General features: G+C 40.6%; 2 protein-coding genes across 5 annotated transcripts; one reads left to right on the top strand and one right to left on the bottom strand.

Annotated features, from left to right (window-relative positions):
- Positions 1 to 36,760: 36,760 nt before the first annotated feature.
- Positions 36,761 to 99,337, bottom strand: atp11a (ATPase phospholipid transporting 11A). 4 transcript variants are annotated; one of them, XM_084347528.1, is made up of 32 exons: positions 98,962 to 99,337; positions 67,156 to 67,278; positions 65,735 to 65,824; positions 64,924 to 65,004; positions 64,616 to 64,723; positions 63,873 to 64,001; positions 63,037 to 63,140; positions 62,896 to 62,943; positions 62,597 to 62,661; positions 62,189 to 62,270; positions 60,800 to 60,950; positions 60,510 to 60,707; positions 60,215 to 60,328; positions 59,880 to 59,939; positions 59,593 to 59,759; positions 59,323 to 59,394; positions 58,804 to 58,877; positions 58,590 to 58,693; positions 56,538 to 56,719; positions 55,503 to 55,754; positions 55,139 to 55,316; positions 54,930 to 55,032; positions 53,478 to 53,623; positions 53,198 to 53,257; positions 52,977 to 53,104; positions 52,342 to 52,477; positions 50,932 to 50,955; positions 47,562 to 47,627; positions 47,301 to 47,404; positions 47,027 to 47,192; positions 44,147 to 44,240; positions 42,118 to 42,204 (listed from the first exon to the last, which is right to left on the bottom strand). In XM_084347528.1, the coding sequence occupies exons 1-31, from the start codon at positions 99,004 to 99,006 to the stop codon at positions 44,163 to 44,165; spliced, it is 3,438 nt and encodes a 1,145-aa protein (XP_084203654.1). In that variant the 5' UTR covers positions 99,007 to 99,337; the 3' UTR covers positions 42,118 to 42,204; positions 44,147 to 44,162. The 4 variants fall into 4 exon arrangements, with proteins under 4 accessions (XP_084203652.1, XP_084203653.1, XP_084203654.1 ...); XM_084347526.1 differs by lacking the exon at positions 44,147 to 44,240 and having other exon boundaries at positions 36,761 to 42,204; XM_084347529.1 differs by lacking the exon at positions 50,932 to 50,955.
- Positions 99,338 to 101,296: 1,959 nt separating this feature from the next.
- tubgcp3 (tubulin gamma complex component 3) lies at positions 101,297 to 121,474 on the top strand. The gene is made up of 23 exons (XM_084347209.1): positions 101,297 to 101,481; positions 102,563 to 102,670; positions 103,642 to 103,709; positions 103,870 to 103,947; positions 104,533 to 104,741; positions 107,566 to 107,729; positions 107,917 to 108,029; positions 109,750 to 109,875; positions 109,983 to 110,051; positions 110,854 to 110,986; positions 111,119 to 111,285; positions 113,558 to 113,668; positions 113,864 to 113,972; positions 114,738 to 114,927; positions 115,009 to 115,144; positions 115,242 to 115,310; positions 115,450 to 115,585; positions 116,495 to 116,583; positions 117,063 to 117,194; positions 117,295 to 117,435; positions 118,021 to 118,137; positions 118,246 to 118,340; positions 119,255 to 121,474. Exons 1-23 carry the CDS (start codon positions 101,406 to 101,408, stop codon positions 119,319 to 119,321), a joined length of 2,703 nt encoding a protein of 900 aa, XP_084203335.1. The 5' UTR covers positions 101,297 to 101,405; the 3' UTR covers positions 119,322 to 121,474.
- The last annotated feature ends 22,705 nt before the right edge of the window (positions 121,475 to 144,179 follow it).

The raw sequence follows: 144,179 nt of genomic DNA, 5'->3' as shown, positions 1-144,179 counted from the left end.
TTTGTGTTCCTAAGGGACAATGATACGGTGAGCTCTTAATCTCAGCTCTCAGCTCCAGAACATTTATTTGCTGGTTTTTCCAGGGGCCCGTCCAACAGCTGTTGATTCTGCAGCCTTTATGGACAGCACCCAAGCCTTCTGGGGATGCATCTGTGAAGACAACTTTCCTGTGCCTGCTGCAATAACTTAGCTGCATTTGGTGCAAATATTGCTGAAGGGTCCGCTGGCAACTTCTTTGGACAGCCACCGTCTAGGTCTAGCCAGGGCTCCAACAGTGAAGGAACACCAGGTCAGTTGTCTCAGGCCCTGGGTCATAAGAGGGCCCACAAGGGCCTTAAATTAATATCTAACCTCTAAAATAATCTGCTGGCAGGGCCTTTGGATATAATTTTGTCCTTGGCATCCAAGCAAGACTATCGGTGGCCCTGTGTCTAACCAAGCAAAAGGATTCTAATGCTCTGCCGGCTCCTTCATGACAGGAGAAAGGCATGAGAAAGCTGTTTTAAGTTCACTCACAATCCTAGAATCCCCAGAAGCTTCCTGTGGTTGGCTCTGCACAAGCAAGCCATCCATAAACCTGCAATCCCTGCTAGGGCAGGTGGATTTGCCAAGAATGGAGTTGGAGGGAGAAACCAGGGGAGTCAGAGCCTGATCAACTAAAGGAGCAACCCCCCTGTCATTGCATGTTTTAGAGCCTCCTGCATGCTGCAGACCACTTGTGCATAACTGCCAGTGAACCAAATTGCTTGTACACCAAGTCCACAAAGTCGGGGAGGACGGGCACCTATGCAGGTGTGGGCCGCACAGACATGTGCTCCTTGAACTGAGAAATGGGCACTGAAGGGTCTTTCAGGGAGGCCATCATCCAGCGCCCTGGTTGCCCTGCCAATAATCTCTTCGAAATGGCATGCTAAGTTTCCTTTTGAGGTGCTGTCTGCCATCCTCAGAGAAACAGACAGTCTCTACATCTTCGCCATCCTCCGCTTCTTCTTCCTCCTCCCCATCCAACACTGGAGTGGGTGAAGGAAAGGAACTGAAATGAGGCTGGGTAACTGCAGGCCTAAGGATAGGGGAAGGGAGGGTGACCTGTCATGGTCCTGAACACTCCCCCTTTACTCGTGTGGCTTCAGCCTCACTCCTAATTTTCTCCCTCCGCATTTCAGAGACAAGGGAATCAGCCTGCTTTACTCTAAAGACGCTACCATGTGCCTCTCCGGTATGTTCAGCCATTATAAAGCAGTCCGTACATGACTACGGATTCTCCCTGGACAATACTGCATGCTGGTGTCCCAAACACGTGGCTTGCAATAGTGTTTTTTTTCCTCCTTTGCCACCACTTTTTGCTTCTGGGGGTGGAGACAGGCAGAAACCTGGAAGCACTCACTTTCTTGATTATTGGCATGTTGAATGGTCTATTGAGGGTGAGAGGAGATGTCTAGGAAGGGAAACCCCAGTCCAACTGGCTGGAGTAAATGTACTTACCTCAGCACCAATCCCACTGAGAGCATTAGCTCAGGACACCTTAATCTATACACAAGTAAGAGGAGTCACAGCCACCATAGCTGGGAGAAATGATGGAAAACAGAACAGAAGCACTGTCACTGGAACCAGCAACAGTTGACAAAGGAAGCAGAGCAGGGGAAAAAGCGATCCATCGAGGCTGCCCGTAGACAGACGCAGGTATCAAAGCTTCATATCAAAAACTACTCAGATGTAGGTGTTGCAGAAATTAACTCTGCTTCCCTTCTTCAGCTAATAGGTGCAATGTTATAAATGTAAACTACAGAGGTGAGATGTATCACTAGCAGCTAACCTGCACTCCAACATGTAACTGCTTCTTTATTTGGTTTAGTTCTGTGTTTCCCCATGTTTTGTTATCTGAAGATGTGTTTTTTTGCTTCTTGTATTTTTTTTAAAGAATGCTATCATGCATTGAAGTCCATGTGGACTGAGCCACAGAATTGCAGGGCAGACACAAGACAAAAAGGATTTAATTAGATATATCAAATGGGTAAGTGAACTTCAATAGACCTATGAAAGATGAAGGTGCATCAATACATTCAATTGTATTTACTGTATTTATACAGGCAAAATCCAATACAAAGCCACTTTCCAGCCACTGTCCATTGAGGCTGAATCAATCTGTGGTCATTATTTATCAGGCAAATGCATGTCCATCTCTATTAAAAGCTCATTTTAAAACCTTTCAAGGGGCTTGTGTGTGTGTATATATATATACATATAACAAAATATATTATTTGTCCTTTTTCTGATGTACATAGATAGCGTTAACACAGATGAAACTCACTTTTTATTAATAAATTAAATTAAAATAAATTGATTTGAATGAACAAAGACAGTACACTGCCCTACTCCTAGAGAGCCAGAAGAAATAGCCTATGCCCATACCTTCAGCAGCAGGGGGATACGGCTTATACCTGTTACATAGGTGTGGTCTGTTAGATCTCCTGTTACCTGGCCCTCCACTGCAACCTGAGCCTCCTCTGTTTGGACAAATTGACACAGTGAACCGAGCTAACAGGCAGCCAGATTTGTTACTTTCTGTTTATCTCCATTTCATTCTCTTTTCTCTGTCCACCTATCACTCACTTTCTCTCTGTCTTACTGTATTTTGAATGAAATATTATTATGAATAGAAAGTTAAATAAAACAGATATATGAATATTCACATGTACAAATGAGGACATAATCAATGGAAACATGTTCCTTGGCTCAACAGATTGATAGAAAAGTGATTGTTTCCCTTTTTTCCGTTTGATTCAGTGACATCAATATTTCCGAAACCTTCATTATTGTTCTGTCATTTCTCATCCCTCTCTCTGTGTCTCTGTCCCTCACTGTCACTCTGTCTTTCTTTCTCCCTCCATCCATCCGTTTAGGGTTTCCATGATCTCATTATGTGTCTATGAAAAGGGACAGGTAATGCAATCTGGCATGGCATGAGGTGTGTGTGTGTGTGTGTGTGTGTGTGTGTGTGTGTGTGTGTGTGTGTGTGTGTGTGTGTGTGTGTGTGTGTGTGTGTGTGTGTTGATTACCTGAACAACAGTCTCTATTTCACCCACTTATCTCGTCTAGAAATAATCATCTAATCAGGCGTGCACTAACACACGCACGCGCACGCACACACACACACACTCACATTCATATAAATTACATGCTTGTAAGCTTCTCTGCATACGATGTATGTGCGACAGACAGGACGCAAACACACATGCACACACTTGTTAAACCCCTATCTGTTTTGCAGTGGCTTACATTCATTTCCTGACTTAGCCTAACCGTGACCACAACCACTGAGAGGACGGGGATGGTAATATTCTATATTTTTCTAAGACCAAAACCAAAAATGAGTTGATCAAAGGATGTGTTCTGTGTAGCTAACGCTGATATTTCTTATCTAGCCTCTTAAAAGCTCCATGGTTGTCCACAATTAAAAATCAGCGAGCCGCACAATTAAACTGGTTGTCATGTTTCCTTCATTAGCCTGAACCAACACTGTAATTTATATTTAATCATTCCTAGTATCAAGAAGGGCTTGAGTGTTATGGGGCTTCAAGAGAAAAAACAGGTCCAAACACCTTAATGTATTTAGAAACCACAATAGTGCAGGGCAAGAGTGAAGGTTTTACTGCTTTCAAGTGGAACTGAAGTTCTGAAGTTCCAGTTTATAACATAATATAATATGATTATTATTATTAACAAATAATTATTTTGCGGGCTACATTCAAGTATGACTTATGAAATCATAGAGTATTTTTCTTACTTTTAGACTGATAATTGTATTGTAATTGGTTTTAGGGGTGAAGGCATTGCTTCTTAGATTCATAATAGTTCTCTCGTGAAAGATCATGATTCCATGCAGAAAAGTCGATAACTGGAAATTTAAAAATCCAGTTCTCAACATTATGAGTGCCTGTAACAATTTTGTAAGATCAGGCTGTAGGGTCCTTATGGCTGAACCGACTGGATGGTGAAATGTAACATACAGAAACATGTGCATCGTGTCTATGGCCGAAGCATACATTGGATATGACTGGAAAGCTAAAACTATTGTGCAATCAGTAACCCCAATTGTATTCATGTGTAATGATGTAAGTCCTCATAGTAGTCATTTCATTCATAGCACATAACCTGAGCATGCCGCCGGAGTAAGAGATGCATATTCCCTGAAGACGTAGCTTATGACACAAACTATTATTTAAAAAAAAGTTTTCTATAAAAGTTATTAAAAAAAAACACTGTTCCTTCAATTTTGCATCATATGTTGCATATAGAGCCACATTAATGGAATCACTCATTTAATTTCATAAATAAAATCAGTTTAAAATAAATTATAGTTTGGTAACAAAAAAGGACTGGTTTAGTAACAGTGGTTGAGAATCATGGGTAAATGTCGCCTTCCGCTATCCAAAATTCTAAAAAGCAAACTTTATATGTCAGAATCAAAGCAGAAATAATGAAAACTGACAGCCATGACATCACCATATCTTCTTGTTGAATTGGCAAAGGCACTTTGGTGATATTTTGTTGAGAAATGTTGGAATATGCTTAAAAGAAAACCTTAAACATGGTATCATCACTGGGAGAGTCCAGGAAGTCCGCCAGACCTTTAAGCTAATTTAAACTCTAAATTCTTTTTATTGAAAGAACCTTATCAAACAGGTACATAACATAGACTACGGCGTCCATAGCAACAACAGAAAATGTTGCATTTCTACAATGTTCGGTTCATGTTGCAGTTACCAATGTAGCTATAACACATTTTGTGAGACTGGGTTGCTCCAGAAGAGCATGTATGTTAATGTTCTACAGTGACAATGTTTTTTTTTGTTTTGTCGTCTTCCTCTTATCTTCTTGTATTCTACCTCAATGCATATCCAAAGTAATGGGATCACTCAAAATACTAAGTTATAATGTAAGAGGACTCCACAGGCCTGTCAAAAGACAAAAAGATCCTAACAAATGAGGATGACCCAGTTTTTATATGGAGTGCAGCTAAGACACACGTGCATATGTGCTTGCATGCGCACATGCAGCATTAAAAGGGAATTAGAAAATCTTGATCGTGACATGCTCCGTCCTATGGAAGCCCATTTCTGCCAATTAAAGACAAACAATTAGGAAAACTTAGCCCTGGTAAAAATACTCCTTGACTCTGTGCACAAAGTCAGGACGTTTCACGTTTTAAATGAACATAGGTAAATAGTTTGAAGAAATCCAGCCCCTCGGCCCCTGCACACATATTGAAAAGATCTTTTAAAAGAACATCAATGGAAAGATTTGCAAAAATCATTGAATCAATGTCAAATATACAGGCTTGTTGTCTTGAATCTATAAGCTAGGGCTGGGCGGTACGGCCTTAAAATAGTATCACACTATATTTAGGTTAAATACCTTGATATTTTGAAATCATCTCAAAAGCACTTGATAAATGTTAGGACTGGGCTATAAAAACCAAATATATCATTTGTGACCATAGACGCCCTACTTGCAACAACATTGAGGGTTAAGTGGGTATAAGAACAAGATCACTTTACTGTAATGCATCCTTTAAAACCAGTAAAAGACAACGCTTACGCCTTATCACAATGAAATTATATCCAAAATAAGATGATATATAGTCCCATATCACGATAGCAATATACAGAATATCACATATATTTCCCTACTTGAAGCTGAACTTTGTTACACAGTACTCCACTGAGTGACTGATATGGTTAAGGGTTGATATGCTCCCATTTTGATCGCTGGAGTCTCCATAAAATTATTGTTAATTCAGAGTTATGGCCTTACAATGTGATTAATACAGGGTGCACACACGCACAAATAAATGAAAATATATTTCAGTGGCCGTTGGCCTTGCATTGGAAGCCTATATAATTACATTTTTAGCAGCTTAAAGAGGTGCATGTTTGTGTCTCGCCAACATAATGCTGAATCGGCAGGTGCCTATGATATTAAAAGCCACATATTGAACTACAGTAAACATGCGACAGCAAGAGAACTGAAAAATAGATCAATCATGGGCGAGAGAGAGAAAAAGGAGTGAAAATAAAGAGAGAGAAAGAGGGAGGGAGGCCAATCGACTGTAACTTTGACCTCTCGGCGCACACAAAGCCCCCCTCCCTCAAAAAAAAAAAAAAAAAACATCCCAGCCCTCCACGGCCAAGGCATTTTACTATATTAATTGCCTACCCCACCCCGCCCCCACCCCCACGCCCTCTCAGCCACCCAACCCACATGGTTGGACAGCCGATGAGTTGGAGCCGAGGACTAAAAGCTCCCGCAGGGCTGGCGACAATAGGACTCCTACAGCCAAGGAAAGGAAAGTGCTCTCTCTCTCCCTCGCCCTCTCTTACTTTCTTGCTCAGTAACTCTGACTTGCTCTCTCCTTCACTGTAGGGAGACATTATGGAAGTCATTATTCTGGCCCTCCAAGTTGCCAGGGAAGCTGCGGCGCGGTGACCGGGCGTGTTGTGTGTGCGATTGTGTGCGTGCGTGCGTGTTCACGAGCCCTGCAGGATGTCTTCAAGCCCCACAGAGTGCGAGAGGAGGAGAATTAAGAGTCATTTTTTCCCTCACAGAGTCTTGACTTTTCTCCCCGCTGAGGACCGGTGTCACACATTTTACATTTTCTACCGGACACGCTTTGATATGCACATGAACACACCTGCACACGCCTGATATGAGGTCAGTTTTGTCAAAGTTGATGAAATTGAATATTGAATGAACCACACTTCATGTACAATGAAAATCAAATATTACAGTACGACCCACTGAGGATGTCTTGTTTTGAAATAATTACGTGTGAGTGGTCACTGCAGCTGGAAAACCTACTGCAGCTGTCTGTCAGCTCGGATTCAAAGCAGCGACAATGCCTTCCAAGAGACTGTATCCGAGAGCTGTGATTGAAACATACACACAATCTCGTATGCAGTGGATAAAAAGCATGTGAGGTTCATCCGGGGTCAGCTTATCTTTGTGTTGGCTCATGCAGACTGCAGAAAACATTTCTTCCTTTGCCAAAATTCCAGTTTCAGCACCAGTATAAACCCAGTCGGTGCGCATGAATGGGGTGCGTTACTATCAATCATTTCCTAATACACAGAATTTGACGTGGAAATCATGGTGCCATGATCCTGGGTGTGCAGTTATACAGGAGACTGATTAAGATGTCATGAAGAATGATGTAACAACTCTGTAAAGGACTTGATTTGCTGTCATAAATTTCGAGGCAGTACCAATTACAGCCACCTAATCTAAATGTTACAGCCAGGAGATGTTGGCATATCCCTAAAAACCAATCGGCATGGACTAACGGTGTATCTGTTTATGCCTGCTGGAGAGAGTTTGACATATCCATATGCAGATTTTTACATTTCACATTTCCCCACGAGTGACATGGCTTGTGGATGCATTTGGTTCACTGAAGGAAGAGTCGTGTTCCAGGTCTCATAGTTGTTTTTTTTTCCCCATTCTAAGTATAATACATAGACTGTATAAAATATACACCGAGCTTTCAGTTCTGAGAAGTGAAGCAAATTTGGAACTGCTTTAAACCTGCATTCTTTCTAATAGCCAGCAGGGGGCAACTCCACTGGTTTCAAAAGGCAGTTGAATATTATGAGAAAATGACCTATAATAATGCCACCGCATTGTATTTTACTATTACGTTTGGTTTTAAGTTACAACCTGTTTTACCACGTATTTAAAAAACAATGTATAGGCTTAGGCTATCCGCCATTTATATATTTGGTTGTTTTCTTCCCAAAAGTTACAAAGGAAGGCTCGCTGGGAAATTTGTTTGACCAGTGGCCTTGTTTGTCCCCTGTTGCGTTAACAATCTAGAGACGTGCATCAACAACAGCGAGATAGGATGAAAATGTCAAGAAGTAAAGGAGGAGCTGAAAAGCTTAGAGAGGAAGTAAGCAGGCGTTGGAGGCTCAGGCTTCCGAATACAAAAGAATCGACCAACTGTTTGTCCATCAGGATCCTCAAGTGTTGCAGCGTTGATTTGGAGGAGCGCACAGAAGCAGTAAGAGTGACGTTTAAAAAATTAGCTTAAGCTTACTAAACGACCCAACTGACAGACAAGTTGGTATTAGCCTACTATTTAATGCATATTGATGCATTTTACAAGTTTCCTCTTCAGTGCCTAATGAAACGTGTCCTGGAATACAGGTAGACTCTCCAAACTTTCCATTCCAAAACCCCGACTTGACGTTCAAATCACCTGTCATTATAATATTAGGAACCAGCAAGTACTACAGTGCTGAAGCTAATGGCCTATGCTATGTCCTTTAGAGTGTTTAAGCCTATGTATTTAAAAAGGCTATGTATGATCTTATTGAAAAATTCTGCAGGATTGTCTGAATGGCCCTAAATTCAAATTTCTCTTCTTTTCTCTTTTTTTCACATTCATTCATGTAAATATAAAAAAAATAAAAAATAAAAAAAAAATAATAATAATAATAATAATAATAAATTGTGGTTCTACATTAAATGTTGTACATTGTAGATCTGTATTGCATACCACTGTAGTCTGATCATCTCATGCTTGTTTAGTACATCGGACAGCCTCAGTGTATTTCTCTTAGGACATCTTTAGGATTAATAAGATCTTTAATATAAATAGTGTAGGAGAAAAATCTACGGCCCAGAACTTTCTGGCCCCACAGGATAAGATGTTGTACATACCCTGTATAAAGGGTAGGCCCAATAAGGTATGGATGAGGGCATAGTGACATCTGATCTATGAGTTTATATCTCTCATGGTCTTTGCAAACTTAGCAGTTCGAAGCTGCTGTAGATATGTTTACAAAGATAAATAACCTGTTTCTGTTTCTGAACCACTTAATTAACTAGTTCAAGTTTTTAACAGTCATCATAAACTCTTCCTCTCTTTTGGTCGATGACATCAAAATCAACATCAGTATAACTTGATGACTAAATCAGCGTCATCGTCTCACTGATTGTTGTATTATTGTTGTATTTGTCATGTTAAACATCATCATCAGAGGCTTTTTTTTCCTGCCACCACTGTGATCACCGGCACCTTCATTGTCCTCGTCATCATCATCACCGCTGTTGCCGTCCCCCTTCATCGTTCTGACCTCATCCTCACTTTCCTCTTTAGGGCCTCTGGCTGTTCTGGACCTCTTGTATCTTTTAGCCTGTGTCAAGAGAGGGCATTTAGCTTTTAGGCTGAGCATCTGATGGTTAAGAGAGAAAAGGGGAAGGGACAGGAAAAAAGAGGGAAATCAGGGTGGAGGCTGTAATAGGAGACACACAGCAGGAGGGCTGTTTACTGTCACTGAAGGAGGACAAGAGAGAGACGGGGGAGTGAGAAGCAGGCAGATGGACAAGAGTGAAAGAAGCTAGATTAGGGAAAGACGAACAGAGAAGGGCAACGTTTAGGGGAAAGGCAGACTGCACAGGTTCCATAAGGTGGAGAAAGGTTCCTTTATGCTCATACCATCACAGAAGGAGCACACTGGACAACGCCTAGCTGCAGGGGAGGGTCATAGAACCATACGTTTATGATTTGCAGTGCTCCCTCTGTAGATTGCAACAATAGGAAAGATATAATAGGGGCAGAAAGTTTTATTTTCCACAAAAAGCAAGCATGCTAAGAAACTGAACTACCTGACATTTTCTCTCCATCCGTCTATCGATGGATCTCCTCCGCTCCCTTTTCAGTATGACGGACAGAACCCCTCCGATATATACACACTCTAAATTAGCCATATACACATTTCACCATTTCACAGCACAAATGCCAGCTTGCTTTTGGGGCTTACAGTAATCCTATTTCCAAATTTGACACCAAAAAGCATTAGACGGCATGCCGGCATAGCTTTGTGAACAAAACTCACAGCATCAGGCGACACTGCAAAACCTGACCACTGTCTCTTTCTATCTCTTATGTCAGGCTGAAAAGACGTCCAAAATAACCAAGCTCTATTACACTTTATATACAAGCTTGATCTATACCTCTGCATGTGTAGATGCATGTCCAACGGCGCAGCCTGACATATAATATAACTGCACGTCGCAGCGACACAGACTGCAACGACTGTAATTGGTCTGGTGGTAGCATCCCCAGTAAACACACAACCCACCCCTACTGTCTGTCTGTCTGTCCAGTTCAACATAGCAACTTCCTCTGTTTTATTTTAAGCTTCTTGACTATTTTATTTCAGCATAAACTATTTGTGTCTCTCTCTGATTCCTTCCTTTCATATCAGTGGTTCAACTGCAATTTAAGTTAACAGCTGCCTGCCAAGGAGCTGTTCCATTGCTCTGAACTGTTAATGACGCGGTAAATAAACTGGCATCTGGTCTATTAAAAAGGGATATTCGCTTAAGAACCACTGCTCTGACATTTACTGTCAAATGTCCATTTCTTTGAGAAACAGATGAATCCCACATTTGAGCAGACGTTGCCAGATGCCATAATATTGGCATAGCGACAACGTGTTGTGCATAATAGGAATGGCAAAGGATAGTGCTTACTGTAATCACATTTTATGGTTTTCAGGTTTGCCCAAACGCAAAAAAATACCTGTCACCTGTACTTCAACTAACTAGCTGATTTTCTTTTTCACTGAAATAATCCGCTCATGGCAAAACACCACCAACAAAACACCACAACACCGTAGTCATGTACAATGTTCAGTCTGGACCGTGGTACTGTTAACAGGATTTGGTTCTCTGATCTGAGGAAGTCTTGGAGCAGAATGAGGGGTGAGTAGTTCCGAAATGTAAAGTGGAGTAAGACTATTTAGGGCTTTAAAAGTAATCAGTAAAATTTTGGATTGATCTCTGTAATGGATTGGTAACCAGCGTAATTCAACCAGGACTGGGGTGATGTGTTCTCTGCGTCGAGTGTTTGTGAGGTGTCTTGATGCTGTATATAACAGGTGAATAATGAGTTATAGTAATCTAGACGGGAGAAAATGAGCGTGTGGATGAGTTGTTCAACTATGCTTCTGGGTAGCATTGGTTTGACCTTGGCAATATTTCTCATTTGTAAATAACAAGTTCCAACTTGACTGTTAATGTGTTGAAAACAACGCCAAGGTTTCTAGCTGACTCTTTTGTGTTTGTTGTTAGTGGTCCAAGGTGAGGGGTGACAGTATTAGAAATATGATTTGGACCAATAACCAGTCCCAGATGACAGCAAACACATAATAATAATAATAATAATAATGATAATAATAATGATAATAATAATAACCATTATTATTATAATAATGATGCTTTGGCCTATCATAGCATAGGCTGTTGCATGAATATATAAAGAAATAAATATGAAAAAAGAATAATAATACAGTTTTGCCTGAAAAAAAAGCTATGGAAAAATAAATAAAAATAAATAAATAAATAACAATGAATGTGATAGTCCTTGTGCAAAAGATACACACATTGTGTTCGACTTACAGATTATTCAAAAGGAAAACAAGCATGCTAACACCTTTCTGACCGTGTGCTCATTGGCTGGTATGCACAAGTGCTTTCCACGCCCTTTCCACCAAGCTACTGGGTCTTTGTCCCCATCAATGACCTCTTCACTGAGATAACTGCCCATCTCTGTCTGGGCCCTCTGCTCCGGTGTGCAGCTAATCAGAGGCTTCGCTCTGCCTAAGAGGCCATCCGGTGATTTGGCCTTCTTCACTGGCTGTTGAGGCGCTTCTCCTCTCCTTCCTCATCCTCATCGTCCACCAGAAGGCGCACCCCTGGGCTACCAACTCTATCTTTTGACCAGAACCACCATCTCAACCTCAAGTTAAGTTTTAAGGAAGTCAAGCTCGGCGGGGGTTAGACTCCATGGTCTCCTTGTAAAGAGGGTGCATCAGTTGCATGGTTTGTCATTGTCATATTTTGTATCCAGCTGCGTCAAAACCTTCTCTTTGATTAACCTTGTCCCGTTGGCATCGTCTTTTTCCACTCTTAGATCACTGGCTGTCAGGTGATGGAGCTTCAGGGTAAGGAAAGATACAGTCAAGTAATTTTCCGCTGACAAAATGTCTGTTAAATCCGTGACTGGCCTTAAACCTGGATTCATCGCCTTGACCTTCGAGGACTTGCTGCTGGACTTACTGTTCCGCTTCCCAGTGAGTTGCACGATTCTTTAAACAAACACACATACAAACAATAATTAGATTAATGCTGTGATCTTTAATCCTAGCACTGTAACATTTGCAACATTTGTGATTCACTCTATCGAAACCAAACACTACGGATTTTTGCTCACATATCCTGATATCCTCTGCTACACAAGAAGTACAGTAGTAGGCCTCATGAATTTTATATGGATGAGTTAACTTGTAGAGCTCTGGTATGGGAGTTTTTGAAAGATATTTGGATCCAGGAATTGTATATCAATCTTGCATATCAAAAGTTTAAAGCAACTCCTTGAAAGACTCCTTTTCCACAGTGTGAAAGATATCATGTCCTTTCGACACAGCCAATGTGCATTGCGCCCATCTCTGACTGTCCTGCTATTTAGTATTTGGCGAGGATTTTGGGCTGTTTGGGCTTTTCCAGTAGAAGTTGCGGGGCTGCTTGTCTCAGTGTAAGCGTAGCATGCTCAGCAGGATGGTGCATTCACAGATGCTCATGCAAAATGGTAGTGTAGAGTCTTTTGCCAGTTCTATAAGTTTGCAAAGATGGCAAATTGCTTCATTCAGGTCCTTCACCTAGTCAGTTGCGATTAAATCCAAAATAATGCCAAACCAGTTCTTTCTCTTTCATGACTGAATTTGCTGAAAATAGTGAGTGGGAAGGAGACTCCCTGAACCACTGCTTGATGGGCTGACAGTGGTTGGTTGGGAAATGTTAACATATCAACCCAACCTCAGAACATTTTGGCTGTAAAAGCTGATATTTGGTGGCTTCTTACATGTTCTGATGCTCCTATTCCGTGCTCTAATCCCAGCTCTTCACCACCTGCCTCATCGTCTGCTCCCGCTCCAGTGGCTTCCCACAATCTCCCTCACGAACCATTACATCCCCATCCCTGCCATGTTCTCAGGAGAGTTAGTTAAATGTGGACAATTTATTCACCGATGTTCACCAGTTTTTGATCAGCAGCCACACCCATGCCTCTGATAAAGCTAAGATTGCTTCTGTTAAGAGTTTGTTAATTGATAAAGCTTCCCAGCGGCACCTGTGTGCCAATCTTATCCACTATTTGCTGCAGAACTGCTGAAGATCTTTGACCACCCAGTACAGGGTAAAGAAAATGGCTAAGCGGCTTCTCTCACTCTGAGAGGGGGTTAACGCGGTAGCTAATTACGCTATTGATTTTAGGATTTTGGCTGCTGAGAGTAGGTGGGATGATACAGTATGTCACTGCAGGGGGTGTTTATTCAGAGGCTAACTGATAGCATTAAGGATGAGCTAGCTGCTTGGGATGAAATAACTTCTCTGGAGAGTCTTATAGCATTAGCCATCCACCTCGACAACAGATTGCATGAGAGAAGTAGGGAGAGGGCTAGCAGAGGAGTCTCCAACATTTTCCACTCCAGCCCAAAAATCCTCCTCACTCCCCACCTGTTGATCCTCTCACCGGAGTGCCGTCTCTCCCCTCTCCTGAGGAATCCATGCAGCTGGGCCTGGGTATGAGATCATCTACTGTGGCGAGTCTGGTCACTTCCTCTCCCTGTGTCCACAACTGCCAAACGGGCAGGCTCATCATGGATCAGGGGGACGTTGATGAGCCAGACCACCACCTTCATCACCTTCCCCCCCTTCATGGATTCAACTTCAGAGCTCCCTCTTGTTGCGACAACACTCCTTACCCCTGCAGGTTCTCGCTGACTGGCGCTGACGACAACTTCATCGACTCATGTCATTGACATTCCCACTGAGACTCTCCCCTCTCCCAAAGACCTTTTCGCCCTTGATGGACGGCTCCTCGCACTGTTCCCCTCACACTTCTCCTGTCAGGTTATCACTGCAAAGCCATTCGCCTCTTTGTAATTCCCTCTCCACTAGCTCCTGTTGTTTCCCCTGAGCATGTGAAGGTTGAAGGTCATCAAGTGATTTCCACTCACTTTCCAACAGGAAAAGCAACTTGAGTGAGAACTCATCAGGTGGTGCAGGTGCACCTGTGAGCAAGGTCAACTCCAACTTTTTGGAGCTATGAAACCAGAAAACAGAGGTTAGACTTTGACTTTGCTTTGTGATCAATAAGTCATAACCAAAAAAAACTTCCAAGGCACACTGTTTTGCAAAAAAAAAAAAAAGCTAAGGCTTAGTGCCTACGTGTTTCAGTGCACCGTCTTCATCGGTGCATATAAAAGCAAGTCGCAGCTCACACGTATCAAGGCTGGTGGCAGCTGCCTGGAAATAAGAGTAAAGCTTATTATCACAGCTGCAGTCAATAAGTGGGAGTGTGCTAAAATACTGTAGGTGCATTAACTGGAGCTACTCCAACTTCTCTGCACCGCTTCTCAAGCTCAGCCATTAACGGGGAGTTGGATGAGTGAACCATTATCCTGAAATCTTGTACTTTATTGCAGATCAGTCACAAAGTACATCCCAGTGGTGCCATTTATGTAACACTGCTCTGCACTACAGCCTTATGAACAGCGCCCAGATTCACCGACGCACAATAGTGATACTAAATGCCAAGAGTAAGAGGAGTTGTTCCTGTTTGGGGGTAGTTTCTCAGTTAAAATAACTTGTGCACATTCACTGATGAATATCTCTGAAATTCAACATCCAACTATTTCTTGTCTGTAAAATGTGCTGAACTAAACTTTATTATCATCACGTCTTTCTATTTCATGTCACGTCTTTCATGCAGTGAGCAGTGACAGCCTACCCAGCCCTAGAATTCTGTGGTTTCATGTATAGCCCTTGCTGTGCACAAAAAGGGATTGGAAGGTGCATGTCACTTTAAGTAAAGCATTCAAAACTAAGCATAAAGTGGGATTTATTTTAAAAAAAGAAAAAAGTTTACTTATTTTTAAAGAAACTTCTTTAAACTGCCTTCTCTAGTTACCTCATCAAGTACATCTTCACCACCTGCACATACAGATTACTTAATATGACAACATCTGGAAATAAAGCGCTCTCACACAACTGTTAACCTCCATACCCTCGTTTATAAATTCACCATAACAAAACATAAATGAATTAATGAATGAATGAATAAATAAAGTTCATGTATCAAACTTCCATTTTCAAATAATATACCATGGTGGGCGATACCAATGATTGTCGGTGATCATTTTGGCAAGTGAAGCAGTCAGTCTGATTGCTGTAAAAGACTCGTGGGTTTTAGAGGAGGCCTGTGCCTGTCTATATCCACCATAGGTCAAAGGTGAGGAAGAGTAGGCAAAGGGAATAGGTCAGGACAAACTGAGAGAAAAGGGAATAAAATACAAGAATAGAGTAAAAGTTGACACGTAGAAATGTTTCACTCACCTCTAAACCCAAGCACAAAGGATTAACTGTCATCATAAGAGAAACCTGGTCAAAAATGGTGAATTGCTGATCACCACTTCAGATGGTAAGTATTATATCCACTCCCTTCGAAAAGCCTTGAGGGCTTATAGGTTTAACAAGAATAAAAAAGGGACATTTTTATAAAGGAATAGATGGCCTTGACAGCCTTTGATTCACTTTACCAATCATATAACATACAACTTATCTGGAAGTTAGCGAACTTGATGTCCAAATGACTGTGAGAACTACCTGACACTCAGGAAATGAAAAATTCTTCATGAATGATGTGTTTTCATTTATGCTGCTTATCTGTCAGTGTAGAGGCTTTTGTTTTGAGATGCCAGGCTGTATTATGTTATCACAGGACTTTCTGGAGCTGATTTACTGTACAGTGTTGTGACAGCACAGACCCACAGTGTTGCTTTACCGCTCAGTTTAAAAGCTGGATGACAGGCTGAATATAACGGCAAAAGTATCCACTGTAGATTCCAACTCTTTAAAAGATGTGTTTACTTCTCTGAGCATTGTTTCCCAAAAGCAACTTAAAGAGTAACTTCACACTAGGGTTGCCACTTACAATCATTTTTATTATCAATTAAAGCAGCTGATAAGTCCTAAACTGTAATCACCAGTACGTTTACATGATGTTAGAAAAAGTCAGACTATTGTGTTAGTCCAACTTAAACTGACTTTTAAAGTCCATGTAAACATGTTAGTCTGACTGAAATTGTACTAAATCGAATTTCTCAAAGTTGGACTAACACCCAGATAATGCGGTTGGAAGTTGATTTACTCTTTCATGGATACACCATAGTCGGACCTGAACCAGCCTCAGCCTTTGCACCACAGTCATGGTGCCAGGTATTGACCCGGAAGTCGTCCATGGCATAAATCCGTAGCAGGAAGCTGGGAAAAACAAAAGAAGAAGACAAAGGTGTTAATACAATATATATTATGTAATGTACAGCGCCGAAAAGTCATCCATGTTTTCACCGTTCGCTGTGCAGCCTGTTTGCTACTTCCTAACTTGATATGGTATGTGACGTAATAGGTCAACCGGATGAAGGTCCAGTAGCGACTAGCTGAAACGGTGCAGCGCCACCTACCGTGGTGGAGTCGGACATACTTCCATCAATAAATCATTCTCCCCTGGTGCTTGTATACTGGGACAATGGCAGTGGTCCAATGGGATGGCCTAATCGAGCTCTGACCGTAGCTTGACTTCAGTGTGCATGGACTTTCACTGCGAATAAACACAGTGTATTTCACAAAAAGTCAAACTATGCCTGCTTTTGGTAGACATAATTATTACCATAGATGAAACAGCACTTCCTTCTTGTTCACAAACACACTCTTAACCTCTCAGACCAATTTTTTTCAGATAGCACAACAATTCAGACTTGCACTGTGCCCAGGCCTCACTTGTCCACACAAATACACCCACCCAAGCTCTCACCTGTCGGGCCCTTCCAGCGTTCTTTACCTGCCACTGGGACCGGCTCCAGCAACTGTTCAATTTTCCGTAAGCCAATCCCACAAGCGATTGACAAGCCAGTAGAGCCAGGGATCGAGTTCAGACTCTTTTGGATCTGTGTATGTATGTGTCTGGTGCAGGAAAATGTGTGTGTATGTGTGTGTGTGTGTGTGGAATCAACCAGAAACACTACTAAGCTCTGACTTCAAGCAGCTCAGGTTGACTAGAAGTCGATGGGCTGATAAAACCGCCAAGTGTGTGTGTGTGTTTGGTATAGGCCTTGTTGTCTGCAGACAGAAACCATGGGAACACACGAACACCCCTAATCCTTTAACTACCATCGAGAGAATCAACCACATAAAACACACACACAAGAAGTCTGTTAGCCCACGTTAAGTGACTGTTTTTGTCCAGTTTTTATATACTGATATAATAATGATTCAATTAGTCACATCACTCAATGAAAGCTATTGGAGGAAGAAAACTGTACTTGTACTGGCAACGTTTTAAGCCACACAAAGTCTTAGTTTGAAGGGGAGGGAAGAATATCCTAAGTGTGTAACTTCTGCGTTATAAAACTGCAGTTCTCATCCTTTGTCCTACCAACATTAAAGTGTTTCTTGGAACTGATCTTGCTTTAACCTTGACCAAGTCATTTCAATTGACGAAATGTAATCACGGGAGTTGGTGGATCACAAAAAGCTCACGAGTCACTTTCAAAACAGTAAGATGGGGCATTTTGGAAGGTACTATACTGATGAGACAGGTGACAGTATGTTCGACCTCTCAGTGAATTTACACTCATAAAGTAACTGATTACTGTTGGCTCGCTGCAGCAGTCAGACTTCTTTAGCAGCATGTAAATGAGAAACGAGAAGTCAGAGTAGGGTTTTATAGGAACCCAGTGTTCCCGGCTGGATCTCTTAAGGAGAGAGGTGATTTGTTGGCCAACTGGCTTTCTTCCTGTTGTTTTAGATGTATCATGAATACAACTCATACCACTGGAATAATACCACAAACAACACAGTGTCAGCCCGAAGACAGGCTGAAGGATGGTCCTGAACCTGATCTCACAACCTGTGTGTGTTTGGGTGTGGGGCCTTTTAATGTCCTGAGTTTAATGCCGTAATTATTCACCTTTATTGTGCTGATAATAAGGGCCTATCAATCAGTGTGTTTGTGTGTGTGTGCCAGAGAACCTGACTGAAAGCTGAGTAGCAGAGGTGGAGGGCTAGAGATGAGGGTGGTTATTTTGTTAACTACTTTGTGCATTTAGTTCTGCTTAGTAGAGTATTGCGCTGTCCTGTGTGTGTGTGTGTGTGTGTGTGTGTGTGTGTGTGTGTGTGTGTGTGTGTGTGTGTGCGCGCGCGCACGCTTATATATATGATTGTTTCCAAACCAGGACAGTGAAAGAGACGGCTGAAAGGAAAGTTAACTTTTTGATTACATTAAAGAAGAACTTCATGTTAAATTTTAACAGTTAAGTTAAGTGTTAAGTTTTAACTGTACACACAGTCAAATAGGTGATGGAGGTTTTTCCACCATGTACTTATTGTGTGCAAGAAATTATTTTTCTTTTCAAAACTGCACTGTATGAATCTCCTTTGAAATGAAAAGTCGAATTCTGGAGCTCACAAAATACCATCCGACACCAGAACTATACTATTCCAGGAAGCACAACCTCTCTGGTTTTTGATTCTACGTTTTTCTTTTAACCTTGGGCATCACTCCATGCTCCTATTAATAATACTCTCCATAAAAAACTACTTTCACTACTTTACTTAATCTATAAAGAGATAACATGTAAGGGCTGTGGTCATCTCCTTACAGCTGAACAACCATTAGCCATACAATACTAGTTACTGCTCTTGTTCTGGTTGTCGGGGCAGCTCACTCAGGTCAGACACTGTGTCTAAGTGGACTCCACTGTAGTGAAGGGCTTTAAATCTGTTACGATAAACTTGGCGAGAGCCCTATGACATTCTGCTGCAAGCCAGCTAATATTACTTTCTAGCCAACAGCAACAAGTCCAGCTTGGCGTCAGACGTGCAGCCTTTTATTTGAGGAGGCTTTCGCCGACAACTAAAAGCCAGTCCAGTCTTTGGTTCCTCGCCTCTCTCTCGGTCACTGTCTCTTTTTCTTTTCCCAATTTCCTCCATCAGCGTCCTCTTCAGTCTCTTCACATCTGTCAGGATGTCTGTAGACGATGATGAGCCTGCTTACCCGGCTCCAGTTCTGGTTCCTATTCCAGCCCCAGACCTGAAAACCTTATCGTCCGGGCAGTTCAAAGCTGCTATAAGTGTTACCTCGACTTGACAAGGCCACAGTCACATTTTTAGAATAGGAGCTGAGAGGCTTTTACTGAATGTTTTAATTAATTAACAATGGATAAATAGCGATAGCGGCACCATGTGTCCAGGAGCTTATCAATATTGAGTGCTGACCAATCAGGAACCAGTTACAATGTAGTACGGGTCTTTCAATACTCATCCCTCGTCATCAATCAGCAATTACAGTAAAGAAGACGCAGTGTTGTAAAAGCTATGGTGGATGGAGTATGTTTTGAGGAGCGTATATTTCATCCTTCGAGGCCTTAGCACCAGAGGTGGACAGAGTACACAACTTCACTACTTGAGTAAAAGTACAGATACTCCTTGTCAAATATTACTCCAATACAAGTAAAAGTAGCTTAGTCAAAATATTACTTAAGTAAAAGTACTAAAGTATTTGCTTAAAAAAATACTTAAGTAAAAGTATTTAAAAAATATCTCAGGAAATACAGGAAAGGAAAGTAGCTTAATGTCATTATACAATACACTGATGCGATTCTGCTACAGACGTGTTTATAGCTCAAAAATAAACAAATAAAGGCAAGAAGCCTCAGAACACAGACTCAGCTGCATTCACCAACACATGAAATATATACTATACTCACTCTATGCTACTCTCTCTCTCTCTCTCTCACACTCACACACACTCTCTCTCTCTCACACCCACACACACTCTCTCTCTCTCACACCCACACACACACACACACACACACTCTCTCTCTCACACACACATACACACACACACACACACACACTCTCTCTCTCTCTCTCTCTCTCTCTCACACACACACACACACACACACACACACACCCACTCTATCTCTCTCTCTCTCACACACACACACCTAACTCCTACCTTGGACTCTTTGATATGAATTGTATAAAAAACATGAACAGAAAGTCAACTTAACCATTCAACTGCACTGCAACAGTTGCCATATTTTTAAACCGTTTAAAAATGGCAACTATGATACTACAAGCACATACAATTACGTTTAAAATGTTCATCTGCAATTTAACCAACATTAAGCTAGCTAACGTTAGTAACAACTTCACATACCGCGACGTGCTTTTTCAGGTTGGAAGACGAGTTTTTGTCGGCCGTGATATAATTTGTTCGCGATAAGCACAACAAACATTTAAACTGAAACGAATCAAACATGGGTTTGAGATAAGGCCACGGGTGCTCGGTGGGAGTTTCCCCCGTGTTTCTCCAGTTTCTTCCTCCATTTCTTCGTATGGCATGACGCAGTACAGGTACGGCAATACGACTAAGACAAACCATACGCAAATCAGCAGAAACAGTTTATTTTCTCTGAATTTTGCACACAAAAAAAAAATCATCAGCTGACGTAAGCTCAAAAGTAGCGAGTAACGAGAGCATCAATAGAAATGTAGTGGAGTAAAAAGTACAATATTTGTCCTTCAAATGTAGTGGAGTGAAAGTAAAAGTATCCCCAAAAAATAATACTTGAGTAAAGTACAGATACTCAAAAACTGTACTTAAGTACAGTACTCAAGTAAATTTACTTCGTTACTGTCCACCACTGCTTAGCACATACCCACACTTTAATTGCTGTAAGTTTAACCTTACATCGCATGCTTATATGTTCGGTTATAGTATGAATACTTTACCGCTGTGGTCAGGGAGAAAGCTTTTCAAGAAAGAAGTGGTTGACACCAACTGGCTCCAAGTATCGGCCCAATCTGTGTTGAGACCGTATTCAGCTCCACAATCCTTGAAAACTCCCCGAAGGTTAGAAAACTTCACCAAGTACCACAGCCTCCCAGACATGTCCTATTGTCAGCAGCTCCACCTTGAGAATAGCGGCTCTCAGAGGCATCCAAGGCTGGAGAAGAAAAAAAAAAAAAAATCTGGAGAGGCAGAGAGCGGAGAAAAAGAGATAGATGAGGAAGAAACACGAGAATGAATGCCAACAAAAGTGTATACAGTTTCCCAAGGCTGCTCAGATTGGATCAATTCAGCGGTGACTGAAGGCTGTGAAGAGAGGTAAACATGGTAGATGGTGTGTGTGTGTGTAGATGGAGCTGAGAGTGTAGGAGTTTGAATTCAGTCAGTGAGGCCTTTGTCTTCAAGTGAACCCAGTTAAATGGATGGACAAGGAGAAATATGAATCCTCAGTCCAAACCAATTGATTACATACAAGGTTAGCTGCTTTAACAGTGAAATAGTACCCATGATAGCCAGACAGGCGGACAAGACAACAACGATATCAAGATCCTCTATTCTCCGTTTGTGTGTCCTTGCTCCTCTACGTCTTCTCGGTCTCTTGCACAGTATTATTTTTTTATTTCTCAGTCTGGTATTCACTGGATCGTCGTCTCTTTTGAAGTCCCTTAAAAAGGAGTTCACGAAAATAATTCTATCGATCAATTAGGCGCCTTTGTGGTCCGGGCTAGCCCAGGAACTTGACCTTTAAGCCCTTGACTCGAGCCTTTCCTGGCTCTTCAAGAACTCCAAGTAAAGGCAGACACTAAACACATTAGAGACACAATTTTCCAAGTTTCAGTCCAATTGAATTCACTACATTCAGAGTATCACAACATGGCTGAAACAACCAGCTACTTCAAGCTCTTATCTTCCTCACTTACATGCTAAATCTGACAGGCAGAATCGACGCTTGGCTCAGAACAAAGGTTGGGATCGAGGGGGGGCGGTGAAGTGTTCCGGCTCCATGGCCGACCAGATGGAGGTTTTTCAGAGACACTTCAAACTGAGGGTTAGGACAACTCTGTCGGTTCAATGAATTATGGTCCTTTTCAGGGATAAAACAATCACCACTAGTTCGCTGATGTCTCAGTGGCGAACTAGCTCGCTAACGTTATATATCGTATTGCCTATTTGTGCATGACAGTCCCGCATTTTGGCGTATTTTAATGTTGCATTCACCTCCCCCTGATGGCATTTGACACCCAGAATTTAACTAAAGTCCAGCAGTGAAGTTGCTGCACCCTCTATTATCAGTGCAGACTGGCAGGGTAGGAGCACGGGTTGATACTGTATGCCTATAAAGCACCGCTAGTGGTCAGGTAATGAAGCTGTGTTCTTGATGACTTGATTGGAATTGCGAACATCCACGCTTTTCTATCTCCACCATATGGCAAATGGCATTGTGATATGAGGGGGATTGAAATCACCACAGCTGAAGAAGGCATATTGAATGTCTTTTAGTCGAGCTAACACAAGCCATCTCAAGACTTCACCTCAACAACTTAGATTTGTTTTTCGCAATCATCTGACATTTTATAGACTAAAAGATGAATCGATTAAAGAAACAACAATGGACAGGTTAATGAACACCAAAAATCTCAACACAAGTCCTTCTGTCTATTCAAGTGTTTCCTGTACAGTGAATGAATGAATAAAACTTTGATCATGTTGGAACTGTGTGTTCTTTCGATTGCTTTTATTCTTCATGAGTGGATGTAATAAATGGAGAGGACATTTATTGTTTGCTTCGGGCTCTTCTTCATTCCGATGTATGAATGTGACATTGGACAGAAAAAGAAAGAGACTCATCTCTTTCACTTATTGTGTGTGTGTGTGTGTGTGTGTGTGTGTGTGTGTGTGTGTGTGTGTGTGTGTGTGTGTGTGCCTGTGTGCGCACTCGCGATATACATTTAACATGTATGAATCAGACGTAGGTCCTTTTGAATTGCCTTCTTGCTTTCTTCTTTCTCAGGTTGACCTGGCCTAATTATCCTTGTAATGATATAACCCTGAGGGGAAAGGGGATCTACCGCCATTTCCTACACACACACACACACACACACACACACACACACACACACACACACAAATAAACTGGACCTTCCCATTCCCACAGAATAGCAGAAAGCCTCCTGTTGAAAGAAGCGATGGAGGGGAACGGATTTCACCTGCTAATTAGACTTGACCTCGCCTCGTATTCACAGCGTGGAAACAGCCTGGCCATGGGAACAGAGGATCACAGAATAGATGGCTGCAGTACAGTCTGTCCAAAAGGAGCTAATGTGTATTACTTATTTTATATGCAACAAAGTCTTTCCTGAATTGACGGTGGTACACAGTAAATAAAGAAAGGCCATTCAGAAAAGGACATTTCTACCAGTCATTTCTGTGCGAGTTAGCTGAACCTCATCTCATATTAATATAATTCAGAGACGTTTAAACTTAAAGGTAGAATCAGAAGGATTTGTCCAAGCTGAAAGATAGTTAATAGTAGAGTCTCATTCCCAGGATGGCAAATACCGACATTTTGCGTCCTGAGAATTAAAAAAAAATTAAGCAAATAAGAAAATCCAGGCAGATTGCTGCAGGGTCTGTACAGATAATAACACACCTTTTCTCCCCATTCCAGTCTCCCTCTCTGTCTGTTTCTGTCTTGTTACGTCTCTTCGTCTTGCTACATCTGCCGTACATGATGCGCACTGATAATTGCATATGACACAATATAAAAATAATTGATCATTGATCATCAAAACTAAAGTAACGAGCCTGTTTTGAAGAAGAAGAAAAAAAGACGTAGAAAGTACAGATATTTGTGTTCAAAGATAGGGGGTAAAAGTAAAAAGTTGATAGAAAAGTGAATACTCAAGTAAAGTACAGATACCTGAAAAATCTACTTAAGTGCAGTAACAAAGTATTTGTTACTTCCAGCCTCTAGAAAAGCCAGATGTACGGGCAGATACCTTCAAACCAGTGAGATATGATGCACAAACATCTCCCTCAGAAACTTTGTCTCCCTGAGTAGATGTATTTTTCAATTTGTTTCATGCATGGACAAAATGATTTTCACAGTGGAGGTGGTTTTGCCGTTGTTCAGAATTTTAGTCCTAAACAAGGAAGACGTGATAATACAAAAGCTTGGAGTCGCCCACCACAAAAGCTTCATCGGGCACAGTCAGACAGCTGAGAGGAGTACTCTAAAGTTTTGAACAGTCTTTCATACAGTCAGCTTTTAGAAAGTCCTCTTTACAAATAGAAAATATGAAAGGTTTGCGTAAAAGTAATGCACGGGGGCCAAAACACTGTGAAATGATTCGAGCAGACTTGCAACTGAAAGGGCAGACAGAGACAGATACAACTGAGCAACAGTTAATGGATTTGCGTGATCATATGATCACAATCGCAACTGATCGAAGGTCACTTGCACTTTTCTGGACTGGAGAATGATGTTTGAGGGGAAAAAAAAGATTCTTCCTCGTCATGTAACACTCTGAATTTTAGATGTAACTGATCTGTCTTTCCACAAAACTATTTCAAATGTGAATAATACATTTACTGTCTTTATCTATCCATCTTATAACAGCCTCTTCTGAAGAAAAGGAGAAAAACATCAACATAAGATGTGATTTCAAACTTTTGTGCAGTAGTGTAGTGTCTCAACGACTTGAAGATCAATCAGTATTACTTGGTGACCCCTTACCTTTCCTGTACTGCCACCTTTAGGCCACAATGGCAAGATAAGCAGATCTGAAGAGCACATGTTGTCATGACTATGTTGCTGACCACATCAATCTGTCTGTTGTGCCACTTCCTGAATAAGCCCGACTACAATTACAGCTCTACCAGGAAGAACATTTTTGCAGACTTTTTGGTTTTGTCAGCTAAAATGAGCACTTTAGTTTCAGGTCTTGACTTAAATTTACACTGGTCATACGACCCGCCAACACCTGCTAACATCTGGCTTTTGTCAGTGTTTCTGAGTAAAAACTCTTATATGTCTTTCCTCTGTGTGTGACTATTAATGCTTCAGTTTATTAATGTCGGTTGAGAGGAACGTGTCTGCTCAGATGATTTATAAACAAACTGATATGATTCTGATTTACATGAGAATTTATATAAAATGGAGGTTGACCCGTGAACAGAAATAACAGCATTTTAATAGGCTGCAGTGTCATAATTAACAACAACTGAAGGCTGCGTACAAACTGATATGTGTCTAATAACATTTTAATAATCTCGTCTCTCGTCAGCTTTCCAGCCGATGTGCAGTTCATCTCGAATGAGCCTCTTAAAAAACTGACCAACAGAACGGCTTCCATGCCTATCAGCTGCCTGATTGGTACTGCACGTGCAATTCTCAACAGAGATGGAAAAGAAGCGAGATGCCTCACTCCTTAGTAACTTCCGTGATTCAGAACTTAATTGGTTAAGACTTTAAAACAAGTCAAAGTCTTCAGGTTTACCTGCATTTAAAAAAAACATGCGTATGAGCGCCAGTTTTGGTGTAAAAGTGGTAATAGTGACAAAATACTGTGTACGGCCACATTCAGTCAGCTGACAGCTGTGTGAAAAAATGCAGCGCTTTCGTTGATATTATTGGAATTGCTGTCAATGGAATGCAAGGTCCACGAGACTAAGTGGTCACAAATCAAATACGTGCAAGCTGCTGGATTTACTTTGTCACACGAACACCGTACTGTCTACCACGCAACCACTCCATTAATGAAAACTGTTGTGACTCACTGTTGTTGGAAACTGGACTTCCTGGATCCCATTTCATTGTCTCACCGGTACCTGACACAAACAGCCATTAACTCAAATATTTCAGATTCCCATCCATCCATTTTCTAATGATTATCCAGGGTCGGGTCTCCGAGGTATCAGGCTCAGCAAGACGGTCCAGAGATCCCGTTCCTCAGCTCCTCTGTGGAGCCACCTGTGGATCTCCGAGCTTCCCACACGTCCTTCTTTCAGTTCTGTCATTTGTATTGTGGTCTATGTAAGAGCGTAAGTGTGTTGCCCTCCATTTGGATCTTGCACCGATTAATTAAAAGAAAGCAAAAAAATACCCATCAAACACACAGTCCATTGTATTACATTCCATTTGGCACAGCAGCTAGCTTGCAGCTTTTCTTTTTTTTTTTTTTACTACAGAACACACACATCCATCAGCAATCCTTTGACAGCTCAGACCTTTGAACAATGTGGCAGGTCAGAGCAATTATATGAGATCGATAGCAGCTACACTTAAACACACACACACACACACACACACACACACACACAGACTGAGACATCAAGGAGAGACTGACAGAGTGCTCCAGGATAAGACGACAGTGTGTCTTCGATTACTTGCTCTAGTGTCTCGCTCTATCTATCATTTTACACTAACTGTGTGGTGACGCTGTACTAAAATTAGCAAATGTGGTTTGTTAAGCAGTTGTGTTGAAGAGTAAAGGTGAATACAACTTTTGTGATCCCTGGCAATATACTGTATGTGTGACAGTACACAAAGTGCATTTTAGGCTGTAAGATCACAAAGAAGTACGTTCTGTGTTCAGTCTCTGCAGCTTGATGGGCTCCTCTCAGCACGCTTCTCTTTTTCTTTGTCAGTTGTTTTTTGAAATGCCGTTCTACCTTTTTCAGAAGCTACCACCAGGAAAGCTATCCACACACAGCGAACGGTGTTTTTTTTCCTGTTTGTGACCGTGTGGGGAAAATAGACACCGGCTGGAGAAACGGTTCTGGCACATTTTCAAATAGTAATACATCTGAACTCATTTAAATAACAGCGAAGCAGAAACCTGGCGGTGACTGGTTTACTAAAGCCTCAGGTGCACTTCACCAACTGGATTTATTTGGTCGACGTTATCTCGGCATGTGGCTCGTTTTTTATACTTTTTCACCGATAAGGTTCTGAGCAGTTTGAGTAACAGTTTTAACAGCCTCAGTTTAAATAAGCAGAAGTCACTGGCTTTTGATGATATCAGCCAAGAGACAAGACAAAGTACTGCATCAACAGTGAGTATGAACTAATAGGCTGGTTACATTTAACACGTAATGAACTGTATGTAGACCTGTACCACTGTAGACAGCAGGCATGAGAGCAGTGCACAAGTGGCACAAGTCTTACGACAGGCTAGTCTTCTATTTATATTTTCTACATGAGGCGTGAGCAGACCGTTTATACAGAAATGTGTCAATACACTGTCGATATTTTGTTAATTAAACACCCTGTATGAAGGAAATGACTCTACTTCCACTTCAATATTAAACTTACAGCTGGCAGTTGCTTAGTAACTTTACCTGGCTCACTGTAGTCAGTACATGTTAACGCTATCACACAAACTCCTTACAATTCCTCCAAATTATTAATTTCAGAATTGTTTCACGAATCCAAAACATTTTGCTATATGTGTGTGTCTGTGTGTGTGTGTGTGTGTGTGTGTGTGTGTGTGTGTGTGTGTGTGTGTGTGACCGTTACACCTCACCACTGTTCAGTTGTCTATGATCAGATAGCATGTGTTAAGATCACCAAAGAGATGTTGTCAAAAGGAAATCATTCGGGCTCAGAGTGGAGTTTTACCAGCACAAAGGCTGAATCCTGCCGCTCACTCTGTCAGAGTGTGAGCGTCCGTGCAGGGACGGAGGACAGGCAGCATTTATTGACAGCAGCTGCTCCGCTCGATAAGAAAAGGCATAAAATCAATCAACCTGATTGGTAGACACGACGGAGGGAGGAGGCGAGTACACGGCTGGGGAGGAAAGGATTGACCAAAAAGAGTTCTGAATATGAAAAATCAACAGTATAGAGGAAGTACTCAGATCATATACTTAAGTAAAAATACTAATACCGCAATGTAAAATTACTCCAGGACAAGTCCTGCATTTAAAAATGTACAGAAATATTATCATTTCAATTTCCTTAAAGTACTAAAAGTCAAAGTACTTGTTTTGCAGATGTTGTGGCCCTTTTGAATGTTACTGTTATTTATTCTTCCTTCTTTCACCAACTACTATTGCTACAATCAGGAATTCACAACTTTCCCCAATTCACAAGAAAAGTTGTGACACTCAATCGGAGCAGGTAAAGACTGTACTTAACTAATTAATTAATTAATAGCGACCCAATGAGCAAGTATTTGGCATCAGTGGCGAGAAAAACTTCAGACAGGCAGAAACATTGGAGCAGAGCTGGACTCATCAGTTAGTTAGAGATGACCCTAACTAACTGATTAGAGTCATCTCGCATTGATAAGTATAACTGTATATCATCTGCATAACGATGAAAATGAGTGTTTCCTAATGATATTCCCAAAAGGAAGTATGTATAAAGTGAATAGTATTGGTCAAACAAAACCTTTTGGAACCCCATGACTAACTTTGGTATGCATTGAGGATTCATTGTTAACCTGTACAAGCTGAGATCGATCTGATAAATAGGACTTAAACCAGCTCAGTGCAGTTCCTTTAATGCCAATTAAATGCTCCAGTCCCTGTAATAGAATGTGATGGTCAGTGACGTCAAATGCAGCCCTAAGATCTAACAAGACTGATACAGAGTCAGGACAAAACACACATCTTTGAATATACGTCACTGAGTAGTACTGCCAAACATTAATGTTTTTATCCGACATTTAGCTGTGTTAGCAGTTAGTTCAGACCTACTTTAAATGTTTTAATAATCAGTTGTTGAACAGTTGCACTCGCCACTACCACTGACTGGGAGGAAACTAGGGCCATGAGCACCCAACCCTCTAACCACAGGCTGACATTGCAACAGGCCTGTGCTGGTAAGTTTCTGCTTCTTGGAGGACCATCTGTGTGTGATTTTTAAAGTCCACATTCTGCCATGGGCTCCCCAAACTGGGTTTCTTGGCTCTGAGCTCTGGGCGATGTTCTAAAGCACCAGTTCTGATATACTTACCAGTATACCGGTACGTTTAACTTATAGAAATAATAACAGGTCACACTCCCACAAATGTAACAGCACTTACACTTCCAACGCATATAATCTGACCGTTTTTCAACAACTCACAGGGAACCAATTTCTCCCACTCCCCAGGCAGCACCCATTGCTGAAATTGCGCCCCGAAAATGACAGATCACTCTCCAACAAGTCTTTCATTTTAAATGACTTTATTTTAACCCATAATTTAGACTTCTTGACCCTTACTAAGACCTGTGGAAGCCAGCCCTTTTTCTGAATTGTGTCCTCTGAAATACAAAAGCCTTTAATCAGCACACCTTACCGGCCGGGTTGGGGCCATGGCTTTGTTTTTTAAGGATCTTTTTAACTAATGATTCACAAGTTTCGAATTAATGCTTTGTAAGACTAAATGGTCGACTCCTGTACTTCAACAAGACTTTTATTGATGCATTGTCCCACTTTTTTCATCCTCATCGGTCACTATGTCTGACAGTCTCTTAATTTTAGCTGATTTTATTATCTATTTTTTATTGTCCTTGTACTGTATTTCATTTTGTAATTTTGTGTAACACTGTTATTTTTTTATCTATTCCTGTGTTTTACGTAAATTCTTGTATTTTTATTTGTTGTATGTAATCTCCTTGTAAAGCACTTTGGTCAACGTCAGTTGTTTTTAAATCTGCTCTGGAAATAAACTTTATTTGACTTGATTTGATTCACTCTGAATCAGGTACTGTAGAATCTTTTTATGTGAACCAAGGATCATAATCTGCATCCGTGAATGTCTTTTCTCCCTTTTGAAAACTGCCATGTGTTTCACTTCATCCTTTGCTCCTTCAAGGTCACTGTGTCTCAGAATTACTGGTTTGTCTATATGTGAAACCGTTGATCCACAGACCTTTAATTCAGATGAGAAAATTCCCTCTGAAATATTAACACAATATAAGCTGATAATAGTTTAGAAAATGTACAAGCTGCTTCCAAAGATGCTGGCAAACATACAGGAAACATTAATATTACATATTACTGGATATTGGCAACACACATTATACTATTACTATGAATCACACAGCTGTGGACAGAATGGATCAATAAAGATTATATTACATACTTGTGTTTCGATGTTTATGTATGTTTTTGCCTTATTCTAAAATACATTCCTTATGTTTCCCTACAAATATTTTTTAATTTCTAATCAAAAGATTTTCCGTCTTTTTGAAATGCACAGAAATGTCTGCACAATTACAAAAATAAACTGTGAATTTGCATCTCCAATGTGAAATAACGTGAAAAAAATGTAGAACGGAAGGTAGAATGGAGGCAGAACCTTCAGCTATCCAGCTCCAGTCTTGTCCACCAGTCTCAGTTCAGGAGGCAGACGCACTCTCTTTGTTTAAGAGTGGTCCCAAAACTTACCATTTTGATAAAGTTTATAGTTTGGTCGCGTCCAGCATGATGCAATACTGACAAAAGACTTAACGTAACTTTGTTCAATTAAAATAAAGACTGCATGGCTTATTTCTGTCTTCAGAAACACATTTCAATATAAGTAATTATATAATATAAGAGAGAGTTTCCAAAGTTTTCCTGCCATATCGGTCTGGTTGCAAATCCTAGAGCAGCTGCCCAGGAGAGGCATGTGTCCAGTGAGGTTCTGGCCTGGTTGTCAGAGTGTATAGGTTGCGACCACACGTACTGTAGGTGAATGCAGGCCAATGAAAACTGCCTGCCAGTGCTGAATGTGAGTCTGCTGGTTTGTAGTAAGTTTGTGGGGTAAAGCACATATATATCTTTGCTATTGGTTAGCCAGTGATTGTTTGTGTGGTTGCCAGAGGTTGTATACCCCAGCATTGCGTGCCCTCGCCCCTGTGGACACGTACCATACAACAATGCTGAGGGTACTGGAGGCAAAAACAGCCCCCCTTTCCCATCATGCATTCTGCTGTGCAGTTTATTAAGTTTGCTGTTTCTGTTCTGAAATTCAAATGTTTGTTAATGTTTGTAACATGTATTATCAGAACATCATGGATTATAATGGTAACTGTCATTTTGTGCTGGTGTTTTATCATCAGTGAGGTTGGTGACACATTTCTGTCCTGTGTTCAGCATTGTTGAAACTTGCAATTGACAACTTTCCTTCTTTAATGTATCATTCTGTAGTAAATGCTAATTGTGAACATACTTGTGTTATGACTGTTAAAAAAAAAAAAGGAGAAAAAAAAGACACCTTTAGCAAATACACTGGTTCCCTAAAGCCTTGCTCTCACTATGGTATTTGTCCTGACCAAACATTTCACAACCAAAACAGGAAGGGGCATTGTTTCCCAGGTTGCTATCCGTGAAGTATTGATGATAAGCTGATATTGGCTGTTTACTTGGTCAAGCACAATGTTTTAATTACACCTGATTACAGGGCCAGCTCTTGGTACAGGCCACATATGCGGTGGCCTAGAGCTGTGCGAAATTCAGTGATCAATATGGATAAATAATTACCCATATTGTTGGGCATGTGCAACTATTTAATTGTAGTGCAACCTCCAAATACTAATCTCGCCTAGGGCACCAAAATGGCTCGAGGCGGCCCTGACCGATTACCAGATAAACGGCAGTATTTTGACATTATTATAAATGTTTTATGAGTGATATTCTATTACATTAAATATTCATAAAAAATACAATATTTTTCACATACAATTATATAATGAAAGGAAACTAATAACAGAACTTATTTTTATGAGGTTATTTGTAATATAACAGAATGTAAACATATTTACATTTACATCATATTTCAGGTGATTTCATCATTTTACAGGTAATTTCATTGTTTTATATGTGTAAATATCCTTAATTTAACATTTAAAGGTGAAGACATAAACAAGATCTCATGTGAAATTAAAGCTAAAAACTGTGCTTTTGTTATTGAACTTCACTGTGTATTTATGAGATTTCAAAAAAACATATATTTTCATATTGATATAAACCACACATAAATTAAAACCCAACTCACATGTGCTTGCACACACACACACACATCCAGGAGGAGAGGATCTTTTCCGGTCATTGATAATAACTTTTTTTGCTCATACCATGCCCACCATTAGAGCTGTTTGAACGTGTGTTGAGAGAATTACTGAAGAGTCTTGTGAGCATCTACAGAGAGCCAGGTCTCCGTCCCTGGAAAAAAAGAAAATAATTCTTGACCAGAATGGATAAATTAGTGGACAGTACCAACAATGTACCATCATTTGTACATTTATCTTAAAGCAGGGTAAAATGTATGCAACATGAGCCTGGAGTAATGGTAATAGAGCACTTTGAACTGAATTAAGCTGTGTCTGCTGTTTACTGAACAGCTGTGATTACGGGAAAGTGTGACGACCCCACACAGGTTTCCCTTATCCAAGCCTCCTTAATAGAATCGGTACATGCAGGATACTGAAGAGTATCATTCAGATAGTATAATTCACGAGAGAGTATGTTTCTCACAAGTGCTCTTAAAATACCGGATGATTTCCTTCACAAAAAGTTGCATAAAACTGAGTGACCAAAAGATTTTCATTTGTTGTCCAAATAAAAGTCCTTCATGTTCTTTAAAGATATTTGCAAAACATTGTGTACTTAAGTACAAAACTGAGAAATTATAATTATAGATTTGATTTGCAGGCCATTGATATGTGTACAATAATTTTACTTTATAATCATCCATCCTGTCATGTTACTCTGAATTAGACATTTTTGTTGTATTTTCAAATATTAACTGTCCAATGTCCGTAATTCTCCAGGTGTTTAGCCTGTGAAATAATTTTCATAATAATTCATTTGCCCTGAATGAACAGAGAACACTGTGTATGCGTACAGTATGTTGTTCATGTGCACTCCGGATGATCCGTACAGTCCCTTAAGCTTTCAGCTGAGTAGCAGTCTCTCAGGCTCAGGCCGTCTCGTATTGTATTTGATTCTATCGTGTGTCAAGACGTTGACGAGAGTGACAAAGAAATGACAGCAGCGGGCCGGAGGACAGATGGAATAAAGTTTCTGCACCATTTCCCTCGTTTGAAGACGATGCTGACTGGACGTGCACGAGAAAATAAGAAACGGAGTCAGAGAAGGTGTTCACTGTCTCATTTTATGAAACAGCAGAAAATACGGTACATCTAAAATGTAAAAAAAAAAAAAAAAATACTTAACGTGTGTGTTAATTTGCCTCCCTGCTGGTGAGTGTGTCCCTTTAAAAGTCATACCCTGATAATGAGAGAGCCCTTTGAATGGTGAAGAGAGGTAAACAAAAGGAAGAGGGGAAAAAAAACTACACAAACAAACAAACAAACAAACAAATAAAAAAAATGTGTAGCGAGTCACAAACAATTGGCAGCAAATAACAGCAATTTCAGAGCTAACTCGTAGATTTCACGTGTGGATGCCTCCATCACCTCCCTCCATTTAATTCTGTGAATAGAGACACATGCTGACATTACAACCGCGAGACAAGCTTCAGCACACACTCAAGTTTGTCAGCGTGTGTGTGTGTGTGTGTGTGTGTGTGTGTGTGTGTGTGTGTGTGGTGAGTGGAGGTCCTAGGTTTAATGATTTAAGCCTAGTTTGAGTGTCAGACCTGCTGGGAACAGAAATGTGCAGGAACAGACACACACACACGACACACACTATCTGTGTGTGTGACGACAGGTGTCGGAGTGACTGTAGATGAGAGCTGATTGCTAACTGGTTATCTGTACATAAATATAATACACAGCTCATATGCAATCATAGGATTTTCCACAAAAACTACATTTTCTTTTTCTATTTTAATTGCTGTCTTATTCAGCCTTTGTTTTGGTGTGCATAGGTTTTTCTTTCCGAACCCGTAAAAGGAACGTTAAAATGTCCTACAGGTCAATTTGGGATCAATTCTGCATTCACACTCTGCTTGTACAGAATGATTAGAGAGGCTGCTTTCAGTCTTTTTACGAGTTTACATGCGCTGAGTTATGTCACTGAAACAAGCATGGTGGCACAGTTCAGCTGCAAAACTATAGCTTCAGTTATAAACTTGGAAAGGACGGAGGGAACTCTCCAGAGGAAGCAGGATGAAACTTTGAGCTTCTATAATAAATATTTTTACACAGCTTTGATGGACAAATCAGAACTGCGTTTGACCTCTTGATGTACAGAAGAACACAGAACAGTAATTATCATGACAAAGGACGCAAGTCATTTCCTTAGTCAATAGTCAGCTGCCTTAAAAATCAATTATCAACTAATCATTAATAATATGTGAAAAATGTTGGATGTTCTTCCATTAGAAAATTGCTTTAACCGCTGACCTGATCTATTTTTATTTCAAGCAGAGTCGGCTACATTAGAAGTTAAAAGAACAGATAAAGTACACATACGTTTACTTAACATAATATAAATAACACAATGACATGTTACTGCCTATACTGAGGCTACTAAATGGCTAAAATGTAATAATTTTTATTGCATTTAACGCCTTTTTGTAGCTTTTAAATTGCAAACTACTTTTATTTGAATTAAATACATTTTCTCATACCAGTATTTTATATTTTATTTTGACATGTTTGAAAAGCAAGTATCTGTAATCTGTGATTGTAAGATTGTCGATTCTTAAATGTATTATCAGTTAAATTATTAATGATCTGTCCACCGTGTCGCTGACGTGTTCGGCCTCTTCTACCCGTGAGAACAACACGGCCTCGTTCTGTGGTCAACTGAATGATGACAAATGTCTGTTTACACTTTGAAAATAAATTATTTTTATTCGGGAAAACAAATATCAAATATCGGGACGATATTTGATATTATCGAATATCGCGATATTTGCTGTCATGTGCAATATTTTTTAACAGCTGCACGTGGAGCTGTCATGGTATAGTGAAGGCAATGCGTGTCGATATTGGAAGGTTACTACAGGTTGAAGGGACATGCAAGCAAAGCTTTAACATACAGACATTGAGGACTTGGTTTTTAAGAATGCTAGCTCGTCAATTTGTCAGTAATTTGGGTTCAAAATGGGAGAGAATGGCGAGCGAACAAGTGATGTCAGTATCGTCTATTTTCATATTTGGGCAGGACAATATCGTGATATGAAATTTTGGATAGCGCCCAACCCTAGTCGCTCTTTAGCTGCTTCTCATGGGGCACATACCTTGGCCACCTCAGTGAAGGTCCATCCGACCATCGCCAGCCTCCTTCCTTCCTCTACATTCGCCAATTGCTCTCGCCATCGTCGCCCCCTGCTGGAACGGCATCTTCACACACACACGTACTTTCCTCGCCTCTGCAATCCAAACCGTCATGCTCACACACTGCCCTCTTGTGGATCGGCGGGTCTATTACACACTTTGCTGTGAGGCTGAAGAAGCACAGAAACTACACTCACCAGACATGCTGAAGCTTTCTCTATCTTAAAGGGATAGTTCAACAAATATGCACATTCCCTCTACTCTGTGTTGGATGAGATGATCGACACCCATCACAGAGGGCAGAGTGGTATCAATCTTTTCATAAAACTCTTAATAAGAAAGCGGAGAACAATTTCCCTGAATATTAAACTGTTCTCTCAAACCTCACCTCACACTGGAAGATGGTTTTTGCACATGGCAAGATTACTGGTAAAATCTCATTCATCTGCTGCTTATTGAAGCTCTTCACTGGTAAGTCTGACTCTTAACATGATGAATGATGATGGATACTCAATGCGTCTGACTCTCAGTTCCATTTCTGTCTCCGCTTCATTATATGCAGTAGTTATGTTGAGCATTTTCATATGATTGGGGGTGTGAATTCATCTTCAGTCGTTCACATTCTTTGTTACACCTACCTCCAAAAGTGTGTTATCGTGTCTTATTATTGTGACTCCAATCTTAAGCAATTCATGATAAGGGAGGCCTAAATTGGTGGTGAAGGGGTTGTAAAGGACTCGGTTACACCTTAAATACAGCTCCCACCCCCCTCTCTCTATATAAGAATCTATACTAAGTAATACAGAATAAAAATGAAATGTAAGGCAGACACACTGGATATTAATAGAAGTATCTAATGGTGTTAGGAGTTGATGAAATAGGCGGTAAAACATGAAGACTTTCGTCGTTCTGCTCTCAGTTTTAAAGTGATTGAATGAGTTGTCGCAATTCAGCGAATGAAAAAAAAGCCAAGCTGGCGAAGGTAAAGGGGGGGGCAGTGCAACCACAATGAAAAACGCACAGCCACAGTTTTCACCATCTACTTTTCACATTTTTTTTCTCCCCCAGATTTCACCTCTGACAGTCTTGCCCTAGATATTTCTCCATCCTTGTCAGACACACTCGCAGGTCTCATCGGCTGCCAGCTGTGGAGGAGAGGAACGTGGAGATCAGCGCAGATGAGAAGTGAAAAGGATGAAGAGGATCCAATCGATCCGAAACCTTCATCCTAATCTTGTTGACGTCCTCGGATGGTGCAGACGGCAGCCCTGGAGCAACTTTGGGGAACACATTAAATCTAAAAATGATCCTTTTTTTTAACCATTTCCTAAACGTGTACTCAACATGTGTAGCTTGAGTGAAGGAAGAATATGTGAGCACAGGTTTGTCAGATGCAAACTCTCACAGCTCTACTCTTTATATATCATTCTGTATATCAGCAGCTTCAGCTATTGAGAAACTCTTAAGGTGTGTTTGATTTATCAACTCAGATCTTTAAAAGGGCGACAGAAAGCTCAGACACATCTGAAGTACTCTACTGCATCCCTGTGGCTGATACATGAAGTGCAGCTATGAATTCACTGATGAGACTGAAAAGAAAAATCACATTATTTTTTAATATTTTCCACTTCTGGCTTTTATTTTCAAGCAAATGTACAGTTGTTTGCCGTCGATAGCTACAGAAATGTTGGCAAAAAAACAAGTAAATCCTGATGACTCTGTTAAAAACTGTATATAAAAAGACCCCAAAACTGTACATCCATCAACATAACTACATTTATATATGGTATATACTGCATACGAGTGTACGGCCATGTATATAGATACTGTTGGTAATGAGAAACAGAGAACACTAAACAACTACACATTTTTAAAAGAGAAAGATAACATTCTGTTTAAAGGCTGTCTGTTTAGGTGGACTTGAAAAGATCAGGACAGTTAGGACGAGAGCGATTATTACAGTGTGACCTTGAATCCATCGTTCATGGCTTTGAAAGTTTTTCTACAGCAGAGTGTCAATCATCAGACGAGACAGTTCAGTACGGGGGTGTAACTGAGCGAAACACCAGAGAAATCTCTTTTTAAATCTTTAAAGCTATGCACACATACTCGTCCAGTGTTTTGTCACAACTCCGTCTGGTTGTTCGAATACTCGTCTACATAAATAAGACACATTAAATACCGTCTCCAGAGAGCAAAAAAAAAAAAAAAGGTCTCTAACATACATAGAAAAAGCACTTATTTAACCGTGGTTATTTGTAATTTATTCATTAAATTTATGTGGATTCCACAGTTTTCTATTAACTCTTCAAAAGACATGAAGGACCGGACTATCTCCTGGACAGATTACCTCACATGGAGAGAGGAGTTATGGCAATAATTAGGACATTCTGATAATTCTACAAAGAGATGCCTTCAAGTGCCAACATTTCTGTCAGGTTTGATGAGATACCTAAGACTGAGAGGATGAGAGGAATGAGGAATTTGTGCTCCTCCTTTTGAGAACGTCTTAATTTTGCCGATCCCACATCCAAAGTCCTTTCACTCAGTTCAGAAGGACATGGTCCAATAATGAGAGCTCATTCTGTTGTATCCCACAGTAAAGAGTTTGTTTGGAGGGATCATAGATGAGATGCAGTTGTAAGATTAGGACGACTGTATTACTAATTAACTACCACACAGCTAGCGCTCTGAGGCCACATTTGTTGCTATGGGTCATTTACATTCAAGGCAATACTTCAACCTTAGTTTGAACATATATTAATCACTATTATCAAATCAGCCCTGTGTTCATACTGTATGAATTCATGTATACTGGCTCAATACAGAGATGTGAAGCATTAGCCACCTCTTCTTATCTGGAAGCATTTTACTAAACAATTACTCAAACTTATTTTTTGACTTATTACACATCGATTCAGATGAGAAACCATGGTCAAGTTGCTGCGTACTGGCAAACAGATTTTCTCCCTTCGAGAATCTGTATCTGATTTGAAATTAGACATTAAGAAGGAGGAATTTCATTGTAAACAGAACTGATCTAGGTAATTGGGTGGATTGACCCTTTAATACGCGATCGGAAACTGTAGTTCAGAGATAAATTGGGTGGATTTAACCACAGAATCCAACAAAATAACAACCCTTTTTCTTTACTGTAACTTTTATGTAAAAAAACTGAATTTTGGGAACCGAATCTGACATGTTAAAATAAAACATACGCAAAATATTAAAATACATCCCGGTTTGTAACGTTGATGGACTGCAGTAGATCTATCGAAACAGAGCTGGAGGTCTTCAAGTTTTCCATCTCATTCAAATATCTATTAAATACAACGTCACATCGGACTGATATCTTTCCAGTGTGCTCTGACCACCGAGTGAGACCTTCACTCACTCTTAATGTAGTAAAGGGAATTCTTTTTATACATTACACATAGTAAAAAAAACAGTCACATAACATTTCACAGACATAAGCCCTCCTGGACACATATAAAACATTTGGAATCAAAACAATAAAAAAACAGATATTAAACATAAGTCATTGAATGTTTTTGGTGCAAGACGTAAAGAATTTGTTCATCGAGTACTTGTCAGTTGTAATATTTCGCGCTGTATCGTTTTCATTTCAACATCTGTAAGCATGAAACCGCTGGATATTTTTCATGAGTCGTCGGGACGATATCCAGCCGTGTTAGTGGTGACAGAACCAGGTGAGCCGAAACATGATCTTTTCCTAACCCTACCAAAGTGGTTTTTATGCCGAGACCTAAACCAGACTGTAAGCACAGCATTGTAACAACATACAATTGAAAAGTGGACCTACAGAAACGTTAGGCTGCGACATAAAGAAAGAAAGAAAGAAAGAAAGCAAACACAGCTCAGCAGAGACAGAGAATCTACCACAAGGCACCTAATGTAAAGCAGCTAAAAGTATCTCTAGCAGCAGCAGCAGCAAGGCTTTGGTTCATAGAAGTACTGTTAAAAGAAGACTTTTCTACTCTGTCTCCCAGTGATGGATGGATTGATGGATGGACAGCGGAGAAGATGCAGAAAGGGACAGAGGGCGGTCGTCAGACAGGTTGATGGAGGTGTCTGTCACAGAGGTAGGAAAACATCCACATCCGCATCACTTCACCAGAGGAAGAACGAGAGAAAGACAAATATAGAGAGATAGCTAGAAAGAAAGAGAGAGGAGAAGTGTCCAAACACATTCTGCTGATCGTTAAAGTCGACTCAGGGCAGTAGGGTTCACTGATAACATCTTCATTTCACTATGCAGACCAGGGATCAAATGAAAAGGACCTTGATACAAGTTTCTGGCAGAATCTCCTGCTTAAAGGGATAGTTCAGATCTTTTGATGTGGGGCTGTGTCGGTCATTTACTGCAGGTGATACACTCACACATCAAAAGACCTGAACTCTCACTTTAATTTACTGGTCGGGTAAATGATGTATCATATTCTAACTTGCGCAGCAAAATAAAAAGTCTCATTAGCCTCAATACAGCGCGATAATAATTTTGATAAATCAGTTCAAGAAATACTTTTTATTTTGGGAAATACTCTTATCAGCTTCCTTGCCAAGAGTGACATGAGAATATTGATTCCACTCACAGGTTTGTTCTGTTTAGTAAATATCAAGCTTCAACCAGTTATCTTGGCTGAGCACAATAACTGGAGGCAGTGGGAAACAGATAGCGTTGCTCTGTCCAAAGCTCCTCTACAGATCACTTATGAACATGCTATATTCCTGGAGTGTCCTGGAGCTAGCCGTTCCCATTCATTGGAACATTATATATATTCATTATATTATTATTTATTATTATATTCATTTTTGTGTTTTTACTTTGTGTCATGTTTCAGTGTGATGCATAATACCTTGTTTGTGTTAAATGCTAACTGTTTCATTCAATATTTGTTGTTGTTTAATGTTGGATTGAAATTATCTGTTTTTGTCGCTGTTGTTATTGTTTTCTTTGTGCATTTGTTACCAAAAGCCTCACTGTAAGATGTGTTACAGTTACACTGGTGATTTCCTGATAAACCTCGGATGGACATGTGTCTGTGCTCTCATTAATAAATGGCCATATGTCAGCTGATGATCTCTTATTAAAACTGTGTATTCATTTAAGGCATCGAGTAGCTTGGGGAGCTTGATAGAGTGCTTTTATGTGTTTGATCATCCTAATAAGGACACGTTTTATTTTTAAGGTGCTTTGAGGGAAATGAAATCATTTAAGCTAAAACAGTATGCGAGCTCATCTTTATTACCATTGTTTTCATTTTTTAATGTGAAACTACTTGGTGTTTACTTTATTGCATGTGGATTATGTCTCCGCAACTTTGGGAATGTTTTTCGTAAATCTCAATAAAGAGATTATTGTTTTATAGATAGGGAACATAACATCGCAAACGTCCACTAAATGCCATATTGTCTCATGGGTCTGTAAAAACACTAAATGAAAATGGCCACCAGAGTGTGTGCATTGACCTATAAATCACACACTTTCTATCTAGCACTGCAGTCTATCAGTAACTTTTGAAGGACGCCACATTGTCTCCTGTTTCTTTGGTGTACGGTCTGTGTGGAAGGTAATGTGGTATTCACAAGGTGACATTAAGGCATTAAGGCACAGCTAGGAACTGGTCACATAGCCGTTTCTACTGGATTCTATCACTAAAACAATAAGCCATAAAAAACTCTGCGTAAAGTCTCTGTATATAGCGTTATAGATTGATTTAAGACAAAGGTCTACGGTTAAAGTGCTTTAAGACAATAAGACAGAAGGACCAACTGCCAGCTATCAGCACAATAATACACACACATCTATCCCATCAAACTCTACACTACCTACATGTAAGTTTGAAAGCGTAAGTGTTGGATGTGGGGCTTAAGTCGGTCTATTTTTCTTATTTTACCTAATAGAGAACGACTACTTAAACAGGTAAAGACTAACTCAGATCCACTCCTCCAACACTTATGCTTCACTGCACTACTACATCCTCCTTACAGTGCTGCAGCATCTGATCCCCAGAGTCCTAGGGAGTGTTTCGAGATAATAGGTTTGCACATAGGCAACACCAGTTAGTCCTGAAAGAGGCAGAACAGACAGGCGGAGAAAAAAGATGGAAAGGGATGGTAGGAAAGAAGAAAAGAACATGTTTGGTCAGGAAGAGTTCCAGCTGGCTTAAGCACTGCTTTCATCATCGTCATCATCAGCAGCAGCAACAAAAGCAGCAACCTCCCGATCGCATCATGATTATCAACATAACCGTTTTCGTAAAAAGTCTTATAAATCCCCAATGATTGGGATAAAGTACACTTCAGCTGCCAGCTAGACAGGCAGACGTAAAGGGCCAGTGCACATATTTTCAGTGACACAATAAGAAATCGAAGCTCTTGAGTCTGTTTGTTAGTTTTTGTGACTTCAATACACTGAGCCCTTTGCATGTCGTGGCGGCGAGCAAGGCCCTGTAGATGGAGTCCTTTCCAGAGCCATCCCATAGTGCTTTGTGCCGTACTTGGCTGCTGACTCGGGGACAGTTGTGAAGGTCACTTTCATTGTAATCCCTTAAAGATGAATTACACATATCTGCTTATTAATTCCAGCTAGGTAACATAAATAGATGAGGTTCAGTTACCTTTGGGTAACTTTTCATTCCAACTCTGCTAGCAGTGACCTGGTCAACATCTGGACCAATAAATTGGAATTACAACTCCGTTGAGATCAGTGTATATGATATCAGGTCATAAGAAAAGAAAAATACCAATAAAATAAATTAGACTGAGGTCTCTGGCCCTGCCCCGCTGTAGGCGTGTCCCTGCTTTGAGTGGCGGGTGCCATCAGCAAATCGGAGCAGGGGAGTGAAGGTGCAGTAGTCTGGCGTTTTTTGCCAGCGTGTGAACATGATTTTCTTGGTAAAGGCTTCAGACCTTCGAGGGTTTGGGGCGTTCCTTTGGGCGCCCGAGCCTCGCCGGTGGTGGCCAGCCTTAGACGGGGCGTGGAGAGACGCCAGGGGGGTGAACTCAGACAGATGACCCTTGTAGAGTTTATCAGCATTCTGTGTGAGGGTAGAGAGTAAATACAGAAGGAAAGGTGTTACTTGCGGAGTACTGTAGAAAGCTCTCAGAGATCGGCTGGAGGTGAGACGTGGAGAAGACATTGTTATCCCAGCTGGCTACGATTACATCTGACGGAAGAAGATGCTATAGTGATACACCCAGTGCAGGTTGGAGGTCTCATTTATTGGTGATGTCAAAAGTTAGATAATTCTAATTGTATCCAGAAAAGATAAATTCAGGAGGAACGTGGGATCCTTAAACCTTTTTGGCTCTTAACAATACAATATGTGTTTGCTTTTGGCCTGTGGCCCACAATTGTGTTTCAATTTTGTCCCTCCAATGGAAAAATGTTGGGCACCCCTGATTTAAGGGAGTTAACTGAGGGGACAAAGGCCAAATGAGCTACTGCAGCAGACTTATATAAGTTACCGTCCTGTCAGTAACCTGAACCTGGAGACGATTCTGCCTCAGCAGACAAATCAATCGTTTCTATAATCTCATTAATAAAGTATTGCATTTCCTGTAATCTAATTGGCCAGCTGTGATGACGATGTCCTGTCCACTCTGTTCAGACACAAGCGATGCAGCATGAAGAACATACAGAATTCATAAAGGAATACAAACTGTAATGCCACAAACACCATAAACAGAACCAAACCAAACCAAACCAAACCAAACCAAACCATGCCAATGGAAACAAATGACCAATAAACATGCAAGAGTGTTCAGTCCCACTGTGAGCCGAGTCGTCTGGCCCTGGAGCAACGTCACATGTGTTACTAGCAGTGGTGGAAGTAACTAAGTACATTTACTCAAGTACTGGACTTCAAATGGCAACAGGCAAGTTTTCTGCTTCAACATATCATTATGAAGTAAATGTTGCATAATGTAATGGATATACAAAACAAATATGAGTATCGGTTCTGGTAATCAGGTTGATCCAGAGTACAGTATATACATACATGTAAATACAGTATATGAATAAGTTACTTTTACTTGTACTTTTGTTACCTAAGTTAATTTAATATCACATAATGTAAGACTTTTCCTCAGGTAATATTTATATGGGTGACTTCACTTTTACCAAAGTAACATTTTAAACACAAAATCTTTCATTTTACTCAAGTGTGACTTGTGGGCACTTTTTACAACATTGGTCACTAGAGGGCACCAGAGCTCAATGTAAAGAATCACCCAACAGGATGCAAGTGCTTCATACAACACCTGTAGAACATCTGGAACATCCAACTTTTAAGACCCTCAAACACACGCACACACCCATAAACACACTACGACCCACGTGTTAGTCAGGTTCAACTCTTAAATGTGAAATCTGTGAAAACACACCACGGCAAAGAAAAGCAGGATGTTAACATCTCCCACCGTTTTCAGTCCAACCAGTACACTCACTCTCTCTCCCTCTCCCTCTCCCTCTCTCACACACACACACACCACACCACACACACAAACACACACAGTGGCAGGCTGAGTGTTTTACCGTGCTGAAGCCCTCTAGGCTTCTGTGACAGCGACTCCATCTAGTAAGGAGTCAGAACTGCGGTAGGCCATGGCCCTCTCAAACTCTCTATTATCCCTCACACGCTGTGGACACACACACACACACACGAACACATACACACACACACATTCACAGACAAACACAATAAGGATCTACGACATACACATTGAAATACACATAGTCTAACGTCGGTGTCACAAAAGAATGAAGTCTGCATTTACATTCCAGGCAGAGGAACACAATGAGTTTTGTTGTTTTCGCTCTGCCTGTGTAAATACAGATATGTAGGCACTAGCATGCAATTAGACTGCTCGACAAAAGACTCACTTCATGCAAAACAGTGGGAAGGGAAAAGTAGCAAGATAAAAAAAAAAAAAAGGATTCTATACAAGTGAGAGACTGGAGGGAAGGCAGAGGGTCACCTCTAGGAGGGTTGGATTAGAAACTAAGTCTGCTGGAAGTCTGAGACAGCATAAAGATGGTGGAGGGCTCGGAGACAAGGCACCGACGCTTAGTCTGCCGCAGAGAAGAACCAGAGGGAGGGTAAACAGGGAAAGAGAAGAAGGAGGGGAGGAAACAGGAGGAGTAAACAGAGAGGGAAGACTTAAAAATTGAACATTGTCAAAATGCAACATGATCAAAAGACATGAGGAGTCCGTCTCAGAGGGTCAGACAGATCTGGAAAGGTTTCAGGAGGTTGGTTATTAGCTCTCCACAAGCTCAGTTATACGGAAGGTTAAGGGAACCGTCAGGGCAGGTAGGAAGTGATAAAGAAGGCTGTTCAGGTCGTTAGGAAGCAAAGTTCAAACATCACCACAAACAGTTTGAAAACAAGCACATTTAAACAGGCTACACAAATACTTTCATGACTGGTTTTCTCAATACGACACAGAGAGGCTGAGGTCCCTACAGCAACTCATCCAACCATTAAATACACTGTAAGAGAACAGGTTTGGTGGAAAGTCCCCAGCTACCCATGTACTGCGCCTACACCTAAAATAACAACAGTGCTTTTCTTCCGAGATACCAGAGCCTAGGGCAAGTGAGCTTTTTAGTTTTCATTTGATGTACAAATTTTAATAATTTATTTATAATTTGTGTTGTCTACTGAACGCTGAATCCGACAGTCTTTCTAACTCCCCTTTGACAGCTGTTTGACTTTTATATTTCACTCTTTAGACCTTTCAATCGTATCATTCTGGCTGAATCCAGATTAAATTAAGCAGGAACACCAGGTGACACCTCATGTCGTCCACCTGAACTGTTACAGCCTTTAACACAATGATTTTAACTTAACATTTTGCTTTTATAATCTCAAAAAAGTCAAATCCTTGCACCCTATAATGTAATAATTTCCTGAAAATGTAATAACGCCTGAAAATGTAATAAAATTTGCACTCAACTCGATTGAAAATGTAATAAAACCCAATAATGTAATAACTTCACCAATAATTTAATAAAATAATCTGACTGATATTGTAATAACATTTTTACCGATAACGTAATACCTTACTACTATGCGGACAAACGAGGATGCAACAGGTGGAGTTCACACGTTTTATTTTGGCTTAGAGGGAAAGCAGGGGCGAGGGTCCAGGGTGTCCGTGGAGGGGGCAGGCTGAGAAGGGAGCAGGCTGGTGTGGAGACAGGTGGAGCTGAGCGAGCAGGTTAGTACCGAAACAGAGAAGAACAGAGTTACAAAGTGTTTCTTTTCTCAGGTCTCAATAAAGGCTATTCGAGCTGTGTGCTGACTGAACAGTGACGATTTGGCAGCGTGGATGTGGCAGGGCTGAGTACAAGTAGGCTGAGTTGACTGCAGGTTGAGATAGTAAGGTATTACATTATTGGTAAAAATGTTATGACAATATCAGTCAGATTATTTTATTACATTATTGGTGAAGTTCTTACATTATTGGGTTTTATTACATTTTCAATTGAGTTAAGTGCAAATTTAATTACTTTTTTAGGTGTTATTACATTTTCAGGAAATTATGACATTATAGGGTGCTACAAGCACATTCATTTTCTTGAGCTCATGATTTTGTTAGCTTTTCTTACACAACGTGTATGCAACTAAACTGCTAACGATCAATTTTATGTCATTAATAAATAAACATATTTCTCAGAGCAGAAGAGCCACTCCCAGCCTCTGTTGAGGAGTGAAATAACAGCTAGGATGGCCGCATTTGTACTTCTCCATTAATAAAATATTTGGAGTGTTATTCGCTACAAATACATTCACCATCTCTATTATATTTTTCTTTATTCTTTTTTAGAAATGAAAAAGCACAGCACACAGACAGAGAGGGGCTTACTGACTTACATCCAGCAGAGCGGGGGCGTAACCAAAGCCAGCGTACATCTGCTGACCCACAGTCACCAGTTAGACATTAGACACACTGTATATTCACAGTAAAAGGGGCTCTGTGGAACTTGTGTTGCTAGGTTGTGCTGGAATACAGCTGTGTGTTTATGTTAGTGGACTCCATTTCTTAACTAATGTTAGCTACTGCTGCTCTCCATTAGTGGAGCAGAGAGAGGCACTGAGACTGGGCACACAGAACATGACTAAAGTCACATCCTTTAGACTGTCATGGAAGATCTAACCAGGGATCTTCACAAAAGAAGAATCATCCACAGGCTTGTTTAGGCAACAGAGAGACAGAGAAGGTCTCATTTTTCACGTCATGTTACAATCTGCTCAAAAATGGCCAATAAAAATTGATTAATACACGAAAATTGCTACAAATTGTTACATAGACCCCCTTTAATACACAGTATTATCTATGAAGCTTGAAACAAATATTTAGACCAATAAGTGTAGCTCGATTTGATCAAAAAATATTCAGAAGTCGGAAGAAGTTTTCTTTTTTAGGAGATTTGATGACAATAACTTCAAAAATAAGTAAAAAAATAAAAATAAAAAAGAATACTAATAATACCAGTGTCTCTTGCTTATAAATGAGTAAAAAAAATCTGCCAATAGAACAAGTGACAATGTTCTAAAATTAAGTCCCATTTATCTCCCTGAAATTTTACTTTCTAGGTTGTGTCTTATATAAAGCATAATTAGATATTTTTGAATAAAAAATTGTGAAATATACTCTGTGTCAATCCCCCCAACTATGGTTTTTATTACAGTAATTGTTCCAAATTAATTTTAAAAATCTGATATAATATAACCTAAAATATATTTTTAGGTAAAAAAAAAATCTACACAGCACACTTTTCTAAGTAATTCCAAGTTAGCTGGAGGCGAATATTTAACAGACACTTAACAGCATGTATGTGTATGCACTCACCTGTATGCGTTCAGTAGTGGTGGGCCACAGTGCCCTCCAGATGACCTTCTTCACCACATCTGGCAGCAGACTTGCTGCTATTAGCAGGATTATGCTGAGCCAGGCCGGACCGCTAGACAACATCTGCATGAACACATAGTACATCCTCTGGTAGTTGAGGAAGGGCCTGATGGAGAGGGGAGGATAGGAGAGGAGAGAACAGAAGAGAAATATTTAAATAGTGCCCACGGCAACTCAAGAGATCTACATCAAATGAAATGAAACATTTTTTTACCAGATGATTCCGCCCCACAGCAGAGAGAAGACCACAAAGAAAATCAGTGAGCCCCAGATGACAAAATGATTGATCCAAGTCCAGTAATGAGTATCTAGCGCCAACTACAAGAGAGAGGTGAGAGATGAGACAGGAAACCTTCCAACTGTCATATTTCACTGCTTGCTTTAATGATTCCACTGAGGCTTAATCCAGCCTCGCTTGGGTGCTGCTGTGAGCGCAGACCCTGTACAGTCTGTATGTGTGCTTCAGTATGGATACCTTGAATGTAACAGTGAAGACTAGAACAGTGAAGACCAGCGTCCCGAATGTCCAGTTTCCAAACATCTGCAGAGGCAAAGGAACAACAGATGCTGTTAGTGACAAGTATAATACTGTTCTTTTGTTTAGTTTAAGTGCCAATCATACTGTCACAACAGTGAGAACATACAGTTTTGCAGCTCATTCTGCAATATCAGGTCAGTGTCCAATCAGGTGGAAATGAAACAGATTCTCAGCATCTGCCTGATTTAATATATTTGTCTGTGTCAGAAAATAATGTCTACTAAATGCTTAAAGGAACACTTCACCATAAAAGATGAAAACTCATTCAAAGTCATTATCTAGAGCTTCACAGCAAAACTGCATTGTAACTAAAGTAGCTGAAGACTTTCAAAACAAGTAACACCAACCGGTAACATCAAAACCATGTTACCGGAAGCCCTAAGATCCCAAACTGGTTTCAAAAGACATTAGAAAAGACCTCGATGTGCGGTCGAGCTCGTGCAGGGTGCGCTTGAACTCTTTTTGCTTAGTGGCTACAGTGAAGATTTCTATTTAAAAAAGGGAGTGAATACCATCTTTTAAAATAGATTTGGGATCTCAGGGCTTTCAAAGACTTGGGTTACACCCGACGAGCTGTACGGAGCTTTGATTTGTTTTAAAACGAGTCACCATCAACCTCCGTTGTTTAGAAGATTGCTGCAATGCTGTCTTTGTTGCTCCAAATGTTTTGAGTACTACAGAGCTCTAGCTTTGGGTGCGAGTAGATAATGACAATTGACAATTTAGATTTTTGGGTGAACTCTTCCTTTAAATACAGTCTATCCACCTGGCATTAACATGCATCACAGGTGAAATGACTGTAATCAGGTACATTTCAAATGCACTTAGGTCATCTGAGATCACTTTACAGGCCTTGTGTACATGATACACAGAGATAAACTTGAGAGAATATATTCAAGGAACCAATCAATCAAACAGATGGCAGGGTGCTCAGACAGCAACATTCAGGTGAAGAATAGCTTGTCACATGGCTGATGGATGGCCAACAGGTGAGATGAGGTGTTTTTAAATAACCAGAACAATTGATGTGCATGTCAACCTGATAAGAAAACATTTTAAATGTGCTGCTATTTGTCGCTAATTTTAAGTAATTTAAATGCAAACATGAAGCAGGGCAGCCTCCCCACTGCAGTTTATATTGTGTCATTAGGCTGGATTAGCAAGGAACATTCTTTGTGTTGCTGTCCTCTTATTGCAACTTAACCTGTGCTATTAACTTTGTTATTATCTGAGATAGTGGAGTGTTAATATCTATTTTGCCTTCAGAGAAAATGATCTAAAAGGCTCTCTGCTCTTTGTGACTGGAGGCTAGAGGGTTTATGGGGTGAATGTGGTCTTATTTTAACATAATCTCTCAGTGGTACTGAGATACTGTAAGTGAGATCCTATTGCCAGCAGCCATCTCTACAGTAAATGTCCCTTAGTAAATCACTTTAACTTGCCTTATAGTGCTGTATAAACAAGCATTCCTTGCCTTGCCTATTTATACCAAGATGTCACATTAAAAGCTACATGAAGAAAATGTAATGTATTCAACATAATACACATATGAATAGGTGCTAGAGAAGACTACAGTATACATGTTATTCTATAATAATCCTGATATTAGGGGTGTCTCAGTATATTGGGATTAACCCTGATATCAATAAATGAAATTGTGATGTGTTATCTGTAGCTCCACCTGCCTACTCTGGTAATTCATTTCCCAAAATAGACCAAAAACACAGTAAACAAAGTAAAATATTAATTTGTGAGAAAGCACTTTTCTGTGACAATATCAATACTGTGAATCTGTTTGGCCAAAAGTATTGTGCAGTGAGAATCTGATCTTGTGACAGCTGTGCCTGATGTAATAACATTAAAATGATGCCAGCCATAGGAGCAAGGCCTAGCCCGGAAATATCTTTGAAAATAAATACTTAAATGTAGCTTTTCTTTTAAATGAATGAAAGCAATGACGAGTATTTCCCAAAATCATAACCATGTCATAATTCATTTAGACTTTCACCCTGGCTTTGCACTCTTTGGCTCCTACAATGCAAGAAACATTACAATATATAACATTTTCATTTTTGCTGTTTTTTCCATGAATGTGTTAGATGCAGAGGAAAGAATGAAAGCTGTGATTTATGAATAAATAAAGTACAGTAAAGCACCTGAATGTGGTGTTTTTAATGTTGAAGTGATCATGATAAATGATGTGATGACAGAAATGAGTTATAACAAGCCTGGACTGTGGTCTTGTGGTTAACATTGGTTAACACAGTGTTTTGTTAGCAAGAGTATCAAATCAGAGAAACCAGTAATCAAAGCTGATTTTGCTGAAAGTGCCGAAATGAGACAGGATCTTTACACAGAGTTGGATATTTAGATAAGTCTGATATTATTTTCTAGCTCGCTCCGCCACGGAGGTTATGCTTTCACCCAGGTATGTTTGTATGTTGGTTGGTCAGTACTGGCAGCAAGATGTATTTTAAGCCACCTAAAAGAAGGCGTTTTGTCTGACAGCAATGAAGAGCACCAAAAATTTTCAAAATATAGCATACACCTAAACGGATAAATATGCATAGAATTAGTGGGTACTAAAATACGTCTTGCTGCCGGTACCGTTCACAGCAGTACAATGCTCTGCTTCCCTGCCAGTGCTTCTCCACACAGGGAGAGATGATGGTCATCTACTGCAGGTAATGCACTGTTGTAATTTTTCTGGCGTTTTTCTATGAAGATGCTCTCGTATGCAAATGCACTTACAGTAATCCACCGTTTCCTTTCTGTAAACACATCAGAAGCTTCAGATTTGTTTCACGTTGGATGCAAATATCACGGACAACTACATGGCATCCCATTTGGACACTGTTATTTCTTTTCAAATAAACCTGTTAGTAGCCCTCTATTGTTTAGAGAGTGACCACAAATGTGACAATGTTCTTCTGCTCTAAAAGGAGCGCCATCAACTGAGGAGAATTAGATTAGAAAAATGGCTAAATGTCTCAAATGTCCTGTAATGGAAGGAGTGCAACTACTTTTTAATAATCCATTGCTTTTAGCTAATGTTGGAACACACACACGCGCGCACACACACACACACACAAAATGATCACAGAATGTATAGTTAAGGAGTTTGATGACTACATGAGGCAGGTCACAGCACAAAAGCCTACAGTTGATGTGTCTACAGCAAGCACTGAGGGCTAGACATGAGATGAACAGCAACGGGTGATGGGTGGTTTGGTATCAGGCTGTGTGACGGGACCAAACTGGAAACTGAAACTAAGGAGAGGTGACAGAGAGACAGGGACAGGCTTACCATCTGTGTGTTGGTTGTCATTAGCTGGGAGGAGGAAAGAGAAGCAAAAAGAAAAAGCAACACAAAGGTAAGAGAAGAGGAAGAAGAAGAGGAGAAGGCGAGAAGAAGAAAATTATAATAAAAAAAACAAAACAACAGTTTTGTGGCTGGAGAAGAATAAAAATTCAATGCATAAAGGAATAAAAGTAAAATCAAGCAACTCAAAGCAGTCCGAGAGGTTTTTCTGGGAGAATAACGCCGCTTGAAAATGAGAGGAAACAAATAGAGAATCACAGAGGAAGATGGTGGAAGACCCGCCATGCTGTCGTGGCTTGGATGTGTATGGGAGAACATCAGCTTTTACTGGTGTCAGTCCATGAGACCGTGATTTTGTACTCAAGCAGGGTTGAAACAAACAATTATTTTCACTATCCATTAATCTGTTGAATATATTCCAGATCAATTGTTTTGTTTTTTGGTCTATAAAATGTCTGACATCGGTGAAAAATGTCGTTGTCAAAGATGACATCCTTTAATGTCTTGTATTGTCCACAACCCAAACACATTCAGTTTACTGTCAGAGGAGTAACGAAACCAGATCACATTCGCATTAAAGAAGCTGGAATCAGAGAATTTTGTCTTTTCTTTCTTAAGAATTACTTAAACCGATTGATCAATTAGTAAAATAGTTGTCCATTAATTTAATAATTGACACCTAATCAAAGAATCTATTTATCATTGCTGCTCTAAGAACAGCAGCCTTGAAACCCTCTTAGCCTGGGACAGGACGGTAAGACCTACATGACAACACAAACTAAATGGGGGACATTGCTTCATGGCGCTAATTGTGGTCAAGAAAAATACACAGGGTACCTTTAATGGTACCTCGCACTATGTAAAAAAGGACTACCAGCATTATTAATTTGGACGGATAAGCTACTGAATCAAAAATCAAAAAAGTTGATACAGCTGGTTCTGCTGTACCAATTTTGATAATTTGCTTTTAAACTGTACATAATGAGTCCAACACTATTATAGAAGTTCAATGCTAGACCAGTGGACCGCTTTTCAAAACCTGGTGCCTACATTGCCCACAATGCAACTGAGGCACTGAGTGACATCACTGAAGGCAATTCATCTCATTATATATAGCTTCCTTTCTTCCTCGGAGCCACAAAAGGCTTTAAACTACTTTTTCTACATATGCAAAAGGACTCCCATATATATAGACATATATAAACACTTTAATGTGAAAAACTGGTGAAAGACCCAATGAAAAGCAGCAGATCGTGGATGCATTTTGTTGACAACTGAATCATGACAGGCATGAACCTGTCGAAAAAATGTACAAACTGACAAATTAACACAGGAAATCAGAAGTGTGCTATATGTGCTGAATAAAAGGGGCTATCACAGACACATGGATGTTACCTGTCCATTGCTGGTGAAGGTGGTGTTGTCAAACAGGAAGTATGCGCCGAAGAACATCACGATGGCGTCATACACACCCAGGAGAGTCCAATATATGAAGATGGGCCACCGCAGCAAAGAGTTCTTAGCAATGTCTCTATGAAGACAAACAACATCACAGACAGCATGTTTGACTCACGTTGAATATATCACAAATATAGGTGCCTTATAAAAACTAAAACACTAAATAACCTGAGAAGATTTGTGTCGATACATCCAGTGTGATTCTTGAGGGTCATACAATGGTAAAGGGAGAATTAGACTGAGGAGATAAATGCTTCATCTTGTTATGTGAAACCTTGAGTTTTCAATTTGGAAATATTTCAGCTCTGACCAAACTGAACCCAATCAAACCAAGTTAAAGTGGGGGGTTGCTGCATGGATGTAAAATCAATGAGAAATTGTTTATGCCTGCAGTTTATTAGTCAAATTGATTTAGTGTACTCTTTTGCCTTTGGTTATACTAAATCATCTGCTGTTAGTACGTAAACAATCCAATCGAGGGCATTATGACTGAGGATGTCTGAAATAATGAAGCAGTTTGCAGAAAGAAGACAAGAGCAGCAGGTTGAACATCATACATACACAGCACTAACCTATAGAGAGATGGGTCCTTCTTCAGGATGTCCATGTTAATGTGCTGCTCTATGAGACTGTAGAGCAGAATGGGCAGCGAGGTGAAGCTGATGTTGTACAGAGTCAAGTAGGCTGTATCGTACAGCGGCTGGAGAGAAGGGAGTGTTTGAGTCATTTCCTTCATTTATTTCTCATGAAGATGGTTTATTTTGTGTCCGTATTTGTGTGTTTGTGTACCTACCTGTTGTGAGAACCCACAGAAGAACTGGTAGAGGAACTGGGGGAAGATGAAACAGACATTCTGGGAAAAGAAAGAAAAGACATGAGAGAAGGCAGCAGGTTAGCGGTTGTATAAAATGATTTAAATGGGGTTAGAGTTATCTAAAAAAAACTAGAAACTAAGCAAATGTTGAGTGACAAACCTTTAACTAATTTACAGCCACATAAGAAAAACTGCTCCGAATAAAAAAAAGAAAAAAAAAAAAGTCAAATACCGTGCATGAAATAAATGGACAGATTACCTTGTAGAAGAAGTATTGCACAAGTTCAGAGATGCGTATGTAGTAATAGTGTCCGTGGACGAGCAGCATTTTCTTGAGGTGTTTGAACTTTGGGATGGCATAGTCACTGTTTCTCGCTGCCTGACGACCTTCCTTACCCATAATACCTGCACAGGCAGAAAAATTGGACATAAATAAATACATGAACAGTATTGTAAGGTGAAAGTGTTGACTTTCAGCTTTTAAAGGGGTCCTTTTGATGCTTTATCCTACAATGTGAGTGAGACAAAGATCCTAAACACAACCAAGTCGTTTTAATGAAAAAGTTCTCTCTTATGTTAGAATCCAGAGTCCACACGTAACAATATATTAAAAGTAGTTAGTTTGATACTAATGGTACCGCAAAAGCGTAAAGTTCATCTTAACTACTCTCGTGTAAATTCCAAACTAACCAAAATATTGTTGCATACAAGGACATCTTTCACTTCCTGTGGCCAATCAACAAAAAACACTATTTTATATGTCTGTTTTTTACCATGTCATCTTCTGTGCCTAATTGTATTTGAACACTTTCCAATAGCACAGAGGCTAATGGCTAGAAATAGCTAACGTTAAATACCAAACAACAACAAAAAGGTACTTAAACTAGGACAAAGCATTATGATTAGGTGATTATTACAGGTACAACACATTACGCTACAGCTAGTGCAAAATAACAGTGACATCGATTGGTGAAACTGTCAACTACAACATAGGGTTATATAATAGTACCATATTATTGGGCAGATGGAATCATAAGGTTATAACAAACACATGATGATTGTCTATGCTGGTAAACTATTATAAATGAGTAGTTAGCAATTAGAAGTTATTTATAACCACATACATGTATATGTAATTGCCAACACTGTAACATTTGCTACTAATGTCTAATTACCAGCTGGGTATTACCAGCTTTGTTTGGTACTTTACATTAGTTTGTATACTGTTACAGGTTTTGGTCAAAGACGTCTCATTAAAACCTGGCTACAGTGTTGGAGGAGGAGCCCCATTCATTCCTATGAAAGCTACTCAGTGGCACATGAAGCCAAAATTGCTTAATTCACAGCTATAAAATTACCCAGACCTTCTGCGCTGTGCACGTGCAAAGTAAAGACTTCACCTGACCGAGCCAGCTAACTTTTTTGAACTGGGCTAACTTGAATAGAGATAGAATACCGACTGCAGCAAGCCTACTTCACAGAGGACATTACACCTATTGAGGGATAGATCTAAGATTTTTGTTGTAACTCATGTCTATGTTCTAACTATTTCAGCTGATGCAACACTTTAAATGTTTGTAGCCCTGGTGCATCCCAGTGCTGATGTGAATTAAGGCTGAGCAAGTTGAGGAAATTGTTAACATGAGGTCGTTTTAGCATGTAGCATGTGAGTGTCATGGTGCAGGATGGACAAACTTGTCAGAATACCTACCGATGCCAACGTGGGCCTCTAGGATCATGCTGACATCATTAGCTCCATCTCCAATGGCTAGCGTGATCGGGTGCTCCTTGGAGGCTTTGATCAGTTTCACAATCTAGAAATACAAAAATCACTCACTCTGATTGTCGTTTATTTTCTTTCAGGCACTCCTGTCCTGTGAGTTAAAAGAGAATATAGATGCTGGCTGTTATCTGTTGTACCTGAGCCTTCTGGAGTGGCGCCATTCGACAACAGAGCACAGCACTGCAGTTGCGGCAAATTTCTAGGAAGATCTCTTTGTAGTTCCCTGAGTTTGAATCCTCCTGCACGGGCCTCAGCACAGCAGAGAGGGTAGCTCCATCAATGATTAGACCATAATCCGTGCAGTCACCTGATAAACTGGACAAACAAAATACCTTTCATATATCAGTCTGTACAGCAACTTCCTGATGGTACCATATGTACGTATGTTGCTCACTCCAATTCCTCGACATTTCACATGAAATCTTAAAAGTCTGTTTCAAGGTTTACAAGCTAGTAATCTAAGAGTATCTCTCACAAAAACACACACACACACACACACACCCAGAAAAGGTGTCCCTGGCCATGCCTCCGTGCTGCCTCAGGACAGTCCTACTCAGGTCAAACAGGACATCGTGAAGGCTCTGCTCCTCAGTGCGTTTGGTAGTCAGCTCCAGGATCTGGGTGTTGCGGTGAAACAGCTTGCTGGCATAGCAGGTTGCGGCCGCTGTCTCCATCTTGTCACCAGTCAGCACCCAAACCTTCATACCTGCCTTGTGGAGAGACTCAATGGTGTCTGCCGCCTTTTCCTGTAGCCTGTCATGTTTAAGTGTAGGAAAACACAGACAAAGAAAGAGGCACATTTTAGTGTTCTGTAAATATGTGTTGGGGGAAGTGCGGACATTTAGGGTGTTTTCACACTTTCAGCCCTTAAAGCGAACTCAGATTGAAGACTTAGCGACTTTTTTGCGCATATGTGAAGAGAACTCAGATCCCTCTGAAGTGAACAATACGCTCCAGGTTCAGTTTTGTCAAAGGCTGTGTCAAAGATTTTGTTATAATCAAGGATGATGGTAATAAATTAACAGCAAATATGTAGTCACAGTAGAGTAGTAGAGATTTTGCAATATGCTTGAATTTGAATACATCACTTAAAATACTTATAATTTAATATTTCATATAAAAACAATCCTCTTAGCAGATTTGTTTGTTGTCTTCGGAGTCAAAATAAGCAAGCATTACATAATCATGATTAAAACATACAATCGAAGTTAACATGAACAGCTAGTGTGTATAAGACAAGTACAGCAGCAGCCATCAAACTACATAACTCAAAGCAGTAAAGATCTCCAGGAGCACCAGAGGAACTACAGTATGAACAGAAAGAGGATTGAGGCCCCATCAGAGCTGAAATAAAAGTCTTCTCTCAAACAAACTGACAATGTGAACACAAAAATAGTCTCTTTCCTGTTGGTCCAGTTCATGAGTTCAGTTCACTTAAAAAAGGACTATTTGTGAAAACGTCCTTAGATCCAAAAAGTGTAAACACAACAATAGACCAAAAAGACCATATTTCTATATAATTAAGAGATCCTTCACCTGTCCTCCACAGCAGTGGCTCCCAGCAGTATCAAGTCTGTCTCGATGAGGTCATAGGCCTCAGCCAGTCGTTTGTCTCGGTCCTGTAATGCCAACTTGGCTCCACTCAGCAGTTGGCAAACCTCCTGGTACTGTTCTTGGCTCAGAGGCCGATAGGCAACACAGAGTGTCCTCAGACCCTCCTGGAGGAGACATGAGATTCGAACAGGTTCAATGTGTATATCATGAAGGAACCAGTAGAGAAGAGAGTTTTGTCTATCATCTGTATATCATTTGTTCTAAACAGAAAATGAAAAAATTATTTTATTGAAATCTAAAATTATTTGTTTATGAATGTGAGACGAAAACGCTTTGTTTCTGTACTTTTGATTTTATGCTCAGATCAAAAATAGGAAATTAAAAGAACGAAGCTACAGCTCATAAACTGCCATAAACAGAGCAGTGTTTGAGCCAGACCTGCTGTGTGAGTCAGTAACGCCATAATAAATAACTTCTGGGTTGGAGAAATTAAGTATCAAAATCAAATTCGGCCAGTGGGCTGTTTTTTTTAATGCTCTATTTTTGATCCGAGTACAAACTCAAAAGCATGAAAACCAAAGCATTATTTGTTTTTTCTATCACATTCATAAACATTAAAGAAATAACACATTACTTTTTCATTTTCTGATTTTGGATTCTCAATTGAATATTACAGGAACGAATGATACTTTCTATACAAACAGCAAAATATATAATAAGATATTTGCGAGACTCTGGTACTTGAATGTGAGTGGGTGGTGTGAGGGCAGCAACTGCTCTTTCTATTAGATTCTCACAGTACAACACCCACCACAGATCTCTGTGTACACTGAAAGCTACAATTTATCATCAGCTGCAACCACAACAGGGAAGATTTTACTGACCTGGTTTCCACTGCCTGTACAACTTCCTTCATTTAGTTTTTTTCTTTATGGGTAAACTGAAATAGAAGCTTCACCTTTAACGCTCTGTTACAACCGGCCCTATTCAGTTCTGCATTTTGGGAACTGTTTTGTTATGCCGTTACCATGTTTATTTCCTCTCAGCCTGCCTACTTCTACATCAGTTGGTTATTTCCTACATTTCCAACAAACTGAAATGCTACTGAAAAATCTGAAGGGGTTTTCACACCACCGCAGTAACCACCCTGACAACCATCTACCTGCAAAGCAAAGCAAAGCATTTTTAAAAGCGGCTGCTACTGCTACTGCTGCTGCAGCTGCGGTCCAAGGCTGCAATGGCAGGCAGGTGTTTGGTGAACATTATAGTATAAGTGCAACCCACCAAAAAGCCCACGTGTTATTTATCACGTGTACATTATCAGCTCCTCCACGTTTGCTTCTGACCCGTGATGTTGTCTATTTCCATGATGCCCATCCCCTTCTATTTGATTAGCCAATGCCAGGCAGCTACCGCCAAAAGTTCACCACGGTGAACTTGGGTGAGTGAACGGCAGAGCAAAATCTGTGGGCGTTCACGTGGGAGACAAACGCTTCTTAGTCCAGTCGCCATGGTCAAAACTGCTTACCCTCTTAAACCACTTAAGTGTTTTACGGTGGATCCTTTCTTTGGTGTGGATTGTTCTTTCACAAAAGTTGTTTTGATGAGAAGTCCAACAGACTGCAGGACTGGAGTAATGAGAATAATGACTGCATGCTTATCAACTACAGTGTCTCTCAGATAACAGGGAAAACCGGCAGGGCAATTTGGTTTATTAGAAGCCACATTGGACCCTTTATGGAAAAAAACAGAACAACAGTTTGATGGAAGAGGGCCATGTGGTAACCATGGACACCGCTCTGGCAATGTGGTGTAACTGTGGAAACCAATGAAATCACACAATCTGAAACTGTGAATCATGGGAAAAATGTTCCGCGAGAGACATACTTTCTATATTTTTGATTCTATGAGAATCGTTTGTGTTTGTGTGTGTGTGTGTGTGTGTGTGTGTGTGTGTGTGTGTGTGTGTGTGTGTGTGTGTGTGTGTGTGTGTGTGTGTGTGTGTTTGTGTGTGGTGTGTGTGTGTATGCTTACCACTGCATTGTGCTCCACCCGTGCTCTGACTTGATCCACCTTGCCTGATATAACCCTGGGGAAGATGGCAGAGTCTGCACCTTTACAGAACAGGTAGAGCCTTCCTGCTCACACAGACACACAGCAAAAAAAGAAGATGGGGAAAGTGTATAAGAGAGATACCATACACATAAACATAACCGTATGAATGCATTTTAACCATGATGTGTATTACCACTGCTGGACCTGACAATGACGCTCATCCTCCGTCTGACTGAGTCGAATGTCAAAACCTCCAGCAGCTCAAACCTGATATATAAACAAAACACATACAAAACACAGCAGAGTTCAGTAAATAAAGGGTCAGACTCTCTAATTAAAACAGAGATGGTCATTGATGATCACAAAAACAATCATCTCTGTTCATCACTGTTCTGTATTTAAACTTATAGCTGCTGGTTTCAGCAGTTACTAGGCTACACCCACTTGCTGCAGCAGTGACCTAATATAATAGTAATACACATACACATGCAGTGTAGACCAACCCTAATCACTGCTCTAAATTCATACACTGGCCACAAAGATACATAATGTCCTTAGAATTCTGTGTTAAATAAAAATTTAAAAATCATAAAAATAACACGCAGTGCTCGATCTGCTATGAATGACTTCTAAAATGAATGAAAAGTTGATAGGAAAACTGCTGCAGGGGGTTAGAAAGAAAAGCAATATTGTTTGAAAGGGACACACTCACCTCTCAATCTCATCCTCTCTATTTAAGATCTCCATGTGACTGTCCTTGAGCCTCAGATAGGTAAAACCGAGCCTAAGGCACAGAACAAAGTACCGTTACTGGAAATGAAGTGAATGACCTGACTGACTGTGTCTGTTGTGTGAGTGAAAAAAGAGATGAAACCTAAATCTTTTTAAATGCTGTGTGAGTGCAGGTAGCTTTTTTCACAAATTCAACAGTCTGATTGTCACTGGAATTTTGTGTGTATGTTTGTGTGTGTGTATGCTCCACCTCTTCATGCCCTCCACCAGCGCCACCTCGTCTGGAGATGAGGAGATGTAAAAGGAAGTGGACTTTCCCTGGTGGATGCCATGCTTGATGCCGTCAACCGTCTCCTCCTCCTTCACCTGCACCGTGTGGCACAAACACAGCGCCCGGAAGAAAAGCTCCTCGTGCTCCTGTGGTGGACAGCAACATAGCGTTACTAGAATGCGTACACACACACACACACACACACACACACACACACAGACACACACACACACACACACACACACACACACACAGGCTATACTTACCCTGGCTTCAGGACCTGGTGATGTGTCGATCATGTCCATACTGGCTGCACCAGGCATCACCTAGCAACAACACAATATAAGTACATTAAATTAATACATACATTTTTGTTGAATTTAAAAAATAATTCCATGTAGAATTAAATGGGATATTGCTGTGATTTGAGCATTTAATTAATAAAAATGGTGTAGTAAATTAACAATACAGTAATAAAGCCTACTGTATGTATTTCAACAAAGGAACAAATAAAAGTTCCCATTTTAAACAACCTTCATGGTCTGTTCTGCTTAAAACCAGCAAAATCCATTATACTTCCATCCATTCATCCATCAGTTACCTGTCCGTTACAGATGACATGAGGTACATAAACGTGTCCGTCCACACAGCACTCTATGAACTCCATGTTGTTCTCTGTTAGAGTCCCTGTCTTGTCTGTAAACACATACTCCACCTGGAAATAGAGCAGGATAAGTGTTACTGAAGGATAATGTGTGTCTGTGTTTATCTCACAATTTACTACAGTAAACAATCTCATTTATTGTATTCCAAGTCCATTCATAGCAGCTCGTATTTTTCAATTTCTAATTGACTTCTCTGTACAGTACAGTTATGTAAGTAGTGTTCTTTGCCACCTGTCCCAGCTCCTCGTTCAGGTCTGACGTGTTGACCATAGCTCTCTCTCCCAGCTCCTCGTCAAACATCTCATCATCCCACATAATGAAATAGGAGCCCAGGAACTTCTGCATCTCCACCGTGACATACATGGAGACGGGGATGATGTAGTTGAAAAGAACCATGAAGGCCAGGAAGTCTGTGAACGCCCTGATCACCTGAGGAACAGGAGAAGGAGGCGTATGAGAAGGCAAAGCAGGGATGAAGAAGATTTCTTTCCAGATTGAGGGACTGTAATGAACAGACTCACGATATGTCTCTGTCTCTCTGTTTCAGTCCTGTCGTTGTACCAGGGCTCGTCTCTGTTGGGGTCGGCCTGCCACACGTACTTCATCACCGTGTTGACGAGGGCCTTGCTGATGAGGATGCACAGGTAGACCACCAGATAAGCATTCATTGACCTACAAGGGGAGACAACAAGAAATGCCTTATGTCAATAAGTGTCAATGTGGACTATTACATTAGACAGTAGATTTGAAAGAACTGTGAACAAAAAAGAACAATGTGTTTTCAAATCAATTTGGGATCTCGGGCTTCCGAAATGTGGCTAGTGACTGAGAATGATTTTCACCTTGGGGCTTTCCGTAGCTGTACGAACTGTGAGTCAATTCTCTGCTCGTAAATACTACTGCAAACCCATTGTGGCGTTTCCTGTAAAAACAGTCAGGTAGGGAGGCACTTGTCGAGGATATTGATAGTAGCGAACCTGCCCGACCATGAACTCCCAGGGGACATGACACGGGTCGATTAAGTGATTAGAGGGCTTGCCGAACACGGCCACACACAGCAGCATCTGAGACCAAAGGTTGCCAATTTGACGACCGGAATACAGTACTCAGGTGGTTTTCTTGCCAGGTATGGCTTCTGGCAACCCGGTGCCTAGTCAGCTAATAGGACCGCTAATGCTAGCCGCTAATAACAGCTCATAAACTCTGACAACAAAGAATTCACTTCTGAAGTGGTTTACAAACTGGCCAGTGTCTGAGTTTTTGTCTGGTCGTGACACCAGTGTGTTCACTTGAAGCCCAGTACAGCCACTGTTAGCAGTTACTTTAGCAGCAAGTAAAGCCATCTGTTTATCAGTAAAATCCACAAATCATCGAGGGAAACCAGAACAAAAATCTGAATACAATGTCTCCATAAATCATAACAAGGACAGTGCAACCATCCAAACTAACTATGGAGGCTGCCTGACAGGTATTTGGCCAGCATTTCTATTCTAGAAACAGCTACTGTAACGTACCACTTTCCCCTTGGGGATCAACAAAGTATTTCTGATTTTGATTCTGATGAACACTAAAAAAAAAAATGTACCAAGTGTAAATGTAATCCACCTACAGTCAGTCAGATCTACAGGCCATCTGGATATAAGATGCATGTCAACGCCAGATGGAAAGAATGTGATCCAGTAAGCGCAGTGAGCCAGAGACACAAGGACTCTCAGTCAGTGAATACTGAGGAAATGCAGAGATGGATGGAGGGATGGATGAAAAATAGTGATTATCTAAGCTGGTTGTCAGTGAGAAAAAGGATGCTGCCAAAGACTGTGAAACATGCACAGGGATGTCAATTCATGCGTGTTCTCCCACTGGCTGGTTTATAATTTGTAAATTAAAATGAAAGAGAGAGATGAGCTTACTTTTCCACTGCGGATCGTTTCTGAGACTTGGACTGGTAGTTGAGTGCCATCTTGGTTTCCATGCCAGTGTAGATGGCAACCGCTAAAGGAGGGAGAGCGTTAATTCTTGACCAGCAGTTTGACAAAACAAAATTTTAACTCAAGATTCATTTAGTAGCTTTTCCAGAGCTTTCAATCACATCTCTCAGTCAGTGAATGGTATGCAACCATATACAAGCCCTTGTTATCACATGAGCAAACTTTTATACTTGGATCAATTGATGACAACTGAGTAAATCCATTCACTGAGGAAGACAGTGAAAAGCAGCTGAAAGCTCCAGGAAATACTTGTAAATAGACCTTTTTGTCAGACAGAGGTGAATAGTTTGTTTTTCTTCAAGTATATTAGTGTATTTGAGGTGATGTTACCATAAATGAACTCTGTGTTCTTGAGTGTGGCTCCTCGGAGCAGCAAGTTCTCTGATCCTAACGGCCTGCAAACACGCAACAAGTCATAATTCAGACTGCATCATCACTCTTATTGTGTAGGTGTCATAGCTGTATTCTTTTCCAAGTCCTAGCTCTGAAGTTATTGAACTGAACAACCAAAATTCCATTCCTATTTTAGCATACATGATGGAAACCAATTTCTGGACTCTGGATTCTGAGTTAACTGTATTCTGGAACTCAGATTTAGTTGATTGAGATATGTTAGGGCTTTAGGTTACCTGGCCACTGGCTCACTGTCCATGTAAATGTTGATACGGCCAACAAATCTGTGTAAGAGGAAGGTAACAGGAAAGAAGTGAGATATTTATTTGACAGTGTGTTTTTTTAGTTTTGTGCATGTGTATGTGTGTTGTACTGACTTGTACAGGTCCGGCTGTGGTTGTTCACATTCTATAGTAGCGTGGATGGAGTCAATTTCCTTCTCTGTATTGTAAGCTTTGGTGTCCTGAACCGCGTAGTATGTCTAGCAGGGGAGGAGGGAAGACAAATGGAGAGGAAGGAGAGAATGGATGGGTGAATAAAGGAGAGGAAGAGGGAGGTGAGGGCAGAAAAGAGACAAAAATGAAGAGACAAGAGCAAAAAAGGAGAACATGAAAGAGGATTTAGAGAGATGGGAGGAAGGAATGGTGGTGTGGTGATGATTGAGGGAGAGATGTAGGGAGGGTGAATGGGGAAAGGAGAGTGACAAAGAAGTAGATGGAGGAACAGAGGAAGGCAAGAGAAGCAAAGGCACAAAGAGGTTACAGTTTAGTTAAATACAATATAACCAATCAGTGTTTGTTTACGATACAGTCTTACAGTCTCTACAATCTTATTCGCAACTGAATCGCCAGACTAAATGTTGGCAAACCTGTTTAGGTTGCACAAACATGGATGGAAATTGTCCTGTGGTATCCCGTTACAGATACAGCTCAAAGTGGGAACAGACATATACAAGTTTGCCGCTTTTACCCATTTCCACAACACAAATCAACCACCAGTTGTCTACCTGCTATGACTGTTGTTGTTAGTGCAATGTCAACCATTTGGTCTATATACTGTTACACTCCGGAGCTTAATTATCATATTAAATCGGAGACACCATTAAATGTACCGTAAACATTTAAGACCATTGCAATGAGACCTGGCAGCCATAAAACTGTCAGGCTAGATAAAGTGAACATACTATCCTGTACATTATTAAACACATACACACCTTGTGGCTGCTCTCTCCATCCAGACTGGCTGTAGTGACAAAGCAGGTCCCATCATCTCGAGACGAGGACAGAAGAATGAGGTCGCAAGGGAAACTCTCATCTTCTTTCACCAGGACGACATCTCCAACCTGGGACATAGAGAGAGGAGGCAGCATAGGGTGAAATTTGTGTCAACCCTTTGCATTTCTTTAGTTGAGATTACTAAGTGATTTAAAGAGGGATAAAAGAGTGGATACATTAATGCATTACAGCTACTCACTGTCCAATAGGCTCTGGATAAAAAAAAATTTAAAAAACCCTTCTGTAGATGTAGAGTCTTTTAGTGTAGCATGTCACTTATCCCATTTGCATTAGCAGAAACTGCATTAGTGATGCTGTTTGCCTAACAAGCTAACCTTCTCGCCTTTAAAGAACCCTTTAACATAAGCTAACACTCACAAATATTTGCTCTCTAACAGGAATGCTGATCCTGTAACAGATCCTCTGTCTGATATTTTAGCTCCTATTTCACTCTCTCAATATATTACATAACATATATTATTGTTACCGCTAAAAGCTAAACTGCTAAATTCAATACACACAGATAGACACACACACAGTTACAGAGAAAGCTTAGTTGCTGGAAAATCCCTTGGCATGGGCCCATAAAACAAATGCACCAGTGGTCTGTTCATGTTATATGGGGTGAGAGTGATTTATCCCACTCACACACACAAGGACACAAACTCACACAATCACATACCCTGAGCTTGCGACTTTGTTTGCGGACCACCTTCCCATGTTGCACCACGTGGACAGGACACTGGTTGACAGAGTTGTCTGCTTTGTGTCTCAGCCAGTCCTCATAACCCTGACAAAGAGAAACAGAGACGGAGATGTCATCGTGTGTGTGTGTGTGTGTGTGTGTGTGTGTGTGTGTGTGTGTGTGTGTGTGTGTGTGTGTGTGAGCACGTATGTGTAGGTTTTGCCAGAGGTATAGTGTTTAATGTCACTGCCAATACAGCAAAGTGAAGTGAGAGTAAACTGGTCATGAAAACGTGTGGGTCTCACCTGTTTAATGGCGGTGACTGTGATGACAAAGAAGAGCGGCAGCCCGCTGGTAATCGGACTGGTGGGAGTGTCAATGATCAACTGAAGTGAAACAAAGAGACACAATTAAATTATGGACATGGATTTAAAGCAAAAATCATATCTTGAAAAGGAGCACTAAATAATATCAAACCTTAACAGGCCTCTGCATGGAGGTAATAACAAGTGCAAAGATACTGATGGAGTTTATCTCCTCTTCACAAACAAGCTATGGTTCTTTTAAAAGCTGCTTTCACCAGTTTCACCAGACTTTCCAACAGCATGGGGGTAAGTAGATAATGACCAAATTTTCATTTTTGGGTGAATGGTTCCTTTCATGTCTGATTTGTTTTCTTCATGCAAAGTATTAATATTTTATCATTATTATGATTTTTATTTGTGTTACATGTTGTTCCTACTTGATTTTTATTTGACTGGTCACTCAGCTCATCAATTAAAGGAACTGTTCGTGTCATGGTTCATAGTTTTGATATTGTTACCAAATGAGTACCATGGAAAAAACATCTTTACATAAGGTCATTATGGATCTAATGACATAACACACAATTACATAAATGCAACAATGCAATGTTGCAATGTTGTTAACAATTGGATATTGTTTACCAATACCAAAACTGTTATGAAATATTTAACAATCAGAAACTGAAACATAATTCTTGTAAGCGTTTAATTACAACATGCTGTTAAAGCATGCTTTACAGAAACAATATCAGAAAACTATAATCTAAAAATTCTGTAAATCATGTAAAAGTAAATGGAAAAAGGCCTTTACCTGAACCAGAAATATGATGAGGAAGTAGAAGTTAGCCACTCTCCTGAACTGCTCAAACATATTCTTGGGGATGAAGTTCCAAAACGTGTACTGGAAACATGAGACAGTCAACAATTTATTGAATGTCAGTGTTTAAATGGTAGATGTATGAAGTGGCAACAAGAACTTCCAAACAGACTAAACATGAAGACAGTATGTGGCTATAAGGACAGTGTTTGAATAAAGTAGATGATAAAGAGGCTTTTTAATTAATATTACATTAAATGAGGAGGACGGGGCGTTTCGTAGGACTTCAGATACAATCCAGTACCACAATACAAATATCTATCATCTATCATTAACCTCAGTCATAAAGACTTTTTTGCAAAACTACAAAACAATGAATAAACCACTGGCTAATATGCCTAAACAGATAATGTTGAGTCTTTTAAATACATACAACCTACTCGTCTAAAATCACCTGGAACCTCATTTGTAAAACTGTGTGTAGGATTCACATCAAAAGGTGGCATACAGACCACATACAGGAAGTGCTTAGGCACAGAAATATTTAGATTTATAGCACAGTGCACACGCACATCCTACGCCGGTTTCCCTTTATAACTCACAATCAACTTGAAATGTGGCACACCTTTATGCAAGTTTCATGTAACAGCCATAGTTGCCTCTAAACTGTCAGTGAATTGCCCCTAATTAATATTCATTCACACCAGGCTTAAAATTTTGTATCACAATATTGTCCTGCCAAAATATTGTAATAGATGATACTATCACTGCGCATTCGCTTGGGAAGACCAGCCTAGTGAACTGTGTTTAGTTAATACCTGCCTACAGCAAAGACAACATGTAGCCTCAGTCAACATCATGTAGTGTGTGTGGCAGCCACCACGCTGTCTCCTGTGCTGTCAGTGTGCGCCTGACCCGAGGGGGTGAATGTGATGTTGAGACAGCGCTGATCAAATATTGATTTAACATTTGAGTTGGCTTTTATCTTTTAAAACTAAAAGGTGCTTATGGAATACTTATACTTCACGCCAAAGGCAATTACAAACAACTGCTGGTTTGCATGTTCATAATGGATCTATAATTAACATCATATTAAGTGAAATCAAGTGTGAGATGCATCATTATGTATAGAATAATGCCTTTCATATCTAATTTCTACAATATGGCTTCTATTCACCACCTCATCATCGTTGTCGCCAACTCCCCTTGCCTCCAAAATGTATGTACACATGGGTCAAAGTTTCTGTAAATGTACACACATTTCCACACGTATTTTTTAACAGACTTAAATCATGCTTTATTAAAAACTGTTCTTTTCTTCCATGTATTTGAGTTCTACTATCAACGACATTTCAGAAAGATCTTAATGAAGTGTGTTTTGACTTTTGTGTTTATGTGTGTGTGTTTTCACTGACCTTGGAGGAGGTTATTCTGTTGTCAGGGAATCTTTGTTGTATAAAAGCCTCAGTTCCTGGAGGAGGCTCCTTCTGTCCTATGTAAACCGTCCTGCTGTCCACCCAGTTCTCCTCACCAACACACTGCACAGACAGACAAAAACAATTTTGAGTGACGTACACATGTTTGTCAGTTTTCATTTTGAGTAGTATTTGGTAGGTGGTATGCAGTGTGGTTCAGAGTGTGAAGTTTTGTATCGACACTGTCTAATTTTCTATCTGGAAAACCAAACGCAGTTAGACTATCAAGGTTTTTTATTGGTGATAAGAAAATGTACGTATGATGATCCTATACATTTACACATTACACATACCCAATCAAAACACTCCTACACACTAATAACAGAATACTGTGTGACACACAGAAACAGACTTGCAGACGTTTACAGAGAGTTAGAATGCATGGGTAATTTCTCCTCCATGAATGAGAGCTTTTGTTACCACAGATACACAGACCTGCATGTGACTTAGACTGGAATGCAGAATACACACACATGCGCGCACTCGCACACACTCCCACTCATACAAAGACTTATAAAGACTAATAACACCTGAAGGCTTTCGCTCTCGACATCTTTTGTTTTTCCTCTCATTATCATTGTTTTTAATACAAACTTGATAGCTTAAATTCTGAGAATGTTTGACTTTCATATCAAATTTAATTAAAAAGGGATTTTTGTCATTTGTCTTTCATCATGTGCCATAAATACTTTATATAGTTTAACTCCAATTGGAAAAACTTTGCTTAAAATTGCTAACCACTACATGCTATTCATTTAAGAAAATAAATAATATCTAAGCATATTTTCAGGTACAAAAAGAGCTCTAAAGATGAACTTATTGCAGTGGGGCTGAAACTCAAAAGACCTGACCCCTCCGAGGCAAGACTTGTTCATACAAAGGCCTTCAGCACTTCAGTTGTCATGTCCGACCTCTAAACTTTGCTGGCTAGCGGTGAACAGACGCATCAGTTTTACCGGTTGGAACTGCATGTCTTTTTACATTTCCAACTGCTGTTTAAGCAGCTCCACAGGTCCCCAAGTCCCTAAAAACGTTCCATTACCTTTTCATAACTATTAATTTCAACAGAGAGCATTTAGTCTCAGTTACTTGAACACGAACTAACAGATACTAGACCAGAGAGGCTAATGGTTTGGTATTCTGACACCGCAATTAAACCTTAATCATGCAAGTAAGATCTTTGAGCTGCAATTATTTTAGGCAGGCTTGATACACACAATTGAACCACTGAATTTGGGGAATTTTGTTTTTTTCAGTGTGTGTGTGTGTTTGTGTGTGTGTGTGTGTGTGTGTGTGTGTGTGTGTGTGTGTGTGTGTGTGCGTGTGTGTGTGTGTGTGTGCGTGTGTGTGTGTGTGTGTGTGTCATTCAGTCCAACAAGACTGAATAACAAGTTGCAACCATCTTAAGCATCTGGTCATTTATAACTGCAGTAACCAGAATGAGGGGCAGGCCTGGGCAACACATCTTATCCTCTCTCTCTATTTTGCTCTTTCTGTTCCTTCTCTCCGTCTCTCTCTCATTCCTGAAACATTTTCTGCACATGTCCAATAGCAGCACAACATATAAACCTGGCATTAGTCGTTCAATTTATCACTCAATGGTCTGTCTACACACACACACACACACACACACACACACACACACACACACACACACACACACACACACACACACACACACACACACACACACACACACACACACACACACACACACACACACAGACACAGATTCAAAAAAGGCTAACAAGAGGTGACAGTAATCTGTGGCCAGTGAATGAGATAGAGTTTCAAGGCGCTGCATGGCCCAGTTTCTATACTCTCTCTCTCACACTCACAAACGGTAACCAGTTAACTCACTCCTCTAAGATTACCTCGTTTAAGATGGAGGGCTATTTATATCCTGTGACCTCCAACTCTCAGTGGGAGAGCAAGGAATGAAATATTGAAGGCAAGGGACATAAAACTGAACATCTTTAAGACATACATTCAGTATATCATCCTTTCCTCCCTGTCTTCAACAACCTGTTCTTTACTTTTTTGAATGACAGTATTGACACTTGACCATAATAACTGACATCTGATTTACAGTGAAGGAGGAGATGAAAACCAGACAGCATGGACAGCTTGCGAACTGTCGCCCACACACTGTTTCTGTTCCTCCTCATCTCTCCCACCTGCCAACTCTGGTGGCTTCACCTCACACATTTCTTACACACTTCATATGGAAATGAGCCATACATGCAAAGGAACACACAGGCACAGTAGTTGGTGTACTGTAAATTGATAGAATACATGAAGTTCAGTATTTTATCCCGAATGCAGCACCTTGTTCCTGTCTCTTGCTAATCCTTAATGCACATACACACACACACACACACACAAGCAAGTATGCAATTCATCCCATATGCTTGACATTTGTTGTTTCCGCCCTCTCTTAAATTAAGCTGCTGTCTTTCTCTGTTTTATGTCATTGTAAATTTTTTATATTTGGCATCTGAAGCTATCAATCACTGAATGAGGTAACACAATGGTTAGTGCGCCTACAGCCCACTGATGAAAGTAATGCAACATTTTGTATATTTGCAGTAATAGGAACTGGGTGTTAATGGCGACGTTCCAATAAAAATGCTGCGTTAATTTACTGTGACCGTAAACTTAACATCTGCGACAGTTGCACCTGCACATTTAAAGCATTTAACTGGTGAATCACGAGTAAACATGTGAAATGCAATGCATCTGTCAGTCAAATTAGCTTTTACCACAATCATTCATCAAAAACGCATCTACAACTGTAATTTTCTGCTTTTGTTGACATTGGATCAGTTTGAAATATTGCACAAGGTAATGGAACAAGACGGCGCAGCTGCACTAAACAGTAAGATGAAGTGCTACAGGCCACAGCCTGCACATCTCCAACTTCTCATCGAGGTCAGCATCTCATTTCACCGTGCGCTGCTGTTTGCATCCTATGTGCAACATTAAAATCAGATCACGGTTGCTCACAGAATGATGGAAGTTATTTAAACGACAAGTTTGCTGCCCCAGAATTCTGGGACCTGTAGTATTAAACCTCATCTGCTGTCCAACCAGTAAATACATGTGAAACCTAATCAACCAGAACCGAAATCTTCAAGATCATCACCAACTGACTTTCGAATGTTGTGGTTTGGTGTCCTCCATGTGTTCATATGACAGCTGTCAATCACAGAACTGATTCTTAATGAACTGACGCATCTACACTAAAACTGAAAAGAAAATACCATTTGATTTTTGACCGTGTATCTGAAGTGTCTTATAGAAAGAGTTGACCTGTTTTTTTATGGTCGGTTGACCATGATCTCAACAGTACGTACACCTTTCCCATTGTCACGTACACCATTTGCATAATAATGATAATCCTCAAATTGGTCTAATAATAATCTAATAATCACTACTCTATCACATAAATAGCAGTATAATAACTATGATTAATCAGTGTTGACCAGACATTGAACGAAGAAAGATGGCACTGACAGAAAATCAGTGGGCCTCTTCTCTTCCTGTCATCTCTTCCACTTTGTCCGTAATGCAGCTTTATCGGTTTTCTCACCCCTTCCCTCTCCATCTCTCATCACAACCTGGATGGCCTCTAAGCAGACGATCTCTCTCCTATCGATTATGTTTAGCTTTCATCCGGATTTGAGCTTTTTACATGAAAGCCTGTCTGTGTTTAATCAAATAAAATAGCATCTTCACAAAATAAATGCTGGCCTTATAAAATAAATTTCCCCTATATTAGCCTGGGCCTTTAGCCTTTGGATGTAATCGGAGACTTTGGGCTATTCTGGACCTTGATAATTACTTTTAGCCGCGTTTCATGTTACAGGACGCGGCAGGTTTCGGGGGAGTATTTATAGTTGGAAGGGAAACATTTGTGGTCAGGAGAGAGGGATGGAGAGAGCTCACAGGCTTTGTTTCTGTCTGTCTCACTCAGCACCCACATCCACTTTCCTTAAAGCTGTGTTAGTAGAAAGCATAGGGAGCGCACACACACACTCAGGCAAGCACACAGAGGCAAACACATCCCTGCGACATCAAACATGTATGAGAGCAGGCATACACCAACAATGATACATAATGTGGCCTCTGTAGTCACTGGTCAACAGGATGTATACGGTATAGATGACAAACCTCACTTCTCCTATTCTTCTTGTCAGTTGTGGAGTATGTGTGTGTGTGTGTGTGTGTGTGTGTGTGTGTGTTTCCTCTCTGTCTTCACTTAGACAGAAAGATGAGGTAACTCATCCAAAGTGAGAAGAATACAACTGGGATCATTTTGGATTATGTTTAAAAGGGTTTAAGTGTTAGAGCCTGAACCAACACAAATATGAACAGAGCAGTTTTGTGTTTTAAAGAAGTGAAACTAAGACTGTAAACATTATCTTAAAATACTTTTTACTTTCCGATGAGCCAACAAAGAAACCCAACTGGGTTTCTTTGTTATAAAATATAAAACAAAGAAACCCAACTGGGTTTCTTTGTCAAAACTCCCTTGGATAATCAGTAAATAAAAATACATTTTTAGCAGTCTTTCAGCTTTACTATTGAAAGTATTACCTATGACAGAAATACACCAATCAACTTTGGAGAAGAAAGGTTCTCGATTAAGAGAAGAGGACTTTGAGATGATCACTACCCAAGGCATCTTCTGACCATCCAACCTGACCAGTCAGACTGCTCCAGGTGGGAGAAACTGTTGTGCCCACATCTGTACAGAGACCTGTCTCCATCACACATCCCAGATCAAGCACTCAACAGAAGGACCACGCTCCATCCTGACATAGGGCAGGACTACAGTGGAATGAGGAGGAGTGGACTCTCTGTTTTTAGGCAATTGATGCTTGGTGCTCACATGAGGTCACAGCGGATGGTACAGTTTCTAAGGTATCAAACTTTTAATGTAAAAATTCCAACTGTATTATCATCACTGTTTTGTTGCTGCTGTTTAAATTCACCCCTATGTATATAATGCATGTATGTATGAATCACTGTATATACAGGACAGATTTATAATCTAATTAATCTCAGGAAACGGACACCAATTCATGCCTTTTTAAAAACTTTTCTTTTTGTCTTCAATATCAGGTAACAGAACTTAAATCCCGGTGTCATAATCTGTGCCTGTGTATGTTTCTGTTTTGCATTTCATTTTCTCTGTTAAACTTAAAATGTTACAGAAAATAAAACTGCACATCCAATGAAACACATCCCACAGGTAATACCTTCAAACGTCACATCTAAATGACTTCAATCATTACTTAATTGTGCCAACATGTTAGTGCTTTGAAAATTGCACAGATTATTCCCACAGGATCTGAACATAGCATTAGAGAGCCACAAACTGAAGCCCCACTGTGATCAGGAACAGAGGACCATATTGTAAACAGGAAGAGCCGGACCCACCCACTCACACAGCTGACACACACTTCCTGAAACAAGCGGCCACCCTCCCCCACCCCAACCACCAGAGACACGGAGGAAAGATTCAGTGATCAGAAAAGAAATGAGTGATGTAATATGCAATAATAAAAACATTTGATGTGGAGCATTCAAGGTGTGTGTGTGGGGGGGGTTAGGCAACCACAAAAGCAAAGCAGCAATTAAATAATTTCAGTGATGTTCCAGTATGTGTCTTACAGTATTACTAGCAATAGAGAGAAAAGAGGTCATTTTGATCAAAGAAAACTTTAAAGACATCCTCTCGTCTAAAATTCCCGTTTCAATTAGGTCAGATAGACTTCAATGGTTTTGTTTGAAGAGGAAATTAATTTCCACAGCCAGGAACACATGAATCCATAAAAAAAATCAATTATTACACAGCACATGACTCTAACATGACTTACACACACATGGACACACCAATACAGAGCAAAACTATTTTAAACCATTACCATTACTATCAAGGGGTGACCCCCAGCCCAGTCTTATAATGTACCAGTTCATCAACGCCATCAGTTATGTTCCAAATGTGCTAAAAGAATTAATTTCAAAGTGTCAAATATTTCGCTATCAATCATATATACTGTACTGTGTGTTTTCATACAATTACTGTACCTTGTATTATTACTTTTACAAGGTACATGGTACAAGGTATATTTATTTATCATTTTTACAACACTAGAGTTTCAAAAACAAAGCTAGGTTTGAGTCATTTTAAGCTAAATTCACTGAAGAACAAAACAATCTATTTTATAAAATGGAGTGTGGAGGATGAATTGAGGAGTCCACAGCCTGATGAATGAAGCTGCTTCACAGTCTGGTGGTATTGCAGCGGATACTTCTGTATCTTTTGCCAGATGGCAGCAGGGTGAACAGACTGTGGCTGGGGTGGGTGGTATCTTTTAGTATCTGCTGGGCTCTGTACAGACATCTCACTTCAGTGATATCACTGATGCTTTGTAGATGGGTAAAAATGATGTGCTGCAGAGCCTTCCTCGTAGCTAACCTTTTAAATTATTTATCCATGTATTTTAGCTAACCTTTGCAATTATTTATTCATTACTTTTAATATTCCGTCTCTCCTGCTCACTTGCTAAATAGATTTCACACGCTTTCAATTGCAAATAATACAACTAAACACACCTAAATTAATTTTGTAGCTGTTATGTGGATATATATTTAATCAAATTATAAATTAATTTTTTACAATACAATCTCTCCACGAAACCTGTGGAAAAAGCAGTAGTACCCCTTGGGTTACAGGTTCCCCTGGTTGGCAATCATTGATCTACGTCATTTACAGCTAGTACAAAATGCACCTGCACTCCGCTGACCCCCAGTTACTTTTATTGGTAACTTATAAAACCAGTCATACTCTTGCTCCATCTTATATTGGTGACATTTTGCCATTTGTACCACTTTGTAAATGCTCAGTCGGTCCCAAGTCCATAGTCACGCCTCCACATGCACTTGTCCAAGCAGCATGATGGCTGAAGCTACAGAAGGGATAGCACTAGCAGCTAATATTTACTGACGCCTGTGAACAGCACACACTGCAGCAGGCTCTGGATTTTAAGTCAGTGTATCTGAGAATCATGCTGACACTGAATTGCCAGGGAGCAAAAAGTGTGTGTGTTGTGATAATGATAAGAAGTTTTAGCTTCAAAACTTGTACTACTCCTGCTTTCTGCAGTGTTGGAAATATTAAAGCTCATGTTTTGCAAACGTGCATTTATTGACTAACATTAGTAAAGCTCATTGGTGTGGCCTGATGATGAGAGACAGAAATGTAGAGACACACGAAAAATAATGAATTTTGAATGATTACTAATAATAATCAATAATACATCTACTTCTACTACTTGAGTACCTTTTTTTTTTTGCAAAGTTAGAGTACTTCTACTTGAGTGCAGTTTTTGGCTAGTTCAGGAAAAAAAAGAAAAGAGAAGGTTTAATGTCACAGTAATTGAATTAACTTGCGTTGAATCAAGTCAAACGCTGTATGCATTCAAAAATGTGCATCCACACTGGTGTTTTCAGGTAATTTTCATAAAGATCTCTGCCCCAAGCTAAAACACCAAAACAGCAGCTATCTGTCTTCATCAGATCTCAAGAACAAGTCTGTACTATTTTTTTCTCATTGTTTCTTTTATAGTTTGTACTTAAACACTGTGTAACTGTGTGATAGTGACTGTATACAGTACTTTGAGCCTGTTGACTAGCAGCCAGGACACACATTTTTCACTGTATGGAATGCTTTTAAATGTTGCATGTAATTTAAATGCTAAAGAATTCAAAAAGAATTTAAGTTGTACATGTGTGATTAAAAGCTGTATTATAAAACTGACACAACCTAGCAGAGGAAAACAGAGAGGAATAAATGTATTTTCAAATCTGGCTTAGTGTGTACTCAGGAGTATTAACTAACACACTGTTGGAAGCTTACTGTATGAATTTCAGACAACAGAATCAGAATGGTATTCACACGTTGCAGTAACACTGTACATAGTGCTGTACGATGCCTGGCAAGTCGAGATAACATTTACAGGACACTGCAAAAATCACTGCCACACACAAATAACTATTGTTTGTGTGCAGCTTTAAAGGCTGAGCTGTTGTTCCACTGATGACCAAAGTATCTTATCTCACACTGCAACAGGCAGCAGTGAAAACAAGTCTCATCAAAAGCTGGGACAACCTGCTCACTGCGATACCGTCACAAACACATCTACTTTACACACATCTGAATTATGTGTCAAATACCAGGTTTGCATGTGCAAACATGATTGAACACACACCCTGCACGAGTGTGTGTTATCACTCGGCAGCGACTGAGCTGTGGAGATAAGAAAAATCCTGTCCCCTTCACTAGACCACTAGGCATTAAATACAGACATATAGCGTGTTGACTCCTGCACCTGAGATTATGTGGAAAATGTGTTGGCTCAAAGGCTGATTAAGGTAAATAAATGCAGTGATGTAGAGATTGGTGAAGATTCTCAGGGTACCAAGTGCTTTAGCAGAGTCACCATTTTCTTCATCGCTGCTCCAGATGGACTCAAAATTTAAAAAAGGCACTGGAGCAGGTTAAAAATAGCAGCGAACACGTACAGTCTTTTGTATGCACCTGAAAGATCTTGTACTGAATGTTAGCTGGTAAGTCTATGGGGCAATAAAGTGGTTAACTAATGTAGTACTTCATGTACTTCATGCACAAAAAAAAAGAAAAAATAACACAACACAAATGATGCAGAGGATAAAAGATTAAACCTGCCTGCGCTGTGTATATTGTTATCTTTATGTGTATATGTGATATCCTGATGAATGTCCTGATATCAGTGTGTAGCGGTCTGGGTGTGTGTAACTGTACCTGAGTTGCAGATTAAATACCAGCTGTGCTCTCCATCTGTCACCTGTCAGCCTCACCCTGGCCAACAGGCCAGCCCAAATAAGATAATGATAAACCCTCATCCAGCTTCAAACACCACCTTTCCACCTTTAACCATGACGGTGTTCACACTGAAGGAAACAGTCAGCAGAGTATGTGTTTAAAAATGAGTGGTCAGTAAAAACCAAAAGGGAAATTGGGCTCAAAAAGGCTGATAAAAGTTGCCCACAGAGCAGCTTTTTAAGACCGTCAGCAGCCAATCCCAGCTCTGTGAGTCCAAGTAGTTTATATTTTTAATTCTGCCTGTATGAAAAATCGATGCTGAAGTGTTTGATATCCAAATAATCTGATAGAAATTCATGAGGTTGGGGAAGCAAGGAAAATGTCAAAGAAAACAGTCACAACAGTTCTTTATGTAGAGCTGTCTTGAATACCATTTCTGGTGGTCATTATTAACTAATGAGAGACGCAGATAGGAGGGGAGACATCAGCCACTGTCTATTCTGTCCCAACCTTCAAAGTGTCCAATGTCAATTTGAGCTTTTGCGCACATTTAAACAAGGGACTGCGTTGTGCATGTGGAGCACGAATACTTTTGAGCAAGGATGGTTGTCAGTTCACTGTTCATAACGCTTGTATCATGTGCTCATGCATGGTTATTATGTATGTGGTTTTTAAGACTAATTACCTGCCATGGGAGTTTCATCTCATGCTTTTTATCATTCTTTTTCCTCTTTTTTGGTTCAGCCAATCCTCTTCTAAAAAATATATAAGAATAGTTCTTTAAAAATGCCCCAAAGCACTCTAATATGGACTTGGATGTCAATTACCATGGTAACAGTAGGAGCTTCGATGCTTCAAAGCGTTTGGTCAGCCCTATTTATGAGTGACTTGGAAATGTTGACACCCACAGATGGAGAGTGTGGGATATGGTGAAAATAATACTGAAATTAAATTGACCCCAAGTTTGGGGTGTCTTGGCAGCTACCATTTCCAAGCTAATGATTGAAGTTTCATGCTTAACCTTTAAGACAGAAATGTCAGCTGAGCTCCATATGCTGATGAAGACTATGGGATACGGTTTAAAAAGCTAGTAGACCTTTGGATATTATTTAAAAAGGTCCAATTTGTAAGAAAGTAGATTTTCTACAGTCTCACTCCAAACTCATCACATACTGATGCATTAAGTTTGCCTACTTGTCATATACTGATGCTTTGGGATTGTAAGTCGAGTGGGCCGCCATCCCAAAGTGAGTATTTTTAATAAGTTCAGACGAGTTTGAAATTGTGCACTAATATAATACTTTGTCCAAACACAGAGAACAAGATGACATCATCTATTATGCAACAAACCAAGCCATTACAAGCTGTACTTTTTATTTCCTGAACCCAGTGAAAAACACAAGATATCACACAAGATAAAAAAAAAAGTCAATACAGTACAAATATGCACCTATGAAATAAAACCACTGAATGTGATATTACAGCCAGTGAAAATGTATGAAAATTTGCCATTTTCAAAAATAGTAATAGTAAGAGTAATACAACATATTTAATTTTGTGTATGTCTGTAATAAGTTTCAAGGAAATTAAAATAAATCTATAAAAAATATAGATAAACATATAGTAAAAATGTCTTAAAGATTTTTATTAAATTTACGAGATCTGTGACAATCACTTTTGCAGGACCAAAAAACATCTATATGTGATAGAACTATTTACACTACGCATAATCAAAATTTGGTTGCAAGAAAGTTAAACTAGTGCAGATATTAATTTTTGAAAATTAGCGATTCTTCATTGAAAAAAAGTTTTTTGTTGTTTCGCAAGTTCCCATTAATCGAATACATGAACTAGGAAGACCTTGATTAGTTGGTTTGCAGTGACCTTTATCTGACCCTGTGTTTTCAGGCAAACATAGCCATGTTTTAACACAAAATTTAAACAATCTTTTCATGAGCTTCCAGACTTACAGTAAGTCAGTCCTCTTTTTTGTATAGGCAATGCTGCTTTTCTAAATAGAAGAACAGTCTCGTTTCAGCTTTTGAAGTCCAGAGAAATTATACAGTCACTGTTTAATATAAATGTTGTGATTGTGCTCCTGTTGTGTGTGTGGAGGTTAAACAGCAAGTCACTCTGGCATTACCAGAGATAGGAGGAATGAATACTAATTAGCCAAAACCAAGCCAGTCTATAAAGCAAACTGTCTGTGTGTGTGTTCGTCTCCTGGGGATTTAGTGCTCTGACCCCTGAAGTCCTCACTGCTTTGTAACCACACACACACAATGAATCAAAAACCACATACCACATTAATGCCAGCACTGCTGGAATTAATCAGAGTCAGTGAACTTTAAGACTCAGCATTTGTACTGGTACGTGCGTGAGTGTACCTGTGCGTATTTTTGTGTGTGTGATACACCAAGTCATATTGTCTTAACTCTACACCTGCACATCCTCACAAAAAAGAGCTACCAGAGGAAAAACACAGGAAGATACAAAGAGGAAGTTTGTTTAATGAAAGATTTACATAAGTCATCAGTCAGTGCTCTATGACCAGACTTTTAAGTACAATAAATTGTAAAATTCTAATTTAACTTATGAGCTTATTATTCATTAGTACTACTGCTAGATTTGGTTTTAGGCTACTGTTACTACTTGCTATAGTACTACCCATCACTGCTATCAGTAATGCAATTGCTGCTACAATCAGTAATACTCAGAATTCTGTTACAACCACTACAACTTCTCATCCTCCTGTAACCACAGTTATAAACAAAACCACTACAACTTCCTCTCCTCCTATATACAGATACTACATGATTCCAACAGTATTATACTGGCTTGCTGAAACCACTGAATTCTAACACAGGGATAAACAAAACAATAATTCTGGACCTGACAAACTATGTAAAATGATTGATTCACAATCATAATAATGTTTTTAAGGAAGAGGTATTTTTATTCTGCACCTTTCTACAAGCTCTGTAGATGTACTGTTTTACAATATGACCTTTGACCTGCATTTACTACCAACATCAAAGTACAGTCACTTACACACATGTGTAAGATCCATCCAACAAAACCTGAGGAATCATCATTGCCTCAATCAGTGACTCAGTGACCACTTGAACTTCCTGAGCTACCATTTACTCTCCTCTTTGACTCATGATTGAGGGTGTTTGTTCAAAGAGTACACTACACTACATACCATCACACCTGGATCACAACAATCCAAAACCATAAAAGGATGTGTGGTGTTAGAGGGATTTTTACGATATATGTGCATGTCCGAGTTAGAGTTCCAATGCTTCTGCAATATTTTGGATAAATAAATTAAAGTGACATACAGGTGCTGGTAGACTGCAGTGATTATGTAAGTGATATAGGTACATTTGCACTGAGGTAATACAAAATAAGGCGAAATCCTTTCAAGAGATTTAATGTTATTAAAATATTATTGGTTTTAATTGGTCCCACGATTTTTGTGTGTGGTTGATTTATTATCTGCTCTAGCTTTTAACATTATAGTACAAAGATATAATAATTGTCCAAAATGATGTGAAACTGCATATTTTTCAGGGGTAAAATTTTCTGGCAAATACGTGAATGAAAGTGTTCCACAAACCCAGAAAAAACACTGACAGTTAAAGATCTGTCATGTGCTGAAATTTCACTCAGACTTTTCCTTTATCTTTGCTTAATCAGATGGTGTAAGATTATAAGATCTTAGAGTGTTATGACCAAATCTTGGTCTTCATTAAAATGCACTGGGAATTTACTTGACATCTTAGATTAACATAATAAAAGGGCCGCACAGTATGATTTTAAAAAAATCAGATTTTGTGATTCTTTTGACAGATATTACAACTGCAATATGATTTGTAATTAGAAGGAATGATTATCACAAATTACACTTTCACTGAAAAAAGTATTACAATCATGACAATGTGACACTTGCTGGGGTACTGAACATGTTTTATCCCATCAGGAGAACAGGACACCTCTGCTACAGTACAACAGTACAACAGTACTTCATTATAAAGCTGTATTACCACAAATTTTTACCTTTATAAAAAAATTGCCATATTGTGACTGTCCTATTGAAAATGAAGATGCTGTTGGGAATAATTACTTTGACAACATGATACTGCAAATACTGCAACATTTTAAACCTTAGTGAAAATATCAAATAGCAGGACTGAGTTGAAATGAGTTGAAATAGACATTAATCTGCCTCCATTACCAATGTGGGTCAGCAGACCACTGTACAGCTGAGGTTGCAAGTGTGTGTGCTGTTTTGTTTTGTGGTTTGAAGATTAGAAGAGCTGTGCAACTTGTAAGAAATATCATTTATAATAGTAGTACTTTTTCTGCACTTGAGCTCTTGTTCAGTATTATTACATAAAACAAGGTTACTGCGACATGTATGTCTATAATAACTTGGTGTGATGATCATATTTTTTTTTAAAGAATTATACAGTTTAATCTTATATACACAGGAATACATTATTACATGTTGTGTCACAGAGGTAGTTTTATCTATGACACTAACACACACACTCCCACAAGACCAACCCTTCCTGCTGAATCACTGCTCCCCTGTTTGATAAACGACTAAGAGTGGGAAAGAAATGGGGCAGGAGAAGAGGAGAGGTGATGTGAACCTCAGTGCTTCTGTAAGCTATACAGAGAAATTCATTAGCCTGGTTTTCATAGAGCACATCTCAGTAGAGAACTGGGATAATATGCCTGCTTTACCACAATGTTCTTCTGGTTCTAGATAAAAAATATACCACTTCAATGACCCAAAATTACAAATATTCAATGTCTTCCCAAGGTATTTCATTTGCGTCAGAGTTGAGGAACCTCTGTAGCAGCACTTTTCTGAAAGCTATTCTAAGGGCATTGCTTGTTATAAACTGCTTGAAGCAGTTATTGCATTGTGAGGCCTGGGTGATAAATAGATAGCAATATGTATAGGGGATATACATGTCCTCAATAGCAATAAGAAAATAGTTTCCCGTGTGCAGTTTCACTAATATCTGGCTATTGTGTGCAATGTGACTGCGAATATCAGCCTCAGCATTTTACCGATTAGCGTTATCTGTGTTTTTTGTGTCCGATTGCCAATGAAATAAATTGATTTAAAAATGCATTTCTTTGGCTCTGAGTGGAAGTATAAAGTAACAGAAAATGGAAATACTAGTACCTCAAAATTGCACTTAAGTACAGTACTAGAGTAAATTGTAATTAGTTACATTCCATCACGGGTTATTTTCAACTTTGACACTAATATTTTTATCTGTACTGCAAATGTGGCTCCAGTTATTGATTATCGGTCTCCTTGATTACTAAATCGATATTGGTATCGGCCTTGAAAAATAACATTTCTGTCTGGTCTGTGGTGTAAACTGAACATCTGGATGAAATAATTTACTCTTGTTTTCAAGGCGCAATGCTACAGCATGTGTTGAAGTTAAGGCCGTTGGCTTGTTAATATCTTTCCATTTGTCTCTAACAAGCAGCTCAAACCTTCCTGCAGATGCTACTGTATGATGTGACTTATGTTCACAGCATGCAGTCAGTTCAAAGTACTCTTGTTGATAAACTAACATTAGAATTTGAACCCTAATATGATCTTTAACATACCTCAGCCTGTCCAGATGACAATGTCATTCATTTTGAGGAGCTCTGATAGGAAAATGTTTCAATAATATTCCAGGACAACAATAGACTTTATCAGATATTTTGCTTTTTCTCTCATTTTCAACGTGTTTTTCATCACTGGAAAATTGGTTGGCTGTTTTCCAGGTTTTCCAGGATGCATGGAACTCCTAGCATTTTTCGCCCAGTCTTTAAAAATGATAATAATAGGACAGATTATAAAGAATGATCAAGAAAAGAGTGATACCGACCAATATGAAACTTCATTACAGTGATAGATTTTTCAGCCATATTGCCCAGGCCTAGGATAGATGCAAGGCAGGAGGGCAGACTAAAAGGCGACTGTGACTCTACTCAGAGGTGGATAGAAGACTATTGTTGTAGATTTACTGTGGATATGCACAGCCATTCTTTGGCTGTCAGGGGAATAAATGCACACACACACTCCTCCTTGCTTCACTGGCCAGCTACTGGGACTGGAAGGGAGTGCTGCTGATGGGCACATGATCCCCCATGACTTGACCTAATGCTGCACACAGGTCACATGGGAATAAGTCTTACAAAGGCTTGATGGTTGAGTAACAACTTGGAAGCTTTCAGCACTGAGGCTACAGTTGTCAAGGTGGACAGTTCTTTTAAATTTTTGTGATACCTTTACTTGGTTACACTTTATAATAACCATCCTTAGTAATTGGTAAATCTATAGTTAATTAAACTTTAGTTATTAGCCAACCTTAGACTGTTAATAAAAAATAACAAAAAAAAAAAATCATCTTTGTCACCATCTCTCACTATTGAGCAGTTAGCTTAAAAAATTGTAATGATTCAGCTCACCATGGCTGCACCTCGGCTCATAAACTTCACATAGAAAACATGACCAGTATGACTCAGTGTCAGACTGTCAAAAATATGTTCCTGCGTCTGGGACGACTCACTCCAAATGTCAAATAATGACCAGACAGAAGTCTGCTGGAGTCAACTTTGTTGCAATAATTTCAAAGTAATTTCTGCTTCACAATTTATTTCTCTATCTCAGTTAGAGCTGGTAGACACAGCACATCAGGTAAACCGACTAAAAAAGAAAAAAGAAAAAAAAAACACACACTCACTAAATCCAACCAATTCCAGTAAATGCACAATCAAGAATAATCAGTAAGGGATGAAGAAAGAATTGAATTGCATCTTGCGCTGCACAATAATGGTAAAAAACCCAACCTTTTTAAAATGATTTTGACAAACATTAAAAATGTGAATGGTCATTGGTTACGGTCCTGAACTGACCCGCATATATGAAAGAACACATCAGACGATGTCACATGACTGCATTGATCTGTCGACACACAGCTTGCTTTAAATAACTCCAACAATGCCTTTGAAAGGCAGTGGGCCCCTTTTTTGCAGGGGTGATACCACCAGAGGTTTTACATGTTAAATAGACATCAAATGTTGATTGATGTTTGATGCCTAACAATGATTATTAATAATCATAAAAATATGACTATTTTAGCTAAATATGATTTTTTTTTCTGGGGCATAAAAGACTTTTAAGGCATTTTTTATGAGGTGTATTTGAACGCACCATGATGCACATGTCCTTTACTGTTTGAAGCGATGTTGATTTCAGAGTTTAAGACATGCACCTGAATGCACCATGAAGTCACTCAGAGTGTGTCAAACTCCAGCACAGACAGATACAATTTTAACTCATATTTATGCCAACAGATTATAAAATGGTATCACACAAATTATTTTGGACACAGAATCAAGTTTTATAAAAAGGATGATCAATCAATAACAATATAGGACTTGTGCTTGACTTACTTGATTGCAATTATTTAACTGAAGATGAAGGCTTTATTGAAAGTTTAGATTCCTTTTGATATGACTGAACACAAGCTTATGTTTGTACAGAACTGTTTGAATTTGGAGAAGACTGTATAAATATAGTTAAACTACTTTAAAAGGGATACTAAAGTCTTACTACCACAAAGTATGTTTCCAATATTCTCAATTGATAAAGGTATTAAACAAGGCTATCCCATTTCCCCTTTGTGTTTCATCGCAGCAGCAGAAATGCTCTCCATTCTTATCTAAAATGCACATTTTGAAAAAACTGACAGTGTTATACAAAATAATTGCTTAAAATATTGCTTGTCTGATATCTTGATAAGAAGCTGTTGTTACTGTACAAGGCCACTTACTGTATGTAAACATTAAAATGTTTCATTAGTTAGTGTTGTGGACACAGGAAGTGACATTTATCACCTTTAAGGCAGGTGATGCTGCACACCCTGTGGGGTGCGAGGGCCTGCTCCACGCTGCTTTCAGCTTTCTTTACTGTTATCTGACTTGATTCATAAAGCATTTAGGGTTGGAGCCATGATCTGTTATATTATATGTACCAACCCACTTTCCTGTGGGGTTTCCCTATGAGTCAGTTCTGTTCATCGGGCTTTTTTTATTTTCCTGATGGTCACAGTGCCATTAACTGTTGGTCTTGTGTGTTTGTGTTTTACCCCACACTGTTAGTGCTTTCACTTCCTGCTGTAAACTAATGCTGTCTATGTGTCTCCAAGGAGCTCAGAGAAAAGTACTAAAATGCTTATAATACTTTTCATCTACATCCAACGTGTTTATTTCCCAACTTTTCATTCTCCCTTTGTCTGCTCTACTCGTTAATGGCAGCACTTTTCGGCCTTCCCTAATGTTTGTCCTGTAGGGACACTGCTGCTTAATGGTGTTCATTAGACTGTTTGTGCTGCCGGTAATCATTGTTAGACTACACACACACACACACACACACACACACACACACACACGCACGCACGCACGCACGCACGCACGCACGCACACACAAAATGTACAAATAATATTCACATATAAGATGCTCAAATCAAAGAATTTTGGAATTTTTTTTTTTCTTAAAAAGGTAGTGATTACGATTCATTGATTATCAAAATAGTCGATGCCTTATTTAATAGTTGAAACCTAATTGATTAACCATTAATCATTGCAGCTACAACAATCCTAAATTCAAATTGTATTATCATATATGAAAGAGGAAAGCATCTGATCTGCACATTTGAGAAGCAGAAACCAGACAATATTATTTTTGCTTAAAAAAGAATTCATCAATTATTAAAATGGTTGCCAATTAATTCTCTCAATCATCTAAACAATGAATTAATGTTATCATATCTGATTCCTTTTCCTAAAAAGAAAAGTTCAAAATTGAAAAATTGATTTTATTTCTGTCGGTCCTTTGGGTTACCTGAGAGGGGTGGGCTCTCAGCACCTGACTGAAATTATATCTGATTGGCTGGCGGGAGCCACTTGTTTTGCCAATTGTCACTGCTGCATTCGGTCATGTCTGCACACAGATCCTGCTATCAATAGGCAAGTCTATTTTTCCCTCTAAATGTACAATTGGCAGAGGCGCCGACTCATGAAGAAGACTCTGTGTTTATGTAAATATACATCATAAAGCCTGAGTGGTATAAAAAGCGATTTTCCGGTATTGTCCAAGACGATAAATCTCATCTATGGTAGCCTGTGTGGCTAAAATTACGCAGCGTGTCCATCTACTTCATAAACACAAATCCAGCCACTGCACAGATTGAATTAAAAGTCAGATTGTAGAGGTTAGACTATCACTGTATAGTGGACTAGCTTAGTGATGTATGATCTAAGCTGTTGGATTAAAATCCCTCTTTTCTGACGTTTTGTGACGTGAAAATCGCTTTACAGTATATAGCACTCAAGCTACCTATATACTGCATACTTACATAAAGACAATCTTCCTCATGAGCTGGCTCCTCTGCCAAATGTGCATTTAGAGGGAAAAACCCGATAGGATTCACCCACGATAGCACGATCTGTGTACAGACATGACTGGACGTAATCCTTGAATGCAGGTGTGATGATTGTTGAGACAAGTAGCTCCCGCCAGCCAATAGGATATAAGCTGAGTCAGGTGCTGAGAGCCCACCCCTCTCAGGCAACGCAAGACATTAATATAAATAAAACCTCTCCAATTTTCTATTTTTCCATTTACAAATTTACTAGATTTTAATTACACACTGATGCATACAACATTTTTGTAAACTCCCAGCAAACAACTGTGATTACTGAGTTCTTAGTAAACCTATGCCACAGTGGAGCTAGGGCTAATAAAGTATGCAACAACATGAAACAATTGAACTGACTGGTAGCTCCTTGTAAAGCCAGTCCCCCTCTCCTGGTTGGTCTTGCTGGTACAGGCTCCAGAGACTCTAAAGCGATCATATGTTGATCAACTGGTGAAGAACTGCAGTCAAATCCTAATTGTGTCATCGTTTATTAGATTACTGTACACCAATTTGTTCTCTGCTTTATACCGTTTTGTCATTTCCCTTCAGTTGAGCTTCACTGCTCCCAGTTCTGTTGTGTCCTATCCATGGTGATTCATTGTCACATGCCCCCATGAATCCTGCTGCCCTTCCATGTCACCCAGGAAGACACACACTCAATGAGAGTGTGAGAGGGCCAGGAGGGGAGAAAAAGACTATATGGTCAGTTTTATCTTCATTATCTACTTGACAAGCCTGACATAACTTCCTCTTTCTCTGTGCTCACTTCTACCACTGACCATTATCTAACTGTTTGAATCATCCGTCCCTTCGTTAGCTGTTGTCTCTCATCCATCATCCATTGATTCTTTTTGTCTGACTGATGTATGTCACAGTGTGATACTGTCAGAGCGGATGAGGCACATTGATATTGCTATTTTATGCAGCAAAAAAACTATTTTTTTATCCTACATTCCTGAAATTCTTCACAAGTGTGATAATCACATCTCAGTAAAAATCACAGGACAAATCAGAGGGATGAGGGGTGGCTAACGGCATCATATGGCACTCATGAGACCAGTCACATGACCGGGGCTGAGTACCATGTTGGAAATGGATTCCTAGAAGTTCTGTGATCTTAGTAAGATCCTTACACTGTCCAGCTGTTAAATCTAAAATAAGTAAAAGTGTGGCAGTGCGGTCATGCATAGTCACAATTACAGTTGCCGAATGGACTGGACTTCTACAGCACTTTTCCAGTCTACTGACCGCTCAAAGTGCTTTTCAACACTTTTCACATTCACACACATGCATGCTGTGATGGCAGAGGCTGCCATGCAAGGTGCTGGCCTGCTCAACAGGAACAATTTGGGGTTCAGTATCTTGCTCGAGGATACTTCAACGTGCAGCCAGGGGAGCCCGGGAATCAAACCGGCGACCTTTCAATTACTGGACGATCCACTCCACCTCCTGAGCCACAGTTCTGAGAAGTAGTAACTTCAACAACTTAAAGATTTTATTTACTCTTCCATTAAAATGCACTCAGTGCTTTTATGTGGCTGCAGCTGCAAGACAAAATAATTCATCATGAAACAAAGTGAAATTACTCACTGAACTGAATGCACTTAAAATATACACACGTACACCAAGCGGGTTTGATGCACAAATCCTAAAGGAAAGCTAGTTCACTGAGCCCTGCATCTCCACTCCTACCACCAGTACTAGCCTCAATTACTTTACAACATGCAACTGCAGCTGACTTGTATTACTTGATGTGAATCTTTAAACTACTCAAATCCTCAGGGGAAATTTACTTTACAGCAAGAAGAGTTATTCCTCCTTAAATATAAAGCATATATATTTGATGATATAACAGTAAAGTCAATGAAAAATTCACCAGCTTGAGCTATAGTATCACTATTATGCCTATAACCAATTATTTATATACAATTAAACCCATTACAGTGTATATATTTTATAACCAACCAGTCAACTGACTGCCTTTTTCCATTGCTGTTTATCATTTTAATAGAAAAAATAATACATTTTGAAGCATTTTCTCTTCTTGTGCTCCCTCTAATACCTGCCACTGTCCAAACTTCAGAAAGCTTTAGTTTGATTTCTGCTAGAAAGACAACACATGAAACAATTTCTCAAGTAACTTGAGCAACTCAATTACTAAAAATCACTGATGCTCTGTTTAATCCATATAACTATACACAGCACTGTGTTTTGCACAAATGATTAATACTGATGCACAATGCACTTATGCTGTAGACACATGACATGAAGAAGATGTGATCTGCAAAATGGAGGATGAGAGAGAAAATAGTAATTGACGAAGAGGAGAGACAGACCAGGTTAAAACAACAGAAACCACAATAGCATGACATCAAGACTTCACATTACAGCATCTCAACAGAAAGCATGTCCTCAGGTGTAGGTCAACTCTTCAACATAGTAAATTAAATGGGCATTTACTAATGTAGTTAGCTAAATTTATGAAAAATTATTTGTTTATTTTCAAGAGACACTCTTAATAAAGCAAAAGTATTTCTTATCTGATTACTCAATACATTTTTGAATAACCGGTGAAATAATAGATGACTATCAATGATCGATAGCCGCAGCAATACTTTGTGTAGTAAATCAATCCTGCAGATTTAGTACCCAACCTGATGGCACGCAATATACAAAATACAGCTGGGTTGCAAATTTAGTGGTGGCCCTGTTTTGTTTGTGGCAATTACACTCAAATATTAATGTGGTGATTATTTATTCATGTTAAAACGCTACATGCACATTTAAAAGGATTTGATGTTGTCATCCAGGTTTACCCTGATTAATGATGCACCAAGGGAAATATATTGATGTGACTGTAGTGCCATTATTTATATTGCTCTCCTGCGTTACACTTCTCCCAGTGTGTGTATAGTCCTGTGCTGCACCTTCAATTGTGTTTGTGGCTTCAAATTATAACTCTGTCTTAATTCCAAGGAGCCTCTATTCTCAAGGTTAGTGTTCAATATTACATGTTCTTACATATTCCGAGGAAAAATAACAACTCTTAGAAGCAAACTTCTTCACTACAGTTGAAATTGAATAAATGTAGCCTGTCATAATCTAGTCATGTGGAAACCAAAAATACATCTCTAAAAGTCAATTTTGGCTCTAATGTCACAACATGTCATCTCAATTCTATCAGAGACATTTTTGAGTGCAGTAATGTGTATGCTCAGTATTATATCACTTGGTGTTGCTCTGCTGTGGCAGACTGACAGCCTGACAGTCAGAGTGGTTAGAGAGGATCACAGTCATCTACTGCCAGAGTGCATCGATAATCTTACAGAATAATCAATGCTGTTTCATGTGCACAAGTTGTTCTGTTTTGGAATTCACTTGAGCGCTCAGCAATTTCAGCTTCCTACTGAACGTTGATATGCAATTAACTGCCCTGTATCGTCCGCACTTCCAGCCAACAATAATACTGGTTTGCATTTTGTTGCTTGGCTTCGCAACAAATGCACCTTCAGGAATAGGCAAAGGGAACTTTTAGAAGATGTTGTACTACAGCTTGTAACAGGGCCTTGGGCTACAAAAGTGGCTTCACAAGTGCTCCCGTTGGATTTCATTGAAAAGCTTTTAAATCTGCCTCAGGAGAAACTGCAGGGGCTCCAGCTTCTGTAATTTGTGTGTCTGTAAAATAAAACACTTAAATGTCTGTATTATTCTGAAATAAAAACAGAGATACGATGAAGGCAAGCAAGGATGAGTCTATTCTGGGTTGTTTTTTTTTTATCAAAAGCATAAAGCCTCTCTCATTCACTTTATGTGGGCCTGTGGTCTGAGATGGAGCTGGCCAATATACAATACTGACATTCTATTGTTATTATTATTGATATGAGACTATATATCATCTTAGATTTGGGCATAACTGTTGTCATTTCCTGGTTTTAAAGGCTGCATTGCAGTAAAGTGATGTCATTTTCTGAACTTACCAGATTGTTCTACTTGTTATAATACTTGCCTATCTACTTTCCTTCCATTACTGATGATTATTTGTCAAAAATCTCATTGAGTTAATATTTTGTGAAAGTACCGATAGCCATATTGTCTTAATATCAATACTGAAGTCAGCTTATAGTGGATTTTTAAATAATCCATATTTCCATAATGATGTCCTGCTAATGTCTCAGGCAAAGAAAGCAAAGAGGATGAAAAAGGAGGAGACCTTTAGGCTAAGAGGAAGAGGCGGGGGTTGGGGGAGCAGCGAGTGCACTGTCAGCATCTCCATGTAGGAAGAGGGGGTGTGCACTCTTCCTTCACTTTTCTGTCTGACACGAGGGCCGTGGGGAATGGTGTGTTCTGCTACCATTGCCTCAGATAGGGAGAACATTAAGGTGTACCTGCCCCCCTCAGCATTTTCACTGGCACCTCGGAGCAATGTTATTATGATGAACTTCAAACAACATCTCTCATTCCCTCTCTCTGTATCGGTCTCTCTTTGGATAGAGGCCTCCACGCACCATTAACCCTGAGCCATCCATCATCTGTCTCCTTATGCAATGGGCTGTAAAACACGGTTAATGTTACGGCAACGACACTGATACAACCCCTTAATGGAGCTCACACTCGTCAGCAGGTACTGTGTGGGGAATGTGAGGAGATAAACTTTTATGAAGCAATTACTTTTTTGTCTTTTATGTATCAGCAGATAATTTAAAAATGAGGAAACAAATCTTATCTTAAACAGTATTAGAAGTTACATATGGACTCTTATATTAGTGGTTCTCTACCCACTGAGTCACAAGAACACTGCAAATTGCAAAAAATGTGTCTTTGCATGTATGTACACGGATCAGCCAAAACATAAAAACCACCTGCTTAATATTCTGCAGTTTGTGGTGGATCCTTTAGGTCCTGTATGTTGGGGGGTGGGGCCTCCATGGATCAAACGTGTTCCAGCACGTCCACAGATGCTGACGCAGATTGGGATCTGGGGAATTTGGAGGCCAGGTCGACACCTTGAGCTCTCTGTCATGTCCTCAAGCCCTTCCTGAGCGGATTTTGTGGTGTGGCAGGGTGCGCTGTCCTGCTAAGGGGGCCACTGCCATTGGGGAGTGCCGTTGCCATGAGGTACACTTGGTCTGCAACGGTGTTTGGACAGGTGTTGCATGTCAAGTGGCATCCGCATAGATGCCAGGACCCAAGAATTCTCAGCAGAACATTGCATTGTAACAAGGTGATTAATGGGACTCACATCACCTGTCAGTGGTTTTAATGTTGTGACTGATCCATGTATACTGTGTATTTATTGTTTATACATACTAAATATGTATGGATGTATGTGTGTATGAACATTGCTGTTTAACTTTGACACCTATAGTTATTAGATTAGTATTTGAATGTCCAATTTACTCACCACCCAGTTGTAACACTGAGCCCATTCACACAGGTGGCAAGAGCTTCTTCAGCGATGTTTGTGTTAATACCGCTTTTTTTTACTGTTGATTGTAATTTAATTCATATTGTATCATCATGGAAACAAATACAGGGTGCTGCGGAATGAGATTAAAAAGTGAAGCAGCAAATTCTCAAATATTGCAGACTTTTATAAATCACTTCATCCAGACCAAGAACTAAATATTAAGAATTATGAATACTATCATTTTCAAATTAGTCTTTAATCACACTTGATTATACTTGATTTTAGAAACAGCAATCAGACAGACCCTCTAGATACACAGCTGGCTCACTGTCAAGAATTATAGACATCGACCCCCCTTTTTATTTTAAATTGACTTACTTTTTTACTTCATTCAGTATCATTCTTTACTTTTTTTACATGTTGTTGTTTTATTTGTTCCTATTGGTAAAAGTCTATTGTAACTTGTATCGTAAGACATACCATTTTTTGAAGTCTCTTTATTATAGTTTGTATGGGGTCTCATGTGGAGAGTTGTGTTTTTACAAGTTTTCATTGTTAAAAAGAAAAATAACAGTTAAAAAAGATAAAAGTAAAGCAGCAGCCAGTGAAGCTGCAAAACAATCCAGAGACGAGCGGCTTAGTAAGAGACCGTAAATCCTTCAGGTAAAGAGGTTAACCCTGGTGCACTTTGTGGATTGTGGACAGTATGGGCGAGCGGGTGTTAAATGATTAGCATGAGGCTAAGAGGAAACCTGCTGCTGTTGGCAAATACATGAGCATGCTTCTAAAGCCACTGTGCAGTTTCACAACAACATGGCTGTCCTTTAGAGCTGTAACAATCAATTAATGAGGTGTCAGCTATTACATTAACAACCAACTACTTTGAGTAACTTTTTAAGTAACTTTTTAAGCAGGGGGCCCTGCAGCTGTCTGTCAGAATAAAAGACTACCTTTCCGATGTCCTCAATTTACCAACTTTTGATAAACACACACCAAGCCATGCATATGGTAGATGGTAAATTACATGCATTTATGTAGCGCTTGTCTAATCTACCGATTAAATGTGACAACTGCTACAACACTTGTCACATGTAACCATTCATACACACATTCTTACACTGATGGCAGAGGCTGTCATGTGCTTCCTATCCAAAGTGCTCCACATAATTTCTATGGTTAGCCATTAACACACACTCACACACCAACTGAACAGCCATCAGGAGTGACTTGGGGTGTCTATCCCAAGGACACTTTGACAGAGGTATTGAAACACTGACCATCTGGTCAGTGGAGGACCCATTCTATCTCTTGAGCCACAGCTGCTCCCAATACATGCTATTGTACATTTACCATTACTGTGGCAATTTACAGTTAGAGTATTAGTGGCAGAAAGACATATTTTGCTGTAAAGAGTTATCTGACACAGTAGTAGTAGTCATTTTTGTGTCTGTCATGGTTGATTTGTTTTGACTTGTCTAATTACTTATTACATCCCAGTATTTTTAGGCAATATCACGTTACATAATACATATCTTGATATTTTGAAATCTCCCCCTAAAAAACACCAGCCCTGCAGTGGAAGACTCCATAACAAGCTACACAAACGTCAGTCCACACCGTCAGCCAGTCTGCTTATGAATTATTGACAACTAGACAAAGCCAAGATGTTCATGTGATCCGCTGACCTCTGCGTCACATAGCTACTACAGTATTCCACCTCCCCACTCACTAACCGTAACACTGCAGACGCAACAATATGATCACCAGCCACTATTCACTCAATTAAACAGTTATTCTTGCCTCATATGCACAGATCGTTTATCATGCTTCACGTTATTGCCTCCTACTGAAGGAAAAAAAAAAAAAACATATGTCCCAATCAGCAGGTGGGAAATAAGCAGTTGGAGATCAGTGATTGGCTTAGATTTTAAAGTATAGCTGTAAAATGGATTAGGTGGGTGAAGGTATAGTGAACACCAGTAACCCTTTAATCCACTATGTGAAGGCAGGAAGCCAGACAGAGAGAGAGGGGAGGCACTTCCTGTCCCGGAATCCAGATTAGCCAGCAGCAGAGGAATGCTGCCCGGCTGCTTTTAAGACACCTCCACACACTCACACACACTCACACTCCCTCACACTCACCCACACGCACACCCACACACACACACACACACACACACTCACACACACACACACACACACACACACACACACACACACACACACACACTCACACACACACACACACACACACACTCACACACACACACACACACACAGTACATCTTATCTAGTTTGTTTCATCCACTGCTTGAAACTAGTGCTGCAACTGTGCATCATGCATTCAGTTACTATATTTGAGATTAAACAGAAGAACACTTTAAGTTTTTGAAATTTTAACAAAAATTGACATTAACCATTTTAATCAATGGTCAAAAGTTACATTTGATGTTCAGTTAAAGGGACAGTTCATCCCAAAATCAAACAAACATATGTTCCTCTTTTTCCTCGCTTACCCTACCTGTAGTGCTATTTATCCACCTAGATTGTTTTCGGCTATACAGATGTCTGCCCTCTCTTCAATATAATGGAACTAGATGGCACTCGGCTTGTTTTGCTCGAAGTGCTGAGAAATGCATTTTAACAACTCAACAACAATGTCTCTTTCAAGAAATCATGACCAGGTTACTAATAATAATCCACAGACCTTGTGAGCAGTGTTATGGAGGAACTATTTTCTTTTAGCAAACTACGCTGGCCAAATGTATCACCGCACAGAAGGAAGCGTGCATCTACTCATGGACGGTAAGTGTAGAAGAAAAGTGAAACCTGACTGTCTTAAATAAACAAAACAAAAAGGTAGTTAAACCACACTAACTGCTGTTCTACAGGTATTTCAAGAATCCTTAAGAGTCTAGCCATCTGGGAAGGCCTTAAAATAATATGATAATCTTTTTAGACTCTATCGCAAAAAACAATATGTATGTCAATATTTAGAAATGTCCTTAAAAGCACATCATAACTACTAGGATTGAGCAACAAAATCAAATATCATTATTTTTGACCAAATACCTCGACGTAGATACTGCAACAATATTACAGGGGTGACTGTTGGTCAATGATCATCAGTGATGTGGATATTAGGACTACATGGGTAAAGACAAATATCAAAACAAGTAGAACAGTCTGCTAAGTTCAGATCTCAGACGGTATATAGTCACGATAACGATATACATCGTATATATTGCCATGCCTTACATCTCTTTTATATTTTCATAGGAAAATTAATCTTTTCTTATTTTTCTTGTGTAGTACAAAACAAAACGAGCAAGGAAGCCAGAATCACAGCAGCCAGCAGCAGCAAACATGATATTTTACATGTTGATGGTCTGAAGAGTCTATGATGATTCTGGAAATACAGATGCTTTGCACTGTGACTTAAATATAATATTAATACATGAGAGTAATTGGTAGGGCTGGTTTTACTCATGACACACATGAGCAACCATAAGGAAACCAGTAGCACCTCATTTCTGCTGCACTTCACAACCAGCATGTGTGAATTTGTTACATCTTTCAACAGTAAATACTGAAAAAAAAAAGCAAGTCCATAATTGTTACAATCTCATAGGTTTGTAATACTGAACTGGTAAAAGGTAAACAAAAAAATACAAGGAAAAAAGAAATCTCAAAGTACAAAGAAAAATAAGAAAATGAGAGGATCAGTCAGAAGAGAAGAGACATGAAAATAAAGAAACAAGGTATCAAAGAATTAGAAAAGCTAAATGAAATCTTATAAAACAATTTTTTGTTTTTTTAAATAAATAAAATAAAGAAGAGTGAAAGGAGCCATTTAAAAAACAAAAAGCAACTTAGCTGTTAAAGGTCTATGATGTCAAACCGTGTTTAGTTTAGAAAACAGGCCACAGAGATGAACATGAAACAAATTGTGAAGAAAAAAATACTAGTTCTGGCAATTCAGTACTGCACTGAAGACAGTGGAGAGTCTGTAATTTAGAACAATAAATGGTACGTTCAAAACTTTAAGCAGAGCCTTAAATTACCCCGAGAAGAGAACAAAAGAAGGGACGTAATGCAGCGGAGTGAATACAGTACGAGTACACTGGATCGGAGCGCTCCGACATGTCACTGTGATTACATTTTGTTCTCATTCGGCCTGGACGGGAGTGACAGCCACTAAGATTACAACTCGACATGTTAAACTAAAAAGATAGCAATAGGCTTGCATAACATCCTCTGCCATTTTATCCCATCAGAGATGGCAGCGACTGCAGAGATTGACCAAATGACCCTGCAACAGTACAACTGCTATCCAAGTGGTGATGTGTCCTCAGATAAACTCAATTAGACTCATTTGTTTATTTCACCCACATTTTCATCAGAGTGTTGACGTAATCACATTAAATGAATACTAACTACTTCTTTCTTGACTACTTAAAGATATTTTAAATCATAGTATTGTGTGTTATTGAAGGTACAGTAGGGGTCTGGGGATGCAACTAACTTTTATTTTTATTGTTGATTAATCTACAGATATTATCTCCATTAATAGATTGAATTGTTTGTTCACCATGTTTGCATCCTTTCGTCGCATCTTGGACATCGACACCACTGTGCACTACGTCCTTTTTAGGCTCCAAATTAAGGTGAATAAGTAATGACCAATTAATATGAGACTGCAGAAAATGTGTTTGCAGAAAAGCATTAATATAATTTCAAAGGGCCTCTGTGGTACCCCTGTGCTGTGCTAGAAGCTGGTTGCTTGATTATGGTAGCGGAGTTGAACTGTCACGGAAAATAAGACCCGAGTCCTTCACAAAAAAAAAGTCCAGCAGCATTAAACAACTTAAACAAATCACCCACAGGCTTGTATCAATCAAGAAAGACAGGAAAGGAAAGGTCTCATTTTTCACGTCACATTACAATCCTCTCACATCTGAGCAATAAAAAAAGGTTCATGCATGTAAACTGCTACAAATTGTTACATAAAGCCCCATCAAAGTGGATTTAGTCTGAGAAATAAATAAAGTTTCTTGTAGTGTACAGGGGTTCTATCTTTATATAACTCACTCGTTTAAAATATAGAAAGGCTTAAATGTACGCATTGTTAGGGGCACTTGGTTAGCGGCACTTTGAGTGACAGGTACCCACGAGCTGTCTGCTCGGCTTCACCTCGGCTAATTGCAGTCACTGAACTTGATCCCTCGACTGTATTTATTGTGTTGGTGCCCATTGTAGAATTTGTTAATGCAGATATTGGACAAATAATATGGCTTTCTGTACGCTTACTTGGACTAAAAGAAAGCGTGGAGGGACAAGCACCTGTGTTTTAGATTAACGAGCGAGTCTGTTAGCGTTAACCTGCAGACAGCTGCTTGGGCCGGCGAGCTCTGGAGGGATCAGCTGCGGAGAGAACCCGGACCTTTAGGACTCCAGATGTTCACAAAATCACCAGGAGTTGAACAGAGTACAGAGTTTGTTTTTTTTAAACTTTTGGTTTGAATGGCCAGGAGTTAGGCAGAGTCAGCTGCTGCCAAGATGGCGACAGCTGGTGCCACCCATTTTGAGCTTCATTCTGGCTCTTCAGAAACCTATGGTTGACGTCACAGTGGCTTTGTCCACTATTTAATACAGTATATATTCTGCAACTAACGATGATTTTCATTGTTGATAAATTTATTAATTGTTTCCTCAATTAATCTTTTAATTGATTGGTCTTTAAAACGTCAGAAAATGGTTTGATCAGTGTTTCCCAAAACCCAAGATGGCATTCTCAAATGTCTTGTTTTGTCCACAACCCAAAGATATTCAGTTTACTGTCATAGAGGGGTGAAGAAAATCAGTAAAAAAAAAATCACATTTAAGAAACTGGAATGAGAACATTTTGAGTTTTTTTTTCCTTTAAAAGTTACTCAAACCGATTAATCAGTTATTAAAATAGTTGGTGATAAATTTAATGGTTGACAACTGATTAATTGTTGCAGCTCTAAGAAATACTGAAGAGTATTTGAAAAAAACGTTGTCATCATAAATACCAGGGGACGTTCTGGTCCACAGAAAGACTTTGCAACACTTTTGTTTTGGATAAGTTCGCAAATGCAAATGATGTAAATAAAAACAATGAAAAATGGCTTTTAAGTGCTGTAAGAGCAATATCTTTAAAAAGAATCCATTCCTTTTGATATTCTACTCAATTCTTTGTTACATAGTCATAAAGGCAACAAATACCGCATTGGGAAAAAAATGTAAAACTAAAGCAACCAAAGGCGCATGAAACATTGGCATGAAATATATTCTTGCCACACACCAAGATGTTGGATGCATTTTTTCCCTCATTTCAAATGAGCTTGAGCATGCATTAGAGCCTCGGAACTGGATAGATTACACTTTTAAATAAAGACTGAATTTATAATTGGTTTCAGTTTACAGATGTGGTCAGAGAGAGAATCCTCCCTTACAGTTGGCTCCGCGTACTGACTGATATTTCATAAAGGCCTTATATTGACAACCTGATAATTGTTTCTTACCCTAATCTTAAGCATTTCGCAGTCTCTCTGCATCCAGGTTCTTGCAATCAATTTAACCCTAACCCATTTGTCTAAAGCAGTTATCCAGATCAATTACAGCAGCAGACCTCATCAGGATCCCACATCCTACCAGTCACTGGCTTGTCTCCGCGTGTTTCTTATTTCCATTTCACCCTCCACAGAGTGGGGATTGTATTTAATCAGCCATTTGGGAGGCCGTTGTCTAAGCCTCAGCTGAGCATGGAGACAGGGTATAAACCTTTGGCGGCTCTCATGTGAGCAGGGCTTGCTCTGTCTGGATTCTTGTCAAACACATTACTGTGGAGCCTAATGCAACTCGCAGCCATACAGGTCGGCTGCTCCAACGCTGCCCATCGATTTTGACTACCAGGGAGAAAACAAGTGGATTACATAATTCATGACTGACTAGTCCATTTGTAGTCTTGTTCAACTGGGAGAAGGAGCATTATAAATTAGTGAGTGAAAAGCACACAAATGAGTTCAACAGTAACCTGCACAAAAAAGAAAAAACATCCACCAAAGTAATTTTGGCTTATGTAAAAGAAGTCATAGATATGCAAATAAGCTGTTAATGGCTGAAAAGGTGCACTGATTTGACCTTTTCACACAAATAAAACCATATTGTCTCATTATTTCAAACTGAGTAACAACTGCTGTCTGACTCTCTTGGCATGTCCCGTCATGACTAGATATGTAACCTGCCCTCCAGAAGTCTGCATTACAACTGGTGATGATAAGAGGGAACTCCACCTTTCACTTAATGAAGTCCCAGAGTGATTTGCAGACAACATGTGCAATGCTTGAAATGCAATTGCAAAACAACAGCGGGTAGTTTTACAACCCTTACTCATTTACTTACAAGTCCAACTTCTCCCCAATGAAATTTACATAATTAATGGGAGATTGCACTCCTGACACACTTTTAGAGTTACACATTTGAGATCATATGTGACTTCCATTGAAAATTGAAATCTAAAAAAACACTATTTACATACTATTAGTCTTAGTATGAACCAATGGTGACAGGTAGGTGGGCTAAAGTCATCATTCATCAACTATTGTCATTTGAGCCGAGCTGTTAACGTCACACTGCCACTGTTTAATGATTAAAAGACCACAGTGTGACGGGAACTGAAATGAATCATAGCTGATGGGCTGTTTAGTGTCAGACAGTGTCCCAGTGAGCCTCGTTCCTCTCCCTTTCTCAAGTGAAACTTAATCCCGGATGAGCCGCTTCGGCGGAATTCGATAGCAATAGTGACGAAAAGCTCACACGTTTTCGGCTTTTCTTCGTAAAATACATTAAAAGAAAACAGAGAGAGCTTTGGTCTGCAGCGACCAGGACTAGCTAAATAAAGTAGCCTTCACATGAAGAGCTTTAAAACTTACATATCTGCTGATGAGGGTCCGAAGAGTGCTGAAATCCATCCCCATCCTGTTCCTCTTTCCTCCCCGGCCACTTCTTTTCCTTCGTCTTCTTCTTCTTCTTCTTCTTCTTTCTGAGCCGTTTCTCCACAGGTTATGTTCTTCTTTCGTCCATGACTTTAACTCCCGTTCTCTTCTTTCTGAGTTTAAAAAAAAAAAAGGTAAAAAGGAAGCCTCGGTCCGACAACCTGAACTCACCTACGGGAGTGTGTAACAGGCTCTACAGGCAGGAGGAGCGGTTGTGTGTCCGCGCCGCCCTCTCTACACTTCATACAGGCACAGACAAGTGCGGCGCCCCTCCTGCGAGACCAGCGTCAAGTCCCTGCGGCTCCCTCGCGCTCGCTCTCCCCCCCTCTGCGCGTGTACTAGTAATCTTCTTGTCTCGCGCCGCGGCTAAAGGAGCTTTCGTTTCATCTACGTCACGCGAAGCCAGGTGGTGGCGCATGCGCACTCTAGTGTTTTGTTTTTTTTGGCATGTGATTGATTGGACGCAGTAGTTAATTAGGAGATTGATTTGTCTGGCGTTGTGTGTGTGTGTGTGTGTGTGTGTGTGTGTGTGTGTGTGTGTGTGTGTGTGTGTGTGTGTGTGTGTGTGCGCGCGCGCGCATGCATGTGCGTGTGTGTGGTGGTGGTGGTGGTGGTGGTGATGTGTGTGTGTGGGGGGGGGGGGGGTCAATTTGGGACACCCCAGCGGTGCTGTCCATCCGCTGGGTCCTGAAATCTTTAAAAGAATTCTACAAATGTCTCTTTTCCGCATACATAAAATTGAATAATAAAAAAAGTTCCATAAATACTTCGCATCATCTTCTACTTAATTGATTAATTAATTAATTGATTAATTAATTTAAGCACATAAACAACAAAAATAAAAAATCACAAGGTTAACCTAACCCTCAACTGACAACTGATGTCTAAAAATTATTTAAAAAATATATATTGTTGTCTTCATTCTTGATATGCTTTTTTGATTGTGGCTGCATAAATTAAAGGTGCACTATGTAGTTTGGGGGATGATTTTTTTTAATGCCTAAACAAACTATAAAATAACACTCCTGAATTAACAAACTGACTTTAAAGGACAACACGATTTCATACTGTTTTGCTTTGTTTATATGTGGCGGACCCTGCCACCTTTCTATCTTCAAACAATGCTCTGGGACCTTATTTTCCTCTGAGAACAGCTTATTTATTCACTAATGGAAAAATGCATTCTGAGTTTGTAGCCTATTATTACCTCATTAATACTGTAAATATTAATATTAATTAGTAATGAATGTATCATGAAGTCATCAGTTTGTAAACGTTGACTGACTGAGAGGTCAGCAGGGTGAGAACTACAGTTCGCGGTGCGTTGTTTCCGGAGGGAAGTGTTTTCATTCATTGGTCCGTCCTCTGTTTCCTGGAGACGCTGTTCGGTTTTCGGCGGGTTCTGTTGGAACACTAGTGTCAAGGCCGCTGTAATTACAGCCACCGTATCCGGTTGTAGCCTTCAAAAAAAAAACACTGCTCAAATTAGTCTTGTCTTGATCCCAACACGTGCAGTTCAGGGTCATGTAGAAAGGATTTAAATGCCTTTCAGTCATTTTGTTTCTGTTTTTTAAAACATTGATTCTATTTTACGTTGGCATTATTGTAATTTTTGGAATATTTTTTTTTAACTATTTAGGTTGGCCATACTGTAAATTAGTACAGTATACATACTATAGTATTTTTGATGACATTTCAATTTACCTTTTCTGCCTTCCCAAGGACATCTACATATACATAAATACAAATTATTCAGATCATGAGGTCCATGTGAGAAAGACCAGTGTACACACTGGGATGACAATCAGTTTTCCATTCTTTAACAGATTTTATAGGCCTATTTCTGATATTAATCTAAAGACTGTTAAAACACCTAAAACTGACTCAGAGGCATCAAAGTACAATTCCCGAGTAGCCTGTTTTATTTTATTCTTTAAAACCCATTCTTCCAACACTGTTTAAACTGCATTTATGTGCATAAATAGGCTTTATTTTAAAATCTTATTCTTTTCATATTACAGTGGCCCCATTCCTCTTTATATCATAGACTAGTCTTATCTGCTACTTTTACAGTAATCCTTTACTCAAATACGTTGGACTACACTAATAATTGATTTGTACTTCCTTTCTAATTTTAAAGCATTCATTCATTCATTCATTCATTCTTTCTGATGTGCGTTTGCAAAACGAATAATAAATCCCATGCTCTTACTTTGAAGGACACATGGCGCTAGATGCGGTCATATTCCCTCTGCGCCGTGCTCGCTTGACTCAATTTGTCAAAATGGCGTTGCTCGTAAGAGGAGACTGGAGTTAGTTCATATTATATATCGGTGTTTATTCACTTACCGGACAAAACACACAGAGTTAGCCACTACAGTATGGCGACCCTGGACCAGAAATCACCCAATGTGCTTCTCCAGAGTCTGTGCTGCAGGATCACGGGGAAAAGCGAAGGTAGCTACATCATTTAGCGCTAGCATCATCCGCGCTAGTGTAGATACGTGCAATGCTCTAATATTCAGGAAACGTCAAAGCTAACCTAATTCAAAAAAGCGGCACTTTGTCGTTGCTTTTCTCATTCCTTATCGTACATAATTTTACACAAGACATAAAGTCATTGGCTGAATCTTTATCGTCTACTGGCCAATTCGGCTTATCGTTACCACACCAGGGAGCACACATTGTGATAATAACAAAAGTTTTTACATTTCATGCGCCGGCTAACCCCGGTATGTTTTTATAACGGAAGGTTGAAGAAATTCTGGAATTTGTTGCTAAAATGAAGCTGCTGGTCTTTTGGACATATGCCGAATTTTCTCCACCGCCCTGAGAGTGAACAAGCGCACACCTAAATATTTGACCGATGAAGAATAGAGATACAATGAGTTTTGTGTCACTTTAGCAGTGTTGGACATCGGGACGTAGCGGGTCTCTGTCCGCCTCACGTAGTTAGCTGTCAGCCGGTGGGTTCGGCTAGATGCTGCACATCCAGCTTAACAGCGGCACTTACAGCTGTCACTCTAATACACTGTTAACTCTGATTTGATACACTTGTTAGCGGTTCACTTCATACATCTAACCCTGAGCTTGTTAGCCGGTTAGCTCTCATGCTGACCAGTGCACTGTCTGCATGGTTATTGGATGCGCTTGTGTCTTGCTAGCTGCGGCAGGCCCCTGTTGGCTGCAGACATCTCAGAGTAAGGTTAGCATGTTTGACCAGAAGCAGGCGAGAACAATCACTGTGATGCACTTATTTTGACGTGATTGCAACTTAAACCCTGTGATCAGAGACACCAAAGCTTTCCAGTTGTAAAGTTCTATCATTTTTTCATCAGTGTTAGCCACATTCATTCAGTTCCATCATTGCAACCCTTTCCAAAGTGTCTAAGTTTAAAGTTTAAAGCAAAATGAATGGGGAAATGTGTGGTAATGGCAGCAAAAGCACAAGAAAAAGTCTCCCGGTCATGACATTACTTTGAAGTACTTCTTACACGTCCTGATCTTCAGTCGACGCTTGTTTTTTTTCGCTCTCCAGCTGAAGTCGCCCACCAGTTTCAGTATGCAGTGCGAGTGATTGGCAGTAACTACGCTCCCACCATTGAACGTGATGAGTTCCTGGTGTCAGAGAAGATCAAGAAGGAATGTAAGTACTATCTGCCAACCGACAACACGTTCATATCCAACAGAATTGCTCTGTTATCTATCTCTGTGGCATTGTCCCCAATCCATCAGCCAAATCTGCCATCTCAGTTGCTGTCGGGCAGTTTTGTATATGACCTCCATGTGTGCACTTTTACCTTTTATGGTGGGGAAACTTTGCTCTAACAAAAAAGTCAAAAATATTTACTGCACCGTAAAAAGCAAATCCCTGTGGATCTTCATCTTAGCCAAGGTTGCACCATTAGTGGGAAAACATTGATCCGAGATTTGATGGAGTAAATAAAGTAAAAACACTGCAGCACTTCTTGTGCAGAATGTTCATTTATCTCCGGTCTTGTGGGAACTTTGTTACCATGAAACATGCATGTGTTGATTGGATTTACACACATAGCTACATTGATACCATTTGTTGCAGCCCTCGCTACTAACTGTGGCATGTCCTACCAAAACTGGTATTTCTCTTCTCCTCTTCTCATCTCTCACCTTCCCTTTGAAATGCAGATTTCTGTAGTTGTTCAGGTCTGAAACAGTCTGGAAGACATCAAAATTAGGAAGGTGTTTTGAATACAGACGCTAGTGGTGTTTTTTCTTCTTCTTCGCGGTGCACTGACAGGTTTCTTTGTGCTGCAGAGCAGAACAAGCAGAGCGGTGTGCAACCTGTCTGCTTTTCTATGCACAGATCAACCTCATGAGCGTCAGTAATTCATTTCCTCTTCCTTTGCAGTGTAAGTTTTGTTTGTGGAAAGGGGTTAGCATTATTTTGTTGTCTAAATGAGTGGGTAACCATTAACAGGTGACGTATCCCGCACAAATCCTACGGGGAATGCGGGCACTCTCAGCCTCGGTGTGTGTTCATCTGTTGAATTAGTTATGAATGTTGTAGGAGACTCGCGTACTATAATTTTGACACCTAAACATCTGAGCTGACAGATTTTTGTCTTGCTGTTTTTGCAGTACTGAAGCAGAGGAGAGAAGCAGACGCTGCTCTGTTCTCAGAGCTTCACAGAAAACTTCAGACACAGGTTGGTACTTGGGTTTCTCTCAGAACTGCATTCTTACCAGAACAGAAAACCTGGATTGATCACATTATTACTATTTTAATATTAATATCAGATAATCTGCTGCAGTGTCCCTAACACGCTGCGACTGTGTTCAGCTGATGTTGTGTCTTCTGTCTGACAGAGTGTTCTGAAGCATCGCTGGTCTGTTCTCTACTTGCTGCTCAGCCTCTCTGAAGACCCACGCAAACCGTCCAGCAGAGTGAGGGACACGCACACAAACACACACTGACAGTCAGAAGCTTGCCATTCGTTTTGCATTCAGTCTCATTTACATGGCGTGACGTGACCAATGAAAACTTGGCAGGCTAACACTCTTTTCTACACTTTGTCCACTCTTAGTGGGCAGCCCTTATTCATATCTCGATTAGACTTAGTTTCTGGGTAGGGGCAGGGTTGGTTATTAGCAATTTATCGTTACTAATAGTTATTATTAAAATAATAACAACAATTATTAAAATGAATTCATAATTACAGGGCACCACCCTGGAATCAGAGACCAGTAAGCGTATGGAAAACGGTCTCAGAAATGGATATTCACTTTAAAATGTAAATATTTATTAAATATTTAACATGAAAGAAAACAGCGAAGGAAATTAATGTGAGCACAGACAGTCGCTACCAGCTGTTAACACAACACAAATGCATAAATGATCACAGACAACAGCTCTGTACGGTTTAATAGAGTTTATTTATCATTCGCAAAATTGATCAATAATCAATAGTACTTCAATAAACTAACATCTGTCAAGGACTTAACGATAATAAAAGTCCATGTCCTTCCCAGGTTGGAAACTATGGGGCACTTTTTGCCCAAGCCCTCCCCAGGGACGCCCACTCCACCCCGTTCTACTGCACCCGGCCCCAGAGCCTGGCCCTGGGCTACGGAGAGAGGAGCGCAGCTCTGTCAGCCAGCGTGGGGACCAGTGGCATCTCCAGCCTGGGAGTCTACACCCTGAACGGACCCACAGCAACGCCGCAGTCTCTGCTGGCTGGGTGAGCATGACAGCAAGACAAACCTGCTGAAGAAACAGTTTTGACCTTATTTATTTTTAATGTTTGTACCACTGTCTATCAGATAATGTGCCTCACATCTTAATGCATTTCATAATGCACCTTAATGGATAAACTTCCTTCAAGCCAACATCACGCCTTGATTGATACCTGTCCCACATATACATAAACAGTAGGAGGTCTAAATAACAATGACCTTACAATACAGCAGCACCACAAACTAACATTTACACATCACATGAGAAGAGAACCCACGTCCATTTTCATGAGCGAGTCCCACGTGTCAGCTGTGTTTAAGCAGCTCCAGGCTCCGGGGAGAACAGGGTTATTTATCTGATGCTCGTCCTGTAAAAACACTCGGAGGCCGATAAAGGAAGCATCAATTAGCACCAGAAAATGAGTTCTCAGTCTGACCTCGTCTAAATCTGTTTTACGAGGCATCAGAAGGCCATTTAATTCCATTTATCTGTATTAATAATGCAGGAGTCCTTCAGACACAAATGACCACTGAGCTGTCTGGGCTCTCCTTTTAGTTGCGAAAGGGCAAATCCTCACTCCAGTCCAAACATAACAACAGATCTTATGGCTGTATTAAAATTTACCCTCCAGAAACTCTACAGTATGGTGCTCTGATTAAGCAAAGACGTTCGTCCGACTTGTTTTTTAATGAGTTTATTTTCTGTGCTGAGTGATTTAAGATTGAATTTAATAGTCATTATGCAACATGAGATTATAAAGGGGCATTTCTGTTGTTATTCCTGAAGCTACACACACTCAAATAAACTATAATACTATAGTAATCAAGTCACAAAAATGCACTCTCTGTGGTGGAGTGTTGAGGATGAGTGCAGGAGCTTCACAGTCTGAGGAGTGAAGCTGCTGTGTAGTCTGGTGGTACAGCAGTGGATACTTCTGTATCTTTTGCCAGATAGCAGCAGTGTGAACAGACGGGCTGGGCTGGGTGTTGTCTTGTAGTGTCCTTTGGGCTTTGCAGACACCTCACCAGTATCACTGATGCGCTGTAGATGGGTACCAATGATGTTCTGGGCAGTTTTAATCACCCGTGCTACAGCTGTTTAGCTGCCTGATACAAAAGGAAAACTCACACGGATCTCATTTTCTGTGATCTAACATACTGACGTGATTTGCTCTCAATGTGAGAGTTTTTCAGTGCACAGAGTTTGTTGTGAATGAGTGACGTCCAGGCTCTCCAGTGTGTCCCTGAGCCCCCCGGTGTTGTTTGATCAGTAGAGGAGAGATACACCAGGTTAACCCTCTGCATCAGATCACATTGTAAAGTCTGTTTCATTGTAGTCAGCTCATTAAGAAAAAGGAAATAAAGCCTCGACTCTGTGTCTGTCTCAGGAGGAGGATTAGTAATAATAATCTGGTGGATGTGCCGTGCTTGAAGTACTGTTACTCTCTTTATTCACATGTTGGCATGCGGGGCAGTGGTCGCTCACAGCGACATAAGTGGTCCACAGAGCAGCCAGGCAGGACTGTTGGACCGACCGTGTCCGGTGGCCGGTCCGACCCCGCCGGTGTGTGTGCGTCCTCACACACCGTTTGTACTTTTAGCGTGTCACACAAGCGAGGCGACAGACAGAAGGAGACACGGAGAAGAGCAGGCAGGCGAGAACAGAAATGGAACCACCACGTAGCGTCCCCAGGTAGTGCACTTTATTAAATCTCCCAGAGAACCTGATCTGGAGAGGGCAGAAAAGAGGTCGGCAGCTTGTGAGAAGCGCGAGAAAAGTGCAAATTGAATTTGAAAGTTCTGCCACTTAAAGCACTTGATGTGTGTTTTCCAATTTCGCTTTACTGAGGAGTTTAGCCGAAGTCTTTGGAGGATCTGCAGTAAAACCGGAGCGGCCTTTTGAGTTGTTTTGTTTTTGTGGTTGTGAACTGGATTGGAACTAAACCTGTCAGGGGTTGTGGGGGAAACAAAACGGACTGTTACCAAGTAGATTCATCCTCAAGTCTTTCACACACACAGACCCACACTCTTTGTTGTTGCATTGCTGGTTTTTGGGCTATTTGCATTATTGTTTTGTATGGTTTAATGGAGCTATTTTATTTCTATGTAGTAGTATTTTATAATTCTATAATTCCTGTATTTGTTTTTAAATATCGCAATGTCATTTTTTTTCTGATATCGTGCATTCACCGGATCACCTGACTGTCCAGTCTGGTCCATATTGATGTATTAATACGTTAAAACACCAAAGTTACAAACAAACTTACCGATCGAGGCAGCTGTAGATCAGCTCCCAAATTAAATGACTGAAAAAAATGAGTAAAATGACTGTTATGAACAAAGTAGCCTGGTGGATCTGAAGACAGCTCAGATGGATAGAACTGCTTCAGGTCTCTATCAATAAATCCCACATATTCAGCATCCTGTCTATGCTGGGAGCAATCAAGGTCACTCATCCCAAGCCACCTTCGTCACATTGTCTTTATAATTTAGTGTCCTTTGTCAAACAAAACATTGTAATGTCAAACATACAGAATCAACAGGGCCGCCATTCTCTTGAGTCGTGTCGTGACGTGACGTCCGTTTTGCACGACATGATTGGTTGATGCTTTCATTCACCCATATGAAAGCTCGGATAAATCGATCTTGTTCCGGAAAAAGTCATTTTTTCGTTGTGTAATATTCAGTTTGTGTGCACCGATCATGCTTAAAACTGGCCAGTTCCAGTCACCGGCCAATCAATTGGTGCAAATCAGAATAAATCTTGTATTTGTTAGCATGAGTAAGATCTGGCTGTTGAGCAACACTTCACTTATCTGTGTGTTTCAGTCAGCCCCCTCAGTCTGCAGCAGGAGGCGGGCAGCCTTTGGGCTCTCGGCTGGCGTGGACTCTTCCTGTAAGCTGCTCCCCTTCAGCTCTGGCCCTGCCCAACACTCGACCGCCGCTCGGACCCCCAGTCCCCTCCGCCAGAGTGGTCCGTCCTCGCAAAGACGGTGAGAGACATGTTGTGTAGACGCAGAATGACTTCATGGCATTACACCCCGACCAGAACACCGTTAATGAGTCGTGGTTTGTCTAAATGGTAGTCGAGTTCCAAAAAAGTATTATAATCTGAAATCCAATGTTTGAGTATTGACTGTTTTCCTAATGTCTCTGTCCTCTTGTCCTCTGTCGGTGTAGGGGAGGTGAGCGAGACGGCGCTGGTGCGGGACATCCTCTACGTCTTTCAGGGAATCGATGGCAAGTTCATCAAGATGAGCGGTCCGGATAACTGCTACAAAATAGACAGCAAGGTACCCGAACCTGCCTCTGTGCCGGTAAAGCTTTTAAGAGACTCATCAGTTCGGCGGGTCACGCACATTACAGGACCACCATCATCATCATCATCCCAGAACAGCCGCTACAGTGCGGACCATGAGATGAACAAAGAGGTTCAAGTGTGACAAAAGAAACGGTTGTGTGGGATGCATAAGATAAGAGCTGCGACAATTCATCAATTAGCTGTGGTGTTCCATTGTTGCTTATGGAGAGCTTACGGTAGCTACCGGGGAAAACAAATCTTCTTCCTGTTTTTGTACTCAGTGGCTTCCTCTGTGCCATGAATCAAGCCCAGTGGCAGACAACATTGCTCAGTGAAAGCTAGGCTAACAGGGAACCAATCTTAATGCAGATTTCTGTCACAAGTACACTATACAGTCAATAATTACTTCATAATCATAAGGTCAAGCAGAAAGGTTGTCTGTTTCCACTTTGAAATCTGGAACAGGGACATTTTGACCAACACTGCAAGCAGTATTTCACTGTCTTCTTTGGACAACAGCCTGTTCAGCGTTCGACAGATTTTCCTTTTAGGCACAGTTGAAGTAATGGTCGCCACATTTCAAGAGCAGATGATGTGATATCGAGACTATTGTTGGTGATTGGACTTAAAAAGAACGATTCAACAGATCAATATGAAGCTCTTTGGCTCCGAGCCACATCGACCTCTCTTTTCTGTGAATTCCTTTTACTCCTTTGTGCTCGTCCTCCTCCTCCCGCTCTCTCATATTATCGATAGGAAGGCCTCAGATGTAACCTGTCCCTTGTTCCCTCAGTGGTGCTAAACATAGACTCGTGGTCAATCCGCTGTCACCGTCTTGATGGAGAAGGAGCCGGTGAGACCAGAGATGAAATGAGTCAAGGATGGAGATATTTTGAATTTGTCTCTGGCCACTTAACTCCTCCGCGTAAAGCTCTCTGGATAAGAGGTTTTGTTAAACAGATGAAAATTTAATGCGTCATTAAACGTGAACTCCTCCGCGGCTTGAAAACAAATCTGTTGCTGCAAGGCGGCGTGTAGTAACTCTTTCAGAGCTTTCAGGACGGCTGGATTACACGGCCTCGATGTTAATGCGCTTGGATCGGGACAGTCAATATCACACGCGTCATTTCCGCTATGTGTCATTGCAGTTTATACATTTCCTGATTAACTCGAGATGAATAAACAAAGGCAGGATGTAGAGCCTTGTGGATGTACACCGGTCAGTCACAACAGTGGAACCACCTGCTTAATATTGTGTGGCTTCCTGTTGTGCAGCCAAAACAGCTGTGACCTGTCGAGGCATGGTCATAAGACATTTGTAGTGGATCCTTTGGGTCCTGTGTGTTGGGGGTGTGGGGGCTCCACGGATCAGACTTGTTCCGGCACGTCCCACAAGATGCTCGATCACATTGGGATCTCGGGAATTTGGAGGAGGTTAACGCCTTGAACTCTTTGTTGTGTTCCACAAGCCGTTCCTGAGCAGTTTTTGCGGTGTGGCGGGGCTCATTGTCCTGCCAGGACAAGTTCTTGGTCCACAATAGGTGTTGCGTATCAAGTGACGTCCACATGAATGCCAGGACCCAAGATTTCCCAACAGAACATTGCATTGTAACAAGAGGCTCAGTGTTACAGGCTCACATCACATGTCAGTGGTTTTAATGTGTGGCTGATTGACGTGTGTGTTGTATGTAATGTGTGCCGTGCCTCACCAGGTGGTGCTGTGCAAGTCCCTGAGAGACACCAGCAGCAGACTAGCCGAGCTCGGCTGGCTCCACAACAAAGTCAGGAAGTACACCGACGCCAGGAGCCTGGACCGAGCCTTCGGACTGGTCGGACAGGTGTGTCTGAGTTTGCCACACGTAGTCATCATCTTCTGAAGTTTGTTTTGTGTTGAATCCTTCCCAACACTGTCCCCTCTGTGTCCTCTCTCTCCTCCTCCCATTAGAGCTTCTGTGCCTCGCTGCACCAGGAGCTGAAGGAGTACTACAGGCTACTGTCTGTCCTCCACTCACAGGTACGCCGAACAGATGAATGCACACAGAGATGAATAGTGTTCAGAAGAAGAAAAGGAGTTGGATAATGAAAATGCTATTGAAAAAAAGAAAGCATAACCAAAGAACTCTGCAAATGTGGTGAAAGTTACAGTCTTCTCAAACAGGCCTGTCACAATGATTACTTCATCAACTTATTACTATTGACAGTAAGTATCAACTTACTGTCAATAAGTTGATACTTCATCAACTTATTGACAGTACCCAAAAGTTGTACTTGAGCGAAAGTTATCATGTTAAGATATCACTTTGATAAATGTGAAGGTCACTCATACAAGCAGGATATATACATATACATATATTTACATGTATGTATCTGTAAAAAGTACAATATTAGTAGCAGAAAATGGAAATACTCAAGGAAAGTACAGGCAACTTAAAGGAAGAGTTACATTCCATCACTGCTAATTGATCTATGTACATGACTTCAAGAGTTCATTTTATTTATTGTTTAGTTGTGTGTTCTAATTTGGATTTAGAAATTGTAAAAATTGAAAAAATAATTTTTTTTAGGATATTTTAATATGATACGTCATTATTTCACATACTTCATCTGAATATTCTCAAGACATTGAAGTTGACAGCTCTTTGACAGGGTGATCTTGCATTCTTATAATATTATATTATTATGTCAATGGCATAAAATGGTCTTAAAATGGCATTTATATGGTTTATCGCAATTATTTCTAGAACAATATACCGTCCAACAAATGTAGTAATTGTAATCGGCTCATTTCAGATAAACTGATCCCCGTGTGTCTGCAGTTGCAGGTGGAGGATGATCAGGGTGTGAACGTGTGCACAGAGGGCAGTCTGACTCTCAGGAGGCTTCTGGTCTGGATGTACGACCCCAAAGTCCGACTCAAAACGCTGGCCGCTCTTGTTGACTTCTGCCAAGGTGGGTTGGGTGCGTGTGTGTGTACGTGTGTTTGTTTTTGGAGAGGTGGGTCGACACACTCTGTTTAACGTTGTCTCCGTTGAATAGGACGTCCCCTAATCATTAGCTTCACTCTTGCTTGTTTGCGATCAGGTCGTAAAGGAGGCGAGCTGGCCTCGGCGGTCCATTCTTACGGGAAAACTGGAGACCCGCAGATGAGAGCGCTCGTTCATCACATCCTCAGCCTGGTGTCAAACCCCATCCTCAACTTCCTGTATAGGTGGATCTATGACGGAGAGCTGGAGGATACCTACCACGAGGTACGCGCACATCTGTAATCCGCCCTTAATACGGTGTAACGTGTTGGCTGTTTAATTAGAGAGTTGCACCCTGCGTCCCGGAAGGTCCAGCAGGAAATTGCTGGTCATTTCTGGAACATTGTTCCATCCCGCTGCTCTGACGTTTGACCCCAATGAGAGGGAAACGTTACCGAGAGGAGAGAAATAAAGAAAGAAATAGAGAGGCGGGACAGCTTTTTAAATGAGGAGGGATGAGAGGGGTGTAATGGAGAGCCCGGTGATGGATGTTTCTCCTCTGCTTCTCCCTGCCCTCCTTCTCTTTGTGTTTCTTTCTCACACACTGTTTATGTGTCGAGCATTAAGCGTTCATCATCACTGCACTCCGGTCTTAAGTGCTTGTGTTTAAGCTCACAGAGACAAAGTTATTGCGCCTTTCAGGAGGGAAACCACACATAAAAACATTCACAATAAACAACAGCTATAATTGTGGAGTAAGAAATAAGGTGTTGAGCTTGTACCGAGATACAGCAGTCACTAAAATGTGTACTAGTCTGAGACTGCTTGGTTCAGTACACTCCCATGTCAGGTAGGAAGCTTCCAGTTTTGATTCTGCCACGCACGTTCCATTTGAAGGCTTCAGCAGACAGTAAGGCGTCAGTGGGCCGTGATCTAACATTAATAAAGACGAATTTGAGGGTCTTATACTTAGGGCTGCGATTTCAGTGACATGCTGATCATTAGGACTTATAGTAGACGATGTATTAACTGGAACAGGATCCCTGTTATTGATAATATTTGTTGTGGCCAGTGTGAGTAAGGATGACGGGATGCAGTAGTAATTATCTTCTGTGTTTTGTTTGTAAGACTGTGTAAGGTGCTTGCTGAGACGTTTCCCCATCATCAGAGCTGGAGATCATAATTGGATTATTGTGATTTATATGTTTAGGAGAGGATGATTTAATAAAAAAAAAGTGGCAGGGGAAGGAAACAGTCCTCAATGTTGTAAACAAAGCTATCAGCCGGACATTCTGCCTTATTTCCTGTATTACCAGCACTAACTGTAAGTCTAGCAGGCTCTGTAATCACCTGCCGAGTGTTACATCCCTGGTGTCAAATCTGCTGTCTTTACTTCTCGACTAATAGCGGTGCCGACTCCGGTAGGATGAACGCCACCCGCTCTCCGCAGGTTATCCACAGAGCTACACCCCCGCTCCTTACAGTCAGCTGTTCCTCGATGTAAACCTACTGCACATCTTATCATTACCTCGCACGAGCAAGGGACCAGAGACAGTTAGTCGATGCTGACTCATCTTTCCAGCCACCTGAAAAGTCCTGGCTCGGCTTTTTTTTTGGTAACCTCCGACTGTTCCAGCTGTACGTTGTTGGTGCAGTCAGCACAAGCCATCGTAACACCGGTTATCGCCGAGGCTGCCATGGTGAAAAGGCATAATTGGTGAGCGAGGCTAGGTTGATGGAAGGTAACCGGGAAGCAACGGGCTACCCGCTAACAGGAAGATTGCAGTTCTCTCCAATACTGCACATTCCTGCCATTTGCTGACTTTAATGATTATAATTCATCTATAGTGTCTTTTCGTTGAATTGTCATGTCATGTGACTGTAGATCTCAGTGTAGTCATTCAGAGCTCCCCAGTTGTGCTGAGGAGCGCAGAATTACATTTTTAATTTTTAATTACTATTTAGCAGTAGTAGAACTAGAATGACACTCAGGTGAGTGCATACCTCCACCAAGGCCCAACAGTCTCCTTTAATTTAAAAACATATTTAAATTCGCTAGAACCAGATTTTTTTTTTTTTTATCCACATCAAATTGAAAATGTTGGAAAAACGCAAATGTCCCAACGTTAAAGAAAGTGAGAAAAAGATCCTGGATCAATCCCTTTATCTGGATTTAAAATTTAAGGGGTTTACTCTGGGCCGAGACTCGTCCTCAATCCATTCCAAGTCTTGTTGAAACTTGTGCAGTGGTTTTTCTGTAATCCTGCTGACAAACCAACAGACAGACTCGGGTGAAAAAAACATTTTGATGAATGATGAGCACAATAATTAAGCTTAGATTTGGTTATTTCTCTTGACGGAAGTGTGAATATGATCTGTTGATTAGTTCAAGGTCTGTTGGAAATTTGAAAATCCGCCAATAATTTCTGTTTTAACAGTTTCCGGCCAGGACAGTGTGATTTTGGCGATATATTTTATTTGTTTGTTATATTCAGACTCTCCATTGGGTCTTCAAAGGGGTATTAAAGTGTGTGTGCGTGTGTGTGTGCGCGCGCAGTTCTTCGTAGCATCGGATCCCAATGTGAAGACAGATCGTCTGTGGCATGACAAGTACTCCCTCAGGAAGTCAATGATCCCCACGTTCATCACCATGGACCAGGCCCGCAAGGTACAGATACCCACACACACACACACACATCTTTATCTGTTACGATACAAATGGCTTTTTGCCGCACACCCCCAGCTATCGGCCTGTTGACACACCCATTAACAACAGTAGAACAGTCTTTCAGTGTGGTCATTACAGCCAGCTGTTATCTCCGGGCTGCTGTTTAGCTTAAGTTTTCTCTTTTTTCTATTTTAGGTCCTGCTGATCGGGAAGTCCATCAACTTCCTGCACCAGGTCTGTCATGACAGAACACCGCCAGGCAAAATCACGGCAGCGTCCAAGTCCGCAGACACGCCCAAAGATGGTACGTTTATCTCTCACATTTATCTTTAGTGATGATCAGTCCAAAGTGCACATAATATTCAGAGTTATACAATATGCCGAATATGTAAAAGTCAACGGCTTTATGGTTTTGTCTCCTTTCTTTTTTAGTGTTTTTAAATCGGGCACACTCATGACATCATTGTCCAATAAGGCGCCTCCTTTTTGTTTCGTCCTCGGCGTATTGATATTGGTATATTGACGTAGGCTAGCGGACTGGCAGTGATCAATGCTCTTACCGCTCACTGGCCTCGTCCTCTCCGTTCGACGACGAAGAGGAAAGAGGTATACTTAGCCGTATTCTATCGATTCAGTCTGCAGGACTTCATCTGACCAGTTTGATCTGTAGCTGTTACTGCATCTGCTGAAGGGCATCGCGCTCTCTGCTCACTTAACGTCCGGCAGCGAGAGGTCCGGTTGGATCGGGAGAGGAGGACGGTGCGGCTGAGCTCGATTGCAGTTTCCTTTTTTGAGCACTTTCCTGCTTTTCTTCTTTCATCAATCAGACAATCAAACAGTTAAAGAAAAAAGGTTTTGACACAGGATGTTGTGTGCTGTAATAGAAGTGCAACTATGTTTTTTATAACTTTATTTTTCAAGATATAAGGCAACATTGTGACAAGGAAAGGAAAAAAAGAGAAAAACACACACTGAAAACAATAATAACTGTTGTATCTCTTAAAAAAATGAACCGTCCCTGTCTGAACTCCCTTCAGACCCCGATTAATATCCTCTGTGTCTCTGGTAGCTGCCGAGCTGCTGTCCGACCTGGAGGGGGCGTTTCAGGAGAAGATCGACGCCGCCTACTTCGACACCAGCAAATACCTGTTGGACGTTCTCAACCGCAACTACCTGCTGCTGGAGCACCTGCAGGCCATGAGGAGATACCTGCTGCTGGGCCAGGGAGACTTCATCAGACACCTCATGGACCTGCTGAAGTAAGCAACACACACCTTGAATATATTCTCTCTTTTATTACACAATAATAACCGTATGTCGTCCCAATTATTCCGACCCAGACCGGAGTTGGCACGTCCCGCCACCACCTTGTACCAACACAACCTGACTGGTATCTTGGAGACTGCGGTCAGAGCCACAAACGCCCAGTTTGACAACGCAGAGATCCTCAAGAGGCTGGATGTGCGCCTGCTGGAGGTAGTGTTGTGCACGTGTGCGTGTGTGTGTGTGTAAGTGAGGGATTGCTTTGCCGCAGGTCTGACCTCAGCATGTCCTCACCTTCTGTTTGCTCCAGGTGTCTCCTGGGGACACAGGCTGGGACGTTTTCAGTCTGGACTACCATGTTGATGGACCCATTGCTACGGTAACACACCCTTTTTCAGTATAGTACATTTCAGTGCGTGTGTTTCTATCTCTGCAGAACAGTCGCTTTTGTTTCCATATATAAATATACCTGTGTGTGTGTGTGTGTGTGTGTGTGTGTGTGTGTGTGTGTGTTTCAGGTGTTTACAAGGGAGTGTATGGGCCACTACCTGCGGGTGTTTAATTTCCTGTGGCGGGCCAAGAGGATGGAGTACACACTGACTGACATCTGGAAGGGACAGATGTGTAATGCCAAGCTGCTCAAAACCATGCCTGGTACATAACACACACACACACACACACACACACCATTTTTAGTGATCTAGTGGTGTCTTGTGGATTCATTCTACGCATTTAAAGATGTGGTCGTGACAGCTTGATTAAAGTTGGCTAATTGTGTAGAAGACTTTATTTTATTCTAGATTTAAATACAGAAAGAATAAAAGCGCTCGTTTCCTCACACTTCATTATTATGAACACGATAGTAATGTTATTGTGCAAGTTTAATTTTCATTCTTCTTAATGTTCTGATGTTCTTGTTTATCGTTGCATTTATTTTTGCAGTGATTAAAACAGCACTAACGAGGGGTGGGAAAAAATGTATTAACCCAAGTATCATAACTCTGCTTTTTGCAATTCCTGAATCTGTTGGAGGTTCTCCAGAGATCAGCCTTTGGACAAAAAGTGATCATCCAGCAAAACTGTTCGCCGTCCGCTTTAAAGATATTTAAAGACCTCTCATTTCTCTGAAGACATATTCGTTTCTTCTCTCTTATCATGTATTCCTCGCTCTGCTCCACGAATCCTCGGTAGAAGGACTAAAACCCAAGTGAGGGAAACATGGGTGCAATTTCGTTGAAATGGGATGTGACTATCATCACCTCAAAGGGTCAAAACGCAAAGTCAAAATTCCCAGTGGAATTGAAAATACAGCCACCACTAGGTGGAGACATTGCGAGCTGGAAGAGGGCAGCTCATTAATGGTATATATCTTTATGTTCTACAAAGTGCTGTATCGTAGGCAACTGCACTTCCTTGAAGATGTTTCACCTCTCATCCAAGAGGCTTCTTCAGTTCAGTTCTTCAGCTGAAGAACCCTCTGGAAATCTTTGGTTCAGGTACCTTGAAAGTTCTTGGGTTTTACTCTTAAAAAGCTGTACGAACGTTGTGCTTTTTACCCTTCAGAGTTGTCCGGCGTTCTGCATCAGTGTCACATCCTGGCCTCCGAGATGGTCCATTTCATCCACCAGATGCAGTACTACATCACCTTTGAGGTCAGTCCATTAGCGGCGCCGCTGCCATTACAGGCCCGTAAAACAACAGTTTCAAACAGTAGTAATTACTGCAGGAGGCGTTCTGCTGCGTCGGTGAAATGCAACACTGCATGACTCTGATTTACAGGATCAACAGGAGCCCTGAAGTGTGTGAGGTTAACTCCATTTTAGAAGGTTGCTGGTTCAAGTCCAAACCAGGGAAAGTCAAACTAATGGAGTTGTTTTAGATGAGACGGCAGTTTTTAACTGCAGGTTTTACTGTCAAGTAAAGTCAGTAAATAAAAGATTCCTCTGCTCAGACAGCTGATGAAATAATGATAAGAATTATAGAAAAACATATTGACTGTGGACTGAGAGGCGCCAGCGTGATATCAGACGTGGACCACAGTGACTGTATGGTATCTGATTTTTAATAAAAGGACAATGTAATTTCCCATATAGCTTTGGTAAAGTGTGTGTTTGTGTTTATGTGTGCGCAGGTGCTGGAGTGCTCCTGGGACGAGCTGTGGAACAAAGTGCAGCAGGCTCAGGACCTCGACCACATCATCGCTGCACACGACGTCTTCCTAGACACCATCATCTCCAGATGCCTGCTAGACAGTAACAGCAGGGTAACACACACACACACATACATGGTGATAATCTTCTAGGAAAAATGAGATTTCTACACACACTTCCTTGACCTCCTTTCCTGTATGTATGTCCGTCCAGTCTCTTTTGAACCAGCTGAGGGCCATATTTGACCAGATCATCGAGTTCCAGAGCGCCCAGGACTCCCTGTACCGCTCGGCCCTGGAGGAGCTCACTCTCCGACTGCAGTACGAAGAGAAGAAGCAACAGAGAGAGGAGGAGGTAGGACTACAGATGAACGTAATACACCACTCAGAATTAGTTAGGGATGTTGGGATATGGGGGCATATATTCTGCCCAACAGTGTGTTTGTTGCTCTAGTGGTTTTACTAATGGAGTCATGTGTGTCTGAGTTATTATTGAGCCTTCAGCTCAGTTGTGCGGCTGTAACTCGAATGACGAACTCGCACAGATATAGCGGGAGCTGTTCTTGAGCAAAAATGTTTGTTTGGGGGCTATAAAAGGCCCTGGATAATGAGTGAGTTTCCCATGTGGCCATTTTAAATAGTCAACCGACGTAAGCTGACCCGGTTTTGGCCCGCCTCCAGACAGGGAGTACGCAAATTGATGTTGCTAATGAACTCGAGAGAGTCATTAGCAGACTGGTCTCTCGACATTGGAACACCGGTGAAAGGCTTCTTAGTGGTGCCCCGAGAGTCCCAGACAGGGCAGATGACTGAATCTGAAGTCTTACACCTTACGCCACCTGGACGCCACTGCAATACATCTCCAGAGACGTCTGAGGGCTGTCAAATGTTAAATGTGTGATAATATCCAGTCTGACTACGCGTCTGTGTGTTGATTCAGGGTCAGTGGGGAGTGACGGCTGAACAGGAAGCGGAGGAGAAGAGGAGGATTCAGGAGTTCCAGGACACCATACCAAAGATGTGCTCCCAGCTCCGCATCCTCACACACTTCTACCAGGTGAGCAGCCCGACCCACCTCCAGGAGCAGCGGACAGTCGTGTGCGTCGGGCGCACGAGGTGTTTCACAGTATCTTAGTCTCGTCACGCCTCCCTCTGCTTCTTTCAGAGCATCGTCCAGCAGTTCTTGGTGTTGCTGATGACCAGCACGGACGAGAGTCTGCGCTTCCTCAGCTTCAGACTGGACTTCAATGAGCACTACAGGTTTGTCTCTCAGAGCTGCAGGCAGCAAAACAACTGAATTAGACAGCTTCCTAAACAATCACTCAGAAATAATCTCATTATACCCCAGTCATTTGTGTCTTATCCCAAAAGAAGCTGTTAATGAGATAAGAATGATCTCCGTGGCTCTCCTGATCATGGTCTAAGCTTCTTCTTTTTGCCCCCAGAGTGTAATTGTCCTCTTATTTGCTCAAAAACAGTGTTTTACTTTCAGATTTTCAGATTTCTACTTGATTAAATGACGGATCTTGTACAAACTTGTTGCAGACCAGATCACGTGGCTTGCTTTTAGTCATTTTGAAGCGCCTTGTGTCCCTGTGAGTGATTTGATATATGCCTCCTGTGGGCTCTGCAAGACACATTTTGATATCCAGCAACAGTCCAGGTGTGAATATCACAAGTGTGAGATGGAGAAGATGCAACAACAGAAACAGCGTGAGGATGATGCCAGTAGAGCCAGCAGCCAGCTGAGGCTGAAGGGCTGCAGCCACTGCTTGCATTCTTTATGACTTTATTTCTAAAAACAGACTAATGACAAATCTCACCAGTTGCTCACACATTTAGAGGGAAGTGATAAATATCCACAGATCTACTCTACTGTAATTTATTCCCTTGTATGCTGCTCAGAGTAATCTCAGTCCGTTTGTCTCCATCTCGTGGGCAGGTCACAGGTATTTTAGCACAACATATTAACAGTTTTTTTAATATATTAGGTTTTGTTTAATTCACGCAGTTCTGAAATGAGATACTTTCATTCAGAACTCATGAAAACCTTGAAACCTGTTGAGTTCTCTTGTAAAAAGGAAAAAAACGAACGCACTGTGAATTACTGTGAGTATGAAAATCATTCTTGAAAAATCATTTTGTAATTGAATGTTTTCTCGTTGTTTTCTCAGAGCAAGAGAGCCGAGGCTGCGAGCCTCACTGGGCACCAACCGCGGGCGACGACTGTCGAACATCTGACCCGACTGCATCGACAGCTTCCACTCGTCGGAGCACGGGGTATGACATCACCGAGACGGGGCCCAGCCAGCGCACTTCACGTCCAGATGATGTCATGCCTCGGAGGGAGCGATCCAGCACCGGTTTTCCGAAAAACACGCTCTGGGCGTCGCAGAAGCAGCGGTCGCCAAGTGATGACATCACAGCGAATGACGGCTCCAGCGAAGTCGGCCGCGCCGGAAGTTCAGTAAATCAAACTTTCAGAGCTAGTCGTGACGTGCAGAGCAAACACCCTAAATAGACTGCTTGACAATTCAGCGAAACTCGAGGTCAATCTGGAAAACCGGAGCGGAGCCGAGCGTGAGGAGGTCAATAAAAAGCTGCTGACTGTCAGACTGGGTCACACAGGGCCACCTTACATGGCATGCCTTATTATCGAGAGAAAACAACCTTTGTTTCTCAGCCTGGTTGCCAAATCTAGTCCCAACACACATAATGTATGTACATAGAGTTTATGCAAAAATGTATCTATGTGTATATACGCATCTTTTCACGTCAGCACCTGCGGCTTCGCATCTTCTCACCAGGGTTGAACTGATACGGGGCCGACATTGATATTTAAATTTTGTATTGGTGGCAGTCATTAAAATGGTTAAATCTGATCATTTTAGTGCGCTTATTCCATAAGAGACAGTGTTTCTGCTGGGAGTTTGTTATCGTTAAGGTGCAATATAAAAGCATTTACACTTCAGGGTGTGGACAGATATTGATATTTCCGGTCGGTATTGACTCATCAGTACATTTCGGTTGAAGCCCTCCACTCTCCACTCCTTCCTCCTTGAAACCCAGGGTTTTTTTAGTGTACCAGACCAGCTCTCCAATCACAATCATTCATAGGATTTTTGAATTACACACACACACACACACACACACAGGTGTAGACAATTCTGCTTCCAGTGACGTGAAGACCAGAAGACTCATACAGGAAAAAAAAAGCTTCCGGTGGGAAACATCATTCTTCACCTCGACTGAGAACCGACTGAATGTTATTAAAAGTCTAGTTTTTATTTAAGTGTGTTTTCCTCGCTCAGTTTACGACCTGCGCTTTCACATCCGTACGAGAGACGGCTCGCGTCAACGTAACAAACAATCCTCTCGACAACCACAGCAACCTCACTTCTTCTCGACATCGCATCAACAGTGGCGTCTGTAAATGTCCAGATGTTTCAGTCTCAGATGTAAATATTTCTAAGTGAAAATCCGTGTTTAAAGAATTTAATGGTTCTACCTTTGAATGTGTATTTTCTGAAACAAGACATTATAAAGAAGCAATCAAACGTTGTGTTAGGTGAGGTTTGTTTTGCGAAGATGCTGGCAGTATCCACGTGGAGTTGGTTCAGTGTAGTAGCGCCGTTCCCTAAATTATTATTCGCTTCTCGGTAATCGGATTACTCAGAGTGTCTGTTTAAGATGATAAAAACCTTTGGATTTGTGTGGAAGTGTCAATAAATGTGTTTCCATCCTGACGTAAACCCAAAACTACAGTACCTGTCCAAGCTTTCAACCGTCTGAGAGAAGCTTTACGTTTACAGTCACCGCTCCAGTATCGTTAAATACATACGCTGAGAATACAAACACCTGAATAGTGAAGTAAACATTTTAACCTTTGCTTCAGCTCAAAAGGTAATCATCAACGTCCTAACTGCTGCAGGGGGACGTAACTATTTACTGGATTTCCCTTGTAGTGCACAGTCAAATGCTTTTCTGTTGAGATGGAAGAAGTCACTTATACATTATTTCCCATGTAAACAGCTGTGAGCGTCGATCTCACCAAGTATTCTGAACATAAACCGATCTGTTTATCAGGCTCCCCCAAGTCACATTTAACTATATAAGAGCGCAAAAGTAGGTGAAGTCCACATTAACATGCTTGCAGTGATTATTTTTTTTGTTGCGTTGCTTCATATGGTAGCTGGACCAGTTCAATGCTCTCTGACAATGACTTTCTTCAAGTGCATCATATGTGGAAAAACATGAATTAGAGTGAAATGAAACTAAACCTGGTTATACACCGTCTGTTTCTGTCTGTCCTCTGCATTGTATAGCACATAATGTATAGAATATAGGGAAAGGATCCATCCCGCATCTTCTTTAATAAAATGTTTTTTAATTAATGACTGTGCCTGTGTGACCTTTTTACTACCATCAGTACTGTGCAGCTCAGCCTCTGGGTTAGATATGTTTGAACGTGCTGCCACCTACAGGCAGGACATCATAGATAATGTTTGATTATTTCAAAGTTTTCAAAAGTTTAATCTGAACATTTACTGCTGCTGTTGGTTTTCTCCTCATCTGGGCTGTAAAGGTTTTCACATCAGATTATAAATGACCAGATGAATTAAAAAGGTAAAAACCAGTAAAAGTGATTATTAAAGGGCTGCACCAGAAGCTTTGTATTACGCTCTAATGAATCCTGGCATGTAAGTTTATCCTTGACTTCAGGTAACAGTATGTTTCACAGAATATGAATCAAATCAAATCATATAAATTGTATTTGTATATCCCAAAATCACAATCATATCGCCTCAGTGGGCTTTAAAATCTGCACAGTGAACGACATCCTCTGTCCTTAGACCCTCGATTCGAGTGAGGAAAAACATGCCATGTTGAGGAAAAAAAGCTTTTAACAGGGAGAAAAAAAAGATGGAAGAAACCTCAGGAAGAGCCACAGAGGAGGATCCCTCTCCCATGATGGACAGATATGTAATAGATGTCGCATGAACAGAACAGAACAAGGTTTACTTATTGTTCATCATGTGACCTGACACATTCATGACGTGTGACCTCAAGTAATTTCAGTCAATAATCATATAGGATTTTTAAAAAGTAGTTTGTTTTTTTGCTCATTTCTTATTTTTCAATTTAATGTGGAATGTGGCTGATTAAGAAAGTCGGTGAAGTCGGGTTTTAATTCTGTCAATTTTATTTGATGTAAATACACTTTGCACAAAAATATATCGATACAAAATATGTATGCAAGAAATGATAAATAAAATATCTCAACAACAGAAACAACAGTAGTCCAAATAATCATAACAATAATAACAAAAACCATAATAATAGTAACAAAAATAATACAAATAATCATAATAATAATCACCATAATCATACCAATAATAATACTAGTTATAACAATATAATAATAATTTTAATAATAATAATTTATATAACGATCACAAAAATAATTAACACAAAAACGTCTACAAATATCTTTACAATAAATAATACAGTAATCATCTGTAAGACAACAAAGAGTATACAAATCTATACTTATAGAATATCTATACACATTTCTCTACTGATGATTTACATTTGTATAAACGAATCATGAAGGGGACTGTATCCACACTGGTCTGAGACATTATATACCTGAGATTAAACTGTGCATGAGTTTAACCACTAGAGGGAGTAACAGCTTCTCCTTTTAGCTCTCTCAGTCTCTCTCTCTTGCTCATTCACACACACACACACAGACACAGACACACACACACACACACACACACACAGTTAACCACGCTGCCTTCAGATTCTTTGATATGAAGAACCTGCAATCAAAAAGCTCTTTGGTACACAAACATGAAAGCGTCTCGCCGGCCTGCGAGTCCTCTGCAGCTCAGACGCTGCAGTGGATGACAGACGTTGTTTCTGTTCATCCGTTGGATGTTGGAGGAAATGTTCACACAGTGCAATTAGTGCTACAGAGGCAGGGGAGAGAGGGAAGTGTGAAAGTCCTGTCACACACATGCAGCTTCACCGCGGCCTCCAGGAGGAACGTGTTCTGTCTGCCTTCGTTTCTGAAAAACCGCTTCTTTCTTTCTCGTTTGACTCTCTGCTGTTCGTACAAATGTGTTCACCGTGTCTGTGTGGAGCCATTTCTTTGGGCTGATATATATAACAGCCTCTTGTCTTTGTGGATAACACTTTGAGAAAATTGTCAATTTGGCAAGCCACAGTCCTGACAGGCTGATAGTCCTGATCGCTGAGCTGGAAGAGACTGACATCCCCGATCCTCCTTCTTTTCTTTCCATACTGTGTCTGTATGCGATATATTTAAGTGTCTCGAGGTGTGACAGCAAAATAGTTTCTGATCCCTCAAGGCGTTTTCCCCCCAGTATTCCCAGCACCCCTCATGTCATTTTTTTTCCTCTGCAGAAATTGCTTCGCTCGGCTGACCTTTAAATTGAGCAGAACCAAACGGAACTGGTATCAGTTCATTCTGCATGTGTCAGGAGGCCTGAGAGTGTTTGACAGCCTCGGACATGTTCACTTGTTAGTGGCCTGCAGACTCTAGAGCAGCGAAACAAAAAATATATATGTTTCTCTTCTTTTACTCTCAAAACTCTGACTCTCTATGACTCACTGTTAGAGGCTTTGCAGCTCTAAACCAGCAAACCAGAAGTTCATGTTCTGTTTGTTCCTTTCTGAACATAATTTACATCCCAGTACCCATGATGCATTTCAAATGTCAGTCAACACTCTCTGTCTGTCGGTGCCCTTGTGCCGTGAACCTCCACTAATACCTGAGAAACACATCCAGCTGCCCCCAAACAGCCACATCTGCACCTCCACCAGCCTCCGGGCTTGTCGTCACACACAGGTGACACTGAGCTCCTCCTGCCGCCGTCAGAGCCTCCACTGAGGACACATGCTTGGAGTGTTTTCTGGAAATACAGGGATCGTACTGTAGCAACCTTGGCCGATTTAACATTCTGGAATATTTCAGTAAAATTCATTTGACATTTGTAAGGCAGGCATTTTAATAAAAAAGATTAAAGGAGCACTTAGTAGAGAAGAAATACAAACTCTGAATTTTAATACTTCAAATTTTAATAAGGTGATTATACATTATTACATTATTTTTCACATAACTGAATAAAGAAGCTGTTCTCAGAGGAGGATAAGGTCCCTGTTTGAAGCTAGATAGGTGGCGGGGTCCGCCACACATAAACAAAGTAAAACAGTATGAAGAGAGTTTGATTATTAAAATTATTGATTATTTGATAAACATTTCTTTCCCAAAACTTAATAGTGCACCTTTGAATAAATAAATGATTCAGAAAGTCTTCACCAGAGTTTTATTCTCTCTAAAAATTCAAGCACTTTGACTCATGACCTCAGTATTTTAAAAAAAAATCCTCGTCATGGCTCTGCTTCCAACATTTCTTCAATAATCTAAAGTGCGTTGTAGCTTTCGTGTTCATATAAAGAAAGTTGAGCATTTCTGTCATCATCCAGAAACTGATTTTTCGCAATGTTAAAAAGATTATGGCACTATTTACAGCCAAATCTTTGACACAGTTTGACATTTTAGGAAATACACTTGTTGCTTTGAGAGGAGAGATACTACTCTCAGCTACAACCAGGATGTGGTTAGCTTAGCTTAGCATAAAGGCTGGAAACAGAGGGAGACAGCTGGCCTTGGACTAGAGGGGCTGGGGCTAGGTGGTTAGCATGCTCGCTTTCAGTTGCTATCTTTTCATGTTCTGTTGACAATCTTAGTTTATGTTTAAATGTTTTCAACTAAAAATGTTCCACATTGCACCTTTAAAACATTGACTTGGTGACCTTTGCGTAGAGCCAGGCTAGTTGTGTCTCTGTTTCCAGTTTTTATGCTAAGCTAGCTGACCGACATGGGATCATCCCTATGTTCCCCAGGTCCTATGTTCCTCACTTTGTATGTGACCGGGGAACATAGGACCCTTTTTCTAAAAAAAGGGTCCCATGTTCCCCGCTGTTCACCCAAAGGGTCCTATGTTCCCCGCTGTGTATGTGTCCGGGGAACATAGGACCTTTTTTAAAAAAAGGGTCCTATGTTCCCTGCTGTTAGGGTTAGGGTTAGGGTTAGGTTAGGTTTAGGGTTCCCCGATCGGGGAACATAGGACCCGGGGAACATAGATGAGAAGATTCCCCGGGTCCTATGTTCCCCGGGTCCTAACACTCAGCAATTAGAGTATCCAAAAATGTCAAACGTTTGCTTTAAAAGTGTATTATATTACAGAGAGACATTTCTTCATCAGAGGATTTAATTAATGTTCCCTCTGACAGTGTTAACTGAAGCCAGGAGAGCCGGTTCCATTCGGGGTTGAGCTTCCTAACAACAGAGCCGAGACGAGGAAGCATCCCACATTACCCCGGCAGCAGACTTTATTTAGTTCTGCCTGACCCCCTGAAACAAAGCAGCAAACTGTCATATCCCATCATGCATTAGCCGCGCCGCCAATGCGTGAATGCGAGCTGAAGAATAGTCCGCCGGCCGTTCCGTCCTCTCGCCGCTCCCCATTGTGCTCCCTGTGAATGTCATTAAAGAAAACGGCTGCTTCATTTCCTCGCAAACCGACTCGAGCCCTGATCCTCTTTCTGTGCGACCTTCCGGCAGTGTTTTAAGGTGAGGCGGAGAAAGAAAAACACATCCGTGTGTGTTGTCAAGCCAGGAACAGACAGCTGACATTTCATGGCATTTCTGGCAGCCAGCGTATTTGAGAGAATCTTATCAAAAGGGATGAATTCTTGTTCCACCAGCTGGACCCACATTTTGCTGCATATATAGCTGAACACAATACATAAAGAAAAAACAAACAAACGCTGTAATAAGCACGACACAAGCACTTTTCTGCTCTTTGAAGGCCACGTTTGGAGAGAAAAAACAAAAACCTTGCATTGTGTCCAGGACCTGCGCCTCCTTTGTTCGCAATTTCCTTTAACAAGAGTCTCGGGGATAGATGCGCAGCAATAATTGGACATTTGCATTTGTAGGATTTTAATGAGGCTAATTAGGCCATCAGATCGGAGTTAAGTCCGATATTAAGTTTTCGCCCGGATACTGAGCAAGGTGTGAAAACTCCTCTCAGCTGTGGATAATTGTCCCCCTCGTCCCAGCCCAAACTTTCACCGTCTGAAGTGGTTAACCAGGTTGGACTTGACTAATTGTGACTGTCTAATTACTCGTAGCACAACGCGAGGCTCTCGGATTCATTTAGTTGCTGCTCTCCGTCTGATTTCGATGTAAATCAGACCAGACGAAACGATGAGCACGCCGCTGATGTACAACATCAGGTTGAATGCTCTGAACTGAGTGTCAGTTATGTCAATACTTTCACCTTGTACTTCATATTTCACTGATATGAAGAGTTGACAAAGGCTCATGTTTGAATTTAGTGTCTTCTCATACTTGCACTTGTACTATATCATGAATATTTCCAGTGATGCTGCTCAAAGTGGAGCCCGTGGGTCTAAGTTGGCCCATTATAAGGTTTGATTTGGCCCGTCAGATGTTTCTGGACAGAGGTAAATAAATATACTGTATATAATTAGGATGGCACTCAGTGAGAACATACCTCCGCCAAGGCCTAACACTCCCCTTTAATTCAAAAAAGCCCTGTTGACGGCCCTGTATCACACCATAATCTAGCACACCAGATCAAGGATCCGCATCAGATGTACTCACTAACGCCAGCCACCTAAATATGCCTGATGTTTGTCACAGACACACACAGCGCAGAGGCAGGAGTCAGGCACACACAGTGATTTTAATGGAGTATGCAGGCAGAGCAGTACAGTCTGTTCCACAAGTCAAAACCAAAAATCATCAAGCCACACAGGTCAAAATCCAGAGAAGGCAGCACATATGCAAACAGCTGGGATACACAGCAGGCTGGAGCTCAGACTCAAGTTCTGGAGAACGACACGGCAAACTGAAGTGCCGAAGAGTTAATGAGCAAACGAGCGAGGGGTGTGGCAGAATGAGCAGCTCCAGCAGAGTCCATGGCATTTTTTTTCCCATCAGGATCCATGCATCCATAATGTCGAATTGTTAAAGGAAGTGAGATAAAGTTCTCGGATCTGTCCTTTCATCCAGACTGTCTGTTCCATGCCGAGACACAGTTTTGTGAAAGTCCATTCTAGTTTTTGTGTAACCCCGCTGACAAACCAACAACCACACAAACACACAAAACATAATGGTTGGATGGGCCGGACTCATTTATTTATATTTATGTATGTATTAAATATTTATTTTTCACCTGCCTCTCAGGGCTTCCATACAGCACCATACTGACTCTTAACAATGCAGTCGTTTGCTTTCAGTTGTGGCCCTCAAAGGTAAAGAGTATGGGCACCCCATGCTCTATACTGATACATATACCAATTTTTCATCTTTTGTAAAAAAAAAAAAAATATGTACTGTCAAATACATGTGGACTCCTTTCATGTGTTATGTAATATTTATCAGTGGGGTCACGAAGCCTGAGACCAATAGTCGAATACTGACAGCACGCACTCCAACTGCGAAGGAGGAAACCATTTCTGTGGTCTTCAAGGAGTTCTGTCAAAGCTTTGAGGTATATGTGTGTTCATTATCCTGCTGCAGTATGAAGTCAAGTGAAGTCATGGCTAGACTGAAGGTTTCTAAAGCCTGAAATTAATGCAGTATAATATGTGACCCACTTGACCACGACTTCTTTTCTATAAAATCTGACAGACAACACGCAAAGAGTCATTTTATCTCAGTGAACACAAGGTATGAGCTTCTTGACAGCTGAAATGATTAGCAATGAGCCAGTATACTCTCCATCTTCTCCTCTTCTCACCCTCCATCTTGTCTAAGCTACCTTTTTTTAACTTCAAAACCTCGGGCAGGTGGAGCTCACTTCAGCTCGGCTTGATTACTCGATTTTGCAGCAGGGTTACTTCTTTTCTTTTCAGGCTCGTCTCTGCTTCACTCCTCTGCATCACCCGACTCCTCCGCACATCCACATCTTGACAGCTTTGCTCTGTAGTTCCCCTATTTTAAATTTCAAGCGAGTCCCACACCCGTACCATCCACCGGCACAGCCGGCTTCTTTGAGAAGATGGTGTCTCAGCCATCTCAGCCACTTCTCTGTCACCTGGATGAAGCAGTGAAACGCTGTCTGGTCCCTGTTTTATTCACCGAAATATGTGTTAATTTAGCACCAGACAGGACAGATTTGGCTTGAAACATACATTTTTTACCAATTTGGCATTATTGTCTTTACCAGAGTTCTGCTTTATGAGTTAAAGTCAGCACTCTGAACGGATCAGACCGTCTCTGCAGTCAACCATGCAGAAAGGAGGGAGCGTTCAACATGAGGGACGGACAACATGTCGACAGCTCCAGCTGAGCTGCAATCGCTCTGATCGAATGCTTTTCAGTGGTGGATGGTGCTGTAGCTCTTCAGTGTCCACAGGACAGCAGAGCTGCCCGTCAGCACGCTGCACAGAGACATGACAGTGCAGTCTGTCGTGCTCATGGCAAAAGTGCACTGTGTTTACAAGGCTGTGGGCTGTAGCTCTCATCTGGAATAAGAAAAAAAAAAAAAGTAGAAAGGCCAGTTATTAGGAGGAGTCGATCAATAACAAATACATCTGCTCGTTCACCTGTCAGCAGACAGTTTCCCGATGGGAGAGACAAATCAGATTGGAAACATAAATTGACGGAGCATTATGGGAAAGGAAGGTTAGTCATTGTGTGAACAAGCTAATATCCTTTGTGGAAAAAAATAGTATACTTTATTGTGTTAAAAATATATTTTAAGGTAGAGAAACCCTATTATGCTTCGTTGCTATACTGCATTCAAACGTGGTAAATAAAATACTTTTATAATACTACATTTAGCTGTTCCTGCTCATCAAGCCAGTGCCATGAGAATAATAAATAAAACAGGAGATATGGATGTATGAAGGCAGCACGGCGGCACGGTGGTTAGCACTGTTTGGATGTTCTCCCCGTGCCTGCATGGGTTTTCTCCGTGTACTCTCACAGTAAGAAGACATGCAAGTGAGGATAATTGGAACCTCTTGGAGGTTTTCTCCATGGAAAAATGTACCTGCATCTTTTGAAAGTACGGAAAACTCAGCAAAGCAAAATGCAGATAATTAGCCACATCCGCGCACTTGACGTCTCCTGAATACAGCTCGTTTCCCGGCAACGTTATGTTAATGAGAAGGAATGCCCCGTCGCGCAAGTTGACATGATTGGTTCCTTAGGTCCGTGACAGGTGAAACCCTGACTGTCCTTGGAACACTGTAGCTCTAAAGCAGATATGCTCAGCCATGCTGTTGATTGGTTATTTTGCTCATGAGCTGTCTTGTATAATATAAAAAACACAGCCCTGACAGGTTTGTGAGGTTGTAAACTTCATTTTCATCTTTAAGAGATGGATCATGAAACAACTACGGATTTGCACATTCTCAGCAGGTATCGTTTGTTATTCCTTCCAAATGGTGCTGGCCCTCAAATGGTTCCACTGCCGTTGGCCCCACAGCTGCCCTCTTCCTGCCCATGCTTTATCAGCCTTGTGCAAGTGTTCACGCAGGAATGATGCGGCTTCACCGTTCAAACATTCTAGAGTAAAGTGCATGAGACAAATCATCCGTGGAACTCTCCAGGTGGAATACCTTCAAAAAGGTCATGAAGACGGGCCAATGGAGGGGAGCGAGGGGGGAGGGGGGGCACTGGTGATTGCTTGAATATGTAAATTCAGTTTTAAATAAAGAAAAGTCGGTCTCTTTTATACATACTCAGCCTCAGAATGTCTCCTAATCAAACACACCAAACAAGAGTTATCAGAACGACTTCAGATAATTCTGTAAACATGCTATGATAATAGCTCAAATTAAAGATGTCGGAGGCCCAGGGGTCCTTGAGGAGGTTTATTACCATAATTCATTTTACCTAAATCAATATAATCCACTGTATTAGATTATGAAACATCTTAAAAATGATGTGACTGTTGGCACAATGGGCTTAATGTGATAGACGCTAATGCTCATACCTCGTACTCTCAGCAGGGAAAATTCACACGACAGCCCCTCAAGTCGGAACAACAACTCGGAAAGTGGGCTAAAACTTTGCCACATGACTTGTACATCATATACAGATGTATCTGACTGGTCTTCATAGAGCATAACAATTAATGTAAGTGGGTTGTGCACAGGACAAAGCAGGCCGGAGTTTGTGTCCTGGCTGGAACATATTATTATTATAGTCCTGTTAATATTTTTCTGTTTCTTTTCAGTTTTTCGTCACTGTTTGGTTAGATCTTAGATCAGCCCAGATGGTCAAATGGATTGATGGACATATTAAAGGACGGGCAAAGAATAGCTTATCAGTACACTTGTATTCATACGCATGCACAAGAGTTCCGCCGTCAGTCACGAGGCCTGATGGGAGAAGCTGTCTCCAGGCTGGAAATGCCACCGTCTCCTCTGTTGACAGACAGCAAAAACATAGAGATCCGGCTCGACAGACAGAGGGACATGAGGGGGAGCGGGAGGAGGGTGTGTTTGTTTATGCTTGTTCATATTGTTAATGTTGGATGAAAATCCTGCAGCGTTGTCATATTTTAGGGAATAAAAAGAAGGTAGTCTGCAGTTATCTTGGCAAACTTTACATAGATTATATTGTGAAAAACAAAGCTTTAATCCATACATGTAATGCAATATATGGTAATTTTTAGATACTATTTTTGTCTTCGAGGTCCTCTGGGAATAAATATATTGTATAAATTAATTTGTCTAGTAATTAGTTTACTCAGAAATGTATTTAGCCAATGTTTATTTTGTACAGCAGCCTTTAATTATCATACAGTGGGAGATGTGGGAGAACTTGACATACATTATCTGCAATGAAGAGAAACAAACATGACCTGGTAAGGCTATGAGACAGAACAGCCTATCACAAGAAGGTGCTAGTACTTTAACTAGCTTTTACTTTATCTTGCCATAACATACCATTAGTGTGCAAAACTCAGGTACATGTTAGCAATGATCTATGGTTACATGTGCATGCAGTTTAATACAGATTAAATTACATGTTCACATTCTAGTTTAAGACAAACACACATTTCACATGCACAGAAACTGTCCGACTTTTCAGCTGCATAGTCCTCAGCTATGTCGCCCATGCGTCTAGTGTGATGTGATGTGTTATGCAGCCCAGAAATATCTATTTTTCTTTGCCACTTTTTCATTAAATCATCCTCCTCTAAGCGTGTAAATCACAACAATATAATTATCATCTCCACCTCTGGCGCTAGGGAAATGTCTCAGCAAGCACCTTATACAGAATACAAAAGGTAATTACTGCGGCATCCCGTCATCCTGACCTGCATAGGCCACCAAAACTATTATTAATGAAAGGTATCTTGTTCCAGCTAATACATTATTTACCACAAGCCCCACTGAACAGCCTATCACTGAAAACTGCAGCTCCAATAAGCTTAAGACCCTCAAATTTGGCTTCATTAATATTAGATCACTGTCCACTAAAGCCTTTGATAAATGATTTGATAGCTGACCATAATCAGGACATGACTGGCTTATGTGAAACGTGGCTGAAACCATTACACCAAATATTTTCCTGCCATTAGGCCTAAATGGAGCCTATCCACCTGACTATAACTAAGCTCATGTTGCTCCTCCAGGGCCTTACTCCCAATTCTTAGAAGAATTTGGAGATTTTATTGTCGATCTTGTCACTCATTCAGATATGATCTTAGCTATTGGTGATTTCAATATCCACCCTAAATAAGCCCTCCAACCCCACAAGTAAAACCTTTCTGGCTCTTACTGTACTGACACTTTTGGCTTCATTCAGCTTGTTCATGAACCTACTCACTCCAGTGGTCACACTCTTGGCTTGATCCTCTATCGTGGGATAGATGTGTCAGCCCTGAATGTCGCTTCTGTCGCTTCTGCAGTGTTGGACCACTTTCTAATTTCATTTGAAGCGACATTAGCTTGTCCTTATACTGGTGACATCAATGTTTTCGCCACTCGTCACATCAGCCTGGCAATTTTCGCGACACTCTGTGCCTGTGGTCCTGGCGCCTCCACCGAAAATGGAATATACATGGCGTGAATCAAAACTGGAGGTTTTCTATCTCGCATGAGAGGGTACTTGATTATAAGCGTGCTCTTAATAATGCAATAACATGCTGATTCCAAGTTAGTCTCTCCAGTATCTCTCTTGAGACATTGTCTAAACTGGTCTCCATCTCAACTAGCTGCCTCCTGAACCCCCTACCGGCAAGACTCTTTGAGGAACTTTGGGCTTCACTGAGACTTACAATGCTGAATGATGTAAATGTATCATGACCGGTGTTGTCCCCACTAGCTTTAAGTCTGCTGTGGTTAAGCCTCTACTTAAGAAACCTCACCTTGATCCAGGGTGTCTAAATAACTATAGAACAGTTTCCAACCTTCCCTTCTTCTCTAAAGTTGTGCTTCAGCAACGTTCAGGCTACCTACAGTAATTGATAATAATCTTTTTGAGCCTTTTCAATCAGCTTTCTGCGCCTGTCATTCCACTGAAACTACAACTACTAAAGTGATAAATTACATTTTTGCTCACTTGGGACTCTCTACCTCTCTACCTCAGTGCCTCTGTTCTTGATTTCAGCGCAGCATTTGATACCATAGATCATGGCATACTGTTAGACTGACTCAAAAACCAGTTTGGCATCTCTGGCCTGGCTCTCACTTGGCTCAAGTCATACCTTTCTGAGAGAACGCAATGTATTTTTTATAATGATAATATATCAATGTTTACTGATGCGAAGTATGGAGTTACCCAGGGCTCTGTTCTTGGCCCTTTACACTTCTCTTTATGTATTTCACCTCTTGGCCAAATTATTCACAGTTATGGAATAATTTTCACTGCTACGCTGACGATACTCAGCTTTATGAGCGCATAAAGGCAGATGATCCACTGGTTGTCTGTTTTCGTATAGATTTTCATATGGAATTTAAAAAAATATATTTCATTAGTTAAAAGGCACTACATGGCCTTGTACCAGACTAGATCTCACAAATGCTTCTAGTTTATGACTAGGAAGGCCCCTCAGATCCTCCGGCTCTTCTCTTTTTGCTGTTCCACAAAGTAGAACTAAAATATCTGATGATGCTGCTTAAGCCACCACGCTCCAAGCCATTGGAACAGCCTGCCGGAGGTATCTGAGAGAAGCTGGAAATATTGAAACTAGGTTGGAAACATAAACTAAAAACCTTACTTTTCAGACTGGCTTCCATGTAGTATCTTTATAATTAAAAAAAGAAAGATTTATCTAGAATTTTCTCCATATTTTACTGTTTTCCCCTGGTTGGTTTTTAAAATCAACCAGCCAGCAGCAGAGCTGATGCAGCAGATTAGGCCGAATGGGTTGCCATGCTGCTGCTCCACCATCCGGCCTGTCTGCTCTACCTAACAAGCCTAGAGACACTGCAGTTGCAGTGAGGAGCGACTCCAGATGCTGAAATAATAATATCCCTTTCATTTCTACTCAATTTGCTTTAATTCTATTAAAAGACTCTTATCAAACTGTAATCAGCAAACTCAGTCATATTCATGCACAGCAGGTCCCCAAGTTGCCTATAATTTCAAGTTGTTTTAATGGAGTACTTTTTAGTAATTAATTACAGGAGACTTGAGATGTGAAAGGTGTGACGTTAATTCATTGTAAACTGAATGTTAGTTATCGCCAATCACTCTGGACCACTTACCTTACATAAAAATCAAATGCAGACCTTTAAGTATTATGTTTAAGAACCCCTGCCCTTGTTCATTTAAGTACCCAAAAAAATCACATAAGAGTCAGGCTATTGACATGTATATTGACATGCATATTGACAACATTTGCACATGTTGTATTTTAGTGAACTCCTCCTAGAGCTTTAACCAGATCAACTTTGAATTTTCACCAGCCAATAACCAGACCTTTGCAATAAAAGCTTATTAAAAGCTTGAGTTCTTGTTGCAAGGATTGGCCGTTGCAGAGTGGCAAATATCGATGACTGATAAAAAACACAACTTCGGAGGTGTGAGAGTACTGTGAGTTGAGAATATTAACTATAAAGCAAAAAATATGCACTGTTGACATGGTACAATGACCTGAAACATGTCACTCAGAGTTACTACAGAATTACAATCTCAGTATCATCATTATAAAGGCCAGGTCAGATTCATCCATCCATCCATCCATTCCTCGAAAAGAGAGGTCAGTAGAAAGGTAGTTTCATACAATGAAAATGCAAGTAAAAAACACCATGAAATCATTTACATGGACCGTTCCCCATAAAGTGAACAGCAGTAAACAGAAGCACCAGTGCTGTGTATTAGTGGACTGACACACTGTCAAGCTGATTCATCTCATAGACTTAACAAAAGCATAACTGAGAGGTGAGGAAAAATCAACCAGAGCAGGTTAACTAAGTTATTTCTTTTCCCTCCCCTACCATTTAGGTAATAGCTGTAACAACTGCCAGTGCACACCTGGACAATTACCAACAACACATGCTGAAATGACTGAGTGGCAGCAGTACCCATAGGTGAAATTGCTGGAGGGCCGCACTGTGATCAACCGACGAAATTGTCTGAGTCATCAGGCTGAAAAGCTTTCCATACAAAAATGGGTTATTGTGTGAATAAACTCAAAAGGAGGACAAAACAGCTTTTATTCTGAAAAAAATCTGCGTTTTCTAGATGCGTAAGTCAAGAATTTATCCATTTTTCCTTTCGAGCTCCTTGACCTCCCCTGCATGTGACACACACTCACATGCACACACACCGATCGACTGTTCCGCTCCATTGCCAGTTGCCAGGGTCACCAAACCTGCACACCTACGGCTGCCTAAAAGCAAAGAAAAACATTTGATTTCTTTTCTTGCTCTTTGTGTTGCAGTCGGGCATTGATCTCTCTGTCTGCCTGCCTGACTCTCCTCTTCCTCTGCTCCAGTCCATTTTCCCCCATTCATACCCGCGAAGAGGTAGACAGAAATAAAGCGGCCTATTCTCAGAAAATCTCCAAAGGAAGTGCTCCCTCCCTCTCAAACTGTGGAGCTGTGACTTCAAAAGCTACTCTCTTAAAATGAGGGGATAAAAACAGCCCGATATGGCTCCAGCCCAGCACACTGGGGTTGTTTTGTGAATGAACCAGCACGATAAGTCACCTGTTAGACCCAAAAAGCTGGTTCTTCTGACCCAGCTCTGGTTTATTCTTCTTTTCCATTCACAGACTACAGTCCAGTGATACAAAACCAATGAAACATAAACTCTACCCAGATGATCCACCTGTAAATTATAACTCCAGCTCTTCACTAAGGTACCACAGTGAGATCATGAATTCCTTGCTGTACTTATTAAGGCATTCTGTTCACTTAAGCTGCGACAGCGCTGTGAAAAGCACTCAGGATCTCACTGGACCGCAAAGTGGTAACTTATGTCTTTGCCTCCTTCTGTGCCAGGTGTTGAAACGAAGTCTAATAAAGCGACTATATGAATCAGACAGGTAAGTAATATAACCCACTTAAATGAAACAAGTACCCCATGAACTCAGCTTCAATTTGACTTCTTTAACTACGCTGATCTTGCCTGAGTTTCTGACTTGGAACTCCAACTTGGGTGACCACTCCATTGCACTTTTCCATGTCGGAGGTCGTTTTTGAGTTTCAAGTGCAATGGGACACACCGCTGTCGTTCATCAAAAATGCATCTACAGGGCTGAACAGCTGTCATTTTTGGCATTTGTCTGCGAGTAGTTTTATTCAGTCTGTTAGATAAAGAGCTGCAGGCGACAGGCTGCACAGCCCCAACTTCTGAGTGAAGTAACAACTCCTTTTCCCTCATTAACGTTAGCAGGTTCCATATCAGTTTAAATCCGACATACAGCCCAGCAGGAGCTGTGCCATCGTCTTGTCAGTCAGCTCTCCCAATTCTCCCACGCTAAAAGTTAAATGTGACTCCTGTTGCTCTGCTACTGGCCCCACAGCTGCACGGACTTGACGCCTCTGGCAGTTTGCAATCGCAGTGTCCGTCGTTGGACTTTTTTAAAGGAAAATGAGGTGAGTGAGTAATGTAATCAGTGTCAGCCCGACCACCGTGTAACACTGGTACACCGACTACCAAGGTAAGTCTAGTGCAAGGTTTGAATAAGTTATTTATGCAAAAAAAGATTTGCACATCTGTTAAAAACTAATGTGCATACAGATGTATACTACAGATTCTATACTTCTGTAATAGATAAAGTAGAAAACGCATTTCATTTGTTATTTCAGTGCAAGGTTCCAAAAAGTTAGGCTATTTAGGAGTAAGGAAAAAGGATTTGCACTAAATGTTTAAAACAAATCATATAAACATACATAATGTATTGTGTTATGATGTTAATAGTGGAAATAAAAACTAAATTTTCAGATATATTGCACTTTCTTGTCGTACTTGAACGCTGAAGTGGCCTTCCTTTGAGATGACAACACCAGCAGTGGGCTGAAGCTAATTTGAGTTTGAGAACCCTGATTAAAAGCCTAACACTCGAAGAAGGCAATGCAAATTAAAACAGTGGACCATGCTGTGTGTGTGATTCACCCTAGACTTGACAAACCCACGACTGGAACTGTTCTATCCTCTTATTAGTGATTTAAGAGCTGATGAGGCAGCTTAATAATAGAGGACTTGAATATCCCAAGTTATAATGGGATCTCGGTGTGTGTTTGTCAGGTTAGAGCCAGCCGGTGAAATCATATTCATATGAACTGCAATATTTATGCACTCCGATATTGAGGGCTTCTTCCTACCTTCAGTATTAAACCTGCTGAGGTGCCCTTCAAAACCTTGAAATAATGCGCTACTCCTTTCCTCTGTTCTCCCCATCAATCTGTCTGATAACAGAAAGATGTCCAAACACACTGTTTGTAGTTTTAACACATGTAGTAAAATGTTAAGGTTGAGCTCAGACCTTAGACACTTAGACAATGCCAGCATAAAAGCAACAAACCTGGCTAAACTTTACCACAACACACTTTAATGTCATCCAGCAAGACGCTGCATTGGCCAATCACATGCATTGACATATTTTGTTGATTACCTTAGCTGTCAAGTTAGCATTAATACATATGTAACATCTGGTTTCAAAATAAAGATTGCTGACAAACAGTTCACATATTATGACTTTAGGACTGTGAACGTTGCCAAACGGACGTGGTTTGGTTAAGTTTAGGCACAAACCTACTTGGTTAGGTTTAGGCTCACTTACGTATGTTATATAAAACAATCTTGACTCTTGGTTACACACAAACTCTAGTCTCCTGGAAAAAGTCCAGTGTATGACCAATCCAACCCCCCTGACCGCCCGCTGACTCGGACTTATCTCCCTCCTTATCCTACTGTAGAGGGCCTATTAGAGAAGGGACGCTCGAGGTGTAAATACAGCGTGAAGCACAGGTATAACTTTTCAATGTTGTAAAATGTTTGTAAAATTAAGTTCAAGTCTGGGGTTTTATTGCTACAGCCTCACTTGGCCTGGTATTACCGTCAGTTTAAAGTGGCTGATGTGGAAAAATATTAGTGATTAGTGCAGTAAACTAACCTCCATGACGTGGGAATCAATATTTATAGTCAGCACACATCACCACCCTGGCAAAAGAAAAAAAGAAAAGCAGAGAAAATGCTGTCCTTTGTACGGAAACCTATGAAGGCTTGATTCTCATCAGCTTTTACAGAGGAGCAATAGAACGAATCCTGACTGGAAACATCACAAGGACGGGGTGATTAAAACCACTCAGTACATCACTGGTGCCCATCTACTCAGTGATATCAATAAAGTGAGGAGTCCAAAGAATACTAAAGAACAACATCCACTCCAGACACAGTCTGTTCACCCTGCTGCCATCTGGCAAAAGATACAGAAGTATCCACTGCCAAACCACCAGACTGTGGAGCAGCTTCTTTCCTCAGACTGGGGGACTCCTCAATTCATCCCACATCACACGCCACCATATAAAAAAGTTAGTTCATAGTTTTTTCTTATGTAGCTAAAATGGACTTAAACTGAATTTTGTTCTACAACCCTAGTGTTGTAAAATGAGCATTAAATGAACCTTTGACCTTTAATTTGAGCCATTTATTGATGGATTATTAGTTCTTTTTGGGATTTCTCTTTTTATTGCCCATTTAAATATCAAATTATTGACTACGTTGCAGTCTATTTTTTTAACGGATTAATAAGTTAATTTGTGAACATGATTTTAGGAATCGCAGCCTTTGAATACCCAGGGTTCATGAGTAATCCATGTTGAGGGACTTGTTAAATGTCCAAGGTTAAACCTGGGATAACACCGCCTGGTCGTAGCACTCAGTAATCCCTAAAAAACAAAATCATAAATGCTTTGAAACCTAAATCTCGGCTGTTGGATGAGTAAATACTCATACTCAATACTTGTGCTATAACATATTCTCAATGTGCAAAATATCAGAGACGTCTCCTTAATTTAAAGAAACATTTTTAATCGCGTCCCCTGCAGTAGTTTACATTTTTAATATTGTTCCGCGACGTACTGGAAGTGTGACTACATGGCACGTAATTTACTTCAGAAAGTTTAGATTGAATTCAGATTGGATTTAAAGCGCTCGTCTTGCTGTTGGCGCGGAATAATAGAGCAGGATTTCACTTCTCGACTATCTCCGTCCGTTTTACCCGTCTTGCCCAGCAATTCTCAGTCCACTGCTCCTCATTTGCATGAAAGTTGAAGACTGTTGCGAGAGCAGCGAGACAAAGGCTCTCCCCGGCTTTAATTGTGTTCTCTTCTCTCTCGCTCAGCGCTTCTCAGATAATGCAATGTTTCACTGTCATCACTGTGTGGGAAACACTGCTGCCAGAATAAAACCGGCAAAGGGCCTGATCACATAATACAACTTTGTGAATAAAACATGATGTCATTGATGATGTCTGCCTGAGTCACATAGATTTGTGTCTTTTGATTGAGAAACCCCAACTGGCAAACTATGATTAAAAGTTGCCTACAACACAGGATGGTAGTCATCAAGACTAGACACAGCAGGTACAGGAATGATGATGGCTGTCTTGAGTCTCCTGTGAGAGTGAGATGTTAAATCTGTCAGTAATAACATCAGTTAGCTGATCAGCACGTCTTTTTAGTACATGGCCAGGTGTATTATCTGGACCAGCAGCCTTACTTATATTCACTCTCAGCAGAGTTTCTCTTCAGCGGTGGTCTGGAGCCAGAGTAGACTTCCCAGCTGCGTCTTTGTTGAGGAGGTCAAAGCGAGCGTGAAACGCGTGAAGCTCATCTGGCAGCGTGGCCTCACACATGACGGGGGCGTTCCCGCTTTTGTAACCTGCGACATTTTGGATCACCTGCCACATATCTTTAGTGTCGTCGGTGTTGATGTCTCTCTCCAGTCTTTGCTCATGTCTCCTCTTTGCCTCCTCGATAACAGCTTTCAGTCTGGCTCTGGGGATGCTGCGTGCTTCTATTGCTGTTCTGGTTGGGGAATCATCTTACTGTCTTTGCGATCGCCACGTCATCAACACTCAATTTGCTGACATATGATGCCGCTGAAGGGCTGCTGTAGCTTCACCTGCCCAAACTTTAACAGTTTTAACTGGTGGCTTTACCCTCTTTATCAACTGGGGGTAAGTAGGTAGAAGAGGTTTGATTAAAATCACCAGCTACAATGAAATTCCAAACCGGATATCCGTCATATTGCTGCTGGTGACATCGCGCAAATCCCGCTATTCATCTCAGTTTGCATCTGGACACTGGGGAAAGCACTTGAAGCGTCAAAGATGGCTGCCAAACCCAATCAAATAGGTCAATAATTTCCACAGCAAGTGTAGAAGTGATCAGCACGGCAACAGATAACAACAGATTTTGTTCCGTTGATCTTTTTTCCTCTCTCCAAGCTGGAGGAGATAGATTTGTTCCTTTCAACTCAATTCGACATCACACACACACACACACACACACACACACACACACACACACACACACACACGCACACACTTCCTCCCTCTCCATCAGCTATGATGCTTTCTTGGTTGCCATGGCAGCCAACAAGTATCTCTGGTGCCAGGCAGAAATGGGCTCTGATTGGTTAATCAGTATTCAGACTGTGTGTTTGCCTGGCTGGATGCTGCTCTGCCCTACTCAGTTTGTGCGTGCGTGCATGTGTGTGTTCGTGTGTGTGTGTGTGTGTGTGCGTGTGTGTGCGTGTGTCCATCAAATGTCACTTATCACCTGAGAGATAAATTATTCCGTTCTCTCCTTCAGCCTTCATCGTTCTCTTTCCTGTTGTGGTGAAGAAGAAGAAGAGAGAAGACAGTACGATGAATGAAGGGAGTGTGATAATGAGAGGGAGAAGGACGGGCAGAGATGGGGAGAGGGAAAGAGGAATAAGTGGAAGAGTCGGGGTCAAAGGGGAAGAGCAAGCAAGGAAAGAGATGGAGAAAATGATTGACAGCACCAGTATGACCTGACCTCTGACCTTCATCTATACTGTTTAATCAGAGGTTGTCAATCAAAGCCTGATTTTGACTCTTATTTCATACAAATACACATCAGTACAATATGATATTCGTTTTTATGTCATCGACTGGAAGCAGTAATTATAAATGAGTGGGGGTTCGATCTTTACCTTTCAGGGTGATTGACAGCAGTCTGGTTGCCATGGGGATCTAATGAAACGGCAGACTGCATTACATAATACTATTCTTGTGTGAAAAGCTCATTTTATTGCTGATTTTCATGTTCGGCTTCGATTTAAGGATCACAGGCTCCTCTAAGGGCTGAGGAAGCTCCCAGCACATGTCGGTTCAAGACATAATTCATAAACAACGATGAATATATGTTAAAAAAACACACAAAAAAGGAGGTCAAGCTCCATGCTGCGCAGCTTTCTTTTGATTCACAGATGTTGGCCATTTGGAGATACAAGGTTTTCACACGACAGCTGCAGTGAGGGACATCGTGGCTTGAAGTGGCCACGAATACTCTGAAAACCACCCATGACGCATGTATGCATGTGAACGGTTTGTGTATGTGTGTGCAGATCTAAGTGTACGTGTGTGTATATATGTGTGTGTGTGTGTGTGTGTGTGTGTGTGTGCACTGGAGCATCTGTTGTCTTTGATGATAATGAGGCAGACAGAAACAGGCTCTCAAGTGAGCTCTCAATGCCACCTCAAACACATCGCTTCGACATGGGCATACTATCTGTGTGTGTGTGTGTGTGTGTGTCTGTGTGTCTGTGTGCATGCCTGCGTGTACTCATACATCTAGCCTTCTGAGAACCTTGTGCGCGAGAGCGTGCGTTTGTGGCAGATAAGAGACCAAAAATCCCAACTCGATGCTGTTTTAATGAAATTAATCAAAAAGAGGCGGAAATCGAAACATTTTGTGCCGTGTGATAACCAGAATGTCATTTTGCTTTCCCGGATATAATTGGCTGCTTTTTAATAAGAGATTACTGTTCAGCCATTTTGCTTTGTGCATAATGAAGTTTTAGTTTAGCTGGTGGCCACAGTGATCCTGTTGATTGAGACGAGCTGCACTTTGTGGAGCCGAACAGGGACGAGGGCTACGGAGGACTGGACCTGCCAACATCAGAAATAATTAAAGAAATACAGATGTGGCTTAATGAATAAATGAATATGCCATTAAATGCATATAAAATATGACAAAGATATTTCTATTCGAAATCTGCCTTTCTATTTATTTGCCTTTGTAATGATCCAACTATTTATTTACATTTACATTGAATTATCTATAGAATTTATTAATTTATTCAAATTTAAATTGAATTATTTTAAATATTTAACACCCCCAAGCAAAATAACAAGTTTTTAGCGAGTCCTGTGGGTGTAGGGGACGCAAAAACAATCAATTCGCACTAAGAATCTCGATTCTCCTATGATTCATAATATATTCATAAATGTCAAAATGTATTTTCTAAGTATTAATTTACAACATAACGTTGACAGAAGGGAAAAAACTGGACTCAACCGCGAGGGCAGTGCAGCACCAGGACATTTTTTTAGCGCGCACATGCTAGAGCTACCTTGAACTTCATCATCAGAAAAGGCAGCAGGCCACATGTTTGACGTTACGACATAATGTTAACGGAGAGAAGCAGCAGTAACAAACAAGACCAGCTGACAACCACTAACAAGCTAGCAAACACACAACAATGAACCCCCCGGAGCTAACAGTGCAGAAGAGAGGCTGCTCTCACCGCTGGACTGGTTACGCTTATAACACAGCGAACATACCCTCTTATTTTGTTATTCACATACAGGCATGAGTGTATTTTACAGTCATGCCTGTTAGTCAACTGTAAAGTAATAAGCCTGCAGATCATTTATCTTAAATGATTTTATCGTTTCCTAATAACTGAGCTATATTACTTTGATAGTCTCATGAGAATAGTTTTTTTTACTTACTGATCTACCATCTCTAAGTCTCACTGGTAAGAGGAAACATACCAAATGGCTAAATTGATTAAAAAACAACACCGGAGCGTGTAAAACTCCTGCTTTACCTCGGTTTCTATCATCTTACCTCTTCACCTTCTGTGCCTCCTCCATCAGCGGGGTTCTTTTTCCTTTGTAGTGTAGAGTTTCCACAGTTATTCCAGCTCATCCACCACTAGCTGGGGATAGCAAATAGGGGAAAATGCCTCTTCTTGTTGTGGTTGCGCAAGGGCAAACGGGATTCCTTTGTGCTGTGATGCGACTATCATTTTTACACAAAAAATCAGGCCTGGTGGGCAGGCTGAATATCACAGCGCCACTCACCAGCTAGCCGGACACCTGTCATCAGAGCGAATGAGCACTAGTAAGTATCAGATAATCAATAAACCAAGAACGACATGGCCTCTGCGAAGAAGCGCGAGGTCCACCAAGAGTATTGTCAGTTCAAATCTGACTGGACTGAGTTTTGTTTTATTTTACCTGACCACGCCAATGCTAAACTGACATGCTTAATATGAATGCAGACTGTACAGTAGTATAAAACAAAGCTGAAAAGCAGAACTTAAATCAGATCAGCGGAAATACAAAATAACTAACATGCAAACATCACCATCACCATCATCAGGAAGCTTTTCTCATCCTGTCGCTCTCGCTGATTGGTTAGCGAACATCCATTTATTTTTGCCCATGTATAATGTGTTGGAATAATAATTACAACAACAACAACAATTTCATTTGTACTTACCTGCTTAAATGCTACAGCTCAATAAACGGAACAATGAATTGCATTTGATGCAACAAATATATATGTAAAATCTATTCTAATTAAGCTTTTTTAAAAAGACAATATACTCAGCTGACAGAGGGAGTAGACAGATCTAGACCTCGTCATGTGACTTGATCCATGGTAAATGACACGGTCTACAGAGGACACATGGGTGTATGATGGACAGACAGTAACCCATGACAGCTCCATGATAAGGCCAATACAGCATATAAACTGTATCAGATACACAAGCATGAAAGGACTACATACGAGCAGCTGCGGTGATGATTCTGACTGTCTAATTGAACTTGTCTGCAGAGTAATGCATCACACAAGTGTAATATAATGACAACACACGAGAGCGAAAACTTGCATGTATGCAGGAGGCATGACTAACGCCTAGGTAAAATAACCGAGGCGTGATGCAGGAAATAAGATTATGACAGTCGACAGTATCATTAGAAGTGATAGGCGGCATCAGCCTGGATGAGATATAAAGCATGCAGCACTGCAGTCATAATTAAAATTACACTTCTTTATAACCCCATTTCTTGCTAATTAAACACCATGTTGCCCTTCAAAATACACCTCATTTACATTAAATTTACATATGCAGATTTTAATTACATCCACCTAATTACAGTATTTGCTGGTTCATCCGTCATTTGAAGGAGGCCAAGCGGTGCGGCGTGTGCGTGCACGGTGTGTGTGTCCTCCTGCCTGTCAACCTGTCTGAGTGTGTGTGCTGAGCTGCCTGATAATGGAGCCGTTTAAAGG

The sequence above is a fragment of the Pagrus pagrus genome (assembly GCF_965226575.1).
Source record: "Pagrus pagrus genome assembly, chromosome: 24".
Classification (NCBI taxonomy): domain Eukaryota; kingdom Metazoa; phylum Chordata; class Actinopteri; order Spariformes; family Sparidae; genus Pagrus; species Pagrus pagrus.
The sequence above is the reverse complement of the archived record's forward strand: the minus strand, read 5'-3'. Positions and strand labels throughout refer to the sequence as shown.

What these genes read in the sequence shown, in the direction of transcription:
- atp11a (XM_084347526.1), bottom strand. Translation starts at nt 99,006, where the DNA reads ATGGGGATGGATTTCAGCACTCTTCGGACCCTCATCAGCAGATAT. An exon ending in TCATCATATTTCTGGTTCAG is followed by an intron (nt 65,005 to 65,734) that starts GTAAAGGCCTTT and finishes GTTTCACTTCAG; the next exon opens with TTGATCATTGACACTCCCAC. An exon ending in GCCACTGCTGTGGAGGACAG is followed by an intron (nt 55,755 to 56,537) that starts GTGAAGGATCTC and finishes TAAACATGACAG; the next exon opens with GCTACAGGAAAAGGCGGCAG.
- tubgcp3 (XM_084347209.1), top strand. Translation starts at nt 101,406, where the DNA reads ATGGCGACCCTGGACCAGAAATCACCCAATGTGCTTCTCCAGAGTCTG. An exon ending in GCTACAAAATAGACAGCAAG is followed by an intron (nt 108,030 to 109,749) that starts GTACCCGAACCT and finishes GTGCCTCACCAG; the next exon opens with GTGGTGCTGTGCAAGTCCCT. An exon ending in CACCTCATGGACCTGCTGAA is followed by an intron (nt 114,928 to 115,008) that starts GTAAGCAACACA and finishes ATTCCGACCCAG; the next exon opens with ACCGGAGTTGGCACGTCCCG.